Here is a 144,179-nt window from a genome sequence, read left to right on the forward strand (position 1 = left end):
TTAGGTATGGGGAGAATGTGACAACTGAGACGAGGAGTAAAGGAGTCCTGGCCACGGCAAAGGACTGGGAGATGCGGGCAGACCTTAAGAAGCAGCTCAAATTCCCAGAGGAAATAATCCACACTAGCCTCAGACCTGACATTGTGCTCTGGTCTGTCGAGCTGACAGTACCCTGGGAGGAAAGAATGGAGGAAGCACAGGAGAGTAAGCTTAAGAAATACGAGGCATTGATTCTCTAGTGCCAACAGGAAGGATGGAAGGGTTGGAACCTGCCGGTTGAGGTTGACTGCAGGGGTTTCACAGGGCAGTCACATTGGAGGACCCTTGGACTGCTTGGAATTGACGGCCAGACGCGGCTGTAGAAGCCAGCTCTAACCAGCTCTAAGAAGCGGCTCTAACCAGCAAACATCTCCAAACAGACAGAGCTAGAATTCCGGTGAATATGGATACAATGAAATGAGTGGTGGCAGAACCAACACGGCAAAGGGCCAAGAACATCTTGAGTTTGGAGGTGGAGAGCAGGGGTGAAATTAGGACGCTAGTTCCACCGCCGAGCCCCCTCGAGATGTCATGAGTTTAAAGGGGGTGCCCATTTGATAACCCGCAGAAGCCTAAACTCAACCAAGTTGGAAGAAGGTGTCTTGAGAGAGGAAGAGGGAATAGCGATGTCACTGGTTCACAGATGGTGCAGAGTGAGTAAAAGTGAAAAAACTAAAAATTGAACCAGTTTACTGATAAACCTTATCGTATTTTGCATATATTCACTCAGTCTCCACTCTAATTTCTCTTCAAAGCTGTTCTCTCTGGTTGAAGTCAGGTCTCTGTGCAGGCCAGTCAAGCTCCTCCTCACAAAACTCGCTCATCCATGTCTTTATGGACCTTACTTTGTGCACTGGTGCACAATCATGTTGGAACAGGAAAGGACCATCCTCAAACTGTTCCCACAAAGTTGGGAGCATGAAATTGTCAAAAATGTCTTGGTATGCTGAAGCATTAAGAGTTACCCAGACTGGTCCATCGGATTGCCAGACAGAGAAGTGTGATTGGTCACTCCAGAGAACACCTCTCCACTGCTCTAGAGTCCAGTGACGGCGTGCTTTACACCACTGCATCCCACACTTTGCATTGCACTTGGTGATGTAAGGCTTAGATGCAGCTGCTCAGCCATGGAAACCTATTCCATGAAGCTCTACACACTGTTCTTGAGCTAATCTGAAGGCCACAAGAAGTTTGAAGGTCTGTAGCTATTGACTGTAGAAAGATGATGACTTCTATGCACTGTGCGCCTCAGTATGCGCTGACCCCGCTCTGTGATTTTATGTGGTCTACCAATTTGTGGCTGAGTTTCTGTTGTTCCCAATTGCTTCCAGTTTGTTATAATACTACCAACAGTTGACCGTGGAATATTTAGTAGTGAGGAAATTTCATGTATGGACATATTGCACAGGATCCAACCTATCACGGTACCACGCTTGAGCTCCTGAGAGCAACCCATTCTTTCACAAATGTTTGGAGAAGCAGTCTACATGCCTAGGTGCTTGATTTTATACAACTGTGGACTACTTTTAGCGATAAAATGCTTTGATAATAACTCTTACATGACGGTGGTCTGTTTTGTATCTTTATCGTGGGATCAAACAACCTCTGGCGTTAACTCATGATTTTATTTGTGCGAGTCATGATGTGTCATCTTTTCAAACATTAGTCTTGGGTTAACTGCCTAACGTTGACAAGTTCTTCCTTTAGCTAGGATCATCTCTTACAAGTTTGCATGGTCATAAAGTACTTAGCCAGGGGTATCTAGACTGAAGGGCATCCCAAATGGAAGATCATCTGATTTAGGTTCAGGAGTTCGTTAGTTGGCTCAGACTATTTGAACGAATCATGTCTGTCCGATCTGGGGTGTGTTTCCCGTACAACAACGTAACTCGCTGCTTCACTACCATAGTACGATGCATTGTTGAAGAACTTAATCTGGACATAAAGACTGAAGGACTCTGAAGTATTGTTGTATTATGTTATAACAAGGACGATAATTGTTGTTAATGTTTTTTCTTCAAGCATTTAATAAAAAAAAAAAAAATGATGCATCGTTGAAGTAATTAACTAGCTAGTCACTACTGTTTCTCGAAACCATATTGTCGCAAAGTGGTCGTTCAACCACGTTGGTTTATGATGTCACGCATGTGGTGGAGTAATAACTTCTTTTAATGAAACTGTTTGAGATCGAATTAATGCTAGATGTTTTGATATAAATTACAGACATGGCATCTGAGGTCTATTTCTCATTTTTCTCAGTCATTTTGCTTTATTTCAATCATAGGCTCGTTCTTACATAGTAGAGCACGTTTGCACATGCGCAGTCTTCAAAAAACACGCTTTAAATCTCTTGACAAACTAAAAGACATAAATGACATTTGCATGTATTCTAAATAAAAGACAGTTGTCAGCTTGCTTATTTTGCTTAAGATAAGCATTTATTAAGTCCACATGTCATGCAAACTAGAAACTATGCTTCATAACCACAGCTCGAGAGCTGTCGTTCCAAACACACAAGTTTGCAATGCTGTTTATGAATGTTCGTTGGAATTATGATTTCGGGAAATACAGACTCGTTGAACAATGCTGATAACGACAGAACTTGCGACCATAGTTGGCTAACGATGTTTTCGGAAAACACACCCCTGCTCACTTCCTACACTGATAACATTTACTGGCGTGAGGGCGGGACAAACTGTCACTCAAATGAGATTGCAGCATTAGCAATATCACAAGACATATAAGACTATCGCAACGTCCGTTTCATGCAGAATTTAATTTTTTTATCCAGAGATAAAAATAGAAATATAAAGCAGAACTATAGCCAGGTGAAAGTATGGCCTCCAAAAATTTTAGGATGTTTAAAAAATGTAACACTTCTCACAAAGTGAAACAATTACACTCTTTTTTCTCAGACAGAGAGTGAATTTTAATGAGCATGTGCTGAATGAGTTACAGTATATACAGTCTGTTGAATCTTATACAGTATGTTTGTGGAAGAATCAACCTTAAACTTAATACAAAATCTAAAATAATGACATCAAGAATGTTCAGTGGAGTGATTTATGAAAACATACATCAAGGTCATATTTACCCAATACTAAATTATAATGTAAACAATTATATTTTGCCCAATGAAAAAGTAAAATCATGTGGACAGTAAATATAAAAAAAGTGATGTAAACAAATCTAACCAATGACACCAACATATTTGCTTTATTTCAGTCTATTTGCTGTTAGTCTTCAGGATTTATTATCGAACCAAGCTTAATGATAATTAGCTACATATATTCATGTTTTTTAGTACATCAAATGGAGTTTATATCTGTTAATCCCATCATTACTCCTTTTTCTTACGTGACAAAATAAGGCAAACTAAAATTGCAGCAGTACAAAGTAGGACAAAACTTAAAATGGCACTTTCTTACATTTTTATCATCAAAAAGGGTCACTTGAGAAAATTACTACAGTACAGCAAAGAAATTAAACTGATTCTAGTGTTTTTTTTTTTGTAATAAAATAGACAGATATCCAGATAGTAACTGTCTTTGAATTGCTTTATCTGCAACATTTCTTGATTCAATGAAACTTGAAGCCATTAACAAGGACCTTATACTCTGACATATTCACAGAGGAAAATGCAGAATGGAATAGTTTGTCAGTAAAACAAACATCAACCCTGAAGAGGTACATAGCCTATTTATACAGTATAGCTTATGAGCCACACTGAACTTTCAACACTGAGTAAATCAAACCTCAAAACAGAAAAAAAACCCCTCCAGATCAGATATTTTAAAATTCAACAAATATGTTTTGACATTCAAAAACATATAACATTGAGAGTATCATTATACACACACACTGAAGCTAGAAAATGTTAGATATTTTAATTATTTGAAAATTCTTATTAAAAATGTTCATTTTTAAATAAACATATATCATTGTATAAAATCTAAAAGAGAATATGTCAAGTTGCATTTCAAAAAAAAAGAAAAAAGAAAAACATTGTAAGAAGCTTCACCACAATGCCAACATACAGTGTAATTCCTTCCAAGAAAAAGAAAAGCAACATTATTTTAACCAATGCTTTTCTCTTCTTTATATGCAGATTGCAACTACACAGCTTCCTAGGTGATAAAATCACCTAAAACAAAACTTGAATGTATCTGTTCATTGCAAATATCAATTAAAATGAATCTCCAGTTAAACTTTGATCTCACTGGTCCATTTTCCCATATTGTGACAAGCTAAGTCATATTTTACAAAAAATATTTCATTGAAGTCATTTGAATAGATAGTGGCTACTTGTAGACAGTCAATTTTCAAGTCCATTGCAAACTAAAGTTGCAATTTATTCATTAAAATAGATTTTACTTTTTCTGTTATCAGTCATCAGAGTTTGTGAAATGTCCCACAGAAACAGAGTTATTTTACATCCCATCTGCATCAGTGTGATATTTGGATTCTCTCAGTGTTCTTCTCTTTGATCAGGGTGACTCTTCCTAAGGATGAACATGCAGATACAGGTTTAGTCAACAAAGAAATAAAGTTAAAGTAATAAAGTTTATAGACACGAGAGACCAAACAAACTTTTTGATATTGAAAAAAAAAAAAGATATTGTTTCTCTGTGCCATTATCGTTATAGCTTTGGTAAAAACTCTGCTATTCTTTAATATTGTGAAAGGTTTTTAGAACTATATCTTTATCGGGCCTTAAGACATGCTTTTTGGGTGGTAAATAATGCCGCAAATACCAGTAAATTGACTAGCCCAAACCTTAGTAAATCACTATGCATGATTCATTTAAATACTCTCCTCCCATACATTTTGGCAAGTGCCAAAAGAAGGTTTGCGCTGGAGTAAGCTGTTAATAAATCTGGCCCCAAGAAGCAATAGCTTTGCCTGAAGACTGCCACCTTTTTTGCACTGTAAACCCTTGTGAAGAAGATGGGTGTTCAATCCTGCTATTGGGGGCCAGTGTCCTGAAGAGTTTAGCTACAACCTGCCCCAACACACTCGCCTAGAAGGTTTAAAGCTACACTGTGTCATATGTTAAGTTGATTCTTAGCAAAAAACACTTTGTTCCCTTTCAAGGGAACTTCGAGCTGCGTCAAACGCTGTGGGAACGCCCCTGCGTTGTGCGTCATGAAGCACGTATGGAATCAGCCCAATGGAGAGATGAAACGTCATAGGCGGGTGACGTCATCGACCAGGAAACTATAAAGCACCCCAAAAACACAAGCGCATTAGCTTCTGTGCTTTCAGTCGCGCTACATGTGAATCTGTCCCTGTGTGATATTGTCTGTCTTACATACCCTGCACCACACAAACAATTTATCCCTATATATATATATATTGAGAGATTATGGCGGACGAACAGCAGTTTAGAAAGTGTGTTCCTCCCTGCTCGCGTTATTTAACGAGCGGGGATACACATGATCTTTGTGTTGTTTGTTTGGGAGTTCAGCATGCCCAGTTTGCTCTCGAGGGAGCAGACTGTGAGCATTGCGAGCGTTTGCCGTTAAGGACGCTCCGCTCCCGCCGGTCGCTCTTTGAGGAGAGCGGTTCGGTGCGCGCTCCCCGCGGTTCGGGTCCCGCTTCTGCCGAGGCAGAGCGGCGGCGCTTATCGTGGGGATCGCAGATGGATCTCACAGCGGGGTTTGAGACGGGCTCTGCCTTATCTCTCCCTTCACCTGTGAGATCCAGTGCCTCAGTCCCGGGTTCGGAAGCACGCGCTGCGGTTTCTTCCGCTCGGGCTGAGGCACCAATGCTATCCAGTTCTGAGGAACTTGATGTTGTTAGTGTTGAGGGAGATGTGGAGGATTCGCCACCCCACACTCCTGAGAGTGATGAGCTTATGGAGGTGTTAACAAGAGCTGTTGAAAAACTTAATATTGAATGGCCAGTGACTAGACAGGAGTCTGTTTCTAAATCAAAGTTGGATGAGAGATTTTTGCCGTCACGTGTGCAGCCTCCACGCCGGTGCCTGCCGTTTTTCCATGATCTCCACACCGAGGTGTCGAAATCATGGAGAAAACCGGTGTCATATAGAGTGTTTAGTCCCCAGACTTCAACATACGCTAATATTATGGGAGCCAAGGCTCATGGTTATGGTGCGTTGCCTCGTGTGGAAGAGACGCTTGCGAGCCATCTCTCCCCCGAAGCAGCATCATCTTTTAAGGCACCGGCATTACCCACCAAGCCTTTAAGAAACACTTCGGCTTTGGTGGGTAAAGCATATTCGGCAGCAGGTCAGGCTGCGTCATGTCTGCATACTATGTCAATCTTGCAGGCATACCAGGCTGATCTGCTAAGGGACATGAGTGAGAGTGAGGAGGTCAGTACTGACGTAGTTCGCGAACTGCGTCAGGCTGCTGATTTATCCCTGCGTGCCACCAGAGAATCGGCCAAATTAATGGGTCGTTCTATGGCAGCTCTGGTGGCCGCAGAAAGACATTTGTGGTTAAATCAGACTAATATTAAAGAGAGAGAAAAAGCTTTTCTTTTAGATGCTCCTCTTTCTCCCATGGGGTTGTTTGGTGATGCTGTGAATTCAGTTATCGATAAATTCCAAGAAGAAAAGAAACAAACTGCAGCTTTTAAAAAGTTTCTTCCCCTTAAAGTTCATGTCCCTGGGGCTGCTGGGCGGGAGCAGCCCCGGCCGTCTTCGAGCTCATCACATAGAGCGCAGCAGAGGCAGAGTGTCGCGTCTCGTGCTCCCCCTGCTGGACAGTGGGCTCAGCCGCGACACTCTCAGCCGAAGCCTTCTCCCAGTAGAACTGATCTGAGGACAGTTATATTGGCTAAGAAGGCTTCGGCTAAGAAGAAGTCCTGACGCCAAGCCGTTCAGGATGCTGAGGGTGGTCCCCACCGAGGCGGAAAGGTGTTCACCTCTTTTTACGGTGCCCATTCCTCCTCGGTGCCCTCAGGGGCTCGTTCTGCCAACCCCGCCTTTATGCCGGGGCACAGACGATCCCAGCGAGCGCTTTCCCGAGGGACGCTCGCTCCCTCTGAGGAGGGTCTCAGAGCGGTCAGACCAGTTGTTCCCTGCCGGTGCGCCGTTACAGGGCGCTGCGTCTGCTGCTCAAGTTACACCAGAGGCCAGTCTCGAGAGGCTGGTACCCTTAGTAGAATTTCTGGCAGAGTGGAAAAGCCTTCCAAAAATATCTCATTGGGTCCTGCAGACAGTAGAAAAGGGTTATGCTATCCAGTTCAGGTGTCGTCCACCAAAATTCAGAGGGGTTCTGCACACAGTGGTGGGCCCCGAGCAGGCTCTGGTATTGGAACAAGAGGTGAAAACGCTCCTTCAAAAAGAGGCTATAGAACGGGTTCCTCCTCCCAGTTTGGAGTCAGGTTATTACAGCCGATATTTCATCGTTCCAAAGAAGGATGGGGGGTTGCGTCCAATTTTAGACCTGCGCATATTGAATCGCTCGGTAGGGAAGCTAAAATTCAAGATGCTCACTATCAAGCAGATCGTGTCTCAAATCAGGTCCGAGGACTGGTTTGTCACGATAGATCTGAAGGACGCATACTTCCATGTGTCCATCCTTCCACAACACAGGAAGTTCCTGAGGTTCGCCTTCGGGGGCGAGGCGTACCAGTACAGGGTTCTTCCGTTTGGCCTAGCTTTATCTCCCCGCACTTTCACGAAATGCATGGATGCAGCACTAGTGCCTCTGAGGCTTCAGGGCATTCGTATTCTCAATTACATCGACGATTGGTTGATTTTAGCTCAGACCGAGCAGATGGCGGTTCGGCATCGAGATGTCGTCCTCGCTCATATCAGAAAGTTGGGGTTGAGGCTGAACGCAAAGAAAAGTGTATTATCTCCTTCCCAGAAGACCACTTTTCTGGGTGTCGTTTGGGATTCGGTATCGATGCGGGCGCGACTCTCTCCGACCCGCATCGCTTCGATTCTCTCAGCTGTGAAACAAGTGAAGCTAGGCCAGCTACTCACTGTCAAGCAGTTTCAGAGACTGTTGGGTCTGATGGCAGCAGCGTCCAACGTTATACCTTGCGGCCTGTTGTACATGAGACCGCTACAGTGGTGGCTCAGGACCAAGGGATTCTCCCCGAGGGGAAATCCGCTCCGCACGTTCAAAGTCACGCGGCGCTGCCTTCGTGCTCTGGTCATGTGGAGAGAAACTTGGTTCCTATCCAAAGGTCCTGTGCTGGGGGCTCTTTGTCGTCGCATAACGCTAACGACGGATGCTTCCCTCACAGGGTGGGGGGCGGTCATGAGTGGTCGCCCAGCCCAAGGTCTGTGGCAGGATCATCATCTTTCGTGGCACATAAATTGTCTAGAGATGTTGGCTGTGTTTCAGGCTCTGAAACACTTCCTAACAGACCTGAGAGGCCATCATGTGTTAGTTCAATCAGACAACACGTCGGTGGTCTCTTATATAAATCATCAGGGGGGCCTGCGGTCTCGCCGGCTTTACAAGTTGGCCCGTCAGATCCTCCTGTGGTCCCAAGGGAAGCTACTATCTCTGAGAGCAATGTATCTCCCTGGGTATTTGAATGTGGTAGCAGACTCCCTGTCGAGGCAGGGGCCGAGGCCAGGGGAATGGAGACTCCACCCCGAGGTGGTGGAGCTCCTTTGGTTGAGTTTCGGTCGCGCCGAGGTGGACCTATTCGCTTCCAAGGAGACCACTCATTGTCATCGGTGGTTCTCCATCACTCTTCCAGCCCCCCTGGGGTTGGATGCTATGGTGCAGCCGTGGCCGAGGTCACGTCTGTACGCCTTTCCCCCGATTGCTCTGTTACCAGGAGTTCTGGAGAGGGTCCGCCGGGACGGGGTCAGTCTACTACTAGTAGCCCCGTTCTGGCCGGCCCGAGTATGGTTTGCGGACCTGATTTCTCTCCTGGACGGTTCTCCTTTGGAGCTCCCGGTCAGGAGGGATCTACTCTCCCAGGCGGGGGGCACGATACTTCACCCCCGCCCAGAATTGTGGAAACTGTGGGCTTGGCCTCTGAGGGGGCCCAGCTCATAGACTCCGGTCTCTCAACCGAGGTTGTTGAGACCATTCTTAACTCCAGAGCTCCATCCACGAGGAAGCTTTATGCCTTGAAGTGGAAACTTTTCACTTCTTGGTGTGGAGAACACCTGCAGGACCCAGTTAACTGCCCAGTGGGTGCAGTGCTGGAATTCCTGCAGGAGCGCTTCTCCACAGGGTTATCCCCCTCCACACTAAAGGTGTATGTGGCGGCACTAGCTGCTTACCACGTCCCTTTCAGTGGAGTTTCTCTTGGGAGACACCCGCTTATAACTCGTTTCCTCCGTGGCACTTTGAGGCTGAGGCCAGCAGTTCGTACGAGGGTGCCGACTTGGGATCTGGCCATTGTATTAGAAGGTCTTTCCCTAGCTCCTTTTGAACCTATCGAAGAAGTTCCCGAGAAGTTTCTCACTTTTAAGACTATCTTTTTGCTTGCTATCTCTTCACTAAAAAGAATCGGAGATTTGCAGGCTCTGTCGGTTTCACCCTCGTGCCTGGAATTTGCACCTGGCATGGTTAAAGCTTTTCTGCATCCTAGACCAGGTTACGTTCCTAAGGTTCCTACTAATATTGTTAGACCTACGGTTCTGCAGGCTTTCTGTCCTCCTCCATTTATGTCATCGGACCAGGAGAAACTTAATTCACTCTGCCCTGTTAGGGCATTAGACGCTTATGTCCACAGAGCTGCCCTGTGGAGGAAATCAGAACAACTTTTTGTATGTTTCGGGCCACCCAGGAAAGGGTGTCCGGCGTCTAAACAGAGAATGAGCAAGTGGGTGGTTGAGGCTATCTCACTTGCTTATGAGTCGGCTGGCCAGCCTTCACCTTTGGTTGTCCGAGCTCACTCTACCAGGAGTATGGCTGCTTCTAAAGCTCTTTTGTCGGGGGTTTCCCTGAGTGATGTTTGTGATGCGGCTGGATGGTCTTCACCGCATACTTTTATTAAGTTCTATGACCTAGACTTAAGCTCTACCCCTGGGGCACAGGTGCTCTCGTCCTCTGTGCGCTAGTCTCACATGACGGTCATTTGGTCCTATGGCGACGTGGGTATTCGCGTTCCCACAGCGTTTGACGCAGCTCGAAGTTCCCTTGAAAGGGAACGTCTCGGTTACGTATGTAACCCTAGTTCCCTGATAGGGAACGAGACGCTGCGTCGCTCCGCCATACTCCCGGCACTCCCGTTAGCGCTTCCTTCAAGCCTATCAGAAGCTAATGCGCTTGTGTTTTTGGGGTGCTTTATAGTTTCCTGGTCGATGACGTCACCCGCCTATGACGTTTCATCTCTCCATTGGGCTGATTCCATACGTGCTTCATGACGCACAACGCAGGGGCGTTCCCACAGCGTTTGACGCAGCGTCTCGTTCCCTATCAGGGAACTAGGGTTACATACGTAACCGAGACGTTCTTTCAAAATTATATTTGCTCATTAATGTGTAATTACTTCTACCAACTAATCATGTATTCTTGTAAGTGTAGAATCTGCCATTTAGAATACATACGAGCGAGTCGCATTCATCTTGAAAATACATTAGCCAAAGAGGGACATTCCTGGAAATGCAAGCTTCTCCCTTCGCGTTTTTACAGTCAGTGGCACCGTGACGATTGCGAGGGGCAGATTACTCGCGACTCCGGCAGATTTGAAATAATACGGCCACCGTATGAGTTAAAACGCCCTCGAAATGGGAGGGGCTAGAAAGTAATATTCAGTTGGTAGCCATATACAATTTCACCACTAGATGGGAGAAAATCCTACACAGTGTAGCTTTAAAGACGTTGATTAACTGGTCCAAGTGTGTTTAATTAAGACTGAAGCTAAACTGCAAGACAGTGGCCCTCCAGGAGGAGTATTGGAAACCCTGTATATATTATTTTGAAGGAAGGGAGCAAGAGAGGAAACCAACCCAGAAGACATCTCTCTTAGGCATCTAGCTGTGAAGTGTCTGGAAGGCTTATCTGAGCATCTGGTGACATCTCATCAGTGCTGAGAGTTTGAGTACAGGCCTTCTGTAAGACAGAGAGAATGAGATGATTGATTAAAAACAAAAAAAGACATTAGAATTAGATGAATCACAGCTCATTAGAGTATTAGTTGAGTGTTAGTAGACTATTATAAGTTGACATGTACTTCCAAAGTTACTTATAGTCAGTAGAATGTCTGTTGGAGGTGCATCACAATAAAGAGTTAGCAGATATTAAGCAGACAGTCTACTAATACTCTAATGAGAGTTAGTTGACTTGTAGTTGCAACTTTACTTATTGCCAACAGAATGTCTAAAGAGGACCATCAAAATGATGTTATACCAAAAGATATCTTGTGAAACAAACATAACCATTACCAAAACTTTTGTCTCATTGACTGAGCTGTCTGTTGCAGCCAGTAATGACTCTGTTGAAGGGGACATGGTTTCCTGCTCAGGACCAGGAGTAACACCTATGGAAAGGGAATCAAATGAGTAAGAATAATGCATGTCACATGATAAATCTCAATCGTTGGCCGTAGTGTTTTGAACTCACAAGAGTCAGTTGGGGACGGTGTTATCGATGACCCTGAAGTCAATTTCATCTGTGAAAAATCAAGCTCAGCAGCGCAGTCCATGATCTGTTTCCCAGAGGGCTGTGCAGTGTCTTGTTTGCTTGTGCAAATGTGAACAGCTATGGATTCCTCCTGGGGGTCCGTGTTTAGGGTGTGCTTAGAGTCTACGAAGTGCTGAGGACTCATGATGTTGGACGAAGCCTCGGGAGGTTCACAGGAGTGGGGGCGCATGGCAGCTATGGGGACCAGACCCTGAAGCACCGCGGCTGGAATGGGATGTGCCCCCATGCCAACTGTCTGGGCTGGGACGAATGCCCATTGCTGCTGGCCAGTTGCTGGAGAGTGGAAGAGGTTAGCCTGACCCCAAATCACAGGCTGGCCTCCAGGAAGCATCTGGGCCACTTGCAATGGAGCCTGAACCCCGAAGGCCATTGGACCAGCCTGGGAGGCAAACGATTGTTGGGTCCAGTGAGCAGCCTGGATAGTACTCATGGTCATATAACCTGAGAAGCAAGAACAACCAGTTTCATTAATAGCACTGTTTTTAAATTGGCTGCACTTAGAAAATGGCATTTGCCGTGTTTGTTACCTGAGGGCACGGCCGGTGGGCTAAAATGAGTGAGGAGTTCTGGGTGGAGCTGACGGCGTCTCCTTCCAGGATCCACTGTGGTAGCAGGCGACGCTGGCATCTGTGATGAATATTGATGTCATTTTTTATATTTGACACTACAATAATTTATATGAATGTATCATAATACATTGCACACTCAATACAACATATTAGAGCATTAGAGATATCACTGTAATATTACTAGGAGAGCCAACCAGAAAACAATTATTTAAAATGATAAATGATATAAACTATGTATAGTCAGAATTTACATTTAAATGGGTCATCATATTTAAATTATTTCAATATGTTCCTTGAGAATCACTTGTAATGTTAATTTGTGCAGAAAAAACAACAACAAATATATGCGTAAAAAAAATTATTTTCAATTTTGACTGAGCTGAAATGGTCAGTTTTTAATGGGTATCTCCTATAAGGCTTGTCAGTAAAGGGCCACTGTTATGATTGGCTAACATCACTCCATAGGAAACAGTATCACCGCAAACTAGCCATTGTATGCGAGTAAGTGTTTTAAAAGCATTTTCCATATGAAGCTATCATTTACAGAAAAAAGCTTTATGTAATTACTTTACGGTGTATAATGCAGCTGATGTCAGATTCAGTACAGTCGGCTGCTTCATCTGTCAACAAAAGTGCCTCGTTTACAAAACAATCTGCGGTCAAATGCTCTGAAAAAACATATAATCCTCCGACTCGATCCATGACACCATTAAAATAAACCTTCCATTTGTTTCCAACTCTTGGATCCTTCTAAAGTATGTACAGAGTATAAACGAGCTGGACAATCAAAGCAAACGTTCTTTCACTCTGTCCTGTGGTCAGCAGGCGTGTAGGGTACGTCTCGGTTAAATAAATGCTTTGACTATAATGCGGTGAATGTTTTAAGCTATGAAACGTGCAGGACGTTTTGTCAAAAGAAAAATTTGACCACTTTAATGTCATGAGCCCTTTAAATTTATTCTGACTGGCAACAATTGACAACAATTTCTTCAGATGTATAAATATATTCAGTTTGACAACTATATATCAGATTTATTAATATACTGTATACTCAGATTGTATATAATTAGGTCATCGCAAACTGGGGGTTTAGTGGGGGTGAGTTTCTTTCAGCCGTATTAACAAACATAAGTTGGTAACTATTAAAATATCTAATTTATTCAGTTTGCATTCAGAGAGGCTGACCACAAGGTTGATTGTTCTCCTGGGGTTTACTTACTGAAAGGATGTCTGGGGGGGTGGCCATGTCACCGAAAAGATCAAACTGGTTTATATTCTGCAATACATTCAGGGAGAAAGATAAAGAAGATATAAAGCCATACTGGAAGGCGTTCTATAACACAAAAATGCAACTATCTGTATAAGTTCAAAGATTACGTAATGATTTTGAGTTAGTGTTCACTGAGGAGAGCAGTCCACAAATGGAATCGTTATTAATCAGTTAGTGGGTCGAGAATGAAAATATGATTCAACAGTAGAAATACAGTAACTACTACACATGCTATAGTGATTAACAGGGGAATGCTTCAATGAAGACAATGATGGCATTTGAAGGACACCAACAACTGAAGGGAATCAGCCAACAAACATTTAAAAAAACTAAACTGAAGGTACAAGCAATGAGGTGGATGATCAATATGACCATTTAACCAGAACACAATGTGTATGTAAAACATTAAAACAAAAGAAAACCAACACAATGGTCATGTTCTATGGAAAAGCTAGCAAATCACACCAGAAGACTCAAAAGATTCAAGCAAGATCAATGTTTGGCGTGTGTGAGCAAACATTGCAGAAGCGTGACCAGGCACTCGATAGGCTCCGACTGAATGAACAGACAAGCAATAACACTCTGTGAAATGGATTGATAACAATCATTTAACATGGATTCATTCTGGTGAAAGCAATGCTCGGTTTTGACTTTCATAGATCTGTCTCGGATTATGCAATTTATGCGTGGATTTTAATTGATATGTTTGTTATAAAATAATAAGCTGTTGAAATTTTAGTAAGACATCCCTCTTTCTGAAATTTAGACATGCTACTAACTAGTAACTAGTAATTTTGTAACTTTGTTAACGTACTAGAAAGTTGCTTATTGTTAGTAGAATATCTAAAGTGGACAATCGAAATAAAGTGTAACCATAATGCATTGCAATTGTCACATTAACTTTTTCTAAATCCATGCAGTACATCCATTCTAGAGGTGAACCCCAAAAACAAACCTCTGTTTTATTTCCCCCTCATCCATTTCCCTCGTATAATGAAAGACTCACAATGTGTACAAGAACAAAGAAATATTTTTAGTACAGTAATCGCTTTCAATTCGCTATGGGATTCAGAAATAATCCCTTGAGATCTTAAAACGAAGAAGGGGGAAGGACACTGAGAGGTTTGTTTGATGGAGGAAAGGGACGGGGAGGTTGAGCGAATGTTTGAGATATGAGAGAACCTACAGTCATGAGATGCTGTTTTGGAACATCATAGATCCCGTCTTTCTGATGACTTGTGGGGACCTAAAAATTATAGTTAATTAACAACACAAGGCAACTGCACAAGGCTGTATGTATTGTAGGTATGTTAGAGTTTACTTTTAATCTGACAGATTATTGGATATTTTAAATGTTTAATTTGGGGAGACATTATTAGAGGAAATCTATTTTTAGATTCCCCCTTCTTTGTGATGCTATATCTGTAGAAGTGTGGGCGAAGAGGGCGGTGGCTCGAGGAAGTACCTGGTAAACGCTCTCCTCTGATTGGTGGAGGGGCTCGTGTCCAGCTTCAAACACAATGTACTACAAGGAGTTGGGAAAGAAAATGAGAAAGGCCCCATGTGGAACCAATCAGACAGAGACAACACTAATAACATTCAATGATGACTCTTTATCCATAAAAAAATTATTTTGTATCTTTATATCTCTTTATTTCCACGGGATAGAAAATCATCAATATCTCATCCGTTTCTTTTTCTGTTGTTTCTCCTACTTCTCACAAAAAAGACCTCAGTAATCTCGCAAGTCTCCCATTTCCAGAAGAGATGCCAAGATACCAGTCAGCAATCACAAGTCAGAAATCTCAATACGTCAAATTTTCCTAAAGTGATCAGAGATGCTTTTAGATTTTTTTCATCTCTATACTCTTAATGTATGTTTGTTACTAATATCCCATTAATGTATATTTTTATTTCTCCTAATTTTAGGAGAAATCAATCTACAAATATGAGAAGTTGATACTTTACAAACAATTTCATTAATACTGCCCACACGACACACTGTTAGCCCTGATTGCCGTTAATAGAGATTGAAAGCTTGAAATCAGAGGCAAATCATGTCTCGTTCACGTGAGTGATGAAAGTGAAGTGTCAAAGACATGATCTGAGAGATGCCAGAGAGATATTTAGCAAGTTAAATTTTCACTCTTATATCCTTTGATACAAATGCTTTGACTGGAACTTACATCGGGGCAAATTGAAAAGCAATCCAACAACTTTGGGTTGTCATGTAGCGTATGGGTGGTATATTTCTCCTGAGCAAGACCATTTTCTCTGAATATACGTATAACACAATAATTATATAATTCAACAGACAAAAACACTGGACTTTTCCCATCACAAACTGGACTTTTCCCATCAAAAACTGATGCAAATGCTTCAAAGCTTAACTAAACCAATTTTGAGAGCTTCTATCTAAGGGATTCTGTTTGGAGATAAAATGTGGATGTTAAAATGATGGTTAAAGTTGTCTGTATTCAGTGTGAGCGCGAGAGCACTGGGTTCAACACATCAGTGCATCCAGTGGGACTGTTCATGACTCTCAGTAGAACATATACACACAACCACAAAACATGACTGCATATCAATACACTGCCAATGACAGGAGCTGAATGGTTAACAAAAGTTGTGTAAGCATCGAGTGCAAACAATATCAGCAACACTTAAATGGAGGAGTTAAATGATAATAAAACGACATAGAATACCACTTCTTAATAAAATCATATTAAGTTTATGATAACTGAGATTGACAATTACTCACCTGATAGACTGGATCATCAATCTCATCTTCCAGAATCGTCTGTGTCAGTCATTAAGAAGAACAGGCATTATTTGAAGTAGCATTTTTTAAAATCATTTTCACAAAAACTTCATGGCCCCCAGAATATCTTGTATGAATATATGAACATGCAATACATTAAAAGAAAGAACAGAGCCTCTGCTAAAAAGAAAGGTATTCTATCTTCATGCATTCTTTTTTATCAACACTTGAACGTGGGTAAGTTTCATAAAAAAGCAACATTTTGAACAACAAGCTGAGGAAATCGTGTTTTTGTCAAAAATTTCGTCCACAGATGAAGTAGATCGAGATCATCAACACCCTCAAAGTTTCGGTCGTTCCTCTTCATGGGTTCCACATTACATTCAGTAACGTTAGGAGGTTTTGATTTAGATGTTGTTTAGAGTTTGATGATCATGATATTTTATCATTTTGTTTCTGCTTCTTCACCTGTGTTTTGATCAGGAGATTCTGTTCTCTTTCAGAAGATGCGTAACAGCGCCCCCTACCGTATAACAGTGAAAACATGGATTGAAGACAATTTCTGTCAATGGAGGGGAAAGAGTTAAAGTCCCCCTGTGTTGAAAATCCAGCTTTTAATGTTGTTTATATGTCTATGTGGTGTTTTTAATATGCTTTAAGACAAACCATGCGTAAATTCATAAGTCAACAGCATTGCCGAGTATTTTCTCCTTAAAACTGCAGTGAACCAAAGACAGTCTCAAAAACACGCTTTGAAATCGCTGGTGTTTCTGACGTCACAAACTACCTTGTAACCAATCAGATCAACGTGTGATCGTCAACGAGTGGATCTCTGAGTGAGTGAGTGGAGGCGGGGCTCATTTGCATATGCATAGAACTGCAAATACTAACATTTCCACGGAAAAAAGTTTTAAATATGTCATTTTGGTGATCAAAGATGATTTTTATGGGATACAATTTACTACAGGGGGACTTTAAAGATGGAATTAGAGCAAACAGACACTAGAATGTCATCTTTTATTCAAATATCATTAATAGCTGATATTATTGGGCAGATTAACTGGCAGGGTTGATAGTTATATCCATCTGTCATTAATTCATTACTTGTAGAACTAATCAAAAATAAACAGTTTGTTTTTCTCCCCCCTTACAAAATCTTCAGTGACATTAGTGACGAAACTGAAACATCACACTACCTTTTATCACACTAAAAGTTGTGCTGCTGCAAACATAATTTACAGGAAACATATTCTTTTGTATTCTTAACATGTTGGTATACAGTCCTAACAATGTAACAGTTGTTCAGCCTGTAGTCAAGTTTAAAGGACTTGTAAACTTTGATACATCTCTGAACCATCTCAATAAGTTGGCCATGTATCCCTGCGGCCCTACACAGATCAATCGTTCTGCAAAATGGATGGATGGATCTCAATAAGTTGTGAATGTTTTCTTTAAGGAATGTTTTACAGCAATTGTGTCAGAGGAAATGGTTGTTCAAAACACCCTCTTGAATGATCCTTTATATTTGATATGAGAGATGGTATGATTAATCTGATTTATATGTCTGTCATTTCTGGAAACCATGTATGGCATGAAGCATATGGACAGCAGGAATACATTCAGAATTTTGCCAGAAAGGGTCATCAGCAATTTATAAATGACGTCTTTGACTTAGTTCATGATCTGACCTGATAGATGGCTTGTTCACAGTGCTTGTCCTTCTGAGACTTTTTTTGTGACTCCTCCCTCTGTTTGATGTCATAGACGAGGGTGAAAAGGTCACGCAGGTCCAGTATAACCGGCTCTGCCTACAAGAGGATAACCGAGGTTAAAGAAAAATAGTGCCACTTTTAACAAGCAAGATTAATTTAGGAATATTTACAACTAACCGAATGGCTTGTCTTGATTGCCACAAATTTGTGGTTGCCTTTTTTACCGCACACATAGCCAAAGGCGCGATGGTCCCTTGTGTCTTTGGCAATGTAGGAGATTTCGTGTACAGAGTGATGGCGTTGTAAGACCTGAGGATTGGGGATGTTATCACATCATTACACTCTAAAAAACGATTCGTTGGCTGAACAACCATTACTTATAAAAGTAATTAGATTGAACCCAAAAAATTAAGTATTCATAACTTTTCAACCTCTACTTAACATCTATAGTGTGTGTAACACAAAAATATAAGTTACTAGGTGAACTTAAATGTATGCATAAATAAAATGAAAAAACATAAGTCATGTCAACTACTATAATAATTGCTTAAAAATTAAGTAAATTGAGCATAAAAATTTAAGTACGTATACGAGCCACGTGATATGCAATTTCCCGAGATGCCCTTCCAGCCAAAAATTGGAGCCATTTTGTGAAGCACATGTGAAGACGCTGAAAAGAGGTAAGCTTAACTTTTTTAAACTTAAGGTACACTCGATTGTTTTTTGCATTTTTTGGTCAAGAAATTAACTTTTAAACTGAATTTCAGAATTGCTACGGATTTTGCATCAACAATTAGTGACGTGTTACTTACAAAAACGTATTAAAACGTTTGTAGCCTAGTCTACATGTTAATGTATGAAATGAGTGACTTTGCACGCAAGTATATTTGAATTATTAAGCGAGTGTGATTCCTTCGAATGTATCAAGTCGTGTCAAGTGTTTATAGTCAGAGTATTTATTGTGTTTTTCGAAATATATGACCATGACGTTGCGTATGCATTAAGAGGACAATTCGGACTGTGCTCTCCCCCACGGATAAATTCGTAGGCCTAAATTACTTTATTGACGAGTTGTCACGTAGCTTATACTTGAGTATTTTATTAGTTGGCCTAAATGTTATTATATTTTATGATTTATTATTTGCAGGGCAGGCTATGAGTTTTCGGATAAAAAAATTTACTTTGCGTATTTACAAATTCCCATATTCTCTAATATCTGGATTACGGGAAAGGGGGGGGCGTTCAGTCCTTGGGCGCGGGTTAGCCTACTTTTGGTAACGTTAACATACAAATATTAAATTCGAAAACACATTGGCTACAGCTCCGTGCGCACGATTTACCATTAAATAATGGCGATCTTGATTCAAACACAATATTATTCCTAAATGACAGCGACAACCCTGTCTATTAAACCTTCAAAATTATTATCAAAATAAGTAAATACCCTTTAAACAACAGTTTAACTTCAAATAAAGATTGTAGATCTTTATTTACTGTTTGGCTATTCCAGTAGTGACTGTTAAAGTGTTTTTGAAGAGATTCGTTCAAAACCTCTGGAAAGAAGTCTTCATTAATTAAATTCTGTTTTGTTTAAATTAATAGATATTATTTAATAGACTAATTTTTATATTTATAGGCATTTAATAATGGATTAATTTGTAACATTTAATTATTATTATTTTTTCTTTTTAGATAGATTTTTGATCACCAGAAAAAATTAATTGTATATACACACACACTACCAGTAAGATTGTTAAATGTTTTTAAAAGAAGTCTCCTCTGCCCACCAAGCCTTCATTTATTTGATCCAAAATACAGCAAAAACTGTAATATTGTGTTTTTTTTGTGTGTTTTTTTTTTTTTACAATTCAACTGTTTTCTATTTGAACATATTTTAAGATGCAATTTTTTAAAGTTTTGGGTCAATTAGAACTTTTTTTAAAAAAAAAAAATTAATACTTTTATTCAGCAAGTATGCATTAAATTGATAAACCGTGACAGTATAGACATTTATAATGTTGCAAACTCTTTCTATTTCAGATAAATGCTGTTCTTTTGAGCTTTCTATTCGTCATATCCTTAAAAATATAAAAACACACAACTGTTTTCAATATTGATAATAAAAAATGTTTCTTGGGCATCATCATCATATGAGGAACTCCAACCTTTAAGGACACCAATTTTCTTTGTGAATGAATAATGTATCGTAAATAAATGCTCTTCCTTAAAATACAGTTTGCATAAGTCAGGACACTCCCATGTTAAATTATCATGATATGAACCAGATCATCAGCTCATTAGATGAGAGTTCCATGGACTGAACTAAGCGTGTCAGATAAGTGAGACATACAAAATGTTTAGAGTGGTGGATCTCGAGGACCAGGATTGAAAAATCACTGCTTTAAAGTGTTTCATTTAATATTTTTTGTTTGTTATATTTCATTTTAATAATGTGAGGCAATATTAAAAGTGGGAGAAGGTGCCAGATTTGACTTCCAAAAGTAATGTATAATAAAAACTGTAACTCTATCATTATCAGTGATTTTATGCTGCTAATTTTTTTTTTCTCTCCATCCTTTAATCCATGCAGCTGTGCAAAAGGTTTTGGTGCAAGAACTTGGATATGAATAAATTGAGGTAAGAATTCACAAATATATATGTGTTAATTTCATACTTGTCTAATTATTGTTTTTGACAAATTAGCTTTGCCAAAAAAATTGATCATATATCACATTTAGTTCATATGGTTCTATTTTAGATATAATATATTTACTGAAAAAGTCTGTGCTAGTGAGAGGCTGCAATGTCTTGCACATTCACACAAAATTTAAAACAATGTATTCATTCCCGAATTAATGACAGAATTTTCAGATCATTGTTGTGGTGTATAGCAGCAGAACTTGAGTAGAATTTTCTGCTCTTTCAAAATTAATTTAGCTTCCAACTTAATTTGCCATCAGTAGTTATACAGTCAATGAAGATGAGTTTGTTACATAATGCTCCAACTCTATGGGATATCTGTATAATTGTTTTGTGTGTATGCACCATGAAAAGCCACATTTTGTATACTTTTCAGACCAGTCCTGTGGAAAAATGCAGAGAAGTTGTAATTCGATGCTTAATTGTCTACCTCTCGGAAAATCCTGAGAATCTCATCAAGCATTATCAGGTGAGCATCTAAACTCGATCAATAACCAAGTTGAGCTCCAAACCTAAATAAACAACTTGTATAATGGCAATTAATTAATTTAACCAAATTAGATGTGAGAGGCTGTAAGAGATTTATTTTATTTTAAAATATAAAGGTACATTTCTTTCTCATTCTGTGTTTCAATGCAACGTATTTTCAATGCAATTTATTTTTTGCAACAATCTGAACAATAACAAGTGATGTTGCAAGTAAATGCAGATTTGCTGTTTTTTGTTGTTGTTGTTTTTTAAGGAAACTCATGGGAACGAAGAGGAACTGGAACATCATACATTGAGGATCATCACGAAAGGTGGCTCAGCAGATGATCCTTTACAGACTGGGGTAACGCTGGAAGGCATAGAGGTGATGACGGGGTTGTCAGGTGTTGCGAAGGCTTGTGTTTATCTACTTGGCCTAATTTATGCAATCAATCTGAGTTACCCCAAAGAGCTCAGATACTCGTTTGAATTTTTTCAGAAGATTCTACTGGAACTAGACAGTGACAAACTTTCTCCAAAGGTTTACTCTCTGAAGAACAAGCTTCTTTGTTGAAACTGAGATATTGAGATATTGATGGTGTTGTTCTGACCATTACGACTCAAAATATGTTCACAAGACCTGTTTAGCCAAACGCATCTGGCTTTAGTACAGTGTTAGTTTGCAAAGATTTGATTGTAGTCTTGTTTTATTCTCAGGTTGTATGTTCCAAAAGTGAATGTTGAAAAATTTTGCATATTTGGAGAAGTGTTGCAAAGAGTGAAAAATCAAGAAAGTTTTGTGAAACTTTTGTAAAGATTGCAATCTCTCTTACAAAAAAAAGGAAAGAAAGAAAATACTTTGGTTTTGTGCTAGTTTTATTCTTAAAGGACAATTCTGGTGAAAAATGAACCTAGGGGTAATTAACACATGGTTACCAAATCGATCGTTCTCTGGGATGCGTTTTCATGATAATCGAATGTAAAGAGTTTTATCTCTAAAAACAGATTAGCTTATAGCGCTAGTATATGGGGCATAGAATAAGCAGTAGTAAATCGCTAGTTAATACCACTAACAAAGCTCAAAATAGCCTCACACTAACACGGTAGCATAATGAGGGTCCCTACATGCAAAACGAAGCATTGAGAACTTTGTAAGTGTACAGACAGTTTAATAATTAGATACTTTATAAAGACAGTACATTACGCGTATACAGGCAGGAACCATCTTGGAAAACAGTCTCGACTAGCCGAGCCACGAACGCCGAAATGATCTGGTTGATAGGAATTACATTTGTGAAACTAATCATATGGAAATGCATGACTTATATCTGTTTATTAAAATAGTTTCTTCCGGAAACAACGGACCATATGAGATTCAAAGTCACAGTTCATCTCACTTAGCACACCGTTCGTGGCTCGGCTTGTCGAGACTGTTTTCCAAGATGGTTCCTGCCTGTATACGCGTAATGTACTGTCTTTATAAAGTATCTAATACTTTACCACCAGGGGTTTTTACAGACATTTTTTGCATCCATCCCATGCCTTTGATATGTGTTGTGTGAATTACAATGATTCTGTGAATGACAGCTAGATGGCAGTGTAACCCAATGAGCTGGAACGTGGAAGGAGACTAGAAGTAGTTCAGTTCAGTTATGGAGTTAGAGATGATCAGTTGACATGCTTCCATGCATTAAAAGATTGCCGTCTGGATTCAGTTCTTGCTTTATTCTTTAACACACCTTACAACATAACATTATGCTTTTTAAATGCCATGCATCAGTTTCCATGTGCCAGACCTTTATAGACAATGTTGTGTGCTTGACTAGCCTGCAGTCCAGATTTGTCTTTATTGAAAACGAATAGTGCATCATGAAGAGAAGAAACAGAAAACGACAGCCATGGACTGTTGTGAAACTTAGGTTTTGTATCAAGAAAGAATGGATTAACATTCCACTTGCAAAACTGCGAACAATTATCCTCGGGTATCCTCGGGTCCCAAATGAGTACAATTGAAAAACGATAGGTAATGTAACAAACACAGTGGTAAACATGCCTTCCTTTCTAACTTATGTTTGAGTGTTGCAGACATATCTAGTTAAGTAATGAAACTCTAGATGTAATCTTACATGTAATCGGCAAGCAATCACATAATTTACAACACGACACAAGCAGATTGGCCTCTGCTGATTCAGCAGCCAATAAGGTTCCTTGGTCAACATTTAAATAGCCTGGTTCAGCATTTTCTGTAAACTAGCCCATAAGTGCACTATCAGAGTTCCTCTGAAACCCTCCACCTCCCCCAGCTCCACCTGCCTAGATCTGCTTCTGGATTTATGTTTGTTTATGTATGCAGCATTATATCTTACATGCTCACAGCAGTGTGTCTGTGTATCTACTGGCAGTAGCAAGTCCATACTTGCTATGCAGAAGAAAGTCGTGCAATAGAAAGTAGCTCTATATGCAATAGCATGAAAATAAATCCTGAAAAGCACCCTAAAAAACCCAGGATTGTGCTGTTGAACACCAGCATGGCTGTAATTACCTGCTGTCTCCTGCCTACAGATGAATGACAGTTATGCTGATATTCAGTAGTTGTGTTCATATGAAACTGCTTATATAACTTCCAGATATCAGAAAATTATTTTTAGTATCAGAGCAGTGTTTACCTGGCACAACAACACTAATAAAACTAGAATACACTTCTAGAAAACTCTTACCCCTGATCTCTCATCATAAATCTTGATTCCACCAAAAGACACAGTTAGGAATATTCTCTGTTTGTGGTTTCCTTTTGATCGTGCCGAGGCAGCAATTCCCTGCAGCAATAAACAGATAAAACATAAGCATGACAAGAATTGCAAGCATGGATAAAAACGTAGTGTAAAGGTACTTTATCCCCAATATGTTGAGACTTTGAATACTGGGGTTTTGCATATGGTACATAGTGTTCTGTTCTGCAGAGTTTGTAGGGTCACTCTTGTTACTCATTAAGCACTTCTAAACATTTGAAAGGGATGTGTCTAGTTTGTTATTTTCTCTGACTTCTGAGGGCAGAAAAGAAACATCATTTTATGCACTCTGTTGCATTATTAAAAGCGATTCTAATGGTGCGTTAACACCAAACGCGAATAGAGCATCTGACGCGAGGGATTTCAATGTTAAGTCAATGTAAAGACGCGTTTATGCGTGTCTAGAGGTCCTGCAGCACGGTAGCCGCGATTTTATGGCGTTCCGATCGGCTCTTTATTATAATTTTGCAACAAGCACTCGTCTCAATGAACGTGACGTCTGCGTCTGCCGAACGTGACGTCTGCGTCTGCCGAACGTGACGTCTGCGTCTGCCGAACGTCTCGTCTGTGTCTGCCACATCACTCGTTCGTGTGCCGAACGTGACGTCTGCGTCTGCCGAACGTGACGTCTGCGTCTGCCGAACGTCTCGTCTGCGTCTGCCACATCACTCGTTCGTGTGCCGAACGTGACGTCTGCGTCTGCCGAACGTGACGTCTGCGTCTGCCGAACGTCTCGTCTGTGTCTGCCACATCACTCGTTCGTGTGCCGAACGTGACGTCTGCGTCTGCCGAACGTGACGTCTGCGTCTGCCGAACGTCTCGTCTGCGTCTGCCACATCACTCGTTCGTGTGCCGAACGTGACGTCTGCGTCTGCCGAACATTTCACACACTTATTCATTCTTTATTATTTATCCCCACTGATCTTCAGTTGTATTTTATTAGCAATAAGTGATTTTTACCTTGCTTATGTATAGCTTTTTATTCCAAATAGTGAATATGAATTTACACAAATGATCATGTTAAAATTTTTGTTTGCCATTGTTTCTTGTCAACATATCCCCAGATACTTATGAAGAAATCATAAAAAGTTGTTCTAGCATGTATGTATATTCAGCACTAGGAGTCTCTTGACCAACACAAAATAACGTAGTTGTAAACATTTGGGCTTATTTAACTAACATAAATAATATTTGTAATTTGTAATATTTGTAATGTTTAATTTTAGGGTTTCGCCGAAGTTTGATTGACAGTCGATCTGACAGTTAACAGAATTATATAAAAACAGTTACACCTCAAAAGAGAAAGGCGAGCACAGTTTATTATTGAATAAATTGAGGTGTATTCTCAGTGAATAATTGTAAAAGTTGCAGAAATGACTTGCCTTTTTGATGTTGATACTTCCTCAATATAGATATTTTATTATTTCCCATTTGTGAATTGAACTGTTCTCAAATCTTTTAATTCTGCCTTTACACTATATTTTCCTGCACTAAATAACATGGTACTATCTCTGTTTCTACACCCTTTACTAAGCCGTTGAACAGGTTATTAGTAGGCATAGTCAAACTTGCATGTCTCAGACTAACCTAGCCTACTTTTTTCTCATACCTGCGAATGTTATTTAGTTTCCACAATTAATTCAGATCTGCATCATTTGGCATGATGTTTTTACAATGGCAGATTGTAGTTGTATTATTTTTCGGATATCAGACATGATGTTTTAATAATAATTTTAGTAATCATAGTTTTATATATAAGCCATATATAAAAAATTTATTTTTCCAATTCTATTCTTCTTTTTATTCTAAATAGTAAATATGAATTTACACGAATTATTTTGTGTAAAAAAAAATTTTTTAGTTTTCAGAATATAAGTTTTCTAGTTTACCAAAGTGCTGTAGCCTAGCCATTTTACAATTATAAAAAAATAAAATCACAATAACAACCCCAACAACAAGCTATAAAAATGCAATAGCCTATATCAATTTGGTTTCTTCATAATTCTATCTTCGTGGGGGCATTTGGCCCTCAAAATGTGGGTTAAACAAGAACACACATATCCTATATATAAAAATCACAGACGCAAGTGTCACGTTCATTGAGATGAGTGCAAGTTACAAAGTCATATTAAAGGACCGATCAGAACGCCGCTGACACACTGCACTGAGCCGTGTTGTACTGTGAATAGTGTGTTAAATACGCGTTAGCGAAAAAAAACAACAATAAATAACTTCACTGCCACACGTGAATGACGCGTGACGTCTGACTCGACACTTCACTGGCACACGTGATTGGCGTCACGTCATCGTCTTAAATTGAATAGAAGTAAGTAGCAGAATAAAAAAAAAATTAAGACGTTGAGTGAGACGTTCATTGAGACGAGTGCATGTTGCAAAGTCATATTAAAGAGACGATCGGAACGCCATACGATTTCGCCTCATTCGCGCATCCAATTTCGCAAATTCACGTCTGACGCCTGAGTTGTCAGTTTGCGCCGCGTTAACCAATCAGGAGCCTGCTTGCTGATGTCACGTGGTGAATTAAATATTTTATCACATAAAAACTTGATTTCAATATATGAGACATATTAATTTTGTATTGAATGCTATTTATTCCACATCTAATCTAGATTATATTAAACATTATTATTCTAATGTAAAGACAACCAACATACTTTAGTGCAAGAACATAGTTCGTGTCTGGACAGTGTCGTGTGAGAAAAAAACAATCACAGGACAGGTTAATCACTTTTGTAGGCTGGCTCCATTTATCATCAAAACAAAAATAAATGACAGATTAGGTGGGTGAGGGCGAGGGTGATCCTGGCTCCGATGCGGGACAACAGGTCATCAAACTGGGCGCGGGACAGGCGGAAGTACCGCTGAAAGCAGCCGTCATCCAGGTGCAGCTCCCGGAGCAAATGGTAAACTGGGAACGCCTCCGGAGGGTCTGGTGGACCCAAGTGCGGCGATGATGACCCCTACGCCGCTGTTCTGCTCTCCAGAGCAAATACCAAGCGGTGACTCTCAATGAATGCTCGATCAACATCAGCAATCTTGCAAACAGACAACTGCCTAGCACTTGCACATCCCACAAGAAGCGGATTTCGCCTCAGACGCGCGTCAATTTTTTGCTTTTTACGCACGTCAATTTCGCTTTGGACGCGCGAATGGATTCAAAATGTTCAAGAGTCCAACTAGATGCGGTAGACGCGAATTTGACGCTCTATTAGCGTTTGGTGTGAACGCAGCATAAACACATTGCATGGTCACTTGGAGCAGGTTTGAAACCTCGAGCTGTCTCAAGGCAATGCTAAATGGCTTAGCTACAATATATACATTAAGTGCATTCAGAAAGTATTCAGACCCTTTAATATGTTCACATTTCTGAATGCATTGTGGATGTCAACGTTCTTCAACACTGAGACAAAAACATAGGGAATACTGCATCTTATATGCAACCAAATCTTTACCTTTAGCTTCATCATGGAGTCCTGACACAGCTTGTCTCCACGTGTGGTCGTCACATCATCAATCCCAATCAGCTTGGCCTTGTACCTGATGCCATCGCCTCTGAAGCGCTGAACCAGGACCTGCTCGCTGCGATCCTGACCTACACAAACAGGAAAGATAGATGGAGTGAGACTGTAATTCATTTAAGCTGATACATCGTCACCTTTAACCCTTAGAATGTTATGCTGGAATATTTAGCATGCATATGTGCACATAGATCATTGTGTGGTAATGTGATACATACTTTGGTCACTATGACATTACTTTCTGACAATGTTTTGACAAATCTTGGATAAATTTCATTTTTTTAGAATCTTGGCTGACTAGGCATGATTTTCAACAACTACCGAACATTTTACTTCGTAAATGCTGATTATTCATGATATTGTAATTTTGTGAATTTAACATATTAAACATTGTGACGATGCAGACTCAGAGACAGAATGAATGTCCATTTGCAGAGTTTAATGGGGTAGTCAGGCATGCAGTAATTCAAAACAAAAAGACAGGTACACGAGGCAAACAAGTCTAAAACACAAAGTAAAGAGGCAAAAATGTATAAAAACAGGTACAGGCCAGTAATCCAAAACAGGCTTAACATTTTTTTTTTTTAAACACGCTCAGAAATGCAGACCAAAATGGAAAGAATCTGGAGGGAGTGGAGGTGTGACAGATCAAAGGCGGATATCGCGGGATTTATTCTCATGCTAATAAACTGGATGTAATTTAAAGCGGCACTATGCAGGAATTCCATTTTTGTCAAACAGCGACCCCTAGAGTCGCTGTACAGTACTTGTATTTAACGTTACTGTCGTAAATACAACACACGCAGAGCATATCTGCACTCACGGCCTCTCCACTTTATAAAAATAAAGTAGCCTACCGCTTTAGGCTAACCTGAGCCTAAATGCCAGATGACATCAATAAAGTTACATCATGTACGTCGCATTATTTCATAACAATGTCCGTTATTATGATGTTGTTAGACATGATTATTGCAATTTGCAATTTATCATAATAGTCTGAAATCACGCGATACTTCCTGGCGGTCCGCTGGCCCAAAGTTGCAAGTGCGGTTTTTCCACTCACAGGCACTACGAGACGACCACCATTCAACCCGAAAAGAGTCATATAACCATTCCAATAACTCTGAAGCTGTTCAGTTAAGCTAAAAAACTGCATAGTGCTGCTTTAAGTTCTGTTGCTTTTATATGGAAATGAATGTAATGAACAAGATAAGATACTTATTTCCATTTGAAAGACATGTTTATCAATTCATTTTACTTCAATACACACGTGTTCATTCATGTTTTTATAATTATGACAACAATCACATAATCGAAAGAGAGATTGCACTGTCAGATAATTTGGAAATATTCACATATAATTCATATATATTAAATCATTTTAAAAGGGAACAATACATCACGGTTGTTTAAACCAATCAACATTAAGCTGTGTCGCCAGCGAGTCGTTTCCCATCGTGCTTTTGATCAGCACAGTCGGTGGAGAGCAACTGTGCGCGACTGCAGAATCCGACAGTTTTTTGTCATACGTCAGCATGACATCAGAGCAAGGCGGACCGCACTCGGACACATTTCTAACCGGCATGTATCTCACAGTGATCACAGGTGATCAGTTCTGCGCAGATTTTGCTCATCTAAAACAAGCCAATGACTGTGAGGCAAAGCGACTGACGCTAGTAGACCATGATTATGACAGCATGGCGAATGTAGTGCGTCCAAATTATATTCATATTACACACATTCACAGAGCCGGCGTCAAGGGGGTGACCTCGATTGTAGTCAGGTTTTTTTTTTTTTTTTTTTCATAATAAAATAATATATTGAACATTTCATGAATTTTAACAAAATAAAAAAGAGAAACTACAGTTGGTATGTGTTTATTATTTTGTGAAAAAAATAGATAAAGTGCATCAGAGTGAAGCCCTATCGCTGGCAATTGACCGTTCGCAAAGACCCGCCCCCTTTAGTTACTGTTGCTACGTCCGACAAGCCACGCCGCTCTCACGCCCCACCATGTTCTCACACAGTGAAAAATACATCACGGAGCAGAGAGGACACTGACAACACAATGAAAGACAGGACAGATCAGGTTACTTTTGATATGAAACAAAGTCTCAACTTTCAAATTTGGTCATTTTTTAAAGAAATTTAAACAATAAATACCGTTTTGTAGCTCTTTAATGTGTCTTGACAGATCGCAGTAGCACCTCAGTTAACCGATCAAACTCAAATTAATTTATTTCATCAAATAAACATGAATGAACCTCAGAAGGAATGTTGTTTCAACCCTGGAAAGACGTCAGTACACACCGTTTTTTAACCGACGTTAATCTATTAACTCTCCTGACTGCTTTGTTGGACAAAATGGCGGATGATGATTGGTCAAATCGCCTGTCAATCAATTAGCTAGTTATTTTTTCACAGCATTTTATGGATCATGTAAAATAAACATGGATATTAGAAAATGACCCAACCACCTGTCGGCTCAAAATTTCAAATCCTCCGCCTAATTAAGTGATATTACAACCGTACCCTGTGTGCATTTTCAGTGGCAGAAAACGTGCTTTTGTCTCTAGTTGTTATACTAATCGAGACTGGCTTGATTACAGCGTAAAAGTTGCAATTTGTTTTTGCTGTCGTAAGTTTAATGTTGGCATGAGCCGTGTGACGGATGCTTTTGTGAACGCTGGCTACCGTGACTGGAAAAATTCCAGTGGAACAGGATTTCACAAACACAAATCTTCTAAAGAGCACCTTTCTTCATACACAATGTGGAACGAGCGAAGAAAAAAAACAAGCACCGGAAAAGAGATCTCAACTTTTTTAAACGCAGACCAGCTGCAAAACTGGCAGCTGGTATGTGGAATTCTGAGTGAGTGTCAGAGAATGCAGTACATTCAAAAATGTTAAAGGTAGTGTGAAAATATGGTTAAAGGACAATCAGGTTTGTAGTCATTGAGCTATGAGACACTGAATGTGGTCAGTATGTTTTTTACTGTGTGGGGTATGGTAAAATTCTTGTAATAACCGTTTGTTTATTTTTGTATTTGGATTATTGATGTTGTGTTTATTATGGTTGGGAGGTTTGGTATATTTGTAATATTTTGCACGCTATTGGCACCTGCCCAGGGACTGCAGATGGGAATTCGCTTTTAGCTAAATCTGGTACAGTACATATATTGTGCATAAAAAAAAAGAACAGGTACTTGTCACGTCCTCGGGTGGATGAAGAAGATGAAGGTAGGCGAAGTTACAAAATAGCAAAGGTTTTATTCCAATAAGTAAATACCCAAACAAACAGAACAGTGTGCTAGTGCACAAACAATAACCAGCCAAGACAAGCGTGAGAGGGGAACTTAAATACACAGATAATGACAAGGGCAACAGGTGACGGTGATGATGATGAGGAGGGTGATGAGGCGCAGGTGCAGGTGATGATGACAGGGGATGCTGGGAAGTGTAGTGCAGACAAGGACAGACAGGTGCAGACGAGGACTGTGACATTACTCCCCCCTCCCGGTAGGCGTGACCTCACGCCTTAAAACAGGGGTGGGAGGGTGGGCATCCTGGAGTCTGTAACGGGAAGGCGGACCGGGTACAGAAGGATGGACTCCAGGATGGACCAGGCGGCCATGGCGGAGCAGGACGTGGGCGTGGCCATGGCGGAGCAGGACTTGGGCGTGGCCAGGGCGGAGCAGGACGTGGGCGTGGCCAGGGCGGAGCAGGACGTGGGCGTGGCTGAGCAGACGAAACCTCGGGCGTCCAGGGTGGAGCTGTCGGACCCTCGGGCATCCAGGGCGGTGGGGACCCTTCGGGCGGCCATGGCGGTGAGGACCCTTCGGGCGGCCACGGCGAGGGCCTATGGCCCCCCCCAAAAAAATTAAAGGGGAGAGTGACAGAGTCATTACCAGTCTCTGGGCTGGACGGAACCAGCGGCGAAGGGGTCTCTGGGCTGGACGGGACCAGCGGCAAAGGGGTCTCTGGGCTGGACGGGACCAGCGGCAAAGGGGTCTCTGGGCTGGACGGGACCAGCGGCAAAGGGGTCTCTGGGCTGGACGGGACCAGCGGCAAAGGGGTCTCTGGGCTGGACGGGACCAGCGGCAAAGGGGTCTCTGGGCTGGACGGGACCAGCGGCAAAGGGGTCTCTGGGCTGGACGGGACCAGCGGCAAAGGGGTCTCTGGGCTGGACGGGACCAGCGGCAAAGGGGTCTCTGGGCTGGACGGGACCAGCGGCAAAGGGGTCTCTGGGCTGGACGGGACCAGCGGCAAAGGGGTCTCTGGGCTGGACGGGACCAGCGGCAAAGGGGTCTCTGGGCTGGACGGGACCAGCGGCAAAGGGGTCTCTGGGCTGGACGGGACCAGCGGCAAAGGGGTCTCTGGGCTGGACGGGACCAGCGGCAAAGGGGTCTCTGGGCTGGACGGGACCAGCGGCAAAGGGGTCTCTGGGCTGGACGGGACCAGCGGCAAAGGGGTCTCTGGGCTGGACGGGACCAGCGGCAAAGGGGTCTCTGGGCTGGACGGGACCAGCGGCAAAGGGGTCTCTGGGCTGGACGGGACCAGCGGCAAAGGGGTCTCTGGGCTGGACGGGACCAGCGGCAAAGGGGTCTCTGGGCTGGACGGGACCAGCGGCAAAGGGGTCTCTGGGCTGGACGGGACCAGCGGCAAAGGGGTCTCTGGGCTGGACGGGACCAGCGGCAAAGGGGTCTCTGGGCTGGACGGGACCAGCGGCAAAGGGGTCTCTGGGCTGGACGGGACCAGCGGCAAAGGGGTCTCTGGGCTGGACGGGACCAGCGGCAAAGGGGTCTCTGGGCTGGACGGGACCAGCGGCAAAGGGGTCTCTGGGCTGGACGGGACCAGCGGCAAAGGGGTCTCTGGGCTGGACGGGACCAGCGGCAAAGGGGTCTCTGGGCTGGACGGGACCAGCGGCAAAGGGGTCTCTGGGCTGGACGGGACCAGCGGCAAAGGGGTCTCTGGGCTGGACGGGACCAGCGGCAAAGGGGTCTCTGGGCTGGACGGGACCAGCGGCAAAGGGGTCTCTGGGCTGGACGGGACCAGCGGCAAAGGGGTCTCTGGGCTGGACGGGACCAGCGGCAAAGGGGTCTCTGGGCTGGACGGGACCAGCGGCAAAGGGGTCTCTGGGCTGGACGGGACCAGCGGCAAAGGGGTCTCTGGGCTGGACGGGACCAGCGGCAAAGGGGTCTCTGGGCTGGACGGGACCAGCGGCAAAGGGGTCTCTGGGCTGGACGGGACCAGCGGCAAAGGGGTCTCTGGGCTGGACGGGACCAGCGGCAAAGGGGTCTCTGGGCTGGACGGGACCAGCGGCAAAGGGGTCTCTGGGCTGGACGGGACCAGCGGCAAAGGGGTCTCTGGGCTGGACGGGACCAGCGGCAAAGGGGTCTCTGGGCTGGACGGGACCAGCGGCAAAGGGGTCTCTGGGCTGGACGGGACCAGCGGCAAAGGGGTCTCTGGGCTGGACGGGACCAGCGGCGAAGGGGTCTCTGGGCTGGACGGGACCAGCGGCGAAGGGGTCTCTGGGCTGGACGGGACCAGCGGCGAAGGGGTCTCTGGGCTGGACGGGACCAGCGGCGAAGGAAGCTCAGGGCTGGACTGGACCAGCGGCGAAGGAAGCTCAGGGCTGGACTGGACCAGCGGCGAAGGAAGCTCAGGGCTGGACGGGACCAGCGGCGAAGGAAGCTCAGGGCTGGACGGGACCAGCGGCGAAGGAAGCTCAGGGCTGGACGGGACCAGCGGCGAAGGAAGCTCAGGGCTGGACGGGACCAGCGGCGAAGGAAGCTCAGGGCTGGACGGGACCAGCGGCGAAGGAAGCTCAGGGCTGGACGGGACCAGCGGCGAAGGAAGCTCAGGGCTGGACGGGACCAGCGGCGAAGGAAGCTCAGGGCTGGACGGGACCAGCGGCGAAGAAAGCTCAGGGCTGGGTTCATGGGCTGAAATGAATGTGTGTGCTGCCCACACACACACAACAGCCATGGATCCCACAAGTAGCACTGCGTCATCCAGAGCTGGCTGGACGGTCTCTGGCTGGACGGTCTCTGGCTGGACGGTCTCTGGCTGGACGGTCTCTGGCTGGACGGTCTCTGGCTGGACGGTCTCTGGCTGGACGGTCTCTGGCTGGACGGTCTCTGGCTGGACGGTCTCTGGCTGGACGGTCTCTGGCTGGACGGCCTCTGGCTGGACGGCCTCTGGCTGGACGGCCTCTGGCTGGACGGTCTCTGGCTGGACGGCCTCTGGCTGGACGGTCTCTGGCTGGACGGTCTCTGGCTGGACGGTCTCTGGCTGGACGGTCTCTGGCTGGACGGTCTCTGGCTGGACGGTCTCTGGCTGGACGGTCTCTGGCTGGACGGTCTCTGGCTGGACGGTCTCTGGCTGGACGGTCTCTGGCTGGACGGTCTCTGGCTGGACGGTCTCTGGCTGGACGGTCTCTGGGACTATGGCCTTCCTGGCAGCACGTGCTGATATAAGTGGGGGATCGGCGATGCAGGAAACCAGTCCTGGACGTCCATATACCGATCCGGTGGCTGGTTTGATGGTGGGCGTGATGGAGATGGCTGGAGACGGTGATTGTGTGGCAATGTCATCCACCTCACCAATGGTGAAGGTTGAGCCACACAACCACAGCACATGATCTAGGTAACTGGCAAAGGTTCCTGGAAAAGCTGCTGCTGGGGCTTGCTGGTACAGATGACTGTCTAAGCCCAACCAAAAGACAGTTTTAAAGACATCATCTGACCAGCTTACCCCAGCAGAGAGTTCCAGGAACTCGGCGATGTAATCCTCTATAGACAATCCATTTTGGAAAGTGGTGAGTAGAGAGTGAGCTGGGTAAACCGGGTAGAGAAGAATTCCCATGCTGACTCCTTGTTGGGCTGGTTATTCTGTCACGTCCTCGGGTGGATGAAGAAGATGAAGGTAGGCGAAGTTACAAAATAGCAAAGGTTTTATTCCAATAAGTAAATACCCAAACAAACAGAACAGTGTGCTAGTGCACAAACAATAACCAGCCAAGACAAGCGTGAGAGGGGAACTTAAATACACAGATAATGACAAGGGCAACAGGTGACGGTGATGATGATGATGAGGGTGATGAGGCGCAGGTGCAGGTGATGATGACAGGGGATGCTGGGAAGTGTAGTGCAGACAAGGACAGACAGGTGCAGACGAGGACTGTGACAGTACTACGTGTCCTCCATAACAGATGTTATTGACTATTTTTGTGAAAAAAAATCAACACACTTTACATGGGAAATTGGATGCTTTTGACTACATGGCAGAAGAAGGCAGTGGCCCTTTCCTTTCTTTGCTGGACTATACAATCAAAAATAAGTTACATTTTGTTGTAGTACACGGGATGTCAGCGGCGGTAGCTGTAATGGATTTTTTTTAAACGTGTGTAACGCTTTGTACAAATATTGTAAGAAGCCCACAATAGCTGTGCACTACAAGGGTGAGAGACTCAAACGGCTTCTTGAACAAAGCTTAACAGGCCATTTAGATACAGTGTCCATTGTTCTGAAAAATTTCAATGAGATCACATCTCTTCTGACTGAAACTGATTCTGTAAAAGTCCATGGTCCAGAGCTGCGAATGAAAACCAATGAGAACCAACTCCAAAGTTCCTGTTCTTTGAGAACCATGTGCATGAGGTGCTGGCATTGTTGGATCCGCCAAATAAGCTTCTGTAGAGAGAGGACAATGACCATTTGACAGGTCTGGGGTGTTTGGGCATTGTGGCCAGTTTAAAAGAGTGTGTGCAGAAACTTCGATGTGATGAGGGATTAACAAAAGTGTGGGCGAAAGCCACGGCTGCTGCTAATGCACTGCCGAGATCCACGACCCCAAAGCCAAGACGCACAGCAAACAAGAAAATGGACAATTACTTGCTGGAATAAACGACAGGTCAAAGAGAGGATGATATAGAAAAAGCACTTAAGAGACTACTACAGCAATGAGTTATTCATTTCTGGATCCTGAGACTGTGAAGGATATCATGGACCTGATACAATCAACAGTTGTTGATGCAGAGTTTGATGTCACAAAACAATTTTTGAGGTCGCAAAAGGAATCAAATACAGTCACAGATGGGGAAAACTGGACCACAAGATTCATTCTCTCCAAGTACCACAAAACTCTGCAAACAATGCCTAGTGTAGACTTTCAGCGCTTCTACCACAACCTATGAGAATTCATTCTCCTCTCTGCGCAATGTTTTTATGGACCACAGACGCTCAATTCTACACAAACCGAAGGCCCAGTTAGTTCAGCTGGCTTTTGAGAGGGATCTTACTCTTAATAGAAGGACACCATTTTAAGGAGGTTTAATGTTCGCACACACTGCTTTCAGCTTTTTAATAAGGTAAGTTATGTGTTTTATTTACTTACGCAAGCCTTAATGCCACTCTTGGTTATTAAAAAGGAGCATCATATTCAGTATAACTGTCAACGTTGTGTCTGTTGGGAGTTGGGAGTTGGGAGTTGGGAGTTGGGTAAACATGCCCCCCCCCCCCCCCAACTTATTATTGTTCTGGACAATTTTACTATATAAAACACGTTTTATTAGCGGGTGTGAAATAATTTCTTATTCAAAATAAGTACCTACTCAAAAGAGTATGCGATTTCAGACACAGCCTCAATGTGAATAATGAGGTGATGATGAACAGGTGGAAGGCAGTGCATGATGGGATTTGTAATCCATGATAGTCAATATATGGAGAGGAGTGTGACACCTCTGGCTTTTTTTTCTCGATTAAGGCTTATATATATGCCTCATTTTAATCTGTAACGTCACTCCAGCAGACAGGTGCTGTGGAAAAGGTACTATCTAATTTTATTAATTGTTTTTGCCAATCACTGTTGATACTAAAATATGAGATATCTAAGAATCACCTCCAAGGAAACGCAATACAATTTTCCCCCTGTGTTACTACCAGAATAAAATAAAAAATAAATAATCATGTGCAAAAGGCACATGGCTTCTCTTATCACTACTATGCAGATCATATAATTCTGCCTTTTGTTACAACCCAACAACCCCGTCCTCTCAGATTATATCTCTTTCTGCCTTTCAGATATCTCAGTTCGGATGAAGAAACTTTACTTTCAGCTCAACCTTGTTGAGACATTGTCCAGTTGAGTTCTACAGCACTGGGAACCTGGTGGTTATGTTTGATGACATGTTGAGCTTTACTAACCCCGTCTCAACAATGGCCCGGTCGTGCAGGTTCACAATTTCAACATCAGGAAAATCAGTACACTGTGCAGCTTCTTGTGCAAGTTCTACTCAATTCAAGAATGGACAACTGGAAATCTATATCGGCCGGCCTCCTGGCCAGGTTGACTAAGTCTTCATTCAGCCTCAATCAGTCACACCTCTTGTGGTGGCAATTTTAATGATATTCATTGATCTTTAGTAAAATATAGATGATTCAAATAATGTCACATGTGTGTCTCTCACTTGTAGTGAGAGAAGATTCTGTTTATGTACCTGGGGAGGCAGAAGGGGGAGACACTCCAGAGAACAGACGAACAAGGACCTCTGACCTAGATGTCAGAAGGCCATTTGGTGCAGGGGAGCTTAGTGGGCCAACTAGTGACGTCTATGGAAAACTACTGGGAGGAAGGCTCTGGGGGGAAGAAGGCCTTGAAACTAAGATAAAAGCTAGTTCAGTCTGTCTGGGGGTGTGTCACTCTTCTGCACAGGGTAACAACTGTGTATTAGACTGCTCCTATTCTTGCAAGAATAAATACTTCTATTTTATATAATTTGACTCTGAGTGTCTCTTACGCAGTGATGTTTGTTTGAGATGAATTTTTGCCACAACAATTTTGGTGTCAGAGTGGGATTCCTTGGAAGTGCCTTCTGGACCTGAGAGCGGACGGTGTTTGGCCACCTGGACTGAGCAGTTCCAGCTCTACCTCGTAAATTTCAGAGAGAGGGGCCGACCACTATCAGGGCCAGGAGAAACTCCACTGGAATCAATTGAAAGAACCCGGTGGCAACAGAAGCATCTCTGGTAAGAGACAGTTCAATTTATTTTCTTTTGGGTAAGTTAATTAAATTCAGTTTAATTGGGGAGAAGAGTGAAATTGAACCATATTGGCTGAAGGCTGTTTCTGTGGTACGTAATCTGAGATTAATTGAGATCTATATAGATCAAGAAATTTCAAACAGATACGAGGGAAAATGATCTGAGATTAATTGAGGTCTGTAACAGAACAAGAAATTTCAAGCAGATAAATAATCTGGGATTAAGTGAGAACTGTAACAGATCAAGAGATTTCAAACAGATAGGTACCCTGAAAATTAGTTGTTCCACGACGGAGCAAATTGTTTTTAGGTACTGAGGCTAATTAGGGGGAACCAGAACAGTTTTTGGTACACCTTAATTAGGAGGGCACTAATAGTGCAACCCGACCGATTTGGGTTAAAAGAAAGAATCGGGTCTGTTGGGGACGCCTAAACAGATTAGAGAAAACGCGCGTTGAAGAGAAATCCACAGGGAACAGAAAACAGCCAGTATGGGAAAATCTCAGAGTAAGCATGCCAAATTTGATACACCGGTTTTCTGTAGAACTAGGAAAATATGGGGGGAAATGTATGTTTTAGATATTGAAGTAGGAAGAAGCAATAAGGCTGTCTGTGTGAAATAGAGGGAGCTGTAAGTGAGACTTGGTGGAAGAGGGAAGTGAAAAAACAAAAAGGTGGTGTGTGAGACATGTGTGTGTGGGGATTGTGCAAACAATCATGTACTGGTTAGATAATGAAGGAACTGGCATGTTTGAGAAAAGAAAGGAGAGGATAATGAAGGAACTGGCATGTAGGGAAAAGAAAGGAGAAATATAGTAGAAAACTATATGTGATGAAAATAGACATGGTCTGACAGAATTTATGGAAGTCAAATTAACTGTTTAAATGATATGAAAAGTTTTAGAATAAAATAAGGCATGGTATGATTGACAGGGATTAATATGATATGAAGAATGTTTTAAGCAGAATGGGGAACAATTCTAGATTTTGATAAAATAATGATTGAAATGATGATATATCTGCTTTATTTTATTAATGTTAAGAAAATAAGGGTATTGAAGCAAGTAGCTATAATGGTTGTCTGTGTAATTTACGGACTGAGTAATATAATCTGTTTTGGAGAAACAGTAGAGATAAGACTGAGACAATAATGATAATATTAAGTTGAATCTGCAGACTGACCATGTGATGGAAGGGAAAAGGCTTCAAACCAGTTGTAATGAAAATAATGATGTACAAATTGTTACACTTTATGAAGAGTAACTGAACAGTCCGGGAAAATAAATAAATAAATAAATAGTGAGACAGAAGAGAGCAAATGCTGTAAACAGCTCTGCTCTGAAGATCTCATTTTGAAGAGATTTGCAGATGATGTTTTGTAAAAGATAAGCTGGGATAACAGCAACAGTACTTGTAATTAGTGTTGTTGATGATAATACCAAATTAGTAAGGTAAAGACAGAAAACAACTTAGAATATTTTGAGCATTTCGATGCAGCTTATTAAAATTAATGTGCGGCCAATGTTTTTGAAGAAGATTATGATTTGGCTATTGTGATTAAATCCGCCACTGGTGGACTGTAAAAGAATACAGAGAACTGCTTAATCAGTGGCTCTGTTTACATTCCTGAATGGGACACACACTGCTTCAAGGGTGTGCAGTTAAGTTGAAGCCCTTTGGAAGCTCACAGTGATCAAACTGCAAGGTGTCTGATGCTGTAGTTGAGGCTGACACACGAACCAACCAGATGACAGAGAGTGTCTTGATTGTGGTCAGCAGGACCATTTAACACGTGACACATTTCTGATAATAATGTGGGGTTGAAAATAGATCAGTGTTTAAATGACGACAGTGACAATTTTTGGTCTGAGAAATAAGAGATAAAAAAACAAGGTCAAAAGATTGAAGTCTTAAAGTGAATCCTTTTGTGACTCCAACAAATGTGAGTTGCAAAATATGTAATATAGAGAGACAGATCTCAAAGATGATTTATAATAACTGCAAAAGATGCAGAGAAGCCTTGTCAAAATTAGTGTGAATCCTAATTGGAGATTGATAAACTCCAAGAGAAAACTTAAGTCAAATATTAAACTATGGTTGAGAACTTGACAATTAAAATTGAGATTGAGAAATGTGAAACGTTATTGAGAACTAGAATAATTATTTTTATGTAAGAACAAATAAGCAGAAGCAGTAGGCTACTGAATTAACAGTTGCTAAATGTAAAATGTGTTGAAAGGCATCTGATTAAACAAACAGCTTGAAAAGTTGACCATGAAAGAACTTGAAGCTGATGTTTTGCTTCCAAAAGATAAAGTCTGCTATTGGCTGTAATGAAACAGTTCGCTTATCTAAATCTGATGTGTGTTGTGCCTGAAACTGCCAGTGCGACAGAGACTCAATCTGAGTGGAAATTTGTAATGTCTGAATTCCATGAGGTGGGCAAAAGACAAATATAAATAATATGTTTATTTGAAACACATGTAATTTCTGGCAAAGATGCCTTAAGCTGGGCTAGAGTTAAAATATGGTAGATAAAGTCTGATGTTAAAAGTTTTATGAAAATGCACTGTACCAGTCCTGAATGCCTCAGAGTCTCTCTCTGATTCAATGTCAGCTAAAAGCTGTTATCTGAGCCTGTGTCATAAGTAAAGCACAGTGTTTAAGTTGAAAATCATAGACATGGAGAGGTTAAAAGAAATCATTGCCGTTCAGAGGGCAATTTGTATTTGTAAATGGATTTAAGTAAAACTGAATGACTTTAAAGAAGTCTTTAAAATAATAATACAGACCTTAAACGATAGAGGTGACATTTTGATTAGCGTATTTTAGGACCAGTAACAACTTTGTCTCATTTAGTCTCCACCATTCAGGACCGATGGCTCCGGCTACAGATGAAGTACACTGAATGTACGGTTGTGATCTAAATTCACTGAGTATAATCTAAGCAGCTAGGTTTCTGCTTTTAAGATAGTTAATGGATTTAAGTGATTAAATACTGTTGTTATTGACCTGTCTCCCTGTGTAAACACTATTAGGCAATCCGAATGGCCCTGGTGACTCTTGAACGTGCCTTACCTAAGCTCCAGAAAACAGCTGAGGTCTGTTGAAGAGAACTGATTGTGTGATTGGAAAGAGCGGTCACCAGTGGGCACGAGTGACCATCTCGATGATGGGTAAGACCTTCTTTGGCCAGACAGGGGGCAACCTAAGCCAGAGTGGATCACGTAAAGTCATTGGGCATCTCCTGAATGGAGGTGTGTTATGTGAGACAGGTATGAGGGTTGAGCAGGAGCTGTGAGGCCAGCAGCGTACTTATGCCGTTAAGGGGAGATGACGCGGTGACGAGTCACGGCATGTCTCCCCAATAAAGCAAAGCTCCTCTATATATACCACTCGCCGGAAGAAACCGCATTAGTTGTATGGCTTGTTTTTTTATTGTGACAAGCGTCTGCAAATATGCCAGGGGAAAACACCCTGATGGAGATTATAGATAAAGGGCTAACAGGAGTGGGCTTTCAAGAGCCAGCTGAGGCCATGAAGTGATTCCCATTAGCTGTTGTGGAGACAGTAGCAAAACTTTTTATGTACTGGTTTGCCTTATGGGCAAGGAAAATCATAGTGTTGATTTTGAACTAATAGGTCTATGACATAGTTTTAACTCTTGAAGGTCGTTAGACATGGTGGTGGCTAAAGATGAAGACAGCTTTTGATTTAAGGAAAGTCTGGATGACAAAGGTGAATGGTCAAAGGTTATTGTAATGAATACAAATTTTGTCTAAGTTACAGCCTTAGGAGGCTGGTGGAAAAATTATTTGTTATAGTGAGAGAGACTGCCTGAGTTGGAGGAAGGGATGGTAACTGTGTCTGTCTTTCTGTTATCTGCCTGCTAGAGCAAGCTGAAGCAAAATAATGATAATGAAACAAAACAACCCAGCTGACTTGTCTAAAAATCAAATGAATAATGAACAGACGTGCTTTGAAAGTGTTTAAGATACCATGTAAAATTAGGTAGAAGCTACAGGAAAATGGGAAGTTTAAAATCTTATTTAAAATTTAAATCTTTTAGCAATAATATAAAGAAAAGTGAACATTGAGAATGAGCAGTTAACATATGTGTGTCTAGTATGAGTGTGTGTGTGTGATGGTGACAGCACTTTATGTCTTGTATGTATTAGTTTGGGGCACTAATATTCCGCCTGGTGTGTATATTGCGTCATTAACCTCTGGAATGAGTTTATCATTACAGATGGGTTAAGGCAAATGACAAATTTTAAAGAAGCTGATAATTCTGATGAAGAGACAATACAGAACATGGGACAAGCTTTAAGTTGATTGGCCATCAAGCTCTGTCTGGTAGTAATACTTTTGTCATACATAATGTAGATTTGAAGATCAGTAAATTGGAATTGTGTAGTTGTAGATCACCATCTGGCATGGGCTGAGATAAATGAAAATGTTGTAGATTTGAGGGAAACAACAAAGTGACATATTGGCTAAGTCAACATGAAATTATCAAGAGAGCCCCTCACATTTATGATTATTGTGAACAAAGGGGGAGAAATGATTGAATGATTGACTGACATTGACCAAGTCTGCACAGCACGACCTGAAATGATAGGGAAAATTGATGACTTTGGAAATGTTTGTAGATGACTGACTTGAGAGACCAAACAACAGGCCTGAAAAGCAGAATACGCTGTGAGACTGAGGGCCGTTGCCTTTCAAATACTTCGATAAGAAGATGAGATTGTGGCTTTAAGTGAAGAATGTAATATTTTTGTTTCAGAGGCAGAGAAAGATGTCTGGAGGAAATTTGTCTGAAGGACAACGTTTGGGTTAGTGTTGATGGCAAACTTTATAAAAAACACTATGTTAAATGTTATGTTAGATTGATGCTCGAGTTGTGTCGTGCATCAAGAGGGAGATGGTATAACAATTGCCAAATATGGTTTATTAAGGGGTTCACATTTGCTGAATAAATGTTGGGAGAACACTAGGGGTAATTTGATAAAAGCCCTGAAAGAAGCCATTTTTTCTGCCTAACAAAATGGATGTCTGTGAGTGTGCCGCACACACCAATAACAAAGATTGTTTCAACAGGAAACGCCAGGGCATCGAAGGCCACGGGAGAACAGTAGACAAAAGAAACTACGTACTTTACTATCTGACAATAACCTCGAAATCTGTTTCTCTTTACAGAGAGCATGCAGGATTGGGAGACAGGGCAAAATGTGCCCACCAAAATAATGGTTATGGATGAATTTGGCTAACTGTCCTGGCCTGGGTTATTAGTGTGGCAGAAAGGTGCTACACCTGCGCAGCGCATAACTTAAAATTTTCCTTTTACAGAATGTCAGGAAGGATTGGATCAAACAGAACTAATTCTGTTCCAAATGTATAAATATTGTGTGGACATGAGGACAGGGGTTGAGTGTTTTTCAGGGTAAAAGGACCCCGAGTGCTATTAAGTGAGCAAGAAATTATCCGGAGATAATGTTTCAGGTTGTTGATTCCACAGGTCACACCAAAGGGGAGCGGTCAAGCGGTCACTAACAAAATACTTAAGGTCTCCATTCACAGGTGACAGTTCACTCCAGTGGGGGTGCGGTCGTGATTTAAGGGAAAACCTTATAAGGATCAGAAAATGGTTGGAGAGTGTGACACCTGGGTCCAAGCCTCTCACCTACACCAACAGGCCACAACCATCCCATAGTCCATGGGGCGAACGAGATGATCAACACGCCTGGAGGAGGATGTGAACCAACTAATGGTTTAAGAATGTGGTTTTGTGATTATTTTGAGGATTTGATTCGATTAAATCAAAATAGGGCTTAGTATTGATATACACTAGATCAAAAGATTTGATTGGTTACTTATTCATTAGGAAATATTTAAGGAAAATGTTTTTGGGGAAGAGAAGATCTATTAATTAATGTAAATTATAGGGATAATTGTTGAAGCTTATTAAGTAGAACCACAGCATATTTGAATTAAAAGTTAAAGGTAAAAGAACACAGAACGTCCGTGGGGCGAACGAGATGATCAACAGAACTGATGGTTTAAGTTTAACAGAAGAATCTGTTTTTGTGATGATTTTGTTTGATTGAATCAAACTAGGTATTGATTTGATTGTAAATGTAGAAAATATATTGATTGTGTCCGTAATGGAAATATTAGAGTTAATATTGAACAACTGCATTGGTTAGAAGAATGGATAAAATATAAAACCTTTTCTGGATAGATTTTATTAAATATGGTGTTAAATAGAGCTTACTAAGTAAAACCATTGGCTGAATCGAGTTAAAAGTTAAGAAAATATGGTTAGGAAAATGGAGGCGATGTATGGAAATGGGCGTGGACTGATGGTAAATGGATAAGATTGGTTAATCTTTGGGGGGTTGGGGGTACTGTACTACCAATTTCAGCGATAGGATTATCAATATTGTTATGTTTACCATGCATTATAGTGTGTTTCCAGCTCAGTACAGAGACTGGTTAAAGCTGGGAGTCTGTTCAATTGGATGAACAAAATATGATGATACAAGTAGTGGGAGCTACTGTGACATGTGTTAAAGTGTATGTTTCCTTTTCTTTTTCTTTATTTCTATGAATGTTTTTGATATGAATAGAAGGTTAAAAGCTGTGGTTATCCGCTATGTGTTGACGTACAAGGAGAGGGGTCGAAATGAGGGATTTTATTCTACTTTTATTTCTTCGTATTTCTTAGCCTGTTGAAATGCCATGTGTTAAATTGATGTGTTTCCTACTTAAACTATACACTATTTCTTGTTTATACTGAGGTGACTGAGGGTCCGACCTAGGTCGGGAGTGCAATAACAGTGCTTATTCATTCAGCCCGGCCGCAGATAAAGTCTTTACTTGCTTGCTAATACTTAAGGGACTATCCCCACAAAAACAGCCTAAGCTTTTTACTTTTCCAAATGTTATTTCACAAATGTTTAAGAGAGTGGTCAGTGAAAACCAGAGATGAAGAGTATAAGTGTGATGATATGACTTAAAATTTGTCTTATTGTTTATTATTGTGATAATGGGTAATCATAATGATAAAAAGTGAGGAGTTGTGGTGGCAATTTTAATGATATTCATTGATCTTTAGTAAAATATAGATGATTCAAATAATGTCACATGTGTGTCTCTCACTTGTAGTGAGAGAAGATTCTGTTTATGTACCTGGGGAGGCAGAAGGGGGAGACACTCCAGAGAACAGACGAACAAGGACCTCTGACCTAGATGTCAGAAGGCCATTTGGTGCAGGGGAGCTTAGTGGGCCAACTAGTGACGTCTATGGAAAACTACTGGGAGGAAGGCTCTGGGGGGAAGAAGGCCTTGAAACTAAGATAAAAGCTAGTTCAGTCTGTCTGGGGGTGTGTCACTCTTCTGCACAGGGTAACAACTGTGTATTAGACTGCTCCTATTCTTGCAAGAATAAATACTTCTATTTTATATAATTTGACTCTGAGTGTCTCTTACGCAGTGATGTTTGTTTGAGATGAATTTTTGCCACAACACTCTCCTGGTCACATCAACTTTAAAGTTGATGTGACCAGTTGATAAAAATCAACTTTTTATGATTGAGAATATATATACGTGCCTTTCAAGATGGTGCCTGTGTGTTTGGCTTGCCCTCTGTTGCTTTCGTGGTTTCTTTGCCGTGTCTCTAACCTGCTGTACGCATCTAGTCTACGCCCGTCAAGCTCTCCTAGACATCCGCTTCTCTGTTGTGGACTCATTCACAAATTCTCACACCTTGGATCTGGACTACCCCTTCTACAAATCGCACGAGTCGCTCCGAACGGTCATCCTGCACGATACTTGCCGGTGGCTGCTCAACACCTCGCGGAGAAAGCGAAGGAAGAAACGAGGAATCCACGGAGGATACATTGCGAAACTGAAGGCTTATTTACGAGCTAGCATTTCGTCTCTGTGCAGCTCTGCTGCCAAGTGCCCGCTGAATGCAGTTTACCGGTGGCTCCGTCCTGTTTTTCCCCTGCACCTGAGTCCTGTTGCTCGGGCTGGTCTCCAGAGAGCTGGCCTCCTGGCAGCAAGGAGTTAATCACAGAAATCTGCGCTCGTTGAGAAAAGTGTCTTCATCTCACATTACTATTCCTTCACTGAAGATGGCACTAATAAAAGCCCGCTCTGTGGTGAATAAGACCTTTTTATTAAATGACTTCTACTCAACTGTAACATTGTCACGGTTCTACTCTCCACAGTTTAGCACAAACTTTGATCTGTGCTTTGCTGAATTATGCTAACACTTGCACTTGGTTCAACCAAGACTCTCTAACATCATGCCAGAATGCTGCTAAGTCTCAAACCTAATTGGCTTCCTAAGATTTTTTTATTAACAAAATCACTAACTTACGACTTAATGTCTGCCCTAATTTAACTGTCCCCCAAATCTTGTCACCTACTTCTGCTTTTTGGCAGGTTTTTGATCCTATCAACCTCCAGACACTGAAGGACGTGATTGTGAAGCTCAAACCTTAATTTTGTCCTAATGATATAATTGTGTGTCCGTTTTCAGTGTCTCAAAACGGGCTCTGTTCCTGCCAATCTTAAAGTGGCTACGGTCACTCTTCTACTCAAGAAGCCTTCACTAGACATTGCGCTGTAATGGCGACAGCCAGCAGCAGAGTGCAGAGTGAGAGTGTTGTCTTTTAACATTTAACCTGGTTTTAACCTCGTCCCTACTAATCTTGTTTTTAAGTGATCTGCGTGTGACGGTGATAACAATGACTCACCTCAGTTTGACGGGTTGTTTTATCCTTTTTATGCTGCTATGCAAACTTTTGGGCACACTCTGTGAACACCAGGAGTCCCTCCAATACACCCGTGAGTTTCTCCTGTTCCTGCATTACTCCGATGCGCGCATCGTGGACCCCCCGGCGGCTCTTCCACCAGAGATCATCCGGTCGGCAGCCACCCCTCCCGCAGCGAACCAGAGTTGGGCACCCAGGACAGGTGTGAGGAAAAGGGGGAGACGCGGCGGTGTACGGCAAAGACTGAAGCGACAAGGCCATCGTCGGATACCTCTTCCTTCACTCATCCTCGCCAACGTCCAGTCCCTTCGTAATAAAGTGGACGAGCTCCAGGCAAAAGTAAAGTTCCTTTCGGAATATAGAAATGCCTGTCTCCTCTCCTTGACAGAGACGTGGCTCAAAGAACAGGATCCACTCTCTGATCTTGAGTTGGACGGGTTTGGGGAACCTGTCCGTCTTGACAGAGACTCCACAGTGACGGGAAAATCACTCGGTGGAGGGTCTTAATATAAATAAGAAATGGTGCAATACGGTGATTGTCAGAGAAACACTGTGTACCTCTGATATCGAACTTTTGTCTGTGTCTTTATGCCTTTTTTATCTGCCCTGGGAATTCCCACAGATATTCGTCACACTTGTTTGCATTCACCCGAAGGCTAATGCAGATTTAGCAACTCGGGATATGGTGAAGTGCGAGCAGCGGCTTCAGGGGATTTCACCTGAAGCACCAAACTTCATCATGGGCGATTTTAATAACTGTAAACCAGGGAAGTCCCTGTGTAACTTTTATCAATACATCACCTGCACAACACGACGGACCAAAAGTTTGGACCTCTGTTATGGATCCGTCAAAGGTGCTTATAAATCCTACAGCAGAGCTCCACTCGGCATGTCTGACCACAACTCTGTTTATTTGGTTCTGTCTTACAAACCGGTACTGAAGAGAAACAAGCCGGAGTAAAAGTTTGTTCCGGTTTGGTCAGAGGACTCAATCCAGTGTCTACAGGAATGCTACGGCTGCACTGACTGGGATCTATTCAAAAACGAATGTAAGGACATTGATGAGCTCACAGAGACTGTTTCCGAATCCATCACCTTCTGTGAGAACTTAGCCATCCCTCGTAAATCCATTTCCATATATCCAAATAATAAACCATGGGTCTCCAAATCTGTCAAAAGCATAATTAATCAATGAAATATTAGCTTCAACCAAGGTAACATTACTCAATACAGAGTACTTCAAAAACAAGCTGAAAAGGAAATTAAGCTTGCAAAACTTAATAATAAGGACAAAGTTCAGAGGTATAAAAGAAAGGAAAAGTCCCGGCCCCGACGGCATTGGAGGTTGTATATTAAAGAACTGTGCTGAACAGCTGGCAGACATTTTTTATTTTATTTTCAAAATGTCCTTACATCTCCACACCGTTCCTCGCATTTGGAAAGACTCAATTATTGTTCCGGTGCCTAAAAATAAAGCTCCAGAGTCTCTTAGTGACTTTAGGCCGGTGGCGCTCACGTTCCTAACTATGAAGATGTTAGAGAAGATCGTGAAGGAGGAACTTTTGAACTCTGTCCAGGATCTACTGGATCCATTTCAATTTGCCTACAGACCTAACCAGGGAGTGGAAGATGCAGCATGTACTCTTTTTAACTTGATCTATACCCATCTTGCGAGTGCAAAGAGCTTTGTGCGGCTGCTTTTTATTGACTTTTCTTCAGCTTTTAATTGCATCCAACCACATATTTTAGCAGGGATTTTAAAGAGTACTTTTAATATCGATCCTTGTCTTATCTGTTGGTTGATACATTTTTTAATTATTCTTTAACTTTGAGAGTGAATAGCATTTTATCCGATGTCCTCTTTTCCTCCACCGGTTACCCCCAGGGCTGCGTCCGATCTTATTTATTTTATATACAAATGCATGCCAAAGCCAGCAAACCAGGTGTCATATCATTAAGTTTGCTGACAACTCGGTAATAGTGTCGCTGCTGATGCACGATGACCCTGAGCATGGCGCAATTTTAAATGATTTTACAGAGTGGTTCAAGTCGTCTTTTATTAACATTAACGGGGCAAAAACTAAAAGAAATGCTGATGGATTTTAGAAAGAACCCCCCCACCCTCTCTTCTACCATCATTAATGATCAAGCTATAGAAGTGGTGAAGCAATACAAATACCTTGGTATTATAATCGATGACAAACTCACCTTCGAGCCACAGGTTGACGCTGTCTGTAAGAAATCACATCAACACATGTTTTTTTTATCGTAAACTTCGCAATTTTAATGTCGATAAGATTTTTCTGAGGATGTTTTATTGTTGTTTTATTGAATATATTCTTTCTTTTGCCCTTGTGAGTTGGTCTGGGTCCCTTACGATTAAAAACAAGAATAGGCTGCAATATACACTCACCTAAAGGATTATTAGGAACACCATACTAATACTGTGTTTGACCCCCTTTCGCCTTCAGAACTGCCTTAATTATACGTGGCATCGATTCAACAAGGTGCTGAAAGCATTCTTTAGAAATGTTGGCCCATATTGATAGGATAGCATCTTGCAGTTGATGGAGATTTGTGGGATGCACATCCAGGGCACGAAGCACCCGTTCCACCACATCCCAAAGATGCTCTATTGGGTTGAGATCTGGTGACTGTGGGGGCCATTTTATTACAGTGAACTCATTGTCATGTTCAAGAAACCAATTTGAAATGATTCGAGCTTTGTGACATGGTGCATTATCCTGCTGGAAGTAGCCATCAGAGGATGGGTACATGGTGGCCATAAAGGGATGGACATGGTCAGAAACAATGCTCAGGTAGGACGTGGCATTTAAACGATGCCCAATTGGCACTAAGGGGCCTAAAGTGTGCCAAGAAAACATCCCCCACACCATTACACCACCACCACCAGCCTGCACAGTGGTAACAATGCATGATGGATCCATGTTCTCATTCTGTTTACGCCAAATTCTGACTCTACCATCTGAATGTCTCAACAGAAATCGAGACTCATCAGACCAGGCAACATTTTTCCAGTCTTCAACTGTCCAATTTTGGTGAGCTCTTGCAAATTGTAGCCTCTTTTTCCTATTTGTAGTGGAGATGAGTGGTACCCGGTGGGGTCTTCTGCTGTTGTAGCCCATCCGCCTCAAGGTTGTGCGTGTTGTGGCTTCACAAATGCTTTGCTGCATACCTCGGTTGTAACGAGTGGTTATTTCAGTCAAAGTTGCTCTTCTATCAGCTTGAATCAGTCGGCCCATTCTCCTCTGACCTCTAGCATCAATAAGGCATTTTCGCCCACAGGACTGCCGCATACTGGATGTTTTTCCCTTTTCACACCATTCTTTATAAACCCTAGAAATGGTTGTGCGTGAAAATCCCAGTAACTGAGCAGATTGTGAAATACTACATGCACCAACAACCATGCCACGCTCAAAATTGCTTAAATCACCTTTCTTTCCCATACTGACATTCAGTTTGGAGTTCAGGAGATTGTTTTGACCAGGACCACACCCCTAAATGCATTGAAGCAACTGCCATGTGATTGGTTGATTAGATAATTGCATTAATGAGAAATTGAACAGGTGTTCCTAATAATCCTTTAGGTGAGTGTGTATTATACATACATATATATTAAAATAGACATAACATACTGTGTTTGATATGGGATTAAAATGATGGGCAGTGTATAAGATATAAACTAATGATTAATTATTTTAATATTCCTGTGTTCCGATCAGAGCATGTGAGCGGAGAGCACATTTTTGAATATTCCTCCGCTCGCTCATTCCGCTCAGTGTCGCTTGCTCAACATAGAATGGCCTGCTGGTTTGAAAATATGTGGAATAAGGGCTGTCTCCGACTAAAGTTTTTTTCTAGTCGACTAGTAGTTGTCATTAGTGGACAAATCGCCCTATTATATTGATTTAATTACTTAAATAGGTTATACAGGATAATGAGCGTTATATAGCCGCACTCAAACACACGAACGCACGCATAAAGCTTGCCACAAAGAACCGGCAAAAGTAATGATTATGATGAATGTGTAAAAAATAGCAAGGACACATTTAATTGTTTATTAATAAACTGGTGTTTTCTGTTTCGCTGCAAAGATGAAGTTGACGATGCGGACTCGCCATCAACGAATAAAGATATAAAGGCATAAAAAGGAAAATTCCCTCCCGTTTGGCACGCCCCACCTGTCACGTCTCCATTCCCCACCAGTGGGGCGCACCCCACACTTTGAGAACCGCTGAGTTAGTCCAAAATGCTGCGGCCAGACTTCTACATAAGTGTTGCAAATATGACCACATCTCTCCGATTCTCAAATCCCTACATTGGCTGCCAGTTCGACAGACAATACATTTCAAAATTCTACTCTTTGTTTTTAAATCTCTTCATAACTTAGGTCCTGCCTAACTCTCTGAACTTGTTCACCCCTACACTCCTTCCAGAAGTCTAAGATCCAGACCAAGCTCTGCTGGTAGTACCTCGCGTTACACAAGCGTAGAGGGCAGCGTGCATTTGCGGTGGCAGGGCCACGACTCTAGAAAACCCTGCCTCTAGAGATTAGAACGGCCCATACCCTGTCTTTCTTCAAGTCTCTGTTAAAAACCTACCTGTTTTCTTTAGTATTTTGATCTCTTCTCTAATGGTTGGTTATACTATTTTATATTTTGATACTGTTTGGCAGGACATGGCAGAAAGCTCGCAATGATCGCTCATTTTGTTATCATGAAAAAGTGGTTATACAACATCATCGCAATCTCACAAAGTTCCATTATGATCAGTGATGTTGATGCACAATGAATGTCTTATTTATAACTGCTTACTATAACGAAAGGATGTGCGCGTGTGTAGAACCCAGAATCCCCTCACCGCTCAAAACACCAGAATTTTGCCAACATTCTTTTAGTACGGAGAAAACTGACCCTAGACCAGCCTTTATAGACAGCTTTTCCATCTAAAAGCAATCAGAAGCATGAAAGCTTGTTTCCGCCACAAAATAAAAAATTGCGACTTTTTATCTCACAATTCTGACTTTATAACACATAATTGCGACTGTATATCACGCAACTCTGACTGTATAATATACTCTTTATTTCCATACTCTGTGTGGAAACAAGCTTACTAGTAGCAGCAGCAGCAGGCAATTGAATTAAAAAAATTGTTATTACCATAACTGTATCTAATGGATTTACAAACATATTTAATGCAACAAGTTCTACTAACTGCTTACCAAATTGGTCCAGTACAGTTAAGTAAGGGATAATGTAAATATAGCCGGTTGTTATCGCAGAATAACCCCAGACAGGGTGATCAGGATCAGGTCTCGCTTCACACTGAAGGGGGTTTATTCTGCGATAACAACCGGCTGGATGTACATTATCCCGCTTATTACATGGCTACTTGCCACATAAGTAAATAATTAGACACGAAATATTGGTAAGTATTGGTACTGAGTGTAAATATTTTATTAGGGCTTTGAACGCAAAGCTTCCGCAGAGAGAGCAGTTTCAGCGGCAAGTTCAAACTAGACAGACATTCAAGGTATACGGTATACAGTCATACCACTTATTACACATTATTTCACAACATAAATAATTATAGGGGGTAAGAGATATTGATTTCAGGTTAAACTGTTTTAAAATCGTACCTGTTTGTTATCTTATAATCCAACAGTGTACAAAACAATTGTTGCAAAAGGACAGCAGCTGCGTTTGTATGAAACAAGAGAGAGCGAGTCCACGATAATGGATGGCATAATTAAATAACTGTACACAAAATATTGATTTGAGTTTTAATTTTTTTAATTAGCTCACCAAACGCAAAACTTTCACGAGTAATAATCTTCATTGCAAGCGTAAAGCAACGACTTCAGTTAACCAGAAAAGCCTGTGTTATCAGTTTTTACCAGTTGTTATCGGAGAATAGCATACGCAATTGACCAGTCAGAATCAATTATTCCACAGAGCCGTGTAATAATCAAAAGATAACTCAAAGATAATTGAATGGAATTTACTCCAGACAAAACATGGCCTTTACAGTTTTTCTTCCATTAATTCATATAATACACCAGATTTTTCAGATTCATACAATGTCAAAGGTTGTACATATGTCTACTCGTGTCTTTTAAGAGACACGAGAATGTCTTTTCATTGATAAGATACTATATTTATACACACACACACACTTTCTCCTGGGCAAAAGCAAATGGACCAGGCCCAAAATGGCTCAACACTAAGCTTTTAAGTGTCTAAACCACAAATTATAAGTCAGGAAATTATCTACAACATCTAAATTATCAAAACATCAAAAGGCAAATTCACACTGCACAGACAAACGGCAACAAACACCAACAAACTAGTTGGCTGTTGGATCTATAATTTTATGAGAAATAACTGTCATGTTCACACTGCCCTAACAGACACTGTCAAACACTGATTGAACATGGTCAGTCGGGTGAAAACAAACCCTAACCAATGCCAACAGACACCGACAGGGGGTAACACACTGATCCAGCAAAACCCAACAAAGATCTTTCTTGGAGTTTGTCTGTGCGGTGTGAACTGGCTTAAAGACAGAATTAAGTTTTTGGCAAATTATGGGAAGTTGTGTGTGGAGTGATGAATCACAATGAAACACGAGTTGCATGGTGATGCTCCAGAGCGGTGTCTTTGAAAATCTGCTGAGAAATATAATAATAAATGCATCTCTAGCACAGTAAAGCAGCCTTTTTAGCTGCTGGTGTTGCTGAGCTACTTCACTGTGAAAAGTAATTTAATGCATTGAGAGATTCATCTGAATGCACTACAGCTGTTGGGAGATAAACAGCTGGAAGGAAAGTGCAGAAAGACAGACAGTTCTAGATATATTGAAATTTTGCCCAATTTGCCCAAGAATATAAATGCTGTCATTATTTACTCATTTTCGTGTAGTTCCAAACCAAATATGAATAAAACCCAATTTTAATTTAGGGCACAGCTGCAGCATGTAGAGAAAAATAAATAAATAACATGGCAAACATGGAAGGGTAAAACTGAGCTGACAAAGGATATAGCTGTAGCTGTGCCAGTGGAACATATGTGGATATATATCAAACATGCTTTAAATATGCTCTTTTTTTGGTCATGTCTTTCCATATATCTTTTTTATGACTTTTTTTTCTAAACCTGCTCAACACTAAAACTAAAACCCATCAATTAAACATGAGATACATTTATTAAGATCAGAACATATAGGTAAACCTAATGAAGAAATGCCAGGGCCATATTTTCTCCATAAATAAAAACAAAGAAAATATAGCTTATTTTAGGACAATTCAAACCATTGTCTTGTTTTTAACAAGACCATTGTTATTAACATTAGTTTCAAGCAAACACAATTATGTGATTCATCCATATTGTGCTACGGTTTGAAATATTTTGTTCTATGCTCACATGATAATGCATAATCCTATTGGTTCCACTTCCACAGTGAAAGTAGATCAGTGACTCTCCTAGAGGACCATGTGTCAGCCATCAACTGTTCGACAGTTCTGTGAGAGTAGGACAGATGGCAGCATATGGGGAGGAGGAAGACACTCTCTAGACGCCCCAATCTGTCAACAGGCTGTTTAGTTTTTGGAGGCCTGACACAGAAACTCATTGACCTTTTTAAACCCCCAAGAGACAAATTACCAGATATGCCTCATATTCAATGCAGAATATTCAGCACTGTTTTATAACCAATCAGCTGGGCTCTAAAAAAAAGTTAGGACATAAAATCATGTTTTCAGCTTTACTGTTATTTGATTATTACTGGTGGCATCATAGACAGCGTGAGATCCGATAAGCTGCGTTCACAATAACGCACGGATCTCTTTTGAAATATAAGATGTGGTTTGTCCTGTCTGTTTATAAAGATATAACTGAATGTGTTTACATTAATTTCACATCCTAAAAGCATTTTTAAACTCAAGTACATTAAACAACACAAAGTCGCTCTTTAGAGAAGCGCACGTGATTATTTGAAATTGAAAGCAGCCCCCTGTCAGTGAGTTTCATAATTTTAATATACTATAAATTAAAATAAATTATATCAAGCCCACTGCATTCCAAACGACATAAATTAGGCTTTCATAGAGCATGTGTAAAGAAAATACAGGTGGGCGAGACAACACACTGCAGGAGTAACATCAAGCATGAGCTTTCTCACAGCGCATATCCTGTGCAACGAAGCCCGCGAATGTCCTTGTAATTCGCTTCAACCTTTCCAAACTTTATGAAATATTATTTTATGGAAGGTTCAATTGGTGTGTGTGTGTTTGAGGAATTGGAAGCAAGCAGAAAACGGGTGTTTCTATAGCACACACAGCATCATCGCGCACCTGTGGTTAAAAACTGGTTAAAAACTGCATGGTTAAAAAATACGTAATCATTGTGGAAGCGGAGTTCCTCTCAAGCGTCAACACATCAGAAAAACAGAAAATGGATCAGAGAATCTACACATCTTCGCTAACGGATTTCCCAGATATTACATTTACAAAACTCCGTCACCAAAAAGAAAAGAAAAAAATAAAGGGTACAAGTTTTTACAAATCGAATGTATCGTCCTGTGGAATCATTCATTCACATACAGCATACGAAGATGTTCAACTGATAAAGATCTCCATCGCTGGCAAAAATATGATGCATTTGCAGATTTGCCTTCACTAGACTGTAGGTCCACGGCCACTTCATCCAACGCTCTTGATGTTCTTAAATCTTCCTGTTACGACTCCGAGTCGAGTGTGAATTGAAAGCGCTTCAGACGATTCAGTGCGTGAGGAACTGAACAGAATTGATTCGCGAACCGACTTAGACAGATCTGCCAACTTGTTTGATGAAGTCTTTGAACAGAATCGACTCAAAAGAGTGATTCATTTGTGAATTGAGCATCGCTCATGCCCATAAAAAAGATACAGCGCGCTTGGAATGAACTACGCATTTAACAACATGTATTGCATTAAAAATAAAGTAACGAGAGGAACGTAACAAAGTAAAAGTACAGCTTTTCATTAGAAATTTACTCGAGTTAAAGTCAAAGTACCCACATTTAAATCTACTCTTAAAAGGACAATTTCTCAAAAGAAATACTCAAGTAAATGTAATGTGTCTACTTAGACATAATGTATGTATATTATAGAGGATATATATTATCTTACTAAAGCATTATAGTCTGCTTTTAATGAAGCATTATGGTATCAATTTGTTCGGTCTATGGTTGTCCAAGTGAACGTCTTGTGTGTAGCAACAATAATGTTAAGTGCTCCCGTTTTTAATCGTAAAGTTTGGTCCTTCATCCCGCCGGATAGCCTGAATCCATTTCCGTCTAACTTCACTATCAACAGGGAAGGAATGAAATGACAGATATGGCTGCTTTTGTGAATAACAACAACCAAAGATATCAGTAGTTAGCCTTTATTATGGTGGATATCTATGACTACAACAGTCCGGTACGCTACAATGACTCTTGCTCGTTGCTTGCGCCATTTGTTTACCTATTGCCCTGATCGGGGAGGAAGAAGATTTCCAGGACGATTGCGTATTTCCAGTCACAAATACGGAAGTTGTGAGAAAGGTCTATGGGTGTTGTTTCCAACATGCGCTGTAAGCGATCAACCAATCACAACAGACTGGGCCATCTGACCAATCAGAGCAGAGTAGAACAATCACAACAGACTGTGCCATCTGACCAATCAGAGCAGAGTAGCTCTCAGAAAGGAGGGATTTGGAGAGACTGATTCATCCATGGAGTTGTTTGAGAATCATTGAAAAATGTGGTGATGTGCAATGTATTATGAGAAAATTAAAGATTTTTTTTTATTTTTTATCTTTGATGCATGTAAACCTGTTGAAGGAGACTCCAAAACAACAGTAGGATAATTTAAAATAGCATAATAGGGGGACTTTAATTTTAATCAATATTAGGCATTATGCCTCTACCGCATTCACTGACTTTGCAAGCAACGGAATTGATCAATAAATAAATAAATGAATGGGAGATTGTTGTCCGATATTCTGATTTGATCAAAGGATGCTCAGGATGAAGAGGTCATCAACTGACATGGTGTACATCTGGACACAAGACTGGTTGCATAAATAAATATTAATTCATGAGGACTGATTCGCACTTTTAGTTTTCTTTTAGAGTTTAGCTCTAACCCTGATCAAACACACCTGCCTTGCAATGGGTTGTGGGCAATATTAGCCATTACAGTGTGAGAATGCATAGGTATGCATAGATATATTCCTGTTGTAAAAACCACAGAGATTTAAATTCCCGAAGAAACGAGATAACCTTTCACAGTTTTGAATGTGATGGTTTGTGTTTTTATATGTATTAACTCAGTATTACAGGGTTTTAAACTATGGTTACTTAGCTGATGCCTTTCTCTTGTGTTTTGTCTTAGATGAGCAAAATCATCTGCTGAAGTCTATTGCAGATATAGATATTCATATGCGTCTGTCTAACTAGGGCTGGAGCTGAACTCTGCAGGAAAGTGGATGTCGAGGGCCGGTGTTTGCCAGCCCTGGTCTAGGGGCCGGATTTAGACCACAATCCACTAATTGGTGACTTCTGCTCTACAATGTAAGTGTTATGGATATAGCACCTTTTAAAACACTTTATAAAGTGCTTTACTGAAAACATGAATATCATAAATATTACCAACATTATAATTTAAATAATAAAATATAAGACAATAAAATAGAATCATTGTATGGAATTTCATTGTATGGAAAAGAGCAGTGTGAATATAATATCTAATTTTATAAAACCTTTTTCATTCATATGGCACTTTGGAATTAATAAACACAATTCTTCACAATTTATACTAATGATGAAAAAAACTACCACTTAGTAGTAGAAATGTTTCACTCATTTTTCAAGTGCATTGCAGTCAACAAGATTTTGTATCGTACGTTTAAAGAACACTGATGAAAGTGTCTCAGTGTGCTCAGCCCAGAATCCCATATATCTGTTGCCATTATTTCACAGGCCGTGTTCATTTAATAAAAGTTTGACATCTGCCATACGTTACTATGTGTGTGTTTGAATAGCTTGCATGACAGCTGTGTTTGAGAATCAGTTTTCACATGGATTTTTGTTGGTGAGCTGCAGTTGCTATGGAGATGGAAAAATTCAAGGATGAGGCAATTTCATTTATCATTTATGGGCAGTGAGAGCAGGACACAGATATACTAAATCTCTCATCAGAGACAATATCAAAACATGACAGCTAACAACTAATCGTCATATGTTCCATTTCAAAGTGGCACTCAACACTGCATCTTGTATTGACGCAACGAGGAACGTCCTCAGCATGACCGGTGTCTGAAGCACCTGTGAAAACATGCCAAATATCATTGGCCGACGACAGTCCATGACGTCATTAGAGTATAGTGAGTATAGAGGGAATGCATTGACGTCACTTTCCCTCAGCCGGACTGAGTGGCAGAAGAGCTGCTACGTGATTTAACAGGGGAAACTGAAACGCCAGTAAAACAAACAGTTATCAGTTTAAACTAAAGGTCGAACTCGATATAGTGTTCCTTACAACTTAAAAAGGTCCAGTGATCCATGGATATTGACATGCAGCCAGGAATTGTGTTTCCTGATATTTAAATGTGCCTGATTTCAACGCCGGGGAAATACATAAAGCAAATTTGTCTGTAAACGCTTGATATAAATACAATATAGGTAGGTCTAAACCTGAGTGATCACTTATATCAATGTTATATATACCATCATATCGTCACGCCCTAAAACTTGTGTAGTTTTTTGTCAGTGTTTATTTAAAAACATCCAATTATGCAGAATATTCAATGGAAAATATTTATTGACATATTGACACAAAATGATAACTGTAAATACACCTTTCTCTGCCTGGATCCAGTTGTTTCTGTGAATTGCAGCGAATCCATTTGCTTCTCTGTTCTCTAGCTTTCAGCAGTCTGTAAATATATTCCTCAGATTTCTTGTCAAATATAGTTGAACAGTCAATCTCAATGCTCTTTTCTGTTTTAGTGACGTCACATGCATACCCTCTATATGAGGGCGCCTGATATACGTCATCAGCTTTTTTGTCTTCAGGAGCTGTTTGTGAATAGCGTGTGTGAAGGCATTCTAGGCTAACACTGTCTCGTTTCCATTCACGTCTCCTTCAGACAAGTTGATGACGTGAATCATAGGCTCCTTCTTATCCTCACAGGCACTCTACTAATGACATCATGGACTGTCATCAGCCAATAATATTTGCCATGTTTTCACACATGCTTCAGTCACCGGTCACGGTGAGGGCCTTTTCCCATAGCGTCAATGCAAGATGCAGTGTCCCGTTCCCCTTCTCAGGAAACCAGTCGTAACCTGAGACGTATTGTTCAGTCCAGATCTTAATGAGGAGATGATTTTATTGGCTTTCCAGACTATAATTGCCAGAACAATGTAAATTATTGTGAAATAGTAGAGTAAAATGTTTTTTATCTTTGAGGTGCAGCAAAACTCACCTCTGTCGTTTTAAACGACATAGAGGTGAGGAAATAATGCCAGTATTTGGTATTTTCTATAAAATGATTTATACAAAAATCTGTGTACAATAATATTAAAGGATGAGAAAATTATTTAAATAATGGCAAATATGGTGAGAAATATTTGTAGATAATAAACAGTGAGTTTGGAATGTTTGCTTTAATTGATAATGAAAGGAAAGACAAGAGACTGTGGTAGCACAATGTTTGCACAAGGACATTAAAGAAATTCTTAAAGTCCCCCTGTAGTCAATGATTTTATCGCTTAAAACTTATCTTTGATCACCAAAATGACATATTTAAACGTTTTTTCATGTGAAAAAAAATCTTCATGCCTTAAACTAGATTGAATGCAACTCTACACCCTTACCGCATTTAGTATATGCGGAATCATTCATATGCTAATTAGCCCCGCCTCCACTCGGCCAACTTACTGAGGTAAACGCTGCACAATGGTGTCGCTGTTTACAACGTCGGACACAAAACGATAATTAATATGATTAGCCTTTTTCGTGATTATGTTATTAAACAGCTAATAATGTGTTGCTAATGTTACACAAACTATGTTCCCGTTCGCCATCTCAGTCTGCCTTCTAACAATCATCAGAAACGCTTCTGAACAACTCATAACATCAGTGGAGAAAGGCATAACATCATACAACCACTATATTTAATCTTATATTTAACAATATTATTACAACAACATTATTTTCCTGTTATCACTGTAAAGCTGCTTTGGAACAATCTGCATTGTAAAAAGTGCTATATAAATAAAGGTTACTTGACTTGACTTGACTATATTGCTTAATATAACCGATTTTTCATATCAACCGAAAAATATACTGGGATAACCTGGCTTCTCTCAAGACTCCCCTAATAGTTCGCTGTTAATGATACAGTATGCCAAAGCCGGCATGTACGTGATTGGTTACAAGGTAGTTTGTGACGTCAGAAACACCAGCGATTTCAAACCGTGTTTTTGATACTGTTTTTGGTTCACTGCAGTTTTAAGGAGAAAATACTCAGCAATGGTGTTGAGTAATTACTTTTTCTTAAAGCATATTAAAAACACCACATAGACATATAAACAACATTAAAATCTTGATTTTCACCACAGGGGGACTTTAAAGTTGATGTCATTAGCACCTCCGCCACTGAACTGACCTTTTCTCCTGGACTCCTTTTTAACAGTGAGTTTGACATCTGCTTGACGTTCTGCCTCTGTTGACATCCTCCTGTGTCTCTATTCCTCCCAGAAGCATGGAGATGATTATCTCGTAGTATCCGCTAGTCATCGGAGGCAAATTCAAAACGCTGCATTATTGTCCCAGTCATCTGAGGTTTATGTCCAGTATTCAAACACAAGGATCTGCTCCAGTTATTGCGATTGTCTATATTTCTTCTGTAGTTTCCTTCATATAATTTACCAGTGTTCCTCTGATGTGTTCGCAGCTGATCCGGTGGCATTCACATTATTTCATTATTCTTCATCTGCGTCCAAACCACTTGGCTGTGACACTATGGAGAAATAGAAGAGGTATTTATCACAGATTGTACAGATTCTGCTATTAATCATCATTGTATTGCAATGCATTTCATCTTTTCAAACTACAGATCTTTGATCATAAAACTAAGCATTAAATATCATCTTACTAAGAAATTGGCAGATATAGAGTGACTAATGATTTTTATATGCATTTTATGTAAGCTATACCGTTATAACGATCTTTAAGTATTTTCCCATTGAAATTAAATTTAAATCCTATTTTCTTTCGTATCTCTATAAAGGATACTCTATCATATTTGATACGCAAATTTCTAAGGCCTCTAAAAAAGTGCTTTGCTGAAAAATGTGTTGCACTAAAGACCGATGAAGCAAAGTAAAAGGCCTTCTAGTATAATTGTACAAATGTTCCCCTTCAGGTCATTGTACGCATATCTTCCTTGCTGTGAAATCTTTACTGATTTTTTATAAAGTAAATGTAAGAATAACTTATATATTGTTAGTAATATTTCAAGATGAACACTTATTGGACTGAAGCAGCTTTGGTTTACTTGATTATCCAGAGAAAAATCATGAGTCTCAAAAATGATCATCAGGCTTTTGAGGAAGTTTTATTTGTTCATCTCTCAATCATCAACGTATTGCATTATATGTTTTAAAAGTACAGTTGATCATAAAACTAAGCATTCAAATATCATCTCACTAAGACATATGTTATTATTGGCAGATATAGAGTGACGACTGAAATTATATGTATTTTATGTAAGTAGTTGCTATACTGTAATAAAGTTCTTGTTGATTTACATTACAAGCATCAAAATTTCATTTTACATTTTAGCCATAGAAATATTCAATACCAAACTGGATATTTTTGCTTGTTTTGAGTGTGATTAATTTCACGCGGTGACCATCTTTGAAACGCCTCTCGGGCAGGGATTTCAGTCATGTAAGTGCAGCTCCTAGCTTTTTGAATGGGGAAACATCAAATTCTCCAAAGCTGTACAACAAAATTCATATTTGAAACTACCAATAAGACCTGACATGAACTGCCTTATTAATGAGGTTTTTTTACTCAAATGGCATTAAAAAAGCGCATGTTTCAGGTTGGTCAAGCCTATGCGAATGGCAGCTGCAGTGATGTAATGACTTTTACCAACTGCTGATTGGCTCTTTTATTCAGAAGGCGGGACTTCTGCCATATTACGTGCTGCAGTTTCCCCCATTCATAGTAACACGAGTGATTACTCTATAGGTATTTGTATACCTATAATCTTTGGTATCATAAAAGAATAATGTATCAAATTTGATAAATAAAAAAACCTCATTGTTATTATTAATAGATTTTGTATAAGTTTCAATAAACATTTCTGTTTCAAAAAATCTGATTACTTTGAAGGATTCATCAGTGCACCAAAGAAAAAAAAGTTCATTTAAAAATAAAACTTTTAGATTTTAAAGTCCCTGTGTCAATAACTTGATCCCTTAAATCTCATCTTTGATCACCAATATTACATATTTAAAATAGCCTTAAAATATCTTGAATGTAACACGACACCCATGCCTCATTTAGTATGCGCGGTTCTATGAATATGTAAATGAGCCCCGCCTCCACTCACTCACTCACTCAGAGATCCACTCGTTGACGATCACACGTTGATCTGATTGGTTACAAGGTAGTTTGTGACGTCAGAAACACCAGCGATTTCAAAGCGTGTTTTTGAGACTGTCTTTGGTTCACTGCAGTTTTAAGCAGAAAATACTCAGCAATGCTGTCGACTTATGAATTTACACATGGTTTGTCTTAAAGCATATTTAAAACACCACATAGGGGGACTTATTTAAAACACCACACAGGGGGACTTTAAGTTGTATTTAATAAATATTATTCCTAATACATTCCAAGAGATCTAACAATTCTGATCAGTCACATGTAGAACATGCTTCTCTATCTCCAAAGACGTGAGCGCTTCTGCTGGTGAAGTCATGCATCATTAATGAACACGCTTTCATTCGCACAGAACTGATGAAGGTTAGGAAAGCATCTCAGGCAGCAGATCGGCACGTGTGCTTGTCCATCTTTGCATCAGAAAAGGAATAGGCCGGCATTGTCAGTCTGGGACAATGCATTTTTCATTATGAACATGCCTGTGTCTGACAAAAGCATGATTTAATGTGATGAATGACTGCTCTTTAAAGCCCTTTTTAACTAGGTCACCACAGCGCTCAATCTGCTGTGTGGTGAAAGAGCTCAAGCATTGCCTCTCATCTGGGTCAGAAGCTCAGAAGCATTGCTATTGCCAAAACTGTCTCACAAATATGCTTGCGTATATTTTTCATTTGGGGCAAATTTGACAGGATTGTAATCTGCTATCCGATTGTCACACATCTTCAGGTTTTCTTATTGTTTCATTTTGATTCAAGCCATGTGCTTTTATTTTTCTGTCTTGATTGTCTCTTGTTGTAGGCTATCATTCGTTTCCGGTGTATTTATAGCCATCATGTTTTGAATATTGATCAAGTTTATCCATTTCATGTCATGTCTAGTTTAATTTGTACATTTTCTTCATTTGTAGATCTTTTAATCTTTTCCCTTAGAAGGCAGATGGAGGAAAACTACCGTCTCAAGAGACTGATAGCTTTGGGGGAATGCTGAAGACAACAGGACGATGAGGAGAGAAAAGGTTTAAAAAAAGCAAGCACAGCAACAGCGCACTGTAGTAAAAAAAGCATAGTCGTAGTCTTTATTTACAGAATGACATTGCTAACTACTTATCCGGCATGCATAATACAGCGTTATTAGTAGTTTTCACAGATCCATGTGAACGGGGATCGTTTTGATAACATTGTCATCTGTATAAAGAAAAAAATCTCGTTTTTAGCTCACCGTTATCGTGTGAACGTACCCTAAAACAAGACTAAACAAATCCTGACACTAGTCAGCACATGTCGCTGTGAATCTGCGTGTCTCTGTGTAAATGAACGGCACAGTTGAGTCTGATACACACACTCACACACACGTGACACTCACAGTGTCTTAATATACGAGGGCATGAACGCTGCTCTGATTCATTTGTGGAAATCAAACACACACTGAAACTGAAAGATCTTCACGACAAACCGTCAAATTAAAAGTTTGGTTTAACTTCAAGAAATTATGACAGAAATACATCACCACTGTATACTAAATTGTAATCCACAAGGAATATCATACAACCAAGAATCTTTCTACATCCATGTTTTAAACGTACACAGTGCTGTTGTACAGTAAATGCAATGTTATGTTGTAAATTGCATTTTAAATTCAGCTTGATGAATACCTTGAAACTTTAACAAAGTTTATATAAATTTGTATTAAATTTGATTTCATGGCGTCTATTTGAATTTCAGTTTGATTTCAAGGTCTAACAAAAATGTAAAAAGCATTTCCTTCCCCATTAATGGTAAATGGTTATCGGGATAAATATTGATATCGTATGATATGGAAAAAGAATATTGTGATAATATTTTTGTCCATATCGCCCAGCCCTACTTCTTGGCATCACAGATCTACCGCTGACAACTTCCAGTGCAATCCTCTATACCAGACACTCAATTATCAAGCCTATTTGAGTAGTTTTTCCCTAGCCAATGGTGTCCATTCATCCACATCACAGTCTCCACATGTGATCAGTGCTATCACTACAACCTGTAGCACTAATACACTGTTAACTGGGGAAACACTTGTTTTGTTTTCATACAAATAATTAACTTGACCATAAATGTTTTATTTATATATATATATTTATATATATATATACTACCATTTCCAGTACCTTTTATTTTACATGTTATATGTATATTATATTATGCATGTTATATTTTATTTAGGGTAACACTTTACAATACGGGTGCACTAATAAGCATTAATTCATACTTAACTAATGCACAGATAATCATGAGTTAATGTATGACTCATGAATAACTAAACCATTAATTAATGATTACTGCATCAGCAACTAATAAAGAGTCTATATGATTAATAGATTAAGTAATAAATGAATTGCTATTAATTAAATGTGTCCTCATGTATTCATTCCTTAATAACATATTTTATTAACTAAAAGTGTAAATTAATGTGTTAATTACCACAATTAGTCAAAGCTATGCACTTCGACTTCCAGTTGTCTGCTTTAATTAATTATTAGCTAATGATTTGCAAATCTATCATTATGTTATGACTTTACTTGTTGAGGCACATGACTATTAACTAATTGTTAAGTAATATGTCATTATGGTTATGGGTTTTGTCATCCCCACTAAAGGGCTGTGGGGCAGTTGCACATGCAGTGAGTGTAATGTCAGAGAGTGTTTGAAGGATGGGTAAGTTGGGCCGCACACAAATATCAGGACACCAGAATCTGAAATACTGACACTGTTACACCGTGTTTAAACTGGACGAGACCATTACAGCTGTCTACACTGGACATGACAGACCATTACAGCTGTCTACACTGGACATGACAGACCATTACAGCTGTTTACACTGGACATGACAGACCATTACAGCTGTTTACACTGGACATGACAGACCATTACAGCTGTCTACACTGGACGAGACCATTACAGCTGTCTACACTGGACATGACAGACCATTGCAAGTCCATTTGTCCTTCATAACAGAAGTAGCGCAAGAGCTCGGAGTACGTCAGAAATAGAGTAAGGCATCAGTTTACTGTTGGGTTTTTGTTGTGTCGTGTAGCATTGTGTCGCATCCAGTGTTGTATCACTGATTACAATGGGTTCTAGTGTCTTTGTCTGGTCTAGACACAGTGTTATGAAATAGCAGAGCTTGGCCGCATGTTCTCAGTGTTCTTCCTTTAAATCCTAGAGCTCAAGCTTATCTGACACACTCCTGTTCCATGAAATGTTGGATGCGGTGATTCATCTGGCACAGTGGAATCCCGGTTGTAAAAGGCGGGAAATTGAAATCCATAGTGTGGATGTCAAAACCAAAATAATTACATATTACTTAACAATTAATTAATAGTCATGTGCCTCAACAATTAATTAATAGTAATGTGCCTCAACAAGTAAAGTCATAACATAATGATAGATTTGCAAATCATTAGCTAATGATTAATTAAAGCAGACAACTGGAAGTTGAAGTGCATAGCTTTGACTAATTGTGGTATTTAACACATTAATTTACACTATTAGTTAATAAAATATATTATTAAGGAATGAATACATGATGACACGTTTAATTAATAGCAATTCATTTATAACTTAATCTATTAATCATATAGACCCTTTATTAGTTGCTGATGCAGTAATCATTAATTAATGGTTTAGTTCTTCATGAATCATACATTAACTCATGATTATCTGTGCATTAGTTAAGTATGAATTAATGCTTATTAGTGCACCCGTATTGTAAAGTGTTTCCTTATTTAGTACTGTCCTGAATATGATGATTTACATAAACTGTGTTTACATATAGTCCACAAGACAAAAAATAGCTGAATTTATAAAAATGACCCAGTTCAAAAGTTTAACTGCTCAATGTTCTTCAGAAAAAATCCTGCAAACTCAGTTTTTCAGCATCTTTTGCATATTGGAACCCTTTTCCAGCAATGACTGTATGATTTTGAGATCCATCTTTTCACACTGAGGACAATTGAGAGACTCAAACACAAGTATTAAAAAAGGTTCAAACATTAATAGGTGCTTCAGGAGGAAACAACATGCATAAGAAGCATCAAAAGTTTTTGAATTTGAAGATCAAGGTAAATTGTACTTAATTTGTCTTTCAGGAAACATGTAAGTATCTTCTAATACTACCGAAGGAAAGTACTAAATGAAATGAAAAAAATCTGAAAAAATCCTTCATCCTGGTCAAAAGTTTTCAAATTCTTCAATTAAATGTGCTGAATGACATTATTGCTTAATGGTTTTGTAAAGTCATGTCTCCAATAATTATACTGCATGCAATATTGTGCTCTTATTACTGCATGATTAACACTCCATGTTGCAAGGCCAGTATTAGTCAAAATGAAGAGAGAATCTGAACCGAGGTCATGTGGTACGCTTCAGTAGTAATGAGATCAAGCGTGATGTCGTTCCCCTGCAGGGTCTTCTGCTCACTATGCATCATATCTATCTGTGCTTCTCTTTTCCCTTTTGTGGTAAACTGTGTGAATGAGAAATGCACAATTTTTGGAGCAGAGGGAAAAAGATATACGGGGAAAGCAACTCATAATTACATTATTTTCTGTGTTCTTTATAGGACTACTTCACAACTAAACAATGTTGAGATGTTCTGAAGAAATGCGTGTAACAATGCCACAAGTCACCTGTATTCTCTTAAAGGTGGGGTATGTGATTCTCTTTTTTGTCCATTTTTTCAAAATAACTTGAAATCCTATTCCTAACCCACTTACAACCACTGAGTTAGAAGCACTGAAATGAAAATTAAGCAATTTAAACATCTGTTGAACGGGCAGGACTCGAAAAACTCCAGCCAATCATTTCCAAGAACACCTGGAATCATTGGACAGTAAGTTCGTCAATCAAACATTGTATTTGTACAATCGTTTTATTGTACAAATACAATTTGTACAATCAAACGCATTGTAACGCCCCTCCCCCCAGCACGCGTGATCCCCTTCGTGCGCATACTCAAAGCTTGTGACGCATGCGCATCTCGTCAGTAAAGCCGGTTCCATGATTAGTAGTAAATCGTCATTACAATCTCTCGCACATCTGAGTTTTCACTCGTGTATGATTGCGCGTCCATGTTCTTCGAATGGGTGGAGTCAGAGCCAGCGTTGGAGGAAAGAAGGTAGGACCATTTGAATTGTGTATTTTCAAAATCTGCCGGTCGTTTTCCAAATCACATACCCCACCTTTAATTTGTAATGAGCTTGCTAAATTTGCGATTGTTTTCTGCCTTGACAAAAAAAGCCATGCTGCCAATACACGTATGTTTGTAGCTCAAATAAATAATGTTTTACCCTATTGGAGAGAGTCTGCCTTGTTACCTTGCACATTTTCATCAGTATTTAGATAATTTTATGTTACATTGTAAATATAGATTAAGAACATGTGCTTTGAAAACACCTGCTGGCGAAATCCCCGAGTGGCAAATGAGAAGAGACGCGGTGTTTCCCAACCCTGTCCCTGGAGGCATCAACAGTACATCCACAACTCATCCAACGGTTTGATGAAAATAGTAGTTGTAACCATTTCATTAAAGGGTTTGTGACTTTTCTTTGATCCTAAGAGGTCATTGTACTAAACAACTCTTTAAGTTAAATCAACTATCCGTTAAAATCAAGCTCCCAAAAAAATGACTTTTCTACTTCCTCCACATGGTAATGTCATGCAAGATATTTTCATAAACCCCTTTTCCACCAAAGCATTTTGAGAGCCGGTTCGGAGCCGGTGCCTACTCGCGAACCGGTTCTTTGTGTTTCGACAGCCAAAGAACCGGTTCTCGGCCAGGAAAACTGGTTCCAAAGCGGCACCAACTCTTTGCTGGACTAGAACCAGAGAACCGTTCTTTTACCACCGTGTCATGCTTACAGCGGGGCTGGAGGCGGGTTTAGATGTGTCCTAAACATATTTTATGACCGCAAAGCCAGGAGAAACATTTGCAGAAATACGATGTAGTCCACCATTGTAATTATTATGCTTGAAGTTGGCGCAAGCGTTTCTAGCTTTTTTTAAATTTTATTTTTTTATTGAAAACATTATGTAAGCAAAGAAGAAAACAGTCAAAATACAGAACAAATAAACGGAAAGAAAAAAAGACACAAGACAGAGGTACATAACTAATCAGAAATTATTACATATCAAAGGAAAAGATTAAAAGACTTACTTATTTCAATTGTTTTTAAAGCCTTCATGGTACACAAGTTAGAGATAATCCCAAAATAATGTACTTGCTAGCGTTTCTGTATGGCGACGTACACAGTGACGTAACGACGTCGTTCGCTGGGCGCTCTAGTCAGTGGGAAAACAAACCGGTTCTGAGAAGGTTCGCAAGTTGAACCAACTCCGAACTAACTTTGAACCAGCACCAGTTCCGAACCAGTTCTTTTTTGGTGGAAAAGGGGTAATAGAGAGGTACGCACAAAGATTATGATGTTGGGGAATATCAGAGAAGAAGTAGTTCGTGTTTGGTCATGGATGTGGAAAATATGACATGAACGCTCAGTCACACCACTAGGCTACCGATTGTAATCAATGAAGCTGATATAGCCTAACACTCACTTCAGTTCTGTACTCTTGAGAAAACTCCTATTAACAATCAATGAAGCTTCATAAACTGCACATCATATACCTTGCTTACAGTGTGTCTAGATGTTTGTAGTTTGTGAGAGTGCAGAACTCACTCATGGGAATGCATGAACAACTCTGGCTTTTTGAGTGGAAATCTTCTGCGCAGTGACTAATTTAAACACTTGGTCATTGGTCATTGCATTCATGTGCTCAACAGCCTGTGATTGGATATAATGCTTAACGCTGCAAACAAGTTACAAACAGAAAGCAGTGACACTGGAGGCCTGTTGCATGAAGCCGGTTTCAGTTGATACCCAGGGGTGTGTTTCCCGTACAACGCTGTAACTCGCCGCTAAAAGCATCGTTGAAGAAATTAACTAGCGAGTCACGACTGTTTCCCGAAACCATATTGTCGCAAATTGGTCGTTCAACCACGTTGGTTAATGATGTCACGCAGGTGTTGGACTTCTTTTAATGAATCTGATTGAGATCAAATTACTGTTAGATCTTTTGCTATAAATTATGGACATGGTATCTGAGGACTATTTCTCATTTTTATCAGTTATTTGCTTAATTTCCAGATTCAATCATAGGCTCGTTCTTACGTACTAGAGCACGTTTGCACATGCGCACTCTTCAAAAATGACGCTTTAAATCTCTTGACACACTAAAAGACGTAAATGACATCTTTATTTATTCTAAATAAAATATACAGATTGTACTGTGGGGCGAGCAGAACGAGGCCGAGGGGCGTGGGAGACGCACTGTCTCGTACAGTGTTGGGAAGGATACTTTCAAAACGTATTTCATTACAGAATACAGAATACATGCCCAAAAATGTAATTTGTAACGTATTCCGTTATGTTACTCAATCTGAGTAACGTATTCTGAATACTTGGATTATTTGTTGCAAATAATAAATTGAATAAGTGTAGGAATGCGGTCATCACATCCTGCGTACTAAACAGGCCTATGCTGGTGTGTATTTCTGCATGTTCCAACTGACTGAATGTGTTATAGGCCCATGTCTCCCTGAAAGTGCAATATATTATAATTTGCTATAGAAGAACAAAGACTGTATGTTGCGGTCACCGCTGCGGTGATGTGGTGACTCGTACATGTAACATGTAAGGGTGGCGCTGCCAATAAAGCACCTAAAAGCTGTCTCAAAGAACCGGCAAAAGTAATGATTGAATATGTTAGTGTCGGCTGCAAAGATGAAGTTGACGATGCTGACTCGCGATCTTCGCAGCAGCCTAGTGAACGCGCCGGAGAGAAATGCACATTTCATACGGATTACATAAACAGAGAGCAGTCCGTTTTCTTTTGTTATGAATTGTTCTGTTTAAAAGTAGACATGTCTGTGAGGCAAGTAGGCTAGCCTACCTTATACGCTGAGTTTCGGTTCATTTATGAGACGAGCCCCAGTTCACGCGCTGGCGCCTCCGTGCCGTGATGTCTATTGTCTGTTATAATTACTTCTTATTTTTTAAATCCAGGCAATTGGTTGATGAAACATTGATTCAAATTTAGATACAATTAATACAAATCGAAATTCACTTTAAAAAAAAGGCTTTGTGCATCTGTCTGATGTCTCTGTGTAAGTTTTAAAGCAGTCTTTTAGTGCCGCTTTTACGGAGTGGTCACCTCCGCGTAACACTGTTTTTTCCTCATAAATGCCAACAAGAAAAATAAAATAAAATGAATATTTTATGTTCTGTGGAGAGCCAACCCTTCTTCATCCGGTGTGGGTTTTACTTTTGGTTTTCGCAGTGTAGCCTAATTCACAGAAGTAGCCTATTAAAACATATTTGGACTAAAAGTTAAATATTTTTTGTGTCACGCATGTTTATTTCCCATATTAAATATAAAACGCATGTGTATACAGATATTTTTCTAATGTCTGGACTCCTTTATTAAGGGAGTATGGATATATAAACAGACATTTCAATATATTGGAATTAAATGCATTTTCTGATAATGTATATTTCAAGTTTTGACTGCAAATGATTACGTCCTGGAATTGCTCAATTTTAAAGAATTATTCCTCAACTAGTTTTGTGGTGTAGGTCTACGTATTTTATAATGTTAACTTCAAATAATACTAATAGTAATTTAAAGATGTGTTAGCATTGGATCTAGACGGGAAGGATAACGCACACGGGACACAGGTTCGTGGATCTGAGTGTCGCGATTTCGGTTTCATATTGCATATCCTTAGCTAGTAGCCTACCTGATACAACTATAAAATAGCAAGGTGACCAGTAAAATTACAGCAGACGACTACCCCTGGCTAATTAAAAAAAATATAATAATAACTTTAAGATGCTTCTTCAGGTTGGAGGTGGAGTCTTTGGACGCTGAAAGGAGGATGGTTGCTTGCAAGCAAAGGTTACACTGCACAGTTATATTTGTTCTCCCTTCTCTTTCTATAATGTGAAATGCTGTTTGAATTTCCAAGATAGAAACGCATTCTTGCCCTGGCTTTGTTGCTCCTGCTCCATCTCTACCTCTAGCTCCCGCTGCTCCTCTTCCGACTCCATTGTGGCTGATCACGCAAACCGCACATTATTTCGTTTTCATATTGGGGCTTCTGGGAAATGCATGGAGTTGCCTTAATTTATTTAGAGAGCGAATAAACTCGTGAAACAGAGAAGTATCGTCATGTAATCCATCGATTTCATCAATGTAACTGTATTCTAAATACCAACTATTTGAATTGTAACTGTAACGAAATACAGTTACTCATAATTTGTATTCTGAATACGTAACGCCAGTACATGTATTCCGTTACTCCCCAACACTGGTCTCGTATCTCTCACTGATACGAGGTAAAAGGAGGAGCGATGACAGTGAAGAGTGAGAGAGGCCAGGCCTGGACTTGTTTTATTTTGTTATATGTGATAGAAGTCGTCCGTGAGGGGCTTTTACTTTCATTTTGTATTTGTTTTATTTTGTTATTAAATTCCTTAAATGTTTGCCGGTTCCCACCTCCTTCTTCCAATAACATCTGAACTGCGTTACATACTGAACTCTGCTTCTAAGCAGAGCTCGAATTCTGTCGTTCCAAACACACAACTTTGCGATGCTGTTTGCGAATGTTCGTTAGAACCATGTTTTCGGGAAACACAGACTCGTTGAACTGCTGATAACAACAGAACTTGCAACCATAGTTGGCTAACGATGTTTTTGGGAAACACACCCAAGGTAAGTTTGAGATTAGTTTGAGCAAACTCTGGTTTTCAGGCTCAAGGAGGTATATTGTTTTTTAGCTCCGGAGCAGGTTTTATTCTGGGTTAGAGATCACAGACCAAAACTGATGCAATAAAGCCACTCCCCCTGTGTCTCTTGATTTAAAATAAAGCAGTTTAGTGAAAACTTTTGCTGCTAATTATTTATTATATTTATAATATATTATTGATAATTAATATAACATTTTGCATTTAAATGAATACATGTATAAATACAAGCTTTAATACATATAAAAAGTATAAAAAATAACTAAGAAGTTATTTATAAAAAGTTTTTAAATAACTAGGCTTAAGTGTTTACTTTTGAGCATTTTGTGAACCTAAAGACATTAGAAGATTTAAGGATTAGTTATTTGCAGTAGCCCTAAGCGTAATCTTGATTTATGCAGCCCTTTTTTAATTACTGCGCAAGGAAAAGCCATCCGAGCAGTTATCGGGATACAGGAGCTATTTGATGTGGATAACTGTAAACAAGCTGTGTTTTGATGTTGACTGATGTCTGTGTTGATCGGATCACGGATCACTGAAACATTTAATGTAAAAATATAAAAGTATCAGAAAAGTATCAGTATCAAAGTATCATGAATTAAACATTCTATGAACCTCAAAGGATAAGCAAACTTGTTATTATCTCTAAAGCTGTTTACACATAAAAGGATCTGCATTTTGCTCTATGCATTAAGTTGACATGGTGCTTTTTATCCATTCATCTCTTCTCCAGACTGCAGTGATGCTGAAGTCTATCCCAGCGTCTCGGGCCGTAGGCAGGAAAACACCCGGATGGCCAGGACTAACACATTCACACAACTGAGCACAATTGCTCCATTTCACCCATGCTGCATGTCTTTGGATTGTGGGAAAACAGGAGGAGCCCCACAACAAAAAAGGGAGACCATGCAAACTCCAGACTGGAAGAACTCTTGGATCAGCAGTCAATTGAACCCTCTTGCTGTAATATATGATAGTGCTCCCACTGAGGCACCTTTCAGTGTTTACGCAAATGTACAAAAATGAATGTGGTCTAAAAACACTATTTGTAAAAAAACCTATGAACACTAATGATATCACATTGGCCCCATATAAAGACAGATTCCTGACCGAAGCAGTTATAGGGTCTTTCAATCAACTGGAGTGGAGATACAGAATCGCTTTAACCTCGAGCATGAGCAGATCCGTTTCAACTCTGGAGAAGAAAAGCGTTTGCAAGCGTTCTGTTTTTCCACTTGCAAATTCCTCCATGTAAATAGCGAATCCGCCATGGTGCGACCACAACTGTCTTTTAAAGGGAATGGGAGACGAGATTCTGATTGTTTTTTTGCACATGTGATACACACAAAGTATGTACACAATTGTGTGGTTTTTTCATTTCCCTTCTTTGGAAAATGTATATTGTAATGAGTGAAATGATTGCATTATTGTCTTATGTTGTGCTAACATTCAAATTAACATGTATATATTTACATTTATATGGGCGGGGAAAAAAAGAACTCTTATTTTGACATGCTGGCTGGAGAGTCGCGGACGAAACCGTGAACTGCGCATGGTCCCTCATATCTGCAGAGGAGCTGTGAAAGAGCAGACGCGACTCTCTCGTTTCTTTTCATTGAATCCTGTTTTGCAGGTAAAAACATGGACATTCAAAAGAGTTATGTAACTATACCAGCGATTGCACTATCACTATTACTGTTTAGTGAATGTAAAGTGTTATATGTGTTTTAGTTGATGACGTTTTGTTTGCCTTGATGTATGCTCACTATAACATGACGAAAATGAGATAAGTTTGCTCCAGTGCTCATTATATGTAGCTATACTGTTGTATTAATATTTTGTGTGTCATGAAAAGTTTGTTTGCTCGTGTTAATTAGTTAATATGTCGAGTTTAGTGTATCTTTGAAGCTCTCTCTGTGATCGTGTTTGGCGCGCTTGCCTTCTACGTGATCGGGCACTGATAGAAACGTAGGAAAAAAAGTGAATTGTTTCACAATGGTTTTAAGGAGCAAGTGCCTTTTTGAATGCACATTTTCAGAGTTCATGTGAATTAAGTTCATACTTAATCGCATCGTGTTAGTGAATATTGGTATTACTAATTATAAAACACAATATATATATATATATATATATATATATATATATATATATATATATATAAATATATATAAGTTAAATGTTAACTAAAGATGGTAAAGGGAAGAAATGAGACAAAAGGTGATCTATTTTGGTGTTGGTGACAAAAGTGATGTAATAAGACAGACAAAAGAATGTAGATTAATGCTTTAAAAGCAACTGTTGTGCTTAATTGATTTATTGTGCATTAAATAAAGATATCTGCAGAGGAGCTGTGAAAGAGCAGACGCGACTCTCTCGTTTCTTTTCATTGAATCCTGTTTTGCAGATCACAGTAATCTGTCAGCTGGGTCTCCTGAGCCGGGACCTGTAACAGATTCTTGGGGGCTCGTCCGGGATCCACTCCAGGTGACGCTAGGAGGCGGATCCAGAGATATCAGGACCGTGGGACAAGGTGGCACTGGGGCTAGAGGCCGGTGGCTACTGCATCAACGGTGACAACGAGACGCACACAGAGGGCTGAACAGGCGGCTGTCTTCATCCTGAGGTTAAGGCAGTTTCGAGAAGAACAACAGAGAACAACGTCATGGCAGATCGTACGAGGAAACGCTTGGTGTGGGATATCAGAAAAGATCCGATTAAGTACGAGGTAAAGACTCATTTGAACTTGACCTGGAAGACAGTGAGGGGTGTTTCGAGTACATCGATGCCTTCATGTTAAGTGAATCTTTGCTCGAGACTGAGGACCAAGGTATGAGTGAACTATTGTCATTGCAAGAGACTGTAAAATCAGCAAAACAGATTTGCACTGCTGTATGTACATCTGATGTTGATACAGACACTCACCTTACACATACGTTACATCCACCTACCACTGATGATCCTTATCTGACATCAAATATTGCACCTGACTCTGGGGGCGTTAAGGGGGCTGTACCTGAAACAAACACAGACATGCGTAAAATGCTTGCAGAGTACGAAGAAATTAGCAGAAAAATTCGCCAGTACATGACACCTACCCAGAACACTAACTTGACCCAAACTGTAGCACAGGGAGGCGCCACTACAGCACACACGTAGCAGACTGAGCAGCAAAAAAATTTAGCTCATGACTTTGCGTTCCCTATGGGGCGGTTTAAGTATATCCAGCCCCGTGAGTTTAAGATACATGGAGGCCAGATTGGAGATAATTCGTCAGACATCACGTTCAACAATGTCTGCAGGCAAATGGACAGCGGTCTAAAAGAGAGCTTCAGCGATGTCGACGTGGTTAGAGGGGTGCTGCAAATTATAAAGCCAGGCATTTTTAAAGATATGCTGATGAACAAAGATGACATGACGGTAGCTGAACTAAAGGGATTCTTACAATCACACTTAGGGGACCGAAATAGCACAGAGCTATTCCAAGAACTAATGTGCACCAAGCAGAGTGAACACGAAACCCCTCAACAGTTCCTATACCGAGTCATGGGGTTGAAACAAAAAATACTCTTTGCGGCTAAACAAGCTGATTCAGACAGGAAATATAGTGCAGCTACGGTGCAGGATGTGTTCTTACACACTGTGTACCAGGGTCTAAGCCACCGGTGTAAAGATATTCGCAGCGAGCTGAAACCCTTGCTAGCCGATAGTGATGTAACTGACGATGCTATCCTCAGGCACGTTATGAAAATCACAAGTGACGTGAATGACAGGCTGCGTCGACTGGGCCCACCAACCAGAGCAAAACCATCCATGGCTAATAGTGCCCAAGTTAGAGATGAAACTGGCGGAGATGTGAAAGCTGCAAAAGGGTTTGCTGCAGAAAAAGGGCAGAACGATCAGATTAAGCTTCTTACTGCTAGGATTGATGCTCTAACCAGCATGGTAGACGCTATACAACACTCCATGCCAGTACGAACGGAGGGTGGCTGCCAATGCTCCTCTAGTCAACCATCCTCTCGCAGGGTGAGCCGCTGGCGTTGCTGTCCACGGTGTGCGGAGGAAGGGCGACAGGACTGTACTCACTGTTTCATCTGTGGTGAGGATGGACACCAGGCAGTGGGTTGCCTACGACGACCTCAGCGACAGGGAAACGGGAACCGGCTACTGCAAAGGGGCAACCAGTGACCGCACAGCAAATGCCCCAACCAGACGTTGCTCCCCCAAAGCCGGCCAGGCCTAAGGATGGAGAAGTGCTAGAATAAGAACACAAGCAGCAGGGACAAACAAACAAATCTATAAATGAGGTGAGGTCCAGGAGCCAAGGAGAAAGTGTTTTGGGCTCCAGTAAGACCAAAAATGACAGCATAATCAAGTTGATCGGAAGCAAGGCACTGACCCAATGCAACTTGAATGGCTTGACAGTGAGGGCATTACAACACAGGTGCCCAAGTCAGCATGGTGGACCGTGAGTGGAAAGAGAAATACATGCCAAGTGTTGAGGTGAGGCCGCTTCGGGAACTTCTTGGGTGTAAAGATGATCTGAAAGTTTACGCTGTAAATGGAGACCTTATCCTATTTGACGGCTGGGCGGTCATCACAGTCAACTTGCTAGGAAATGAGGACCCACGTCTATCTATTAATGTCCCATTCCTGGTGAGTAAGATGCCAATTGAGAGACCACTCCTGGGTTTCAACTTAGTTGAAGAACTGATTCAAGGGCAGTCTGAGCAGTTGATGCCAACACTTACCTCATTACTGGCCGGGGCTATTGATATCCCTCGCGAAAAGGCACAAACTTTAGTCAAGGTGATCCAAGCTGCTGAAGAAGATAACGGAGATGGGCACTTGAAGGTGTTCCAAGAGGGGTAGTTATCCGGGCAGGACAGGTGACTTGGGTGAAGTGCAGAATCCCTTTGAAGATGAGACAGTCTGACGCGGTGGTCTTGTTTGAGCCTCATGAATATAATGACCAGTTAAGATTCTTGGACATTGGAGAGGGGCTCCTAGAAATACTACCCCAAAGTGACCCTTGTGTTTCCGTACCCATTGGAAATAGTACAGGGGGTGATGTGACCCTGCCACGTGGCACGGTGATTGTAACATTACAGTGGATTGAGAGGATATTAGTGGAGCCTGGTAAAACAAGTGAGCCAACACAGACAATGATCCATTCTGTGACCACTCGAGAGGATGAGGTGAAAACATCATTGTGGCATCCACCCGTCAACCTGGACCACCTGGAAGAGGGGCCAACGAGAGGTTGTTCAACGAATGTTGTATGAGGAGTCTGGTGCCTTCAGCAGAGGTGACAATGACATTGGTTGCATACCCAGCTTGCAGATGCCAATCACACTTAAAGACGACATCCCGGTTCAGAGGGGGTACTCATCAGTGCCAAAACCCTTGTTTAACGAGGTAAAGAGCTACATACAAGATCTCCTAGCGAAAGGATGGATCGTCAAATCAAAGTCACCATACGCCGCTCCAGTAGTCTGTGTCCGCAAGAAGGATGGCAAACTGAGGCTCTGTGTTGATTACCGTCTTCTGAACAGGAAAACCATCCCTGACCGTCACCCATTGCCTAGGATACAGGATCTAATTGACACCCTTGGAGGATACTCCTGGTTCAGCATTCTCGACCAAGGCAAAGCGTACCACCAGGGGTACATCGCAGAGTGATCCAGACACATGACAGCATTCATCACACCCTGGGGGCTGTATGAGTGGGTCCGGATCCCCTTTGGGTTGTCCAATGCGCCTGCTGCCTTCCAACGCAGTATGGAAGAAATGCTTGACTCTTTCAGAGATGAGTGCTGCATCCCATACTAAGATGACGTCTTATGCTATGCGAGGTCCTTTGAAGAGCATGTTGAGAACATCCGTGTTGAGTGTTGAGGGCCCTCCAGCATCATGGGGTAAAGCTGAAACCTGCAAAGTGTGAAATGTTCCGGAGTGAGGTCAGGTACGTCGGACGGCTGGTATCAGTACAAGGAGTGCGGATAGATCCTAAGGACCTGGAGGCTGTCCGATCCTTAACAACCAGGATTCCCCAGACTGTAGGTGATGTGAGGAGGTTACTTGGGTTCCTCAGCTACTACCGTGCTTTCATTCAAGACTTTTCCAGGACAGCAAAACCCTTGTACGAACTGCTGCAGGGGAAGTCTGGAGCAACACTGGATACTCGCAGCAGGAAGAAAGCTAAAGGCCCACAAGTTCCCTCCAGAACTCCAGTAGAATGGACCAGGGACCACCAACAAATCCTGGAGGAACTAATTGGTATGTTAGCAAGCCCACCTATCCTGGCATATCCTGACTTTAACTTACCCTTCACGCTCCACACTGACGCATCTGAAAGGGGCCTAGGGGCTATCCTATACCAGCGACAAGATGGGAGGTTGAGAGTAATAGGATATGGATCCAGAACATTGACAACGACGGAGAGGAACTACAGATTGCACAGTGGTAAACGTGAGCTCCTGGCATTGAAGTGGGCGGTGTGCGATAAGTTCCGGGACTACCTGTTCTATGCCCCACACTTCACAGTGTACACCGACAACAACCCCCTGACATATGCGATGAGCACGGCAAAGCTCAACGCAGTAGGCCATCGGTGGGTCGGGGAGCTGTCTGACTTCCGGTTCGATGTCAAGTATCGGCCAGGAAAGGTCAACATCGACGCAGACACCTTGTCTCGTCTTCCTCTGGACATTGATGGATACACTTCACAGTGCACGGAAGGGCTACCCGCGGGGGCAATACAAGCAGCATGGGAGGGCAGTCACGTGTCGAAGATGAAGGACGTGGCCTGGGTCGCTGCCCTGTATATGTCGACTGGGGAGGATGAACCACGTCAGCCAACCACCTGGTTGCCGACAATAGGACAGGAAGAACTGATTCAAGCCCAGAAAGAAGATTCTGTAATCTCTCAAGTGAGACAATGGAAGGAGGAGGGTGTCACCCTGACAGACAAGATGAGGGGAGTTTTGACAGGAACCAACCGAAAGCTGATGTATGAGTGGAATAAACTACATCTTGAGGGAGGACTCCTATATCGAAGAACAAGGGATAGAAAACAGCTTGTCTTACCGAGCAATTACAAAAAGCTGGCACTTGAGCACCTCCATGACAAGATGGGGCACGTGGGTACGGAGCGAGTACTGAGCCTGGTGAGGGAACGGTTTTACTGGCCATACATGAAAGCTGAAATGGAAGAATATGTGACCAGAAAGTGCCCGTGTATAAAACAGAAGAAACCGACTGTACATGTGCGAGCGCCCATGGGTAGCATCGCAACACACTCACCTATGGAGCTGGTCTGCATTGACAACCTGCACCTGGAGCCGAGCCGTGGAGGATATGAATATATCCTGGTCGTCATGGACCATTTCACAAGGTTCGCCCAAGCCTACCCAACCAAGAACAAGTCAGGGCGGACTGCAGCTGAGCGTGAATGACTTACCTGTGGAGGCTCCCACGACGACATTCCGATCGACAAAACCTGAAAGACAAAAAAAGAAAAGAGGTCAGTCACCAAACAGAGAAAACATTGGAGACCGAGACAGTGACATGACGGACTCAGATGAGGAAAGTAGTGGAGGAGGATACTGGCTGAGAAACCCAGTTAGTTGGACCGAACCAATGAATATCTCTCTACCTGAGCGAGTACCTGTAAGAGAAGAGTTCAATCAAACACAAAGAAGGGGAGTATCAAGGATACTGGAAAATTCACCAGAAAGAGAACCAAATACTTACCTGGTATCACCTGTGGAGGATGATGTGGACGAGGAGAGGGAAACAGCTGCTTGTGTTGAGTCAGAGGGAGTAGCAAGAGAGGTCGAAACTCCAAGTTTGGGAGATGAAGCTACAGGGAGAAGGTCTACTAGAGAGAAAAGACCACGACAGATTTACACTTATGACACTTTAGGTCAGCCTGTGCTACGCCCATACCCGACACTTAATGCAGTAACCGCTTATCCGATCACACACGTACCTTTCTGGGGTATAAATAATTACTTACCACAAATTGGTTATCCCAATTCATACACTCCCCACACATACATGCCTTACAATTTCACTGTGCCCGTGTGTTGATTGCACATATTGGAGGAAAGAGGTTGACCACTGGAGCTTTTCTTATTTTGTCAGGGAGAGTGTGATACACACAAAGTATGTACACAATTGTGTGGTTTTTCCCTTCTTTGGAAAATGTATATTGTAATGAGTGAAATGATTGCATTATTGTCTTATGTTGTGTTAACATTCAAATTAACATGTATATATTTACATTTATATGGGCGGGAAAAAAAAGGACTCTTATTTTGACATGCTGGCTGGAGAGTCGCGGACGAAACCGTGAACTGCGCATGCTCCCTCATATCTGCAGAGGAGCTGTGAAAGAGCAGACGCGACTCCCTCGTTTCTTTTCATTGAATCCTGTTTTGCAGGTAAAAACATGGACATTCAAAAGAGTTATGTAACTATACCAGCGATTGCACTATCACTATTACTGTTTAGTGAATGTAAAGTGTTGTATGTGTTTTAGTTGATGACGTTTTGTTTGCCTTGATGTATGCTCACTATAACATGACGAAAATGAGATAAGTTTGCTCCAGTGGTCATTATATGTAGCTATACTGTTGTATTAATAGTTTGTGTGTCATGAAAAGTTTGTTTGCTCGTGTTAATTAGTTAATATGTCGAGTTTAGTGTATCTTTGAAGCTCTCTCTGTGATCGCGTTTGGCGCGCTTGCCGGTCACGTGATCGGGCACTGATAGAAACGTAGGAAAAAAAGTGAATTGTTTCACAATGGTTTTAAGGAGCAAGTGCCTTTTTGAATGCACATTTTCAGAGTTCATGTGAATTAAGTTCATACTTAATCTCATCGTGTTAGTGAATATTGGTATTACTAATTATAAAACACAATATATATATAAATATATATAAGTTAAATGTTAACTAAAGATGGTAAAGGGAAGAAATGAGACACAAGGTGATCTATTTTGGTGTTGGTGACAAAAGTGATGTAATAAGACAGACAAAAAGATTTGGATTAATGCTTTAAAAGCAACTGTTGTGCTTAATTGATTTATTGTGCATTAAATAAAGATATCTGCAGAGGAGCTGTGAAAGAGCAGACGCGACTCTCTCGTTTCTTTTCATTGAATCCTGTTTTGCAGATCACAGTAATCTGTCAGCTGGGTCTCCTGAGCCGGGACCTGTAACACACGTTACGCCCAAAACACACCCATTACTTATTAAGAGAATAGGGACAATCTTTTTAGACCATGCACTGGGAGCACCGACCATTTTTCCCATCGTTAAACTAGCAAAAGTGGATTCGGACACCCTAAGTGCACTTGCGCCATGGGCTTTAGATCATGCGCTTAGATAATTAAAATAGGCTCCAATGTCAGTGGATGTTGATGATCCTGACTATAAGAATGGCCCTGCCTTCACCTCCCTGCAACCTATAAAGAGACCAAGGAGATTGTGTACATTGGCTGACTTGCTTGGAACGGTATTTGCCACTTCTAAAGACAACAAACTCTGTAAACTATGCTGTTGCAGCTGAGATTAAGAGGTTTAGAGAAGAAAAACCTTTGCCTCACCCAGAAAACCCAATCATATGGGGTTAGGATTGTTGCATTATTCCAAATAAATAGATTGAGATTTACAAACAAATGTAAAGAGATTCACAACAAATTATCAAATTCACAAATAAATAGATTAAGTTCCACAAATAAATGTAAAGAGAGTAACAAAAATTTATAAAACTCGCAAATAAATGAAATGAGATTTGCAAATAAAAAAATAAAAATGTGTTTTATGGCACAAACACAACTCTGCCAAGCATTTATTTGTGAACCACTTTCTATGCATTTGTAAATCACTGCACTCATTTGTGAATCTCTTCTTGTGCATTTGTAAATCCCCTCACGCATCTGTGGATTTTGAAACACTTCTAGCGTTGACGTGCAGACAAATCCACAAATAAGTGGATTCCACCCACTGTTTACCTAAGCCAATCAGATAACGGCCACATTGAGCTGACCAATCGTAGAATGTTCTCGCTACAACCAATCACGTTAGGCTTTATACTTGGGCGAGAACTGGATCTGATTAATTTAGCAGATACTTGCACCCCTGAAAGCAGCTGTAATGTGCGCTTCATTCAAATTGAGCTGTTTGTGTGATTCACTGATAGCAAACGGATGCCCGTTCTTTTTCTGAAGTAGCAGCAACTACACGGAGGACACATCATTTGCACATTTGCTTTGTCCACTGTAGACAGCCTTGCACCGGGTAGACACAATGTAAGAAATGACAAAGCGAATGATTTTGTGGTGATAAATAGCTAGCTATAGGACATAAATATTATGTAGAATACCAAATATCAGCCCAAATGACCATCATTGAAGATGTAACAGCGTGTACTGGGGTTTCGAGTGGATAATGCAATGCTGAAAAAATACATCTTTGCATTTATTTTGGATGCTAATAATAATAAAATTGTCACAGTGTGGTGTGAACAGAAGAAGGCGAAGGAGTCCAAAAGTTCTAATTCAAACACTTTACTAAAAATAAACTTCAGATAGGAACAGACAGGCAGGATATAAAGGTGCTGGTCATATAATTAGAATATCATCAAAAAGTTGATTTATTTCAGTAATTCCATTCAAAAAGTTAAATTTGGGTATTATATTCATTCATTACACACAGACTGATATATTTCAAATGTTTATTTCATTTAATTGTGATGATTAAAACTAATGAAAATCTCAAATTCATTATCTCCGAAAATTAGAATATTACTTAAGACCAATACAAAAAAATGATTTTTAGAAATGTTGGCCAACTGAAAAGTATGAACATGAAAAGTATGAGCATGTACATTATTCAATACTTAGTTGGGGCTCCTTTTGCCTGAATTACTGCAGCAATGCGGCGTGGCATGGAGTCGATCAGTCTGTGGCACTGCTCAGGTGTTATGAGAGCCCAGGTTGCTCTGATAGTTGCCTTCAGCTCTTCTGCATTGTTGGGTCTGGCGTATCGAATCTTCCTCTTCACAATACCCCATAGATTTTCTATAGGGTTAAGGTCAGGCAAGTTTTCTGGCAAATTAAGAACAGGGATACCATGGTCCTTAAACCAGGTACTGGTAGCTTTGGCACTGTGTGAAGGTGCCAAGTCCTGTTGGAAAAAGAAATCTGCATCTCCATAAAGTTGGTCAGCAGCAGGAAGCATGCAATGCTCTAAAACTTCCTGGTAGACGTCTGCGTTGACCTTGGACCTCAGAAAACACAGAGGACCAACACCAGCAGATGACATGGCACCCCAAACCATCATTGACTGGAAACTTTACACTGGACTTCAAGTAACGTGGATTCTGTGCCTCTCCTCTCTTCCTCCAGACTCTGGGACCTTGATTTCCAAAGGAAATGCAAAATTTACTCTCATTAGAGAACATATCTTTGGACCACTCAGCAACAGTCCAGTCTTTTTTGTCTTTAGCCCAGGCGAGATGCTTCTGACACTGTGTCTTGTTCAAAAGTGGCTTGACACAAGGAATGTGACAGCTAAAACCCATGTCTTGCATATGTCTGTGCGTGGTGGTTCTTGAAGCAGCTGCAGTCCAATCTTTGTGAATCTCCCCCACATTTTTAATGGGTTTTGTTTCACAATCCTCTCCAGGGTGCGGTTATCCCTATTGCTTCTACACATTTTTCTACCACATATTTTCCTTCCCTTCGCCTCTCTATTAATGTGCTTGGACACAGAGCTCTGTGAACAGCCAGCCTCTTTAGCAATGACCTTTTGTGTCTTGCCCTCCTTGTGCAAGATGTCAATGGTTGTCTTTTGGACAGCTGTTAAGTCAGCAGTCTTCCCCATGATTGTGTAGCCAACAGATCTAGACTGAGAGACCATTTAAGGACCTTTGCAGGTGTTTTGAGTTAATTAGCTGATTAGAGTGTGGCACCAGGTGTCTTCAATATTGAACCATTTCACAATATTCTAATTTTCCAAAATACTGATTTTGGGTTTTTCATTAATTGTCAGTTATAATCATCAAAATTAAAAGGAATGAACACTTGAAATATATCAGTCTGTGTGTAATGAATTAATATAATATCCAAATTTCATTTTTGAATAGAATTACTGATATAAATCAACTTTTTGATGATATTCTAATTATATGACCAGCACCTGTATATACACACACACACAAAATTTAACTAACCACGGACAAAGACAGGCTGAACTGAAAATAGCTAAATACAGACAAAATGAACAATACTAATAGTAATTGGAATAATGCAACAATTCTAACCCCATATAATCAGTTGGTGGAAAGAAAATTAACATGAGTATCCTGAGTTATCCAAACTAGCAAAGTGTTTCTTGTGCATTCCTGGCTCAAGCATTTCTCCACTGCATGAGACACTGTAACTGCACTAATACCCCTTTTCCACCAAAAAAGAACGGGTTCGGAACTGGTGCTGGTTCAAAGTTGGTTCGGAGTTGGTTCAACTTGCGAACCTCCTCAGAACCTGTTTGTTTTTCCACTTCTAGAGCGCCCAGCGAACGAAGTCGTTACGTCACTGTGTACGTCGCTTTACGTCTCAGCTAGAAACGCTTGCAAGTACAACATTACTTTGGGATTATCTCTAACTCGTGAACCAAGAAGGCTTTAAAAACAATTGAAATATGTAAGTCTTTTAATCTTTTCCTTTGATATGTAATCTTTTCTGATTAGTTATGTACACCTGTCTTGTCTTTTTTTCTCTCCGTTTATTTGTTCTATTTTGTGACTGTTTTCTTCTTTGCTTACATAATGTTTTCAATAAAAAAAAATAAAAAAAAGCTAGAAACGCTTGCGCCAACTTCAAGCATAACAATTACAATGGCGGACTACATCGTGTTTCTGCAAATGTTTCTCCTGGCTTTGCGGTCAGAAAAGATGTTTAGGACACATCTAAACCCGCCCCCAGCCCCCGACGTAAGCATGAGGTGGTAAAAGAACGGTTCTCTGGTTCTAGTCCAGCAAATAGTTGGTGCCGCTTTTTCCTGGCCGAGAACCGGTTCTTTGGCTGTCGAAACACAAAGAACTGGTTCGCGCGCAGGCACCGGATCCGAACCGGCTCTCAAAACGCTTTGGTGGAAAAGGGGTAATAGACGTGCCCTGAAATCTGAGCATGCTGACCAGCTCATCTTCCTCCAGAAAAACCCTAACAGACATAAATACATACTGAAAACCTGTGAAATCCAAGTTAAAAGGTTCTGAGTTAACATCTGCATTTATTTTATTGTTTGCATTTGTTTGTTTTCTATTGCATTTTTTCTTTAAGATTGTGCTTTGATATTAAGATGTAATTCTTTTGAACAGATCACACAAAAAAGTTATGACATTGTATGTTACAATTGTAAACTTAAACTGTGAACCTTTAAAACAGGATCTAAAAATACATATGGTCTGTTTAACAGTTTACATTTTTATCAATTGAATTTATCTAAAGAATCCTGCGAGCCCTTTATTTTTCTCCATTTCCATCAATTACTCGTATTGCACAAAAAGTAGTTCCATGACGTTGAATGTTACAGAGACTGATTCATGCAAATGTAAATCCCACTGTGTTCTTGTGACGATGCTGTTGAAACATAGGAGGAAGCAGGATCCACGTGCAGCACACTTCATTAAATAAACTCAAAACTTAACAAACTCAGACTGGGAAAAGGACTCGGGAACAGACCAACCAATATACAACATCAAGAACCCATAAAGACTAAAGACACAGAGCTTAAATAGACGGGAAAACAAGCTAAACAAGATAACAAGGGGGCGTAGCTAATTTAAAACTCCTGGGGAGACTAGTTAAACATGACGGGTAACTACCAAACATGAAAAAAAAACAGGTGAACACAGACAGGAATCATGACAGAACCCACGCCGTGACATAAACCCCCCCCCCCCGCATCAAAACAAAAAACACAATAGTTCAGGAGGGTGGTGGAGCGGAGGTGGTCTTGAGGAAGGGATGGAGGGCCAGGCCCGTGCAGCGGAACGGGACCAGGGCATTGCCATTGCGGGCATGGGCCGTGGAGCGTGGGCGGACCTGGGCCGTGGAGTGGAAGAGGGCCTGGAGATTGTGGTGGGACGGGAGCCCAGGGCGGAGCAGGCTGTGCAGGCGACCAGGGCGGAACAGGCTGTGCCGTCGACCAGGGCGAAGCAGGCTGTACAAGCGGTTCAGGGACCCATGCCGGACCAGGCAGTTCAGATGGCCAGGGTGGATCAGACAGTTCACGTGCCGGGCCGGACCAGGCAGTTCAGGTGGCCAGGGTGGACCAGACTGTTCAGGTGGCCAGGGTGGACCAGACAGTTCAGGTGGTCAGGGCGGACCAGGCAGTTCAGGTGGACAGAGCGGACCAGGCAGTTCAGGTGGCCAGGGTGGACCAGGCAGTTCAGGTGCCAGGGCGGATCAGGCAGTTCAGGTGACCACTGGCTCGGGGTGGCCATCTTGTCCGAGGACACTGGCTCGGCGGCGGCCATCTTGTCCGGAGACATTGGCTCGGCAGTGGCCATCTTGTCCAAAGACACTGGCTCGGCAGCGGCCATCTTGTCCGGAGACACTGGTTCGGCAGACGTGGTGTGAACAGTCTCTTGTGCGGAAGGACTGACGTGAAGCTCAGGTTCCGCAGAACTGAGTGTGAAGCTCAGGCTAGGCAGGACTAACGTGGAGCGCAGGCTCGACAGGGCTGACGTGGAGAGCAGGCTCGGCAGGGCTGACGTTGAGCGCAGGCTCGACAGGGTTGACGTGGAGCACAGGCTCGACAGGGCTGACGTGGAGCGCAGGCTCGGCAGGCCTTACGTGGAGTGGCTCTGGCTGGTGTGACGGGAAAATCAGGCTGGTCAGGCGTGACGTGAAGATCAGGCAGGTCAGGCATGACGTGAAGATCAGGTGAATCAGGCATGACGTGAAAAGACTCAGGCTTGGCAGACGTGACGTGACGAAGCTCAGGCTGGTCAGGCATGACATGAAGATTAGGCTGGTCAGGCATGACATGAAGATCAGGCTGCTCAGGCATGATGTGAAGATCAGGCTCGGTAGCGGCCATGACGGGATGAAGCTCTGGCTGGAGTTGCCAACATCAAAGTGGGCATGACGTGATCTGACTCAGGCTTAAGGGATACTGTGAGCTTGCTGGGTTCTTCATCCGGAAAGCCCACAGTAAATGACGAACTACTCAAGGAAAGGGCCAAGTCAATTTAATACTCAAGAGTCCAGATGGGGTCATGTAATGGCATTAGGGAACTGAGTGGCTCAGACAGTCCTCCACGAAAAAATATCATCAAGCATAACTCCTCCATACAAGTCAGGTGAGCCAGCTCTAAAACGTTCATCACAAAGCTTTCAATGGGTCGATCTCCTTGACGGAGACGCATAATATGTGCTGCTTGATTCGTTATGATGGGTTCTTCTGTGACGATGCGGTTGAAACATAGGAGGAAGCAGGATCCACGTGCAGCACACTTCATTAAATAAACTCAAAACTTAAACGCAGACTAGGGAACAGGACTCGGGAACAGAACAACCAACATACAACATCAAGAATCCATAAAGGCTAAACAAGACACAGGGCTTAAATAGACAGGAAAACAAGCTAAACAAGATAACAAAGGGGGCGTGGCTAATCTAAAACACCTGGAGAGACAAGTTAAACATGACGGGGAACTACCGAACATGGAAAAAGACAGGGGAACACAGACAAGAATCATGACAGAACCCACACCGTGACAGTTCAGGTTAAATACATTTTTAATGCTCAGGTTTTTATGAATATGGTGGTGTGTTCTTAATCACAGCTTTTTTTAAATTAGATCGTATTCCTAAAATGAGAAATATCGCAACATAACGTATTGCAACCCCTGTATCTCGATACGTATCATATCTCATATAAATTATTTCATCACTACAAGAGCCATGGGCCACAAAGAGCTTACGTAGCATCAACTAGATCTCGTTGTTGTAAGGTTTCGCTCAGGTAAGGGCTACAGAAACATTTTCAAGGCATTAGATATAGTGATGAGGCCTCAAGATCCAGGCCTTGTCACAGTCCTCGTCTGCACCAGTCTGTCTTCATCTGCACTACAGTACCCAGAATCCTCCTTGTCTCCACACCTGAACTCACTCCCTCACTTATCAGCCTGTTCATCGTCATCATCATCCGTGGCACCTGTCTTCACCTTGTTATGTTTGATTTGTGCTTGTATTTAGTTTGCTTCTGTTCAGTCTGTCCTTGTCTGTTGTTAGATGTGTATAGTTGTGTTTAGTGTGTGTTCCTGCCTGTCATCTTACCTGCCTGTACCTGTGAGTTATTTATCAGTAAACTGTTTAAATCTGGAGCTTTTGACTCAGCCGTCTTCTTCAACCCGCACAACACAGGCACAGAACAACCGACTGAAAAACAAAGAAACATGAGTTGGAAACTCGCTGGACAGACCGCGGCGATCGCTCAGGACAGCCACGATCTGTTCGAATACACGGTGACTTTTTACCATCTTGCCATCACCTGCAGCTTGGAGAACGAAGCGATCAAGGCGTGTTACCGGCTGGGGGCGAATGTGGTCGACCCGAGGGAGTTGTCTGGAGAGCTTCCTCCCGTGGCACACCATACCACCAGATCTGCACGTTTCTCCTCCTGTCTTCATTTCATGTCCAGAGTCTTCACCGCTGGTCCCGTCCAGCCCAAAGCCTACACCGCTGGTCCCGTCCAGCCCAGAGCCTTCACCGCTGGTTCCGTCCAGCCCAGAGCCCTCACCGCTGGACCCATCCAGCGCCTAGCCTTCACTGCTGGTCCCGTCCAGCCCCGAGCCTCACCGCTGGTCCCGTCCAGCCCAGAGCCTTCACCGCTGGTCCCGTCCAGCCCAGAGCCTTCACCGCTGGTTTCATCCAACCCCGAGCCTTCACTGCTGGTCCCGTCCAGCCCAGAGCCTTCACCGCAGACTGTTCACGTCCTGTCTGCCCAGCCTGAGACTGTCCTAGAGCCTGTCCCAGAGGCTTTTTCTGACCCTGTCACGCTCCCCAAGAAATTTTTTTTGGGGGGGGCCATAGGTCCTAGCCGTGGCCGCCCAAAGGCCCACGGCCGCCAGAAAAATCCTCACCGCCATGGCCGCCAGAAAAATCCTCACCACCAGGGCCACCCGAAGGGTCTTCACCGCCATGGCCGCCTGAAGGGTCCACTCCGCCATGGACGCCCAAAGGGTCCGCTCCGCCATGGCCGCCTGCACATCCTGCTCCGCCCTGCACGTCCTGCTCCGCCCTGCACGTCCTGCTCCACCCTGGCAGCCTGAACGTCCTGCTCCGCCCTGGAGGCTTCCCGCTCCTGTGAGGCCAGACCCTGATCAGCCTTTAGGGCGCCCACCCCCCCACCCCTGTTGTTCCACGGCGTGAGGTCACGCCTATCGGGAGGGGGGAGTTATGTCACAGTCCTCGTCTGCACCAGTCTGTCTTCATCTGCACTACACTACCCAGAATCCACCTCGTCTCCACACCTGAACTCACTCCCTCACTTATCAGCCTGTTCATCGTCATCATCATCCGTGTCACCTGTCTTTAGAGTTCTCAACGGGCCTGAAAATTACAACCCGACCCGACCTGGCCCGTGGCTTTTAAAGCCCGGACCCGATGTAACCCGACACATCAACATGAATTATCTGCCCGAACCTGGCCCGCGGCCCGATGGCGATTTTTTTTTTTTCTCATACACATCATGACCAGCAGACGGGAATTCAAATCAGCCTTTAATGTTCACGTCTTTTAACAATAGCCTACAAACAATACAAACAACTGAAACAAACTTTAAATATATAAATACGTAGGCTATATAGGCTACTAAATATGCCTCAAATAAAAATCTTCTAGACAACCCTGTTTTTTGCTGTCATATTTCATCAGCAGTCATTTGCTTATATTTTCGACCCGAACCTGGCCCGAACCCGCGGGTCCCATCGGGTTTGTTATGTTTGATTTGTGCTTGTATTTAGTTTGCTTCTGTTCAGTCTGTCCTTGTCTGTTGTTAGATGTGTATAGTTGTGTTTAGTGTGTGTTCCTGCCTGTCATCTTACCTGCCTGTACCTGTGAGTTATTTATCAGTAAACTGTTTGAATTGGAGCTTTTGACTCAGCCGTCTTCTTCAACCCGCACAACACCATCACAGGCCTCAAGCTGTGAAATATGAGGATCTGAGGATCCTGACTGGGACAAAAGCACTTTGTTTGTCCCCAAAATGTGGTTAAATAGGTAAACACACCAAACACACACACCTTGATTTTATATAGACAACCTCCGAACCTTTCTTTGGCCTTTGGAAAACATATTTCCATTTAACTGTGTGACTTTATTACACATTAAAACACATGGTTAAAACAATCCTCTCAATAGTATTAGTACTTACTTGTCCATATTAATACTAATGCTAGCCACAAAAAGTGAGGAACATTTTTTGCAATTATTTCTTTAATTATTTTGAATGTGTTGAACAGCTCACATTAAATGCAGGAATCAACATGTTAAGTGTAAATAGAATATATACTTTTAAAAAATAGATGAATTAAAAAACTACTTTACATGTATTACCGGGACAATGCCCCTGAAGCAAGCTGATGTTCAGTTGGTGATAGGTCTTGGCTCACTCATCAAATTTTTTTCATTTTTAAAACATATGGCGACATTAATACTGCTGTTTTGTCCAGAGCCTTTAATGCTTTTCTCATCACTGGGAATTATGAACACTTGGCCAACAACATCTGGCATGTGCTGTAAGGTAGGGTGAACATATGTCATCTTTTCTCCCAGACATGTCCTCTTTTTCAGACCTTGAAAAAAGCATCGACTGAGATATCTAATTTCATAAAATTTGTCTCTCTAAGGTCATGGGCTACATACATTTTAATACGTCCAAGATGGCGCCGCGGATGGCTGCCTCGGTGTGGAGCTCTCCAGCTATTGTGTTGTTTTTGTTCGTTTGTTCTGCGTTTAGTCATTCTTTTCCTATCAGTTTCACCAAAGACGAACTACTGGACATTAGGAAACACACACCAGAAACCTTTTCTACAGTTTTTGATTATTCGGACGTTTTGCTGGACATTCTCGTCGGAGGTGCAGCGTTGTTGTTCAAACGCGCGTTCAGACGCAAACGCGGGAAGCGAGCCGGCGCGCTGGTTAAACTCCGCGAGCGCGGCCTGCGCACTGCACTCCCCAGCATTCATCTCGCGAATCTCCGATCCCTTCCTAACAAAACGGATGAACTTCTTCTCCTCACCCACACTAACAAGGATTTTTTAAACTCTGCTGCTTTGTGCTTCACTGAAACCTGGCTGAGTGAAGCCATACCGGACAACGCAATACATCTGCCGGGCTTCCAGCTGTTCCGAGCGGATCGCATCGCGGAGCTAACGGGGAAAACGAGAGGTGGTGGATTGTGTTTCTACATTAACGAAAGTTGGTGTTCAGATGTAACAACACTGAAGAAGATGTGCTCTCCTAATTTAGAGGCACATTTCATAAACTGTAAACCCTTCTACTCGCCTCGGGAATTTTCCTCTTTCATTCTCGTGAATGTTTACATCCCTCCAGACGCGTGCGCGAGCGCGGCGCTACAACAGCTGGCTGAACAAATATCTGAAACGGAACAAAGGTACCCAGACTCTCTTTTAATCATTCTTGGGGATTTTAACAAAGCAAATCTTTCCCGTGAACTACCAAAATACAGACAGCACGTTACATGTCCCACCAGAGACAGTAATATACTGGACCACTGTTACACCACAATAAGAAATGCATATCACTCCGTCCCACGGGCAGCTTTGGGGCTCTCTGATCACTGTTTGGTTCATCTCATACCGACCTACAGGCAGAAACTGAAATCAGCTAAACCTGGAATAAGGACTGTGAAAAGATGGACTAATGAAGCAGAGCAGAATCTACAGGCCTGCTTTGATTGCACTGATTGGACTGTTTTTGAAGCTGCTACCAATGATCTGGATGAGCTCACAGATACTGTAACATCATATATAAGTTTCTGTGAGGATACATGCATTCCTACCAGGACATTCTTATCATTCACTAATGATAAACCATGGTTTACTGGGAAACTCAAACACCTTCGTCATGCCAAAGAGGATGCTTACAGAAGTGGGGATAAAATCTTGTATAACCAGGCCAGAAACAGATTGACAAAGGAGATCAGAGTTGCTAAAAGGAACTACTCTGATAAACTGAAAAAACAGTTTTCATCCAACGACCCATCATCAGTCTGGAATGGCCTGAGGAACATTACCAACTACAAGTCACCATCCCCTCGATCTGTGGACAATCAACACCTGGCTGACGATTTAAATTCATTTTACTGCCGGTTTGAAAAGCCCTCATTCACACCACACACCCGGTCTGATCTGCACTTCACACATTCAGCATCACCTCCTGTTCTCCAATTATCACTCCCCCCTCCTGCCATCCAACCTGAGCTTAAGGTCTGTGTGGAGGACGTGAGCCGAGTCTTCAAAAAACAGAAGACTAGGAAAGCCTCAGGCCCAGACGGCATCTCATCTGCTTGTTTAAAAGCCTGCGCTGACCAACTGGCCCCGGTCTTCACGCAGATCTTCAACAGATCATTGGAGCAGTGTGAAGTTCCCTGCTGCTTCAAACGCTCCACTATCATTCCTGTCCCCAAAAAACCCAAAACCACTGGACTTAATGACTACAGACCTGTCGCTCTCACGTCTGTGGTCATGAAGTCGTTTGAAAGACTGGTGCTGGCCCACCTGAAGGACATCACTGGACCCCTGCTGGATCCCTTTCAGTTTGCTTACAGAGCAAACAGGTCTGTGGATGATGCAGTCAACATGGGACTGCATTATATCCTGCAACATCTCGACAGACCAGGGACTTATGCAAGGATCCTCTTTGTGGACTTCAGTTCGGCCTTCAATACCATCATGCCTGGTCTTCTCACAGCCAAACTGACCCAGCTCTCCATACCATCCTCGATCTGTCAGTGGATCACTAGCTTCCTGACGGACCGGCAGCAGCGAGTGAGACTGGGGAAACACACATCCAAGACACTCACAATCAGCACTGGTGCTCCCCAAGGGTGCGTTCTCTCCCCACTGCTCTTCTCCCTGTACACTAATGACTGCACTTCTAAAGACCCCACTGTCAAGCTCCTGAAATTTGCAGACGACACCACTGTCATCGGTCTCATCCGAAACGGTGACGAGTCTGCTTACAGACTGGAGGTTGAACAGCTGGCTGCCTGGTGCAGTTATAACAACCTTGAGCTGAACACGCTCAAAACAGTGGAGATGATCGTGGACTTCAGGAGGAACAGCTCAGCACTCCTCCCACTCACCATCATGAACAGCACTGTGGAAGCAGTGGAGTCATTCAGGTTCCTGGGCACTATCATCTCTCAGGACCTGAAGTGGGACAATCACATTGACTCCACTGTGAAAAAGGCCCAGCAGAGACTGTACTTCCTTCGCCAGCTGAGGAAGTTCAACCTGCCACAGGATCTGCTGATTCAGTTCTACTCAGCCGTCATTGAGTCTGTCTTGTGCGCTTCCATCACTGTCTGGTTTGGTTCAGCTACCAAATCAGACATCAGGAGACTACAACGGACAGTCCGGACTGCGGAGAGGATTATTGGTGCCCCCCTGCCAAACCTCCAGGACCTGTACTCTTCCAGAGTGAGGAAGAGAGCAGGTAAAATCATCACAGACTCCACTCACCCTGGACACCGCCTGTTTGAACTGTTACCGTCAAGACGGAGACTCAGATCACTGGCCACAAGAACATCTCGGCACAGGAACAGTATCTTCCCACAGGCCATTTCCCTCCTGAACAGTTAACACTCCTCCCAAGGCATATGCCTGTAAGTGCAATACTCCCACTGTTTAGTGCAATATCCCACAACTCAGGTGATACTTATATGTAGATTTATTTATTTATAATATTCAAAACACTGTAAATAGGTTCATAATCTGTAAATCTGAAAATGTCTATTCTGACTAAACCCAACTGTGATAGTTTTATTCTCATATATTTATATTTTTTATTTTTTATTCTTATAATTTGTAGTATTATGTTTCATGTTGTATTTGTATATGTCCACTGGAAGCCTCAGTACCAAAACAAATTCCTTGTGTGTGCAAGCACACTTGGCAATAAAGCTCTTTCTGATTCTGATTCTGATTCTGATGTAAAATAAGCATAGAATATATATATATATATATATATATATATATATATATATATATATGTAAAACTTTAGGTTAGGGTCCAATTCTCACATACTTATTAGCATGCATTACTGGGATATTGGCTGTTTATTGTTATAAAGCACATATTAATGCCTTATTCTGCGTGATCATTCTGCATCTCTTAATCACCCAATACCTAAATATAACAACTAACTTACTAACTATTAATAAGCAGTAGGAGTTTATTGAGGCAAAAGTCATAGTTAGTAGTCAGGTAATAGTGAGAGTTGTACACTAAACTAAAGTGTGACCAAAAAAAAAAAAAATATATATATATTTTTTTCTTCATTGAATTGGACAGCAAGTCTTAATGTATATGGAGATTTAGGTTTTGTTATAGCAGCTGGCTTGATAACACCAATCCTGTACGGACTGACTGATTTATAATATGACATCAGAACAAGGATCACACATCATCTGAAGTTTACAGAGACTTTACCCCAAATATCCTCCATATGCACTGATTTGTAGGCTACTCTGTATGTACTTTCACCAAACAAGCACAAAATGCAGTAACATTGGTGTATGGATCCCATTAAGCTATATTTGCTTAAGTAATGCATAGGTTAAGAAAACCTATAGTCCTGAGGATTATGTGTTGCAACGTTAACACAAGTTAAACGTTAGTTATATTCAGGTTAAAAAAGAAAATTCAAGCTAACTGTAATAAATGCACATAGGCTACTGTAACAATTTAGGCTACATTAGACTAATACAATTTAAAGTTATGCAATGTTTCACTTTTTTCCTGAAGAAAATAAAACAGGTTTGGCCTAATTAATTGCTAAACACGACGTGTGTGTTTTTTTTTTATTTCCTCACTAACGCTACATTTTTTCAGTCGTCAAATTTTTTTTCGGAGAAACCCGGCCGCATTAAAATCTCTAGCTCGATCGCTTTAAATGTGTTTCTCGACAGAACGACAGAAATGAGGCGAAAATAAGTGCACTTTACCCAAATGAAGAGTTACATTTTTAAAAGTTCATCATCTTGCCGCCGATGCAGTTGTAGGCTATAGTAAAACGCTGCGCACCTGTAACAGCAAACATCGCTTTACAGTTACTCACCTATTGACGAGCGTCGCGATTACTACCAATGGGTCGCGTTTATTCCAACAATCATCGGTGTGGAGCAGCTCCCATGGTCAAATGATGAGTTAAATCCAGTTTGTGCACATCGTTCAGCAAATCTGAATGTGAAGTGCCAGCAGTTTCAGCCTCTCCGATCAAACGTTACGAAACCAATGATCGCAATGACGTTAGAGACAGATATAAAATGTTTCTTCTCAGCCAGAATAACAGCTATGAAGAGAAATGGGGCGATGGGGTGGGAGGAGAGAGAAAGAGAGAGAAAGACCCCCGTACAAAATAATTCAAATGCACGGAGGATAATGCGGGGATGAGTGAAGGGGGATGGGAGAGGATTAAGTGGGAATGGGGAATCAGAAGCCCACCGTTACATGCATATATTAACAGATGCTCACTCATTTGTTTCTGTAGTGCTTTTCACAGTCAATGTTTTTCAAAACACGTTTGTTATGTGTGTAATGTAGTAGCACAATTTGTGTGTGAACTGTAAGGATAATGTCTAGTTTGTTCAGCTGGAGGGTTGCAGACAGTGGTCAGTGAAGCATCCTTCACTCTCTGCTGGCTGTAGTTGCCAGTTGTTCATAATGTTAGAAGTCCACCATTAAAGACTGGATCAGATGCCTAATCTTATATGCAAACATCAGTGACCTATTCTCACATACTGTGTACTGGTTATATAAATATGTGTGTGTGTGTGTGTGTGTGTGTGTGTGTGTGTGTGTGTGTGTGTGTGTGTGTGTGTGTGTGTGTGTGTGTGTGTGTGTGTGTGTTGAGTTCACAATGATTAGTCACCTCTGTTGTAACATTTACAATGAAAACAGGGCTTTAGAAATACAAAGCAGAACTGTGACATCACTGACATGTGACGTACATGACATGACATATAAACACATAAACACTAATCCAGAAATGTAACAGATGGTTGCGATCTCAGTTTTCTGTTGTCTCTAGCAGTGATGTCAGTGTCTTAAGCACATGCATGTTGTTTTTGAGTGCTTTAATCCTGCTGTACCTATCATTTAAATTTGTTGTTATTATAAATATAGTCTAATCTAAAATTTGTCTGATTTCTAAAATGTGTGATATGGTATAAACATCTAAAATTTAATCTCAATAAGTGAACACATAAACAACCCATTTCTTTAATAAGCACATTATTCCTAATTTTACTTAATTTTTAAAATCCTGTTCCTTATATTCAGTGAGAAGTTTTATTAAAAAAAACACAATATCAACATATGAAATAACAAACCATGCTGAAAAAAATAAAAATTATTTCAATAAGAATAAAGCAAGAAATATATTTTTTTATATATATAATTATTAAAAAGCTGCCAAATCCATATGTAGAAATCCTACGCTGTACCGTAAAGTTTATTTAGGCCCATTGTGAACTGTTTCAGGCAACTTGAGCAATAATAGGATATAATGTCAAATAAATGAGCTGTTTTCTCCCTTCGGCTGTTGTGAATAACCAGAGCCTGTTCAAATTCATCTCCACTGTGAAATTGTCATTGATGGAAAGGAACTGACCCTTGACTCTGCCTCTTTATAATACTTTCTGCTCTATTGCTCCAATTCAGAGTGCTAATAATGTTTTACAAAAAAACTAGGAAATTGCACATTTTCAGCTTGCCGTGCCACAGTAACATATCAGATAAATAGAACCTAAAGCAACTTAATTATATAATTAATATGTGCACAAACACTGTCACTATAGTCTGGAGGCTTGAGTTTATTTTTGGGACCTACCTATGCTACAAATGACCTCAACTAAAACATCATTATGAAGCACAAAATACACAAAAATGAAAATGCAATTAATATGCCTAGCCTAGTCAAAGTTTAGCAGTAATATTAAATAGTCATTAGAGTACAATGAAATACAGGATGTGCTATATTAGTCGAGAGAAGATCAAAACCCTGCAATAACACTGAGCAATAAAGTCAGAGATCAACAGTGATTTTTAAATTTATTGTCATATATGCGTCCTCTTATGTCAGATTTCTTAAATTTAAGCAATAAATTCAATTGTAGACACTGTATGGCTATTATTACCAATAAAATGAAGTCAGTATCAATAAAATCCATCTTTGGATTTACACATAGGCTGCAGTTTAATGCTGCTCAGATGGCATGTATTTATTTACACATAAATTACAATTGTATCAGTTATTTTAAGAGATTAATGTTTTAAATGTAACATTTTAATGTAGGCATATTAAATTATTGGGGGGGAAATAAATAATAGTCTACTTTTTTACTATGAAACTTAAACCGCCAGAAGGTGGTGGTGGCGGCAAGTCACCGTCTAAAGTGAGTTGAATCCTTCATTCAGCCGATTCGTAAAAACAAAACGCTAATTCATTTAATTTAGCAAAGGATTTTATAAATGGATAGCCTAAGTGGTTACTCATCTGATTCCTTCAAACCTGCTGAATCGTGTTGCTCGCAGACACAGTGGATCTGCTGTTTGTGTTATTTTCGTCATTGTGTCATCATTGATGGAGCAAAAACAGAAAGTGTATCAATGAAAGTTACTCAGTAACTTCTTGTTGTTTGGACTGTTGTATAAAATCATTAGCCGACACACAGCAATCCCTGTTAATTACCATAAAATTACCAGAACGAATTTACGGGTAAATACACAAATATGCTGATCACATAAGCAATGGCATTTCTGTCTTTTTACCGGTAAGAGACCAATCACACATCAGCAGCAAATAAAAAAATACTAACCATTATTTTATTATATTTCAGCATTTACATTGCTAGACAGGTAATGAACATACTGTCATCTAGCTAACATTTATCATTTAGCCTATTTATATCTGAAATGTCACAGGTATATGTAACAACCAACGTATTTATCATAAGGCACTATGCATTACAAGTAATGTCAGTTAATATCAGCTCTGCGGTTGTTCATAAACCAGTAGTGATGTTGTTCAATGAGGATGTTGTTACGTCGCCAGACGTGAGCCAGAGTCCTTTACTGTCCTTACCAGTGCCTGAATTCATGACATGATATACTGATTCACGATCTCGGGAGCTGATTGAGACGCACACTCAGTTCAGCTCACAGAGAGCTCTCCCACCAATCTGATGATCTGATTCAGGTGTTGTATAAGGAATAAATACAAAATATGCAGCACATGCTGATCCCCAGGACCAGGATTGAAAACCACTGGCCTTGTGAGCCGACAGAGATCACATGAGCTTTCCGGGCTAAGCTTGGAGTCAGGGGAGGAGCTTTCATTGTTGGTGTCATAGCTTTGGATAGAAAAAGAAACAAAATAAAAAGATGGGTGTGCAAGTTAGATATGAAGGTAGCAGGGTGCTTCTCAATATCCCTCCTCGTCTCCTCGCTCCTCTGTCCTCCGTCCTATGACCCGGAAACCGATCAAGCTCAGCCATCCTGAAGGACATCTCAGATCTCTAATTGCACCGTGAGGAGTCGAGGATCGAGGAGGGAGGAGCTTCCAGAGGAGTCATGAACGAGGATACACAAGTATATCCTATGCGGAAGTGTTTTATCGACTAAACGTGACGCACATATCAATTCTCCTCCCCCTTCACATCGATCACAATCATTTTAATTTACACTTTACCTTTGCAGTTTATATAAACCAAACATCTCACATATTTTAACGGTGTATCTTGCTTTATTATTAATTATTATGAATTTCTTAAATAACCAATCTTATACAACATAAGGGCAGATCCTTTGAGCACTGCTGATGACGCTGTGAAGTGACGCTCGAGTGATCGAGTATTCCAATGTATAAAAAAGCTTTCCTTCAATTCCTCCGTCCTCCTTTTCTTTCCTTGCAGCCTTCCCTCGTATCCTACAGGGGGAGGAGCTGAGACGCGAGGAAAGGAAGTGAGGATGCACAGATAAGAATTGAGAAGGACCCGTAGTCACACTCTCTCCAGGCTCTCCCTACACGGTACACGCACACACACAACCATCACAATCACCCGGAATAATCACCCGCGCATGTCCCTCATCACCATTCCAATCACTTTTCCTCAGCGTTTGCAGCTTCTCGAAGATCTCGACTTTGGAGAACACTGTTGATTTTATTATCGAAAAAGGTAAGTTTTACTACTTAAATTAAAACTACTCCAGAGGTAAATGCACTGCTAGCCCACCCCAACACACTACACACAATAATAATGATAAATGCTGACCAATACATAATTATATTACTTTAAATATAAAATTATATATTTTAGTTATACCGTGGTGAGTCTGAATACTCTATTCTGATTGGCTGGAAGGTGTGGAGTAAAACCATGTAATGCACAGGTAGTTCCACGTCAGTTTAATCACTGTTCCACATTAATGAACTGTTTTCATTGAACCACACACATTCATGAGCAGAGATCGTGCTGCGCACACACAGAAAGAGTACAAAAAATGATCAACGCTGCTCGCGACTTTTAGTAGTACTGCATTATATTTCTCAGCAACGAGGGGGTTACATCGCTATTCTGTAGTAATTAAACTCACACCTTCGCGGAGGCAACCACATTCCGCTTCGCGTCGGGCGGTTCTTTGCCTCCTTAAAATAATTTAATGCACAGCTAGCCATGGATTATCCCTTACAAAACAAACTAAATATAATTTAATTGTATTGTCATATAACACACCTATGCATGAACTAGACAAATGGATGTGAATACATCCATTTTCAGTCAAGCAATTAATTAATGTATAAATTAATAAAAATTATATTTCTTATTTACTGACATCAAATGTATTGTTCTAACAATCATGTATTTACAGGTACTGAACCCCACATCATACTGCCATCTCAACATTCAGCAGCTTTATTCTGATGAATCAGCTGACCACCGTTCCCACCTTCTCCTGTCTCTGCCGTCCATCATGTGCCTCACTGCGGCAGTCAGACTGGGATCTGATCATGGATGGGACAGGGACATCGAGGTGCTTGTGTTCCTCTACTGGCTGGCCCATGCAGCATCCTTCAGGTGTTACAGACCTTCCATATTCCCAAGTCCTCTGTGCATGATGTTGTGCACAGAGTGAGCAAGGTAATCATGGGAATTTCGAGAAGAGTGATTTACTTTACAACCAGAGAAGACGCTGAAGAAGCAGGATTTGCAAAGCAAATAGCTGGAGGTTCCAGCTTTACAATCTCGCTCTTCTCAAAGGGGACATCGTTGATCCAGAGGAGGAGGAAGACCATGATAACAGGCCCCCTGAACCCCACAACCATGAAGCAAGAGTGGGAGAACATGTGTGGGACAATCTGGATGTGTCTGCTCGAAACATCCCTGTGCCTGTCCTTGATGAGCATGACTACCTGTAAAACATAAGCAGATTAAAACGTTTTACAAATCATGCATTCCATTTCTTGCCAAATTTCATTTCATATGTTTACAATTTCTAATTTTCTTATAGCTTTGTTACTTTTGTGCCGCAGTGGGCTAAACCACAGAAGGTTGCTGGTTCGATCTCCACAGCCGCCACCACCAGTGTGTCCTTGAGCAAGGCACTTTACCTTATCGCTTTGGATAGAAGCGTTTGCCAAATGAAAATGTGATTTTTGTAGATCCTTTTTTGAAAGTGTCTCGGGCACAAACGCTCAATAAAGCTAATTATTTCTTAAAGTTTATTTCTTCAAGGTACTACTAGAATATGTAAAAAAAATAGTATGAAATGCACACGTTCCATACAATTTGCATCATTTTATTAGCCAATCTCCACCGGATAAACACACGTTACTGCTCATCTGTAACATCCAGACAAGATTCAAGTTACCTCTGTGATTTATGTGCTCAATACTTCATTGACTTGTTGTGGTATGGTGCGTTCACGTGCTATGGTAATTATGGTAAATACCAAAAGCCGACGTGGAAAATGCACATGAACACCCCCTCATTTGGTATTTTCCACTGGGCAGCTCGTAGAATATTTTGATGCACGAGTTGCCGAGATGAGATAATCTTTGACCTTTTCAAAATGGCGGACAGCCATGCGAGAGTTGTGAATGGTGAAAATATGTACTATTCATGATCTAGAAAATATACAGCATATTATTTACCGTTTGGGTTTTGATAAATCTTCTTGCTGTAGCAGATAACTTAAGCAATCTAAAATAGTTGTAGCTAAATAACAGGTCTGGATCTCCATCTTTTTACCACATTACAACAACAAAAGCACTTGAACGCAACACACTGGTAAATACCAGTTCACCAGTGGATAATATCATATTTTCCATAGCACGTGAACGCACCAGTAGTTGCTGATGTGTTAACTCACTTTTTATTCAACACAAATGTTCCTCAATTTATCAACCATACTAATGGACAAATAAAATAGATAACTTATATTTAGCTACTTTATTTTATTTTTTTTACAGATTTTGCTGTAAACTTTTTTTTACAGCAAAATCACAAATGTACTATATTATCTAGCATCTTTACAACTTCAACAATTCACTCTACAGTAGTTCAACAAATACGATTTTAACACAAGGAACAAAGTTTTTGGTTTCTAATACTCACATTTGAAAACACCCAGGTCACTCGCAATGTTTGATTATGACGTATCCTCTCCCCTGGCCTCCTAGGAAGGCTGGGATAGAAAAGTATCCACCGATGAGTGTTTCTGAATCTGGGCGGCAGCAGTAGGTCAGCCGGGAATATCTCTCGCCTACAGCTTTATGAATACTGAGGATGCGGACTTACTACTCTTTTCACGTACCGTTTATATATTAAGCAAGTGGGCATATTCAGATGCAACATTAGTATACGCATGTCCGAATCTCGCGAGAAATACCACGCAGGTATTTCTCGCCTACTATTTTATGAATACTAAGGATTTCAGATAATATTTGTTTGCCTACTGCTTTTTGCCTACTACATAGTAGGGAAGTATGCGATTTCGAAAGCATTCCATGATATGTTCTTCTTGTTGTTTTCCTTGTTTTTCTTTTGGTTTTGTTTATAGATCAGTTTTTGTTTCATAAATATTCAATCTGTGACAGAATAGCAGACCTCTCAACATGTACTCAGCTGGGTTTTCACATTCATCTCCAGAAGACACACTGCTCACTGCTTACCATCACCCAAGCCGGCCGCTCCCTGGAAGACTACATTGAGGATTTCCTGGAGTTCTTCCACTGGTATCCTGGAATAACGGCACGCTCAATGTATGCTTTAGGAGTTTGCTGGATGACTATACGTTCTGCCTGATGCCAGGAGGAAAAACATCTTGCACCCTGGCACAGTATTGACAATGCGCTGTGGCTCAGCCTTTACAATCGTTGAGTTGGAGAACAACATTGCCATCCACTTACAGCCCTCCCAGTCCACTCCCGTACTTCTGGTTCCATCCTGCATCTTCCAAGGCCTCGGTTCTCGGTTATTCTTGTTGCATTATAGTTCAGGCCCTGCTCATACACAGTACAGGAAGTAGCAGCATATCCCCCTTGAAATGGGCAGATGCTGAGTGTTTTTAATCACAATATGCAGCGAAAAATGGCTCAATTCTGTGCTCGCGCTGACTGACAAACAACCGAAGCTCGAGCACAGATGCCGCCTCTCGGATCAAATATACACACAATTATGTCAAAATGCACATCGTGTGGAATATTCACATAAACACAGTCTGTTATGTCCTATGCAAACATAAACATTTGGGAATAAATCAGATGTGTAACAATATATTGGATCCATGCATTCGTTCTTAAAGGGACAGCCTGCAAATAAACTGTTGCTGTCTCAGTTGGTAATTTAATAATTACCCCCCCCCCCCCCCACCAACACCAGCCCCCACCAACACCCCCCACCCCCCCCACCCCCGAAAATCATTCACAGCTTTTGCCTTTATCTTTTTTTTATCTTTATTAATCTTGATTAAAAATCGAGAGTCAATTTTTAACCGAATTTTGAGGTACCTAATGACTGCCACCGCTAATGCTTAGAAGCACATTGGTTTAAATAAGCAAATTTTAAGTGCCAAGAAGACTTTAATTTTAAACAGCTCAGAAAACGAGACATGACTGCTAAGGGGCAGAATTCAGGATTGGTAATAGAAATGTATAGATGGTTGTGCTTTTATTATTGCTAACATATTTTGAATGTTTCAATTGAATGGGGAAAATAACGAGGATACATTGATAAGCCTTGGAGAGTGAGATCATGTAGGGGAATCGAAAACCTTAGACTAAAATAACTAGCTTCCGGCAGACGGCCGTATGCATCGATTTACGCCAAAAGAGTAATCCCATGAACTTGACGCACAATATAATGAGAGGTGTCAATTGCCATCATTATGTTGTGCGTCAAGTTCAAGGGTTACTTGGCAGAGAGCGCTACAGCATAGGTCTCTCCAGTGGTGGAAAGCTTTTCTAATATTAAGGTGGATCCTAAAGCTCTTGCCTGATCAAAATCCTTTTTTTCCAGTGATATTCCTCTGAGATTTTCTCTTTTGTAATGTCTCTAAGCTCTCTTTCAACAGTCTTTCTTCAAATCTCCCGCTTGCTCGTTCGCTCTCCTCCACCATCATACTCCCCTATACTGATTGGGTACACTTGTGTTGTGGTCCTCGGCCCAACCAACTTTTCAACAGCATTTTTGAAAAATCGCTTACTACTTTATACCCTGAACTAACACATCTAAAAATAGTAAAACATGGTCAAGGATGAACAATTGAGACAACCCAGTATCAAGTACCAGGTAAGGAAAATAGGACTTAAAGGTGCAATGTGTAATATTTCTGAGGATCTATTGACAGAAATGCAATATAAGATCCATAACTATGTTTTCAGTGGTGTATAAAGACCTTGCATAATGAACCGTTATGTTTTTATTACCTTAGAATGAGACATTTATTTCTCCATAACCGCGGGAATCCCCTTCTATGGAGGTCGACATATTGTGTCGTCAAGTTTGTACCGTAGCCGACAGCGAACAAACAGCGCTAACAGAGCGCGTTTCATCACTACCTTGAAGTTTTCAGTGGTGAATAAGTTTTCAGTGGTGTATAAAGAACCATTATATTTGTATTACCTTAGAATGAGCAGTATCTATCTACATACACCACGGGTTCCCTTACACTGAAATGCGCCGACATGTTTCTACAGTGGCCCTAAACGGAGAAATGCATTTCGTTACTATGTTGCTCTTCGTGCAAGGAAGCAATCTTAGTTCAGCGAATAAAACACTGACACAATGATGAACAAGTAACAATAATATTCGCAAAAACATATAGTTTTACTGAATAATTAAGTAAACATAATTTCTTAATTTATCCTTGTAAAGAAACCTCATTGCTGAACTGGCTACTCTCTGCTGGCTCAGACGATGACATATTTTCCTGTCGGCCACCATAAATTTTGTTGGCTGCAATTCGTAACCTCACCACTAGATGCCACTAAAATCACACACTGCACCTTTAAGAAATGAACAGGTCCATGCACTCTTTGGCATCTGCCCTCTAGAACATTGTTTCTCAACTCCAGCTAATTTTGTATAGTGTGATCAATATAAATATATACATTGCCATCAAATAAACATGTCTGTTACGTACTGCTCAAAGACACAAAGATTGAGGATCCAAATTAAGTATTTATTTAACAGGGATTATCCAAAGATGTAATCCAGACAACAGGCAAGGGTCATACTCAAACAAACAATAACAGATAAGGGCTGAAGCAAAGAGAGAAATCCGAGGGAACAGGCAGAGAATCAAGAGAACCAAACATGCTCAGAATTGCTGTACAATCACTACACAAGACTTCACAGGGAATGACAGAAAGAACCAGGCTATTATAGTGTGAGCTAAACAGGATAATGGGGCACGGGTGAATGGTCTGGGCAAAGGATTATGGGGAATGGAGTCTGTGGATGTGTGGTGATTGTCCGGGTTGGAGTGCCCTCTGATAGTAATCCCAGGCACTCTCACTGGTGATCGTTTCAATGTCCTTCTTGGCTTTACTTCATGTCACTTTTTCAGTCACTTAGGAAATAGCATAAAATGTAGGGAATTTTAGGATAAAATTTGATTGTAAATATCAAATACATTTTACACCTCCCTATCGTTCTTGTTTCTCACACACCTCCTGGCAGTGAATAACAGGAACATTAATCATGAGAGATGTCGGATAACAGCAGTGTTATGGCTTTTAGGAGTGGATTTGTGAGAGAAACACTATTAAGCTTAATTCCTGCCAGTTTTAATGGCAGATTAAAGAACCACTTAATACTGAAATGCATCTCAACACTTCTAACACTACTCAGGATCATAAAAAGGCCTAAATATCGCCCTGCCCAGCTGGCTGACTCATGTCATATCCTCCAGCGCAAATAATATAGACTGATACTGGTTTAACACTACATGAATGTGACTGGTCTCCACTTTGTAAGACATAAAAGCCTGATGGCTATGATTTCTGTCTTTGCAATATCTTTAAGAAAGATTTCAATTAAAAGGTGATGAAAAAACAACACCACTAACTTGAAAAAAGACACTGATAATGAGTAATTTAATTTAAATTTACACAGTACGGACCACAATGAACATACAATAAAGTCCAAATGAATGGGCTCTGCCCAGAAAGACCATTGGGGCTCCACCTTGGCTCCTATCCTTCTCCAAAACTCCCTCCCTCCATCCACAGATGGACTTGTGCATACGCCGAGAGAACGCGCCTTGCTTGTTTTTGTTCATTTGCTTAGGTTTCTTGTGTATAACATGCAGTGAATTTTATTTTATTTATTTTTTTGGATTGTCCTTTAATTTTTTGGTTTGCTATTATATATTCTCCACTTGTTGCTAAAGGCTGCAATTAGATCCTCACCTTATCTACTCTCTCCTCCTTACTACAACTTATTTATGCCTTTGGTGTACTCCTTGACATTTAACATTGAAGTATTCTATTTTATTTTCACTCAACCTAACTGTCTGTGTATTGAAAAAGTTTGGTATAATCCTGGAGTTTTTCAGTTCTTTACTGGCATCTATGATTCAATTAATACAAATTAAAGGTGACATATCATGACTTTTTCCGTTTTTAAATGCTATAATCGGGTCCCCAGTGCATCTACCAACCCAGAAAATGTGAAAAGTTACAACCCAGTAACTTTGTTTTAATACGCCTTTCTCTGCAAGCCCTGTAAAAAAAAAAGCCAATAGGATTATTTGATCTGCACGTTTACACTCACAGCGCCGCCAGTGCCGCTGCTAGCCATTTTGGTGCCCTAAGCATAATTCCTTCATCCATAACCCCCCCACCCCACCCCCAATAAGTACAATCAAGAACAGTCAATCTTCTTAAATGAAACAAAGATTTGAAAAGTCAAAACTTTACTTACTTTGTAAACACAGTAGGCTATGTAGAGCCTAAAACACACATTCAAGTAAAGTGCAAAATCTTCTTAGACCAAATGTTATCAAAATAAACCAAAGACATACATTTTGAGAGAGCCATAATGCTATTCTGTATGGATCAAGCATTTCCACCAGTTTTGGGAGGCTCTATAGAGGCACACGTCTGCATTTCCTCGCTGCAAAATCACTAATTAGGTCATCATATGACAGCTTCTGAGCCACTTCACCATTGATGCTGATGACAGCAAGATCAATTATGGGGCTCTTCAATTACCAGTATCAGCTCAACTCAACTCGACTCGCCTTGCCTCGGCTCGGCTCACTTTTCGCTCCGTTTTCCATTACAGATAGTACCTCCACAATAGTACCTGGTCGTCATAGCGACGCCACAGGAACTACGCGACACATACCCGCTAACCATACACACACAGGACAATGGAGGAAATCGAGTGTATGCTGTTTTTGATCCTCGGGATGTGGCTATTTCTCACAGCAAGAAGACAAACGTTGTTTCAGGAGAGGCTGAGGGCAGCAAAAAGAAACACTGCTGAAAAAAAATAGCTCCGTCTGGCGCGTGCAATGATGACGCGGTGAATAGTGACGATTCTCTCTGACCAATCAGCAGTCTGCAGTGTTTTCACGTCGCATTTTAGTATCGCCTCAGCCCGCTCAGAACCTCGCCAGAGGTGATACGAAAAAAAGTACCCGAAAGCAGGTACAGGTACAACTTTTACACAGTGGAAAACCAAACAAAGGCGAGTCGAGTCGAGTCGAGCTGGTACGGTGTAGTGGAAAAACGCCATTAGACGTTCCTGCCCCATTGTTGAACGCAAGTATGTTTTAATGAGCTTTAGTTTTGAAAAACTTTGCTCAGCAGAGGCAGCTGTAACAGGGAGAGTTAATGCAATTCTAAGAGCAAACCATAGATTTGGATACACCTCTTGAAGGCAATTCTCAAGAACCATCCTGAACCATCTCAATAAATCAATATCAGAATTTCCTTTCTCAGTCAGTGTCTTCTGCACTTCAATGCATTTTTTTGTAAGTCCTCCTTGGACATTCCGTGCACTCTGCTGAACTCATGCAGCACTCCAAATTTCTCTCTGACCTGGGTCAAGGTCTCAAAACGCTCCTGCAGTGACATCAAAGCTGAGTCCACAACAAAATGTTAAAAATGTTACCTCAAGCCTTTTGAGGGCATCACTGAAGGGCTCGTCAGCAGTCTCATATGCAAACTGCCTTTTTGTGTTCCTGAGCCTTTTCTCCTTGAGCTCTGGCTCTATGTTCATGGCCTCCCAAAGGTCCTTGGCAGTTGACACTGCTTCAGCAAACCCAGCAAACCCAGAGTGCCTGTATCTGTATCTGAGCCTGACAGCAATGTCAAGCTGCATTGAACTAGTCTGCGGAAGCTTGTTTACTTGGTTAGTGGTCATAAGAATTTCACACCAGACAACAGAATAGATCAGAAATCTAAAAGAGACCACCTCTTCTGCCAGGGCTTGAGCCTCTATTTTTGCGAATGAGTCATTGACAGTTTCCCTAGCCTCGATGAGCGCTTTTCTGATTTCTTTAATTTGGCTTCTGGCAGCTGTGACACTCTTAAACCTGCTCTCCCACCTCACATCACTCCATGATTTCACAGTCAGGTTGACGTGTCTTTTCAAGATGCTCCATCGCTGTGTAGCTCCTGAGAAGGAACAAAATAGCTTCTGCAAATAGCCAAAAAAGCCAGTGGCATCCCTGGACGACTTGGCAACTTCAGCTATGACAAGATTAATCGAATGAGCTGCGCAAGGAACAAGCAACGCCCTCGAATTAAATTGTAGCAGTCGGGCCTGAACTCCTTGCTTTTTCCCCTTCATGCTTGCTCCATTGTCATAGGCCTGTCCACGGAAATTATCAAACGGATTGTCAAGTTCCTTCAGCTTGTCTAGAAGGACAGTAGAAAGGTTCAGGCCAGTTGTTTCAACCACCTCCATGTACCCAAGGAAATACTCCTTGATATTTGGCTTTGGCACCAAATCAACAATGCGCACGATGAGGGACATTTGTTCCTTGTGGCTTATATCAGGTGTACAGTCAAGAATAATGGAGAAATATTTCGCTTCCTGAATCTGTGTCTGGATTGTTTGTAATGTTTTGGTGGAGGTGATCTGGATCAGTTAATTTTGTGTCTGCTGTCCAAGATAATGTGTTCGGGAGCTTTCATCGGTTATCTTGGTTCTACATCACAGGATCAAAATTGCCTAAAAGCTCCACTTCCTTTAAGAAGTTGCCATTGTCTGGCTCATACAGACACTGTGAAGAGCCTCTAAATGGCAAATTTCTTGAGGCAAGAGATAGGGTTATTTTAAGTAAGCGTTTGAGAACATCTTGAAACCTTCTTTTTTCTGCCTCCAGCAATGTCAGTTCCTGGTGGTCTATTGTCAAATTTGTCTGTAAACGCATGTCCAGTTCTCTCCATTTAAACATGCACTGGGCATGGTCTGAGCTACATTCATGACTCCTCAAAGTACTGTTTATGTTGGACCAGCTAGAAATACCAAGGGTTCACTCAAAGCAAGGCGAGTTTGCTTTTAGCTACTATGCCAGCCGCAGCTGGAACCAGCTTCCAGAAGAGATCAGATGTGCTCCTACAGTAGTCACATTCAAATCCAGACTCAAAACACATCTGTTTAGCTGTGCATTTACTGAATGAGCACTGTGCCACTGTTCGTCCAACTGTTTGCACTTTATTTTATTTTATGTTTTAATTATTTTGATTTCATTTGATTATTTCTGTATTTTATCTTTTATTCTAAACTGTTTTAATTATTCTGTTTTCTTTTGATTATTTTAATTTCTTCTATGTAAAGCACTTTGAATTACCATTGTGTATGAAATGTAGCCTAGAAATCTAGACGCTCCCTAGCGGCAGCAAAAATTATTTTGCAGAAAGGGTGGTCTAGCAACTCTCCATAGACTTTTGAGCTGGAAAAAACAAACTCTGGTCAGGCCAATCACATCGTGTATAGAGTTGGTGGGCGTGCTTAACATAATGACGGCAGAGTTGTGACGGTTCCGCGCATAGTTCCGAGTGATTTCCCTGCTACTTGAAAACAAAGAAGATGCTGCTGGCGAACAGCGGTCTTTCGAATCGGCTTTGGCCGCGACTCTGGACTTAAGAGAACGTCACTTAAGTCATTCTTAAAAAAGGAAGATGTGTTCGGAGTTTTGACGACCGGATACGGCAAAAGTTTAATATATCAACTAGCTCCGCTGGTGGAAAAAACGCATGGGACTCACTTAGCCACAGACGTCCGTTGCTCTGGTTGGTTGTAGCGCTGTCCTATTGCGTGCAGAGGTAATTTGAAAGAGAACCGTTTATCCCGCCCCTCGGATTGAGGTACGCCAATTGTGAGTTCCCAGACCTAACATCTTGATAGGTCTGGCTTGCCAGGCAATATGAAATGTGCTATATAAATAAACTTGCCTTGCCTTGCCTTACCTGAATAAACAAGCCAACTTCTCATGATTTTCTCTCCATTTGAGAGCGTTTTGAATTGTAGGCTACTATGAAACGCCCTGCCATCTAGTCCCCTTGGAAAATTAAAGTCTGATGGGACTTTAAATGGGCATCTTCGTACTATTTCAACACGATCCGCGTCTAAAACCTGTGACGGCCAAAGAGCAGGATCAGTTAGAGGGGGCACACAGATTTTTTTGTTGCTGGTGTTTATTTTATGAATAAAATAAATATTAAAATATTGATAGTAACCGTTAAATAAAAGCAATAAGCCCATTTACAGTGTAGCTAAAACACGGCTTTGCGGGGCCTATTGCTTAATTAACCACGTCATGTCAAAATAAACCATAAACTACTGCTCAATATCTAAAGTAAAGAAAGTAACAGCTAGCTGGCATCAGTTATTTGTAAAATATGTCACCGGGTGAACAAACCAGGAACCAAAAAAATGTGTTGACTTGTTTCCAGGGGGAAGAAATGCCGGTGTAACACCGGGCCGGCTCTGGGTTTACACATCATGGCTGCCGACCATAATGAGCGCCAGCTGAAGCCAATGATTAGCGCTTCATTGAACCACATACCGGGAAAAAGGAGTATAAAGAGAGGGGCTTGAAGCACAGTGGGGGAAGAGAAAAAATGTTCAGGCAGTAGGAGAGCTCCGCACGAGTGTTCGAGTGGATTGCAGCAGTGACAGTGGGCGGCGGCAAGTGCGGAATGCTGAGGTTTATGGCCTGATCGGTGTTCCATGTTGGGTCCCCCGTGGCATGCTCATTAAGTGAGTCTTTTAGAAACCACGAACAGCAACGCAACGAAGTAAGTGAGAAAATTATACGGAGGAAGAAAGAGAGCGACTGGCAGAAGAGAGTGAGAACCCGCTGTAGGATTCATGTGATTCGCCGAGGGAAAGTTAAGTGCACCCTTTTATGATTTACCTTCTGGAGAAAATCACATGTAAAGATTTACCATCACCAGTGTACGACTAACCTGTGTTTGTGGGCAGTGTGTGTTATCCTGTTGACAGAGCAAAGAACAGTAATGGTATCGCCTGGGAAGATCGCTGAATCCATATTTATCTTCTGAGACCACTATTCCTTGGATCATCCACCCTATGAAGAGAAGAGAAACGAGTTGATTAACCACTGTGGAGGTAGAGTGAGATTGCAGTGTCTGAAAGAGTGAAACAAACACGTGTGGAGATTTACAACAGTGATTTATGCACGTGTGGTGAGATCAAACAACTGTGTTTTCTCTGAGTCTCTGATGGATGAAATTGACCCAAAACTTTGAAGATTCGTTCAAACTGATCTGTCCCCTCTGCTGTTCCGGGAACAGAAATTCTGCCGTCAGCTGCTGCATTCTGCTATTGTTGTCCTGTGGTAAGCGAAGACTCAGTTATTAACTGTTGGATTCTGTACTCACCATTGCTGTTCTGTGAACAGAGTCTACCGCAGCATTGTGCTATTGCTGCCCTGTGGTAAGCGAAGACTCCAGTTATTAACTGTTGGATTCTGTACTCACCATTGCTATTGGACATACTGCTATTGCTGTCCTGTGAGACTCTGCTGACTGCTGTGTTTGATCTGCTGCAGCTCTACGAGCTGATTCCACGAGTCTGACGGTGAGGAAAGCCACTGTCTGTCCCACAAGCTGATTCAACGAGACTGACGACGAGAAAAGCCACTGTCTGTCCCACGAGCTGATTCAACGAGTCTGACGACGAGAAAAGCCACTGTCTGTCCTACGAGCTTATTCAACGAGTCTGATGACGAGAAAAGCCACTGTCTGTCCTACGAGCTTATTCAACGAGTCTGACGACAAGAAAAGCCACTGTCTGTCCCACGAGCTGAGTCAACGAGTCTGACGACGAGAAAAGCCACTGTCTGTCCCACGAGCTGATTCAACGAGTCTGACGACGAGAAAAGCCACTGTCTGTCCTACGAGCTTATTCAACGAGTCTGATGACGAGAAAAGCCACTGTCTGTCCTACGAGCTTATTCAACGAGTCTGACGACAAGAAAAGCCACTGTCTGTCCCACAAGCTGATTCAACGAGTCTGACGACGAGAAAAGCCACTGTCTGTCCTACGAGCTTATTCAACGAGTCTGACGACGAGAAAAGCCACTGTCTGTCCTAGGAGCTTATTCAACGAGTCTGATGACAAGAAAAGCCACTGTCTGTCCCACGAGCTTATTCAACGAGTCTGACGACAAGAAAAGCCACTGTCTGTCCCACGAGCTGAGTCAACGAGTCTGACGGCGAGAAAAGTCACTGTTCGTCCCACAAGCTTATTCAACGAGTCTGACGACGAGAAAAGCCACTGTCTGTCCTACGAGCTTATTCAACGAGTCTGACGACGAGAAAAGCCACTGTCTGTCCCACGAACTGATTCAACGAGTCTGACGACAAGAAAAGCCACTGTCTGTCCCACGAGCTGAGTCAACGAGTCTGACGGCGAGAAAAGCCACTGTCTGTCCTACAAGCTTATTCAACAAGTCTGACGACGCGAAAAGCCACTGTCTGTCCCACGAGCTGAGTCAACGAGTCTGACGAGAAAACGACTTATTCAACGAGTCTGACGACGAGAAAAGCCACTGTCTGTCCCACGAGCTGATTCAACGAGGCTGACGACGAGAAAAGTCTCAGAGCCCACCCAGAGAGGAATATACTTACCTGAAGAATGGAAAAGTACCTACCAGCACTCCCCTCCCCGTATTTCGCCAAAGCTACAGCCATGAACGTCCCTGCCCCTTCTTTTATCCTTTCTTTTACTAAATAAAAACTTACCTTTAAATTCACTTTGGTTGTCTGCCTCTTGGTGTCCTCTGGTGTCTGCTCCTCCGGAGTGTGGTAAATAACCCTTGGCCTTAACATCGGTGACAAATATATAGATAATGTTTAACAGTAAAATCTCAATTTAGCTTGCACCTAAGTTATAACCTATTTGAGTTTGCTAACATTAACGTCAGCTAGTTCAGGGTGTATGTGTAGCCATTAAATTAGCAGCACATTTCCCGTATTTAAGAATGATTAAACATGGACTTACCTACAAGTGATGTACAGGCATCATCTTGCAGTTTCTTTCTTTTCTCTGATCCTGACTCCTGCTGTCTTTTTGGGGCCATTTCCAAAAAAGTTGACCGCCTACTGTCAAACTTCGTCAGGCGCCACGCAATCCAACGGGCTAAGCGCCGCCAATTGGTTTTCGCAAGCAACAACTGTGTAACCAGTTCTAACGCAATGGCAAAAGTTCCAGCAAAGCATGTAAACTGCACCACTAACCATTCAGAAACGTCCAGGTGCGTCTAAATGATGCAAACTCTTCCTGAGTCTCTCTGTAAGGCTGCACTCCACTACTGGTTATTTCTGACATTCTGGATGAGTGAGATTTGCCTGTTTTGTTATTGCCGGAGTCTCCGAAGCTTGTGTAAAGGATCGGTCTCTTCTGAACGGAGGCGGAGCAGCAGGTCATTTGCATTTAAAGGGACACACACAAAAAGTGTTTTTGCTCACATCCAAAAAAGGGCAAACTTGACAAGCTATAATAAATGATCTGGGTGGTATTTTGAGCTGAAATTTCACAGACACATTCTGGGAACACCAAAGATTTATATTACATCTTGTGAAAAGGGGCATAATACGTTTAAAATGTTTTTAATATTATGTGTTTTATATAGGCAGTAGACAGTAATATTTAGAGGTAGGGATTATAGCAAACATATATACATATTACTGTAACAAAAATTATAATACAACAATTTTAAATGTATACTAGATGAAAACCTCAATGCATACATGAGGAATGTGTGTGGGACAAATTTATTTTCCCTAAAAGTGAAGGAGACATATCATCAGCATTCTCCTGTTTTCTGATCTAGACATGTTTAGCTGCTTCTATAGGGTGAGTACAAAGATTGGCTACAAATAGACATAAATCCCCCCTCCCCAACAAAGCGGGGAAGCTGCATGAAACATAAACACCCCCGAAATGTTGATTTAATGCCAATTCATGTGTGCTGTCACAGGCTTAATCTGAATTATGATATATAAATAAAAAACTACATGCATTGTAATCTATACAGTGATTCAATGTGAAGTATGTTGTTTATTGTCACTAGCGAAGATTTACTGTCGAATATCACTATGATAGATGAGAATGGAAAACAGTAAAATCAGCCAGTTTCATCATGATGAAAGCACCTGCACCAGCACGAGGGCAGAACAATAACCTCCACCCTCCAGCAACCTGTCAATCATAGGAAATCACAGCAATAGACCTTAGTCAGGGTAGCACCATGTTTAAATTTTGACAGTAATGAAAACAAGGCTGTGAGGGATAGAATTATAGATCATACTGTTGTTTAACAATATACTGATTGTTAAGCTGATGAAAAGTCTCTCCCAAAAAAACTTTAAGTTGACAAAAACTCCATAAAACATTTTTACAAATTGTGAGTTTTGAAAATTAAGTGAGTACAGTAGGACCTTTAAGCAGTGTGTGTCATTGTAAAGACTGTAAGTCTATCCCTCACAGCCTCGTTTTCATCTGCATTAAATTCAATATGGCGTCTAACCTGACCAAAGTATATAGCAAACTTCAATGATCCAACATTCTAATCAATTCCCCATGGACAAAATCAAGTCCTGCACTATATTTTTTTCTCACTCAAGAAGCCATTGAACTCATACAGGAAAAATTAGCATATTGTGATAAAGTTCATTATTTTCCATAATGTAATGATAAAAATTAAACTTTCATATATTTTAGATTCATTGCACACCAACTGAAATATTTCAGGTCTTTTATTGTTTTAATACTGATGATTTTGGCATACAGCTCATGAAAACCCAAAATTCCTATCTCAGAAAATTAGCATATCATGAAAAGGGTCTCTAAACGAGCTATTAACCTAATCATCTGAATCAACTAATTAAATCTAAACCCCTGCAAAAGATTGCTGAGGCTTTTAAAAACTCCCACCCAGTTTCATTACTCAAAACCGCAATCATGGGTAAGACTGCCGACCTGACTGCTGTCCAGAAGGCCATCATTGACACCCTCAAGCAAGAGGGTAAGACACAGAAAGAAAAATTCTGAATAAATAGGCTGTTCCCAGAGTGCTGTATCAAGGCACCTCAGTGGGAAGTCTGTGGGAAGGAAAGAGTGTGGCAAAAAACGCTGCACAACGAGAAGAGGTGTCCGAACCCTGAGGAAGATTGTGGAGAAGGACCGATTCCAGACCTTGGGGGACCTGCGGAAGCAGTGGACTGAGTCTGGAGTAGAAACATCCAGAGCCACCGTGCACAGGCGTGTGCAGGAAATGGGCTACAGGTGCCGCATTCCCCAGGTCAAGCCACTTTTGAACCAGAAACAGCAGCAGAAGCGCCTGACCTGGGCTACAGAGAAGCAGCACTGGACTGTTGCTCAGTGGTCCAAAATACTTTTTCGGATGAAAGCAAATTTTGCATGTCATTCGGAAATCAAGGTGCCAGAGTCTGGAGGAAGACTGGGGAGAAGGGAATGCCAAAATGCCTGAAGTCCAGTGTCAAGTACCCACAGTCAGTGATGGTCTGGGGTGCCATGTCAGCTGCTGGTGTTGGTCCACTGTGTTTTATCAAGGGCAGGGTCAATGCACCTAGCTATCAGGAGATTTTGGAGCACTTCATGCTTCCATCTGCTGAAAAGCTTTATGGAGATGAAGATTTCATTTTTCAGCACGACCTGGCACCTGCTCACATTGCCAAAACCACTGGTAAATGGTTTACTGACAATGGTATTACTGTGTTCAATTGGCCTGCCAACTCTCCTGACCTGAACCCCACAGAGAATCTGTGGGATATTGTGAAGAGAAAGTTGAGAGACGCAAGACCCAACACTCTGGATGAGCTTAAGGCCGCTATCGAAGCATCCTGGGCCTCCATAACACCTCAGCAGTGCCACAGGCTGATTGCCTCCATGCCACGCCGCATTGAAGCAGTCATTTCTGCAAAAGGATTCCCGACCAAGTATTGAGTGCATAACTGAACATAATTATTTGAAGGTTGACTTTTTTTGTATTAAAAACACTTCTTTTATTTGTCGGGTGAAATATGCTAGTTTTTTGAGATAGGAATTTTGGGTTTTCATGAGCTGTATGCCAAAATCATCAGTATTAAAACAATAAAAGACCTGAAATATTTCAGTTGGTGTGAAATGTATCTAAAATATATGAAAGTTTAATTTTTTATCATTACATTATGGAAAATAATGAACTTTATCACAATATGCTAATTTTTCGAGAAGGACCTGTATACACTGCCCTGACAAAATAAAAGCCGCCATCTGGATTTAAATGAGCAAATAGGCAAAAGCCTTTGATAGGGTAATTCCTTCAGTGATTTCATCTTAACTGACACAGTGGGTAACTTCTTATTTCCTAAACAATCATGGTCATGGAAAAGATGTCACTGCGTTTCAGAAGGGTCAAATTATTGACCTGTACCAAGCAAATAAAAACAGCTAAGGAGATTACTGTAATTACTAAAATTGGACTAAAAACTGTTAGGCGCATTATTAAAACCTGGAAGGATAGTGGTGAACCATCATCAGCGGAAAAAATGGTGTCGGAAAACAATCTTGTTTTTCCACACGCACTATGCAACGAGAACTCAAGAGATCGAGAATGAACAGCTGTGCGGCCTTAAGAAAGCCACTTGTCAGTGAGGCTAATCATAAAAAAAGCTGCAGTTTGCTATAGGAAGTATAAAGATTGGACTCTGGAGCAATGGAAAAAGGTCATGTGATCTGATGCGTCCAGGTTTAGGTTCACATCAGGGTAAGAAGGGAGGCACATGAAGCAATGCACCCATCATGCATAGTCCTTACTGTACATGCTTATGCAGTGTTATGATCTGGGGTTGCTTCACTTGGTCAGGTTCAGCAATATTGTGTGGCTCTAAAAGGAGGTCAGCTGATTACCTGAATATACTGAATGACCCGCCTTTCCCATCAATGGATTTTTTTTCTTCTCTGACGGCACAGGCATATTTCAAGACAACAATGCCAGGATTCATCGGGCTCTAATTGTGAAAGAAAGCATGAGACCTCATTTTCACACATGGATTGGCCACCACAGAATCCCGATCTCAACCCCATTGAGAATCTTTGAGATGTGCTGGAGAAGAATATTATCTGTTGTTTGCCTCTCCCATCCTCATCTCAAAATCTGGGTGAAACATTATTACAAGTCTAGACTGAAATAAAAGTTGAGACATTGCAAAGTTTATCGAAACAATGCCCTGGTGCATACGAAGTTAAAATATAAAGTTAAAATAACAAAATATTAGAGTGCACAACTTTTTTTTTGGCAGGGCAGTGCACAATAAACATAGGATGAAACTTTTCATGCCAACTTCAAGTACTGTTTGTAAAGATATTGTAAGAGAATGAGAAGCCCCATCGTGACTGCCCTACCCCCACATCCATTAGTTAATCAGCCCCAGCTGATTCTGGCGCTGGTGGCATTTTGGTTTTGTTAGATCTTAATGCTGCATTGGATACAATATGTCACACTATATCAAAGATGGCAAAAGTACTCACTTCCCGTACTCTGGTAAAAGTAACAAAGTACAGGCTTGGAAATGTACTTAAAGTATAAAAGTAAAAGTAGCCTTGCGAATGACAACCATTTTTTATGCAAAGCTACCTGGACCACACAAATGTTACTAGAGTGCAAGCTGAGAAACTTAAGTGGATATGGAAAAAAGGTTACTTTACATGCCATTGCCTACATTTTAAATGGATGTCTGCCAATAGGCCTAAAACATCACATATATGATTATTGTGACAGCGACTGGGACTAGCAAGATATGAATTCAATTGTGATTCTGTGAGAATTCACAGATCAAGTTTCTCTTTTTTAATCTTCCCCTTAACATTTAAAGGAATCTACATGTATGTGTGTGTGCTCAAATAGGGATTCTGGAAAGAAAATAAAGGATAAAATATTAATTACTAAACAGACATTAATTAAGAAGTTTCCCATACTTTGAGTTACAACTAACAACCACTAGATGGCAGCAGCGTATAAGAAATGAACTGACAGCTAGTAAATCTAATGTAACTGCCCATTAACGCAAACTTAATAAAGTTACTGAAACAAACAACAAATAGCTTTTGATAACAACAAAAAGATGCATTTACCTCTATGTGTTTTTTTTTTTTCAAATTCGATGGTGAATTCTTGAAAGCCAGCAATTCGTGAGGTTTCGGTTGGCACAACTTGCAGCACATTTGCCAGGAGTCATTCTTGACGCCTACTATCTCAAACATCTCTCTCAGATAAGGCCAAGCATGATTGGGAATGTCTTGCTACTTGTCTGTCGAATCTCTGGGATCTCCATTTTCTTCATTTTCAATAATGTCGCCGTCCATACTACTATGTGCTAGTGTTACCGCCATCAAGCCGCAATGATTTTCCGCGAATGAATGCCGCCGAATCTGTCGAGTCGTCTTGTAGTGGTGCATCAAGTGCAATGTATATTCCCATCCAAAGAGATTGAATTCGGTAGAGATTGAATTCGGTATTGATGACTTGAAAAATAATAACAGTAACTCCACTGAAATTATTTGAAACTAAAGTAAAGTAAGCCAATTTTGTAAAATGTAAGGAATAGAAAGTACAGATATTCGTGTTAAAAATGTAAGGAGTAAAAGTAAAAAGTTGGCACAAAAATAAATAGTAAAGTAAAAATATCTGAAAAATCTACTTGAATACAGTAACGAAGTATTTGTACTTCGTTACTTCCCATCTCTGCACTGTACTGTTGGACATACTACATAGGTGAATTGGCCTTTCTGGCACAGCATTGAACTGGTTTACATCTTATCTTTCAGAACGTTCACAATTTGTCTACTTGGGTACTAATAGATCTGAGACTGTGCCATTACAACAGGGTGTTCCACAGGGGTCAGTGTTGGGTCCTACTCTATTTAGTATCTATATGCTGCCTCTTGGGCACATTATCCAGAAACATGACCTGGGCTATCATTGTTTTGCTGACGACACCCTGATTTATATTAACACTCAGCCTTACTTTACTGCCTCTTCAACTCTCTCTGTTTGTTTGCTGGAAATAAAGGTGTGAATGAAACATAATTTTCCTAAATTAAATTATTCTAAAACTAAAATTTTGTTAATTGGCACTCCAATTAATGTTAATAGGTTAAGAACTTTAATCTTACCATGGACATTAGTCCGTATATCTAATAAAAAATATTGCCCGTATTAGACCTTTTCTCTCTAGGCCTGATCCATTGAGATTTGATCACTGTAATTTAATTTTTGTACTTGATTACTGTAATTCACTCACAAATTATATTAAGAGGTTGCAATATACAGAATTCAGCTGCTCGTGACTTGACTTATACACCTCACCAACAAATTACCCCGTGCTTCTTCGACTGCACCGGCTGTCAATCATGCATTGATTTTAAAATTCTTATTTTAACTTGTAAAGCAGTACATGGGTCTGCTCCAGCTTAAATTTGTGGTTTGCTTAAACTATCCACACCTTCTCGTTCTCTCCGCTCCGCTCTCTCTCTCCTCATCAGTCTCTCAGTAAACTTAAAACCATTTGATTGTTTTAAGAAACTTCTCAAAACACATCTTTTTCATAGTTTTTAATTTGTAATTTGCTCTATAGTGCAAGTCATTAGAAGCCACAAAATAAATTTAAGAAATTCAAAGAAAATTATTTTGTTAGGGTTAGGTGATGATGTTAGATGATGTTTGAATTCTTTGAAAACTGGTGTCTTCTACAATATTGCTGTTGCTGCCACTGTAAAAATCAATAAGCTAGAGAGGGATTATGCCACCATAGTGCTTTACAGGAATTTGACCATGAGAGAAAGGGGTTTACTGCCTAAGAACACATACACTCCACTGAAAAACCGCATTTAATGTTATTATCGGGGGCAGGGCAGGTGAGCTGGGTAAATCAATAAGAATTGATGAACTTGCGCATGTGTTTAGTTGCAAGAACTCTAGTTACATTTTAATAATGCACTTAATGGATGCAGTAATTCGCATAATTTATTAGCTGCATGGAAGATGACAGAAAGAGACAGAAGCCTCTGCATTGTGTAATCTGTGTTTATAATGTGGTGGTACATAGTCAGGCACTCACTGCATGCCACTCTGACCTACATTCCCAGCCTTGATATTCAGGGTATATCCAAGCTACGTGAAGTTCACGTGACACAGTGTCATAATGCTGCTGAACTATACCTGCGTCCCAATTCAAAGGCTGCATCCTTCAAAGGACACATACATCAAAGGCCATGCCTTTGAAGTTATAAATCATGTTACTGACGTTAAGATATAACGATTGTTCAGTCAGGTCAGATTACACATTGTAAATTAGCTTGCTACCTATTAAGCCACTAAAATGTCTATTCAGCAGAAAAAAAGTAATCTCTGACGTAACCATGCAAAGACAAATGACGTTAAACCCCAGACAGCTCAATTAAAAAAAATATTTTTTATAACCTTACAGTTTTGAATTGGAGTAATGTTGGGGACAGTTTTGAACATGTTTTATGGACTTGCTCAATAACTTTGTATTAGTTTTTTTGTTATTTTTTAACAAAAAAAAGTTACATACTGCAGTTGTAGTGATGATCTACTCATTTACTAAACATTAATATACAAATGTATGTAAGTCATCTAACAATGTTTTTGTAAATCATAATCATAAACAAATCATTAGTAAATGATAAATGAAAGTGTTCCTTGTTCCTGTTTCCAGTCCCTAGTTTCCTAGTGTTCCCATGGTTACCTATTGTGTTCCTTGTTAATTTACTCATCTAGTCCTGTGTATTTATAACCCCTGTTTAGGTCAGCTGCTTGTTGGTTCTCATTTACACTTTTTCTCATTTACATGTTCCAGAGTTCTCCAGAGATGATTTCTAAGTTGGGGGCGTTTACTGTTTCGCAAAGATCGCCTCAACACATTATATTATGAATAGCGCGCTCTGCGCGTGGGTGTGTGACCACATTAACGATAATTAGCTGAGCCAGGAGAAACTCTCCTAAATCTCTTTAGTTTCATACAGATTACATTGCAGGAGAATTTTTGTTTTAAATGTGAACTGTTTTATTTAAAAGTAGACATTTCAAGCTTTCTTTAGACGTAGGCTACGTTTCATGTTTGTGCTATTCGCTGAGTTTCAGTTCATTATTCAGACGTCTTTCCGAAAGTTTCTCACGGAGACAGTGACAGCTGAAAGCGCATCCTGTTTATTTTCTTTATTTTACAAAAACACAAGGATTTGTTGTTATTGTGGATGTACACAAATAAAAGAAGACCCTTTGTAGTTTATAAAGTTGTGATTTTTGCTGTGCACATGTGGGAAATTTTAACAACGTAAACATATCCGATCCGAAGATATCAGCAAAAAAATGTTTCTAAGATAAGACTTTCACTTCACCATGCACACTCCACAATGAATAGATTATTATCCGTATGTGACTGTTAAACGTAACTGGTATCCTCACAAACTTTATTCTGTGCCCTAAAAACTGGCATATTTCATGGTATTGGGTCATGCAAGATCAATGCAGAATCTAGAGAAATGTGCGAGGTGGCCAGCGGGGTAAGTTGAGACACAAGTGTATCTGTACCCGCGATAGAGTTATATTAAGAAACACACTGTTTAGTTGTTCAGTGTTATGATAACAGGTTTAACGTCGTAATTAGCCAGCATAGGACGCAAATGAAAATAAAATTTGATATTTGTGATATTTAAACTGTGTATTATTAATAAATATATTAAATATATTGTTCCGGTTATATATTTTAACCAGTGCTAATTTAAATAAAATTAATGAATTTAAATGGATGAATAAATAAACATGTTGCCAAATTGTTTTTTTTTTCTTTATTTGTCTTTATTTATTATATTTGCAATGAACATTTAGTTACCTTTACATCATTGAAAAATGGGTGTCTCAACTGTACCATGATAACAAAGTTGAGCCAAAAAGCACCTTATTTTTATGAGCTAATTGTGGAAAATATAAACTACTTATGGGTATTATTGATTGATAATATCATAGTCTACAAGCTAATGAAATGCCATGTGGCATGTCATGTAGAAATTCACTTCTTTTCAGTATCTATTTTTGTGTGAAAAATCAAAACGCAAAAAGTGTCTCAACTGTACTCACTCTACATTTATTTATGGCCAAAAATGACTGAGTATTTTAAGTTGATTAGGCTGTCATGAGGAAAAAATCCAGCAGAACGTGCCGGCTTAAGTAAGCTCGGTGATGTTTCATTATTTTTTGTAAAAAAGTTATTAATTTAGTTCATTTATAGGCTATATATAGCCGCTATGGAGAAAACCGTAATGTCATCTTCCAGCTCAGTTCAGTTCGCATATAATGGTGTCAATTCAGGCAGATAATATTGTTGAATATTGTTGAATATTAAATGAAATGTCCTCAACTAAGCAAGCCAATGTCAACAAAGGCAAAAAAATGCACAAAGAAGCAACAGTGGCAAGGAACCAAAACTCCATCAGGTGACAGAATGGAGAAAAAAACCTTGGAAGAACCCAGGCTCAGTCGGGGGGCCAGTTCTCCTCTGGCCAATCGTTCGTCTCCTGTGGCCAAACAGTATTTGAGAGAAAGGACCACAGGTGCTTAGGAGGTTATAGTTCTAGCCCTGGAGCGTTGGTCAGAACGCAGGGCAGGAGGCAGGAATTAGTTTGAACACTTTACTGAACTTTTTTCGGCAGCACAGACATACATTAGACAGCAACACTTTTACATTACAGGTGCAGATTTGAATGTAGTTGCCTCTCAGCTTATATTGATGGAAATGCTGGGTTTACATTATGTGAGTGTATGTGTGTAGCTGCAAATAAACAAAACAGTAATAAATGTTACATATATTGTATAAAGAAGCATTATTGATAAAGTCTATCAGCTTAAAGGCACACTATGCAGGAATTCGGTTTTTGTCAAACAGCGACCCCTAGAGTCGCTGTGGAATACTTGCACTGTCGTAAATGCCCCCCCCCCCCCACTGTTTAATTTCATTTGTGTTTTTTGATTGTAATGTAAACATTACAAAATGCCAGATGACATCAATAAAGTTAAATGTACGCCGCATTATTTCATAACATTCGCCGTTGTGATGTCATTAGACATGATTATTGCAATTTATCATAATAGTTTGCAAATTGTGCTCATTTACACTTTTTACAACCTCTAGGCTTAACTTTATTTGTGTCCTGATAACTTTGTGAGATATTGACAACTGTTCTCATGATAATCTCATGATAAATTATTGGACTGGTCTAATAATCAACAATGGATGAATGAACGGCATCGTAAAAAATGACATACTACAAGCAAGCGCAACAACATACAATAGAGAACGCAAACAAGTTTACAAGTAAGATATTTACTTACTAGTCCATCAACAAGATCGCCAGGTCAGCATTGCTGTTGCATCCAGAGCTGCTTTTTAGCTAGCGGCAACGAGTAAATGCCCGACCGAGTGGGACTCTTGTCCGGTTCCTCACGCGGTCAGATTCTCTTTTCCTTTTCTTGACTCTTCCGACCGCGTTTTCTTTACTTTTTCCATATTCGACTCGAGTATCACGTCTGAAATGCGCGCAAGTGTCTTCATGCTTCATATGTTGTTGTTGATCTATGGATGTGTGTGACGTCATTGCCGTAAAGCATTTCGTGATTCTCGAGAGATTTGTCGGGGGCGCTCCTCTCAAACTTGCATTGCTGGTTTTTCCAGCGGCGTCCCCCCCAAGCTTTACTACCAGGATGATTCGCCCTAATATGAGTTTGATTACCACCGAAATGACTTTGAAGCTGTTATATTAAGGTAAAATTCTTGCATAGTGTGCCTTTAACATCATATCTAGCACAGTACACTAGCTTAACCAGGTGAATAATAACTTGCGAGTCACCATTCCTTAACAAGGGCAACACTTAAATCAGTTACAAACAACATGCATAAGCATTCTACAATGACGTTCATTATTTGCTAACTACACGTCATGACTCATAATTTCTCTCGAGTGGATTTATGACCCAAATACTCGATTATTCCTAGATATTCACACATATAATCGATCTTAAACAAGTAAGGGATACATGTAACTCACTTTTCTCATAATGACTTACAAAGTTATTAATATTCAACACAAACACTGCACCGCGACTTCTGGTACAGTCTTGCTGTGGAGAGCGCAGCTGTTCATGTCATGCGCATTTCTCGAGCGCAATCAATTCCAGCGCATCCGTCAATGACCACTAGCGCCTTTGAGCTACCTTTGTAACAAACAGTGTATGATTATGATTCATGCATCATTATAGGTCAGAAGTCAGATTGGATCAGAACATTCAGAATATTATGCAGTTCATCTGGTTGAAGATCGGGGTCATCATGCCGGTATGGATATTTGGAGGTTTGTTAGGATCAGTGCCGATGGCTGTCGTGTCGATGAGGCCTTCACAGGGGAGAGTCTAGTTGACACAATCTCTGCTGTGTCAGGGATGCGTTTTGGTCGTGTCTAGGCGCAGGTCCACCATCTGATCTGGACACGGTCCGGATCCGGCTGATTACAGTAAACTTTGGAATTAACAGAAAGACTAACATTAGCGTAGATGCCATTCTTTTCATGATGTAGTGAGTACATCAGGTGTTCCCGGTTCCGGCTGACCTAATTTATGCAGCCTAATAGTTTTTTAACTAATTTGAATAATAGGACTGTATAGTGTTCTATGTGTATGTCAGGTTAAAGAGATGTGTTTTTAGTCTAGATTTGAACTGACAGACTGTGTCTGCTTCCCAGACAATGTTAGGAAGACTGTTCCAGAGTTTTAGTGCTAAATAGGAAAAGGATCTACCAACAGCAGTTGATTTTGATATTCTAGGTATTATCAACTGGCCAGAATTTTGAGATCGCAATAGACTTGAAGGAGTATAATGCGTTAAGAGCTCGCTCAAGTACTGGGGAGATAAACCATTTAGTGCTTTGTCAGTAATCAGCAATATTTTAAAATGTATACAATGTTTAATAGGGAGCCAATGCAATGTTGACAGAACCGGGCTAATATGGTCAAACTTCCTGGTTCTGGTAAGAACTCTAGTGGCTGCGTTTTGGACCAGCTGTATTTGTTTATTATGCAATCAGGGCAACCACCCATACCAGCATTATGATAATCTAGCCTTGAGGTCATGAACACATGAACTAACTGTTCCGCATTTTTCATTGAAAGCAAATGTCGTAATTTAGATTATACATATATATATATGTATATATATATGTAACCCCCTAGAGTTTTACACTGTTCTACACTTTTGTTAGTTATATGCAGTACCAGTTTCCCTGTAGAGGCCGGTATATGACTGAGACTGAGACGACTGAGACGATATTTTCCAATTGATGTCGATTGAGAAACATAACGTCTAAGATTTTTTGTTGTTGTTGCCTGATTCCATCCTGTGACATGATCAACTGTGAGCTTATGTGAGCTATGGCGAGCCAGACTGTGATTTGGTGAAGGACCTACTGCGCGTTCTACTGACGTTTAACCCGGACCTGTTTGCATCGTCGGATTATTTTCAATTACAGCTAAGCTGTTATTTTATACACACACTACTCGGGTAGTAGGAAAAAAGGCCTTACATATACATCAATTTTACACTACACACACACCAACTTGCGAAGGAACCAGGAGGACTTTTGGATACTTTATTTTATTATTTTTATTCTTGGACCTGTCATGCACAACCTGGTCTAAATATTACTTTTCTCCATTTCAGATAGTGTAGTTTTGGAATGTGACATCAATACATTAACTTGCTCATCCAGTATTTGATTATTAAATGTTCCGTGTACGATAAATGTGCTAGCTGTTAGCTGATTTACACTATTTGGCCCAAAGTTCATTTTTATCCTCCTAAGAGTCAAACCCCTATACTTATACATATTCAGAGTGATACAACACGTATGGTGTTATATTGACAACTGTTACAGTGTTTCATAATCTTTTGTGGCAAGTCCAGCCAGTAGGATATTTACAGCCTGAGCACAAGTTATTTGATTTAACTGAATGAAAACATTTTTATGTAAAGTTTTTGAAAATTAATAAGCAAAATGAGTGTTTCAGATATTCAGAAAAGCTATAATGTCAAAGCAAAATGTGCTGTGTGTGTGTTAGGTATTACCAACACAGATGCTGATGATGAAATCGCTGAAACCCATAGAAAATATGGAGTTGTGGTGAAAGTAGTGAGAGTAGCCCCCAGTACTGCACAGTCAGGGCAGTCTACTGAAGTAGTAGAGTTTGATACACACACTGCTGTTGCACCCATGGAGCCTGATTTCCCCCTAGAGTTTAAAAATGTGTGAAACCCCACAGTTATCGGGCATGTAGATAGTAAAAAGAAACATAGTTGTGAGGATACTGCCTTTTCTAGTATCTTTGACAAAAAGGGTAGATTTGAGATCGGCCTGTAATTGACTAATTCTCTAGAATCAAGTTGCATTTTTTAATAAGAGGTTTAATAATAGCCAGCTTAAAAGTTTTCGGTACATATCCTAGTGACAAAGATGAATTAATGATATTTGAGGAGAGGATCTATGGCCTCAGGAAGCATCTCTTTCAGTAGCTTAGTTGGTATAGTGTCTAACATACATGTTGTTGATTTAGATGATTTGACGAGTTTAGACAATTTTTCCTCTCCTATTGCAAAGGATGATGGAATGTTTCCTCAGGGACACTACAATGCACTGTCTGATGCGATACTGTAGTAGATGGTTGCATAGTTATAATTATCAATCTTGTAGTTCATAAAATCATTACTGCTATGCTCTTTTGAAACTTCAGAAGTAGAAGCTTTTTTTTCTTGTTAATTTTGCCACTGTATCAAATAAATACCTAAGGTTGTGTTTGTTTTCTTCTAAGAGAGTCAAAAAATAAGCAGATCTAGCAGTTTTTTAGGCCTTTCTGTACGCAATCTTTCTCTCTTTCCACGAAATTCGAAAAACGGCTAGTTTTGTTTTCTTTCAGCTACGCTACATTTTTCTGGCTGCTCTCTTAGGGACCTGAGTGTGCTCGTTGTACCATGGTATTGGACTCTTTTCTTTCTTTTCTTTCAAATTCTTTGATAAAGTCTGTATGGTGCTCATTTGTTCACCTGTATTATATCTGTTTTTTTTTTGTTGAACATCAATTTAATTTTTACCCTTAAATGGGTTTGGGATTTTTTTGTATTTCCTAGTTCGGGGAACAGACACAGTCTCTATATGATGATATCTAGGTGAAAGAGTCTCTATGTAATGGGATATATCTGTCCTCAGTGACGTGAGACAGCTAGCAGACGATCGGTTTAGCCATACTGTCTGCTTCCTGACCTGGGCCCCAGAATCAGATAGTCAAGGATCAACTCTGAGAATATGTGCCATATTACTAGAGAGAAGAGCAGGAGGGATGAATACCATCTCGTTTCAACAGGTCAGGTCTTCCCCAAAAACTTTTCCAATTGTCTATGAACCCTATATTATTTTGCGGACACCACTTAGACAGTCAGCCATTGAGTGAGGACAGTCTACTAACTATCTCATCACTCCTTCGAACAGGAAGGGGGCCAGAGCAAATTACAGTGTCTGACATTTTATTTGCGAGTTCACACACCTCTTTAACTTTAATTTTAGTGATCTCCGACTGGCGAAGTCGAACATTATTAGTGCCGACTAACAATAATCTTAGAGAATTTACGATTAGCATTAGCCAGCACTTTTAAATTTGCTTTGATGTCAGGCGCCCTGGCTCCCAGCAAACATGTGACTATGGTGGCTGGTGTCTCTATTTTCATGTTCCGTGTAATAGAATCGCCAATAACTAGGGCACATTCAACAGGATTCTCAGTGGGTGTTTCATTGAGTGGGGAGAACCTGTTTAATGTTGTAATCGGAACGGAAGAGCGGTGTTTTGTCCCGCTACTACAGCGTCTCACGGTAACCCAATTGCCCAGCTGCACGGGCTCTACAGCCGGAACCGAACAATATACAGAGTTCACTAAGCTAGTCGCATCCAAAGTAGTATCTAAAGCCCTTGCATTCTTACTATCCTCAATTAAAGTTTGCATGCGTGTCTCTAGTTCTGAAATCTTCTCCGTCAGCCTGACTATCTCCCTGCATTTATCACATGTGAAGCCCTCTGTGCTGACAGAGAAGGCTATACTGTACATTTAGCAGGCAGTGCAAGTGACAATTAGAGGAGAAGATAACATGACTCACCGTGTTTGTTGACTGATCCTACTCACCACAGTTGTTTGGACTCGTAAATGGTGCGAACGCGCGCGAGAGAAAACAAACAAACAAAAAAAGACGGCAGGCACTGATGGCCCGTTAATAGGCTAACCAAATACTAACGTGTTGTGCTGGCGTAAATGATTTAGATAAAAACTAGCGATGTCAGAATAATGTGTGTGTGGTGATGAGTAAATTATATGTAGCAATATAAACAACAAGGAATGATTAGAAGGCTATGGGTTTGGGATTTTTTTGTATTTCCTAGTTTGTGGAACAGACACAGTCTATATATGATGATATCTAGGTGAAAGGAAATCAAATGTACTCAATTATGTCTCATTGATCACAAGTTTTTTCAATTTTGTTGCATTGAACTTTGGAACATTTCTTTTTAATTGTTCATAAAAATGCATAAGGAAACTCTACTTCTCAACTTCGGAATAATACAGTTATTAAAAGGTGAGACGATTTTGAATAATTTGACATTTTAAGTGATATGGCACAGGGAGTTTATTAACTTCTATTGGATTTTGTACTTGTTCCCTACCAATTATAATATGAACAATGTAGCGACAATGAGTCTTACATTAAATTAGCTCAAATTATATATAGGGAATTTAATAATTAATCATGAATGATTAATATATTGCATATTACAGTTAAATTATCGAAGCTGAAAATAGATCGATTGTATATATGAATGATCACCATAATGGGTTATGGTTCGTCATTAATATATCAATAGTCTTATTACAGATCGATTATATGAGATAATCTTAAATGGTATTAATTAAGTTAATATTACGGCCGTTTGCTGGACAAACAGATTGTTCGATAACTAATCAATTTTCAACAAAAATTATCTCTTTCTTATAATTCCAAAAAGCTATTTTCTGGCCATGAAAAATCACCTTCTTGTTATTATAAAATTTAGGTTACTGAAATAGTAACGAATTGTAAAGCTTTGTAGCTAGATCAACATTTCATTGACTTTGTAAAAATGAGCATTTTAGACAATTAGCAATCAAGAATATAATGGTTTTAATAAAATGAAACTACGGATACAGAATTCTACATTTAAACCCGGGATACATGTATGTACAATAAACAGTAAAACTAACGAGACAAACGAATAACAACGGGAGTGAGAGAGAGAGAGATTGAGTGAGAGGGAGAGAGAGAGAGAGAGGGAGAGAGAGAGTAAGAGGATGAGAAAGTGAAACTAACGGTCAGGTGATCGCAGCATGGCAAAAATCACAGACAACGTAACCCTTAGAGAGGCAACAAGAAATCACATCAATCAAAACAAATCAATAACCTATACTTGCGTATGGTTCTCTCTTTGTGTTGCTGAGGAACCCAGAGTCGCATGCGTGTTTGTCCTTCGGCGCTATAGGCTTGTTCTCTCGTGTCTTCCGGGGCGAGCAGACTCGCGGGAAGTTTTAAAGGCTCACCGAACGTGAAGTTACCAAGGAAATAGTTCAGAGCTCGTCTCCCTCGGGAGGGAGAGGCGAAAATGAAAATAAAACTTAGTAAAGAAAGGAAAAGAAAAGAAACGCGGTGTAAAGCTCCCTAAGGAGCCATGGGACCGGAAACCCCTCACAGGGAAAGTGCTCTCTGAGAAACTTCTGTGTCCGTCTCTTATGGAGAGGAGGGGTTCACGCCTGCTTCGCGTATGTGAACCAATCATCTTAGAGCATCTCGAGCGGGAAAAGTTCTTCTTTGTCTTGTCAGGATAATTTACGATGGTATAACATTTAGTCATTTCTAGCCAGAAAGATTGTACACACAGAACAATACATTTTACTGTAATATCCTATGTATGACTTGTTTAGTCAAAACAAGACGGTCAAACAGGTACCAAGAATGGCCGGAAAGAGTAGAAGAAACATAAAGTTACATTCATATGCAGAATTACACACATTTAATGTTCACTCACATGACTATAAAGCCATAATACCGGCTACCATGACCTAGGAAAGATCAAATTCATGTTTATACATTTCTTAAGGGGTTATACTTATAGAAAATATATAATTGCAGAGTCTATTCCTCTTTCTTTATCAGAATTCAAGTGGGAGCTGTGATTCCCTTGGAATTCCTTTTGGGGGTCATAAAGTTTTATGATCTAGCAAGAGGGAGAGTTACAGAAGATGATCCTGTTAGGTAATCTTCCTTTAGAAATACATATACATTAAGGACATTCCTATCCTAAGTTGCACACAAAGGACGTTTGTGTGCGGGTATGTGTGGATATCCTTATTTTCAGCATCTGTCCATCCGTGGTGTGTACCACAATCTCATAGACAATCTCACAATCCCCCCCCCCCCCCCCCCCCTCTCTCTTTAATATTCATTATACCTACACAAAGGGACCATATAGTATTCTATTTATTATGAGAGTGGTTCTCAAACCATTGGTCAGGACAGTAGCTCATAAGCAGAGACTCCAAGACCAGAAATGGAAGTGTGAGACTCCAGGAACAGGGTTGAGCTGCACTGCTTTGGAACACAACCATACAATTTCAGTCTGCTATCATTTTATATGCTTGACTGACTCTTGGCAGAATCACAATCATGCTCCATTTATTTTTAAAGTAATTGGTTTAGATGTTCATCCTCTGCCTGAACTAGACGCTCCAAACAGAGTCTTCCAGAGACAGATGTGCAGACACATGCACTATTTAAGGATGTGGGAATTCCACTCTTGAAATTGGAGCACAGAGAAAAGAGGAATTTGCAAGAGAGAGAGAGAGAGAGTGGTGGGCAGAGCAAATACTTTGATCTGCAGTAGCTGCAAGCTCAATAACAGAGGGTTAAAATAGCTCACATAGTTACGTCCATTCAGTTTGGGAATGCTCATTAGCATTGCAAATAGTGCTAACAGTATTTTTTTTTCAGTTGCACACCAAAATCCCATTTACTCCAACCTTCAAATGTCTTTTTTTAAAGAAATGAAGAAGTGTTTTTTACGGGACCCACAAAAATGGCAAACTGTAACTTGCATTTGAAATCCATATTCAGTCTGTTAAAAAAAAAAAAACGAAGAATGATTTGCCTCTGACAATATTATCAATGAAATCACACACTCAATGTCCTAGTAATTTTAAGAGAGGAGGAAATACTTAATACTACATTTTTTATCAGTCTGGGTCTTACAGTTGCTAGGGTGTTCTGAGTAGTTGCTAGGTGGTAATTTTGCTACTGTAATGCCGGTACACATTGTACGATTTTGGGCTGTCCCAGATGAAAGATGACCAATCGTTGTGATTTGTGTTGCTCCTAAACGGTGGCCCTACGTCATACAATGAGAGAGGTTCAAAGACGGCCGTAGTCATGGTCTTGCCACCAAAGATTGTCTGCGATAATTTTCTGTCATAAATTTAGCATGATCATCTTACAGTTTGCTGCTACGACCTACGTCTACTGACTAGCCAATAAAAATGCAACATGAACCTCAAGCTCCATTTGCAAGATTGGTATGCCAAGTTGTCCTCTTTTCCCTAGCCATGATGATGAGGTGAAGTACCTGTTCTAAAACAGGTTGGCTGTTTCGAGCTCCACTTGTCTCATCGTTGTCTCATTCATGAATTTCATTACTTGTTCTGATACTGTCTGGATCCAGCTGACTATGGTAACCATGGTGTAGGGACACAGGTCAATTTAGCTCAAAGGGAATTCTGAATTCATTTATGGGAATTTTAATAGAATCAGTACTTTTACAGCCGAGCAAATGACTCGTCCAGTGTTCACATGAACTGGACCGTAGCTTGGGTTGGGTAGTAGAGCGCCGTCTCGGATGGACTGGCCTGCGAGGGGTGATGGGGGTATGTGGCGAGCATGACGAGGCCGGTGGCGTGATTGATAGTGAGCAAAACCTGCACGACGCACCGGTCTCGTATCTCTCATGGAGGAGCGGAAGCATAAAGGAGGAGTGCCAACAGTGAAGATCAAGAGAGGCCAGGTCTGGACTTGTGTTGTGTTTGTTTTATTATATGTGGCAGCAGTCGTCCGTGAGAGGCTGTTTTTTTTATTATTAAAGTCTTTAAATGTAACGATACACAATTACAGTGACACTAATTGGATTAAGCATTTTAGTATGACTCTAATTGGATTAAGCATTTTAGTATGACTCAAGATACTTTTATGACCTTGGCTAATGAACTGAAACCAGCTCTACAAAGGACAACTTCAAACTGGCGAAACCCGATTGATTACAGACGACGACTCGCTGCCGTTATTTGGTGGTTTGCTACACCATGCGAGTACAGGACTGTGGCTGAATTGTTGGCATCGGGGAGGTGACATTATGTAAACTCATTCGTGAAGTTTACCATGGGTTGAAACGACTGATGCTTTGAAAATACATACATCTTCCATATGGCCCTGAACTTGAACACACATTTAGGGCTGCAACAACTAATCGATAAAATCGATTATAATCGATTATGAAAATCGTTGTCAACGAATGTCATTATCGATTAGTTGGTCTGCTTACGTCACGGGGAGCGTTTACTGGTACGCACACACACGCAAGGTCTCTCTCCCTCAGGCGCTCTGCCGAGCGCGCGCGCTACACGGTTTGGAGCAGTCTCTCCTGTCTCGCATGCGCGCTCTTGCTTGCGCGCTCTAGATTTCGGGAGTTTGAACTAATTCGCGGGCATCAGGGAGCCGCAATCAATATGCGGGAGACTCCCGGGACTTCCGGGATGTCTGTATTTTGTCTCGAGCATCAGGTTGTGCAATCAGTTCGCTCGCAACGTAAGTGATGGATTAAAATAGCGCTACCGCAGAAATAGGTTAAATTAAAACGGTCTTTACAAAGTGAAGCATTAAATACAAAGGCAGTTAATAACAGCAGCAGTAAAATATTGTTTTTTAGTCACTGTACTCAGTGGTTTTCAGCGAATGCTTGTGCACTAATGCATAATTTCTCCTGTCCTTTACTCAAGCCTGTTAGCTTGCTGGGTAACGTTACCTCCATTCCGTTCTCTTTTTATAGCATTTGTCTACTAAGTTTTAATTGTTTTTCAAACGCGATCTACTGCGGCTCTACGTTCACACAATTGTTTTCAGTCTTTCTATATTTATTTAATCAATTTATCCTTATATTATATTCTTTTATATATTATATATATAATATATATTATATTCTTTATCCTTATATTCCTTATATATAATTAATTTTAAATAAAAATTAAATGAATTATATATTTTAGATGTTTTTAGTTCAGATATTCACATCTGAACAACATGTCTGTGTAAATTTGTTTTAACAAAAATTGTGTTAAAACATAATATGTTGGATATCATTTTTTTAACAATAATCATGTTTGTCAACTTGCCATCAGCAATTATCATTAAAAACAATGCAAATATTGATATTAGTAAAACTCAATGTGTGGCTTTTGCCCTTTTTAAAGTACACTTTTACACATAAATACCCTGATTTACGGTTTTATTTAGTTATAATAAACAAAAAAATCTAATTTAATTTCTATCCGATTAATCGATTAATCGAAAAAATAATCGTCCGATTAATCGATTATCAAAATAATCGTTAGTTGCAGCCCTACACACATTATCTGGTTTTGTCAATCGAGGAATGCCTTTTTGCGTCGGTGCTATTGACGGTACACACATCCCCATCATACCACCGAGACAAAACCCAGCGGACTATTATAATCGCAAAGGCTGGCATTCAATAATACTACAAGGTGTAGTAGATCACTAAATGTGGCAAGTAACTATACAGACAGCTTTCTTTTCTTTGGTTAATTAATTTTTTATCAATTATAATTTGTTGCATTTTGTTTATAGTTTCACAGATGTTTGCGTTGGGCGGCCTGGAAGGACTCATGATGAGCATTGAATGGTTAGTTACCTTATGCAAGAGAGGTGAGAGAAGTGCATGTAAAATAGTCTGTGAAAGTTTGGGAAGATGGGAGGTTAGAATGGAACACATTATCTGTCTTAATTATTTGCTAGAATTATTCATATTTAATAATTTTCCTGTTTCATAGCCTATAAATGTCCTTTTTTTCATAGCCTATAAATGTCTGCTGTTTCCATTTGTGATGCATTAATGACAATTTTTTGCATGAACTGGTTGCTGTATTAATGTAAACTTTTTAAAGTTTGAACTAAAAATTGTAAACATAGGATTAATGAATTCAGAGAAAATGTTTAATGTAATTGTTACATTTGTTTTGTTACATTTATTTTTTAAATGTATAAATTATTATAATTATTTTTTAAACAATTGAACAAATACTACAAATGTGGTTTTAGTCACAGAACAATAAACACAAAGATAATTACAACATTATGTATATATAAATACACAATAAATCAATAAATCATTTTAAAACTATTAAAAAAATTATAAATTCTTTCAAACATTCATTTGTTGATGAACAGTACTCTTTATTTTCACACTTTAACATTTTAGTCTTCAGAACTTAAAGTTATACCGGGTTAAAAGATTGAAATGAGAATGTGCATAAATCAAGTCAAATGCATTACATACATGCCTAGTCACCCAAAACTGAAAGATCTGACATCATTTACTCACCCTCATGTTGTTTCAAACTCTGTATCCAAAGTCATACAGCTTTGTACAACATGCATGAGGGTGAGTAAATGATGACTTATCCCTACCTTTATTAGTAGGTCATCACCCTTTCATAAGGCTCCTCGTCACTATAAGTGTGTGGCACTGTGGATGGTGCAGCATCTCGTGAGGCAACATTAAATGATGATGTTCCAGACCTCCATTGGTGAGTAAAGGGCTGGTGAACAGTTGACTGGGCACCACCTAAAGGAAATATACTTGCTAAGATGTTGCCAAACTGGTTAATAGCCTCCTGTTGCATTGTCCGCATCTCCCTGGTCATTTCCAATACTGTTTCTCTTGGCTGAAGTTTTGCCTACTTCTCCCACTCCCTCTGCATTTGCAGTAGTTGCTCCTCTCTGGAGAAGAGCTTTTCCTCTGAATCGTTGAGGTGATTTAGGAAAGCAGCACTCATTGCCTGAACATGGTCTGCCTTAGACATCTTTCTTCTTTTCGCAGGGTGACTTGTCATTTCTGGTGTGCCTGCAGAAAATTAAGATTTAGAAATTCCAGAATCAATGCTGTTTATATAATCAATAATGGGGTACATCAAAAGAAAGCACATGGAATTTACTCAGCATTAATGTGTTAAATTCATGTATTAAGGCTAATGTAATCAGTGGAACTTTGAAAAGAGGAAATTTCAAATTTCCCCTATATGCGTTTATTTGTCTAGTTGTAAATAAATATTTTTCCATGTTGGGGTTTCATAGTCGATGTTGATGTTTGAAGGGCGGCTGACTAGACCTTTCCCTCTTCCTGTCCAGATTGAGATGTTGCCGACATTTCCAGAGGAGAAAGATGTGGACGTACTGGACTCCTCCTCCTTTGGCTTTGGCTGAAAACCAGGATGACTTACAAGTAATCGTAGAGGAGAGTACAAGGATAGGCATGAAGGTCAATACAGGAAAGACAGAGGTACAACATATTGTATGGGAAAAGACCAAAGTATTCATCCAAATAGAGAACCAGAAACTTAAGCAGGTAGAAGAATTTGTGTACTTGGGAGGAAACATTAGTGAGGACAGAACTGAACAGGACCACAGAAGAATAATTGGACTAGCGTGTGGTGCAATGCAAAACTTGAACTCTATATGGAAATCTAAAGACATTTCCAGATTCACAAAAATAAGAGTTTATGAAGCCTTGGTACTCAACATACTATTGTATAATTCAGAAATATGGACACTAAGAGAAGCAGAGAAGAATAAACTGAGAGTGTTTGAAATGAATTGCAAAGATTAATATAAATATTAATATAAAGGTTAATAACACGTTACACTCACTTCAGTTCTTCTGGATGTGCAGCAGGAACACAAATAGTTAGTTGGTACCGATCCTTTTTTCAGGAGCAGCTTCTTAGCAAAACCAGCTTTATACTGTCCCTCCTCGTTTATAAAGCAGTCTGGTGTGTAAAATGATTCGCGCAAACATAAAAGCATTTACGTTGATCATGGGGAATATTCCCTTCGAAAACAAACTTAGCCATTGTGTCTTCGGCGGTTCGGATTTAGGAACATTAAAATGACTGCTGTGTTCCTTATTGTACCCAAGAATAGAACACCACTTCGCTTAGACTCCATTCTGCTCATAGACAGTGCTCCAGCGTACTTTTCGGCACGACACCGGTCCACGCGGACTATGATTGACAGCTCGCTCACGAGCGAGGGCAGGTCTGTGTTGAAACGCTGCTGTCAATCAACAGTCGTGGGAGGGAACGGCTCAATTTGAGGCAGGGGAAAACGTATAAGGAGATTAAAACAAAATTACTGGATGGATTTTTATCATTATATGATAGTTGTGTACAGGCACTGCCAACACACATTTCAGTACAATCAACTTGTAAAAGTGCCTGTACCATTATATGACCCCTTTAATGATATTCCTTGAGGGAAGCATGAAACAAAGTCAAAATAAGGGTTCCTAGTACTGAGCCTTGTGGCACTCCGTACTGAACTTGTGATCGATATGACACCTCTTCATTTACTGCTACAAACAGCCAAATAAACATGATTTAAACCATGTCAATTCCATCCCACTAATGGCAACATTTTTGAGCATGTCAAAGAGAATGTTGTGACCAATAGTATCCAAAGCAGCACTAAGGTCCAGTTACACCAGTAGAGAGGTGCAACCATAATCAGATGATAAGAGTAAGTAATTTGTAATTTGTTGATGAGGTCTGAATCCTAACTGAAATTCCTGAGATTCCATGAGATACCATTTCTCTTCAAAAAATAAAATAATTTGGAAGATAATTCTTTTCTGTTAACTATACAAGGAAAAGTTGTGAGGAGATTTGAGATGGGTCTATGGTTCTCCAACTAATTCTCCAGGGTGATCAGCTGAGGGCAGTAGCCATGTCGACAGGAAAAACAAAAAGAAAGTACAAGATAATAACATTACATAATATAACATTATATATTACAAGAAGAGAGATTGTTACTATTATAAAAACACTCATCTTGATCTCGCGGGACATTAATGGCATACATCATTGTGATGTTGTAGTGATGTTGACAGAAGTTATTGAATTTTTTTTGAATATTTAACCAGCAATGTGCACGTCATGTGTTTGATTCCCAGGTAAAGGATGATTATTTACATGAGGAGTTGTTTGTATCTTTAGATGCCACTCTGAAACATAAACATAACAGGCTGTGTGTGTGTCGTCCAAGTATTCCTTACATCCACAAGAATAGTAAAACCTGAAATGTTTCACATTATGTGGGTAATGTGTAAGAACACAGAATGGTTTCTGTAAGGGTAATTTGGTCTGTGGCAAGGGATAGGGGATAGAATGTACAGTATAAACACCATATTATCTATGGGTAGTCCCCATAAAATCCACAATGAATATTCATCTTGCAAAAAGTGTGTGTGTAACCTTTTTTAAGGCTATCATGACACATTCATTTGAAATTTTATAAATAGCTATATACATACCCAATTTTATTCTAATCAGTCATTGACGAGGACAAAAACTGCCATCTAAAATATTTATATGGTTATTCAAATTATAATTCATACCAATTTTAGCCTTTTTTAATATTGTGGCTCCCCTTGCTGCACAGAATTGTCAGTACATGCATCATCTTTTGTGCTCATTGTAATAACTTTCTGATCATTTTGCTTTGGTGTTACCAATGAATTTTGAGACAGTTTGATGTGTGTCCACAGATTGTCCTGATGTGACTGCTTATATGGGCTATTAGGGTTATACTGTAGTGCATTTGGCTATTGAGTGTCTATTACAAAGTACATTTGGTTTGTTAAATATAGTATTTAGTACATTAGTATTATTTACAAACATGGACTGTGGCAAGATATTGATTATTTATGTTGCTATTTATGCAAACAGTACCATGTTACAGGTAACAAAAATTTCCATTTATCAATAACACATAAAACCTCATTTATACCCCAAATTTCTGAAAAACTCAACATTATTGATCAGTTTATAATATAAAAATTCAATGTTTATCCTTCCTTTTACCATACACTTCAACATTATTTCTACATCTGTTGGACTAAGTTCCAACTCCTTATTTGTCCTTGTTTTCCACATTGCATGATTTGCTGTACCAATTAAATAATTTAATATACACACTTTTCCTCTATCAAGCACTTTATATTTGAGTCCCCCAATAAAAACTTTGTGTGAACTCCTCACCAAAACCCTGAAACCAAGCATCAAGCAGCTTAAAAAGACCTCAAACATCTTAAGAACAAATGTTCTATAGTTTCTTCAACACTACAAAACCTACACTTTTATTATTATTTTATGATTATTTTATAACAAACCATGTACTAGTTTGTTAATGTTCATACCATTCATGATGTTGATACAAATGAGAGGTGTCACATTAAGATAACAATCTATTCCATTCTATTCAATCATTTACCAGCAGATATCCCGCCTGACAGTTGTTCGTCTTGCACAAACTTCTGAATGAGGCACTCCTCAGGGTCGGTGCACATTTTGCCTGGATCCAAGCATGTCATGTGTGGACTATGGCATACTTCAGGGGGCACTCATCAAGTGCCTTCTTGCACATACTTGAAAGTACATTCTGGCAGTCTTTCTTAAACTGCAGGACACCAAGCTCGCTTACACAGCTTTTGGCCCCTGCTTTTGTGAGTTCCTGACAAAGAAAAATGGTTTGTCAAATCTCCAAAATTTCTCTAGATGCTCAGCAGTAAGTTAGCATGAACTCAGCTGTCCAGATTAAACTATTTGCAAGACATTCTAAACACAGCTCTAAAAACATTCTCAATTAGCCTGACATCTTTGACTTGACCTCACATTTCCCTGTCATACATCTGAAGATGAGTCATTAGTGAATTTCTCGGAATGTTAAATTTACTGAATATTCTGGATGTCCCACCTTGATGACAGCTGCTGCACCCATGCCTATGTCGTCATCCTTTGGACTAAGCCAACGCTTCTGGTCGGTGACTTCAAGCCTCACCAGCTTATATGGAGTACTACAGTAGGCAGTGCATCACGCATCATAAATCATTTGAGAAGACTCTAAAAATAATAATTAAAGTTAAACCTGTCCTGTTGTCCTGGCCATTTTAGTGTGTTGAGTATTTTTCAGATGAATAATTACCCTGATCAAATCCTCCAGATCTTTCCACAAAAATAGGGATTATTGGAGCATCTGTCTGGTATTTCTCCAGAAAAGGTTGGAAAGCTCTTGATATAGCCATGGAAAAATGGAGCTTGGCCTGCAGAAGGGGATCCAGTCGAGCCTCAGAGAGGGTGTCATATGATGATGTCCCTGGGTTCTTCACCTTCTTTGTCTTCACCTGGTCCACAAACTTCTCAATGGAAGGCCAAATCTCTAATGCTCTTTGCACAGTTGGCAAGTTCTCAAGCCACAGATGACCACAGAAGGGTAAGGGGAATGTTGTTGATGACCTTGATGATGTGAAATCCTCTCTCCTGGCTGGGGCATTGTGAAAGAGATTGCAGAGATTTAAGCACCTTCTGTATCTGCCACACCTCAAATCCACTCTTGAAAGCATTATGGAGGGTGTTAGTGAGGTAATCAAGTAGGGCTAGTTCATCAAGGTTTTCAGCCAGTAAACAGGATGGTGTATCGGTCAGGACACAGGAATAAAGATGAGGAGATGTAATTTCTTTCAACTGTATTGAGCTCCAGCAGTACTCATCGGAACATTCCAATATCCACCATTGTCATTATAGTCTGATATTAGGTACTGTCATTTAAACAGTTAGACTACTTAAATTACTATGCAACGTGAAAAATAAATTCCTACCCACAGAATACAAATCAGGATCATCAAACATAAATATCTCAATAAACATTGCTATGCCCCTTTAAACATAATCTACAATTACATAAATGAGGATATGACTCTTTGGAAAGATATAAGGAGCTCCACCCATCTCACTGACCGGTTTACATGAGACTGTATTAAAAGGGGTTTACAGAAGGAGCAATGGCGACACCCTGTGGCCAGACAAGGTTACTACACAATAGCATCCGCACATGGTCTCCTGAGCAAGATATTAACTCTTCTTAACTCAATGTTGTAAACGTAACTTCGACATCAGAAGACTCACACCAGTTAATTTATTATTTCCTGCAGTGTTTTACAGCATGAACATTGTTCTAACACTAGAAATCTTACTCATTACCCTTAATCATGGCAGGATTTTAATCCCATATTACCCTGGGCACATGTTAATGCATAGTAATTCTACAATAGAAACATAAACACAACAAATTGACAGTCACTTACTTTTCGTCATTAACTCAACACATGGAATATTGGAAGCTGGATCACTCAGGAGGAACTAAATAGACTACTCAACACAGGTACGTGGGCTAAACTATGCTGTTGAACTTGAACACTTTTCCGTTCCCACTATAGCCAACACACTAGCTACACACTTCCTCTACCCTAACCACAGAAGAAGAGTCTTAAAGTGGCAGGCACCCAGAAATGTCAGAGCCTTTTATACAGAGGGTATGTAGACTACAACTTCCAACAATTTCGAGTTTTTTTCTTTTCTTTCTAAAGGGGTTTTAAAGGGGTGTTATAATACCCTTTTCACAAGATGTAAAATAAATCTCTGATGTCCCTAGAGTGTGTATGTGAAGTTTTAGCTCAAAATACCCCACAGATATTTTTATGTTAAAGTTGTCACTTTTTGAGGGTTAGCAAAAACGCACTGTTTTTTGTCTGGCCCTTTAAATGCAAATGAGCTGCTGCTCCCTGCACAGAGGGCGGAGTTTCAAGAGCTCATGTGTTAGCAGCTCTGATTACGCAGACACACACTAAAATCTCAGAAAATGTTCTGCCTTTTATGTTTAAACCGGAGTCAGACAAAGATGAAGAGACTCAAGAAGAAGTGACAACACGCAGAATGCAACAGGATGTCTCTGAATGGTTAGTTGATGAATTTATGTTGCTGATGTGGAGTTAACTATCTTCAATTAGCATATTCTCCATGATAATCTATAAATCGCTTGTATAGGAACTGTTGTGAGATGCACACAGAGTGACTTTCTATTGCATGTAAAAAGACGGATGCTACAGTTTGAGCTGACTCACAGTTCCACTACAACAACTCTTCCTCTTCTCAACATGGACTGTGTGTTCCCGGGGGCGGGGTTTATGTAAAATGTAGGGTTGGTGATGTCACTAACCCGTGAGGAATGTCATGTAGTTCCTACCAGCCGTTTGTAGCATGTCCTTAAAAAACGATTTCTTTAAAAGTCAAATATCTTCCTTTGCTTTGAACTTTGAGCGTTGTAGCTTTGCAGATGTTGTTTATGCTCAAACATGACACAATAACTAAAGTTAGAAAAGTGAAATCATAATCAACCACGCCTTTAAACTTGAGCTATTTAACTGACTGGTTCAGCTGATGCAGATCTAAAATGGGACGCAACCCCCCCATTCTTTTTCGGAACTATAAAATACCGGCTGTAGAACCTGGATTCTCTTTCGGGGTGAGGAACACGCTCTATGGCCCCCTTCCCAAACAAAGTGTTTTACCTCCTGTTCAATGACCAGAGTCTACTCGAGGCCTACCACTGTGGGCAGGACCCCGATAAATCTGTGCCTGCGAGACCCAAACTGAATCTTGTAACCCTTTTTAACTGTGTGCAGGACCCAACTATATATATTTTCTATATCTCTCGAGACTGGCCTCTGGTGTTTTTCGAGTAACCACTTCGGTGCCCTGAAGCGGCGCACCGGCAGGGAACAACCGAACTGAACGCACTGGGACCCTCCTCAGAAGGGGCGAGCATTCCATGACCACTACTTTTCCGGCGGACACTGAGATGTGGGTTTGCCGTAGACCCCTGTGCCCCAAAGCACACGAGGTGGAGGGGTGGTAGAAAGGCCCCCTGAGGGCACAGAAGGGAAAAAGGACACCTTATAATGTGGAGTTGACCACTTCCCACTACCACTTTTTTTGGGCTTCAGATCCCAGAGAGAGAGAGCGCTGGATCCCCCGGGTGAAGGCAGAGAAAAGGTGGAGCCCGTCTCTAACCCCTCCGCGAGATCCATTTGCGAACACCACGGTACCCAGCTTCTGTGCTGCCTCGGTAGCAGTGTCTGGTGTAACTAATTAATACATTTTAAAATAGTTTTTTTTTTTTTGAGTAACTTACCCAACATTGCTCTGAAGCAACAAGGCCGGTACTGTGAGGAACACGAGCCTGAACAACCTCATTAATGAGTGACAGACAGGAACGGAGCGTGCAAAGCGATAGTATCTCACAATACTCACATGTGTCCTAACCAGACGCGATGCGACATGCGATGATTCTATTTTAGAAACGGTTTATCTCTGCGACGTCGCAGCTGGAACAACAACAGAAAGTATGATACTCTCAGGTACTGTTTATGTGCTTTACTTAATGTTAAGTAAAGCGTCTGTGTGAGTTTGAATATAATTTTGTGTGTCTTTTATATAGCCGTACTGAAAGCAACAATTCACCTCAGATCTTCAAAATAAATTGCTTTATTAACAAAGTTCGGGAGGAACACGTTCTAATGATCAAACAATCAAGTCATTCCAACCAGCTGTCAGCAATCAGTAATCAACAGGTCCACTCAATCAACATGAGTAAGGCCTATAAATATACGCAGTCGACTCCCCCATATTCCTCGACAGTTTTCAGCATCCCTCCACCGCCCCATCTCCTCACACTTGCCTGGGTATTGTAGCGACTGACCGAATCCTGTTTTCCTTTCACTACTGAACAAATATGAACACATATATGTTTAATTCACAAAACCTTGAATCATGTGAAATGGTGCCCCAATGTCTGCCAGCAGGTCATTGATTAACTCCATTTATGACGCATTGCGCAATCAAGAAACAGGTCCCCGTTGTTCTCAAACCCTCACGTGGTGCACACCAGGGATGGACAATATGCCCTAAGGATACACACACACACACCACACATACCCGCACACAAACGTCCTTTGTGTGCAACTTAGGATAGGAATGTCCTTAATGTATATAACACAGAATTGTATCTAACCTTCCTGTATGCATGCATATCTAATTAGTTTTGTCTTATTCTATAGATGTAATTGGAGACTGGTCTGTAACTTCAAATCTTAAGTGTATTTCTAAAGAAAGATTACCTAACAGGATCATCTTCTGTAACTCGCCCTCTTGCTAGGTCATAAAACTTTATGACCCCCAAAAGGAATTCCAAGGGAATCACAGCTCCCACTTGAATTCTGATAAAGAAAGAGGAATAGACTCTGCAATTATATATTTTCTATAAGTATAACCACTTAAGAAATGTATAAACATGAATTTGATCTTTCCTAGGTCATGGTAGCCGGTATTATGGCTTTATAGTCATGTGAGTGAACATTAAATGTGTGTAATTCTGCATATGAATGTAACTTTATGTTTCTTCTACTCTTTCCGGCCATTCTTGGTACCTGTTTGACCGTCTTGTTTTGACTAAACCAGTCATACATAGGATATTACAGTAAAATGTATTGTTCTGTGTGTACAATCTTTCTGGCTAGAAATGACAAAATTTTATAGCATCATCAATTATCCTGACAAGACAAAGAAGAACTTTTCCCGCTCGAGATGCTCTAAGATGATTGGTTCACATA

At 40.7% G+C, this 144,179-nt stretch overlaps 1 protein-coding gene across 3 annotated transcripts; it reads right to left on the reverse strand.

Annotated features, from left to right (window-relative positions):
- Positions 1 to 2,943: 2,943 nt before the first annotated feature.
- dab1b (DAB adaptor protein 1b) lies at positions 2,944 to 95,446 on the reverse strand. 3 transcript variants are annotated; one of them, XM_077242092.1, is made up of 15 exons: positions 95,209 to 95,446; positions 59,985 to 60,338; positions 27,376 to 27,515; positions 23,831 to 23,929; positions 18,123 to 18,254; positions 17,922 to 18,041; positions 16,234 to 16,272; positions 14,938 to 14,997; positions 14,659 to 14,718; positions 13,422 to 13,478; positions 12,161 to 12,260; positions 11,553 to 12,074; positions 11,375 to 11,469; positions 10,940 to 11,042; positions 2,944 to 4,541 (listed from the first exon to the last, which is right to left on the reverse strand). In XM_077242092.1, the coding sequence occupies exons 2-14, from the start codon at positions 60,049 to 60,051 to the stop codon at positions 10,956 to 10,958; spliced, it is 1,578 nt and encodes a 525-aa protein (XP_077098207.1). In that variant the 5' UTR covers positions 60,052 to 60,338; positions 95,209 to 95,446; the 3' UTR covers positions 2,944 to 4,541; positions 10,940 to 10,955. The 3 variants fall into 3 exon arrangements, with proteins under 3 accessions (XP_077098207.1, XP_077098209.1, XP_077098208.1); XM_077242093.1 differs by having other exon boundaries at positions 3,910 to 4,541; positions 10,940 to 11,039; positions 95,209 to 95,308; XM_077242094.1 differs by lacking the exons at positions 14,659 to 14,718; positions 14,938 to 14,997 and having other exon boundaries at positions 95,209 to 95,428.
- Between the last annotated feature and the right edge of the window lie 48,733 nt (positions 95,447 to 144,179).

This window comes from Siphateles boraxobius, unplaced genomic scaffold (assembly GCF_051911475.1).
Source record: "Siphateles boraxobius isolate OS27281-9 unplaced genomic scaffold, OSU_SipBor_1 25, whole genome shotgun sequence".
Lineage (NCBI taxonomy): Eukaryota > Metazoa > Chordata > Actinopteri > Cypriniformes > Leuciscidae > Siphateles > Siphateles boraxobius.

Bases quoted from the DNA above. Each gene is read 5' to 3' on its own strand.
- dab1b (XM_077242092.1), bottom strand. From the start codon at position 60,051: ATGTCAACAGAGGCAGAACGTCAAGCAGATGTCAAACTCACTGTTAAA. The intron at 27,516-59,984 runs GTCAGTTCAGTG...CTGTTTGTGTAG, and splicing joins AAAGGAGTCCAGGAGAAAAG to GTCAGGATCGCAGCGAGCAG. The intron at 12,075-12,160 runs GTAACAAACACG...CTTGCTTCTCAG, and splicing joins CCCACCGGCCGTGCCCTCAG to GTTATATGACCATGAGTACT.